The sequence below is a fragment of the Cryptomeria japonica genome, chromosome 3 (assembly GCF_030272615.1).
Source record: "Cryptomeria japonica chromosome 3, Sugi_1.0, whole genome shotgun sequence".
In the NCBI taxonomy this organism is placed as follows: Eukaryota; Viridiplantae; Streptophyta; class Pinopsida; order Cupressales; family Cupressaceae; genus Cryptomeria; species Cryptomeria japonica.
Genome location: NC_081407.1, coordinates 476,938,941 through 477,066,601, shown reverse-complemented (window position 1 = coordinate 477,066,601; position 127,661 = coordinate 476,938,941). Strand labels below are relative to the sequence as shown.

The window sequence follows — 127,661 nt, the reverse complement described above, 5'->3', positions numbered from 1 at the left end:
ACAATCATTGCAAAAATATATGTATATATAGACACACACACACACACACACACACACACACAGATATATATATGTGTGTGTGTGTGTGTGTGTGTGTGTGTGTGTGTGTGTATACACATATACATATACGTATATATATACATATACATATACGTATATATATATACATATACATATATACATACATATACATATACATATACGTATATATATACATACATATACATATACATATACACACACACACACACACACACACACACACATATATATATACACACACACACACACACACACACACACACACACACACACACACACACACATATATATATATATATATTTTACAAGCAATATTAGTTCATTACACATTTTTAAATTAATGAAGAATTAAAAAATTTGTACATGTACATATATGTAATTTACAAAATATGCATGCACGCACCTGTAACAACTAAATAAAAAACACGTTCATAATCAGCTGAATATAGAGGATCGTGAATATCAATAATGTCACTATCTTTGTAAGGAGACATTGTGATAAAATCTCTCATATCCCATTGCAAAACATATCCATTAGCAATATTTTGACAATGAGTATCTCTGTTGTTCGCAATGCAATCAACACAAAAGCATGATTTTCCTCTTGCAAGAATAACGCAAGGATTGCTAAATCCCATAGTCATGACTTGATGAAAACTTCTAATACCATTAATTGATTGACAATTATAAGGATTTGATCGATCAATATATGATAATGTACAAAAATTATTTAGTCAATTTTAGTTCATTTCACACACATATATATACACTTGAATTTTAAAAATAATTCAAGAACACCAAGAATGTTTAAGAATATACATATGTGTGTGTGTGTGTGTGCGTGTGTGTGTGTGTATACATATATGTATATATACATACATATATATGTAGATACATATATGTGTATGTATACATATATGTACACACACACACACACACACACACACACACACACACACACACACACACATATATATATATATATATATGAAGATAATTTACCTGCAAGTTCATGTTGGCGAAGTGCACACTTCACACATGCTCCTGCTCCATCATGCTCTCATTTTCTATGTCCACTCTCAAAGAAGTTCCATAAAAACTTTATGCTACGTCGAGCATGTTGTAGGGATAACCAGTTAAAAGCTTTTGCAGACTTAAATTGCCCTGACATGAATAACATATATATTTAAACTTTTGACCTGTTATATACAATCAAATCATATATATGAAAAAACAACAACTTAAATAATCAATTTCAAATCTAATGTATTTATCGGCACATCCATCTGACCAAATCCAATGTTGTGTACATTCTATCCCACGATCTTTAATATCTTCAAAAAATATTCCAAAACAATGTGCTACATAACTCCTATCATGACATGTATCATCACTGATATAGAAATGGACCTCCTTGATGATAATGCGTTCATTTTCAGTACTCTCTATACCATCCACATGAAATTGTGCATGTCTATAGCAAACTTGTACAAATATTGCAACTTGATCAGAAAAATAATATTCTTTGAATTTCTGTGTGAGGACTAAATGTATAGTTCTCAGAGAAATCTACAATTGAAGGAATACAACCTGGGGGAAAACTAAATCACAAAATTGTTTAGCCCGCCATCTTGTACCATGACAATGTTGGATATGTGGATATATCATATTACGAAATCTATCTATAAGCTGAATGTAGGGTAATTCACTCTCTTTCAACATAATTTTTTTAGATTCTGTTCCTGACTTACTTTGGTATGTCTCATATTCAAATCTCTTCCATATAACTAGTGCATGAATATAAAAATTCTCCGTTTGCAACACAAACTTTCTCAAAAATCCAGAATCATTGCATTCACCTTTTATACATTGTATTTTGAACTCATCAGAATCTTCTAATTTATCACATAAAATAGACTTCACAAATTGTGTTGTACTTGTAGGAATGACTAGATTTGGACTAATTGTTGCCATGAACTTCTTATATGATTGCAAGTGTAGACGAAATTCAACATGATTTCGACAACAACAAGTTTTGCGTACCTTATTTATGCGTACAAAGCAAGGACAAAATCTCTCAAACATCCTTTGGCAAATCTTTACATCTGAAACTTCTTGCTTGAATGCTTCAAACAATTCACTTTGTGTTGTATCTAAGAAATGCTTTGGATGTGTAATCTTTTTACCATCTTCATCTATCATCTGTATAGTATCCCTTCTATTGGAAGAAACACGAGATTGGTCGGTCCAATAATCAATGACCTGTCTTTTTACATCTTCAGAAATTCCGTCTTTTCTAGGAACCCTACAGATATTTACCCAATTCTTTAAGATGTTTTCATCCAACATATTTCTCTTCCCAATGTATCTTTGAACAGTTCTTCTAGATGCATTCATTAATTGAGAAATTGCATTAACTTGTTTTTTACGAGTCAATGTCTTACTAGTAATCTGAGTCATCAATGCTCTATGTGCAACACTTAAATCAACACCTCGACTTGTGTTAGCAATACAATTCAATGCTTCTTGTAAATTTTTAATTATAGTTTCTTTTACTAATGTATCACTTGAACTTTTCTTATTACCAACACCCAACAAGTCCAAAACAAGTTTCATTTCCCTTTTCCTAAATAACTTAGCAAATAATTGCGCTCTTCCTACAATAGACTTATTTTTAAAATAATCATCCCACAAATTCTTACAATGCAATTTTAATGTGCTTTCAGGTATCATATCTTTAGATGGAATTTCATTGAAAAGACTATCTTCATCCATTTCCATCAAATTTTCTATACCAGAAAAAAAATTTCATCTCGTACCTGAGTAGATGTTTCTTGAACATCATCAGGTTGACCTTGAACAACAACAGATTGTTGCTGACTACATTTTGTATGACCTTTCATCTTATCGTCCCTTTTACGATCATACAACCTTGATCTAGTCCTCTTATTCCCCATTGCAAAAAATATTTAGATCTTCAAAATTTTGTGCTTTGAACCTAAAAAAACACATGCAAATATGCATATCTTCAAAATTTAGTGCGTTGAACTAAAAAGGTTATATATCTAATAACTTTTCGTTAGTTCTTAACAAAAAAAATGTAATTAGTGAAATGTATAAATAATTTTGCATTCTTAAACTTAACATGTGTAAATTTCATCCATTTAGATCATTTGACTTGAAGTCCAATCTTTATAATTTAGAAAATGAAAAAAATAAGGCTCAAGAAATTTAGGAGCATTGATAAAAAGTAAGAAATCAAGTATACTTCAATTAGATACATTTGACTATATGCAATGTACATATGAACGTGATTTAATAACATTAATTGCTTGAAATCACTTAGCTAATATATATAGAGAATTTGAGTCAAGTATTAGGAAATAAAATATAATATAATTCAGTACTAAATAGTGTTGGATATATGGCCAAGAAATGGTTATCGTCGTATCGCAGTGACTAAAGAATATGGTTAATCTAAAAAATATTTAATTTCTAAAAAAACATATAATACTGTAAATTAAGCATGATTGAAAAAATAATTTCAAATAACATACTTGGAAAGGGTAGACGGCCTCTAAAAAAAAATTCCAAATCTTCGCCCCTTTACAAAATTTGAAATATTCGCCCCTTTATAATCTTCCTACTCGCTCCAAAATGCCACTTTATTTGAAAAAAAAAGGATTGTTTGCAAAAATAACTCTTATTATTTTCGCACTTGATTGGTTTGGTTTTTTTAATAGAAAAAATAATTCTTTTTTATATGTGGTTCAAGCGACCAATCGCTTGTACGACTGGTTGCGTTGGCCCTCACAGTTCCAGGTGGAACTATTTTTGAATTGTTCCGGCCGGAACGGCTTATGTGGACTATCAAGTGGCAACCACATCAACAAAAATGATGATTTTCTCAAACTTGTCACTTTTGCAACAAAATTCAATAGGTAAATTAAAATTATTAAAAAAATTAAAAATACCCTTTTTTAGAGATCGAAGTCACGATTCTACTCATATAATTTTTTTAATGTTTTGATTACATTTAATATATAAAAAATTAAAAATACTACAACTAGGTATTCTTTTGTTCAATATGAGTGCTTTGAAAAACAAAAAAATCAAATCAAATCACTTCAACAAAAATTGAAAAAATATGGTTCACTAGAAGAGAGAGTCTTCTCCAAAAGGGTATTTTTAGTTTTTGGATTATCATAAATTGAATAGACAAATTATGGTGGGAGACAAAAACTATCAAATTATGGTGTATTCGACTTCCAAATGCTATTACAAAGAAAATATACATCAATTTTTTTTATTTTTTTTCATGCACTATATAAATATGTGATCTATAATTGATATCAAAATGAGAAAAAAAGAAGCTGATTTACATTTACTTTTGAGGTGGGAACCAACCCCCCTGTTTTTCAGCATTTTCCAGCAATAAAAAAATGGACTTTAAAGCTAAAAAAACATATAAATTATTGACAAAAAAAATTCAAAAAATAGTAGACTTGAACTTCAACGAATTTTACACATTTCATCAGTTTACATCATCTTCAAATTCAAAATGCAAATGACACTTTTATGGTGACGAAATTGAACGGTTATTGTTGTGTTAGCCTTTTCTTTTGTAAAAGTGTGACATAGGTTTGTACTTTTACCCTGAATGTGTAAACCACATCATTTCGAATTTGAAGGGACACCTAGTTTGCTTTGCTTCCCCCATAAGTTCTAATAGCACTGGGTAATGATCAAAGCCTGACCATGGCAATACAATAGTTTTTAATTCTGTTTTGAGGTCACTTAGGTCCCCTTTGAGGAAAAATCTATCAAGTGTTTCTGCAATGTTGGAAAAAACCTTTTCTTCTGTTATTCCATGTGTTAAAACTCGTCTCAATCTTGATTTCCAGAAGGTTATTGTTATTTATCTAGCTTGCGAAGTCTCTTTGTGGCTGTCTTATGGTTGTTAACCCACCACTTTTATCAGTTGGTGTTGAAGTCACCACCTATGATGATGTGTTTCTCATCCTAATTAATTAAGAAGTGTTCAATTTCTTGCCAAACTAATCTCTTTTTATCTGTTGGAATTGGGCCATATACATTAATGATGATAAACTCAAGATTTAGACTAAGGGCTCTTACTCTACCAGCCATCCAATTTTGCATCTTGGTATGGCATGTAAATGCAACTGAGTTCTTTTTCCACATTATACCCAGTCCACCCGATGCCCCTATAGACTCCATCATTTCCATCTGTCATTGGGTGAATTTTCTGCTAAAATTGTTCATATCAGTTTTACCCAGTTTTGTTTCTTGTAGCATAACTAGGTCCATAGTAGATTTCAGTATGCTTCGCTTAATTAATCTTTGTTTGTTAGGGGCCCCATACCCCTAACATTCCATGTTAGTATATTTATTCCTTTATGAGGGGAAGGGGAGATTTTCCTTGCCCCAGCAGGGTTGTGATTTTGGCCTACCCCTCCGCATCCCCGCCCATCTTTCTTTTGTCTAAAAAAGACTTCCGACCTCTTTTGTTGCTCAAGGTTTTGCCACAGTCTGGAGTTAGCTTCTCACCTCCCATCTGGAGGACACCTTTGTTTTGTGGGTTGATTGAGTTCTTATCTAATAATATGCAATTTTCCCTTTCCTGCATATTGATCAGTTCATTAATAATGAATTCTCTTTCCTCATTTGCATTTAAATCTTCCACAACAGGGGATTCCTCTAGAGTAGGAGAAACTGTGATGTTTTCCTCTTGATTAACCTCAGCCGGGTTGGTGTTTAATGAGGGGGTGGCTTGGAGGGGGGTCTGAACATATTCTGGATTGGAAATGATGACATTATTTGCCCTATTTGTCGGAGTATCAATGAGTACCTCCTCGAAAAATTCTACAGCTAGTTTCCCCATTAAGTTTTCTATGACATTGTTTAGTTCTGCTTGGATTCGATTCTCATTATCAGAAGTAGGAGGTCCAATGTTATTTTCAGCTCTATCTGGACTGTTACACAAGACCGGGGAAGGAGGTGGGGTTGGGATATTAACAGTCTCTTGCTGACCAGTTTTTATAATAAAGCCGCCACTGCCATTATTAAATTGAATATTTATTATGTCTTTCGATGCTTCGTGGTTATCTCTTGCCTTTACCCGAGACTTCTGTAAATTAGGGTTCGACCTTTTGCAAAATGCTAAATCTTCAGATATCGGGCCAATATACCATACCAGTTTTAGGGTGTAATTACCATCTACTGTCTCTAGGGTTATGCTTTTGAGATTTTCCATGCCCTTATTCATTTCTATTAATAGTTTTATATCAGATTTATCCGACCAGTTTTTTTCTACGGCTACGAATTTGCCCAATTTATCCCCAATTTTTATAAGAATTTTGGCATGCATTAATTCAACAGGAACATTATAAATTTCTACCCATTTCGACATTGTTTTGAATTAATATCTATTAGCATCGAATTTAGGTTGCCATTCAATAAAATTGAAATTTGCACCTTTGTAAAAAACATATTCTTCATGCAATAGCTTGGCTTTTAGGGACTTTTTGTTGCATTCAATGTACAGAAAATTATTAGCTAGGGTAGTGATACTTACCTGCCCATGGAATGTTGTTTTCCAGCATTCAACTATTCCGACGAGAGGTTGATTGTTCCCTCCCCATTTTGCAAAGAGCCCGTGACCTCTGCAGTAGTTACTTAATTCCATGGCTTCCCTGGTATTCAAAATCTTGATGCAATCCGGGTCGTTATTTATCAATGCTAGGGCACCCTCGCACCTTGTCGCTTTGATGGCATTCTTGCTTTTATGGTGGAGCGAGTTCCCCAACCTCAAAGCCGGCTTTGAATTAACTAAATTAGGGTCATGATATGACATTGCCCTTCCTCCATCCATGACAGGTCCTCTATAACCCTCCGCGCGATAGGTAGGTGGGCGAGATATATGTTGTGGCTTTTGAAGGGGATGGCCAGTATCAGAAGCATTTGCTCAAAATCCCAATGGTATGCGATTTTCATTGGTGGCGTAGCCAGGGATTCGCGTGGTGATGGGGATTGCCCACACATTTGACCATTCCAGAGGAACCCTAGCCTCCCTCTTTTTTGCCCTAGCAACTCTTCTGCCCTTTACCAATTGCCACAGATGGTTTTGTGCAGATAGTTCCCTGTCGGATTGAGGCTTGCCAACAACATTGCAACCCTTGCCCTGATGAGAATGATGATTGCTGAGGAGTGGATGCTGATATGCAGAGCTCGTAGCCATTTTTCCGATTGTCTATAAATTGACTAAGATTTTAAATTCATATATTTAGAGATTTAGTTTAATTATCTTCCACTATATCTCTATAAAATTAATATGTTTGATTGCTTGTAAACTTGTGTGAAATATAAAATTGACATTCATTTTTTATCATTACACAATTAATATTTAAGTCAAGCAGATTATGCTTGCTTAAATGCTTGTGCTTTTTTATAAATGATTATAGTTTGAATATGTTACGTTTAAATATTTCTTAGTATGATATCACCTCCTTTATCTCTCACTCTTGCCCCCTCTATCTATAACTTCCAATCGTTTTTGAACTCCCTCTTTATCTATATATCCCTCTCACTATCTCTCTATATATCACTTTTTTCATCTTTATCTATCTCTCCAACTCCCCCCCTCTCTCTATACATTACCCCCTTTATCTCGCTATATCTCCGCAATCTATATCACTGCCTCCCTCCCCCTCTATCTATTGAGCTATCTCTCTCTCTCTCTCTCTCTCTCTCTCTCTCTCTCTCTCTCTCTCTCTCTCTCCCCCCCCCCCTCTCCCCCCTTATGTCTTCTTATATCTTGATCTATCAATCTATCTATCTCATCATTTATATATATCTCCATCTCTCCCTCTCCCTCCCTCCTCCTCTATATATCCCCATCTTTATCTTTACCTATCCCTTTATCTCTCTCTATTTATTTCTCTTCCTCCTCTTTGTCTCCATCTTCCTCTCCCCTCCTCTATCTCTAGACACGATTCCCTCTATTTATCAATCCATCACTCTCTCTTCCTCTTCTTTGCAGAGCTCTATATCTATATCTCTTCATCCCTTGTCTTGATCCCTCCATATTTCTTCTTTAATCTCTTCCCCTATCTCTATCTCATTATCTTTGTATCTCTCTACCCTTATATGTTTCTGTGTACCTATCACCATATATCAATTCTCATCTCTATCTTTATCTTTCTATCTACTCTTAACTAACTGCACTATTGATAGAAACTTAACGCATCTTATCTTGTTTCTTTGATAGATATCATGCACAATTAGTAAGACCACCCTCACATAAATATCAATTACCAATCTTTAATATTCACTTAAGTAATCTATATATACGTAACAAATTCCATAGTCACAATTCGCTAACAATAATTTTAGAATCTTAATTCATATACAAAATCATCGTGATATTTTTTTAAATAAAATTTGATTTACCCTCAAAGAATGTGAAACTAGAGTCAAAGTTTTCCCTTAATGGGTCACCTAGCGTCTAAATTGTTGGGAGAGGACTTGAGCGTAAAACCAAAAAGAAAACATTAGATTGCGTCTGAGGAGGGGAGGCAGGAGATTCGGGATTCCTTGTTTAGCACGGGAAAGGGGAAAAAGCAGAAGATTGTAAAATGCAAACTCGGAGGCTGTAGGAAGTGTAGGGTATACGGGAACCATTCATACCCCAATATGTTTGATTAAATTCTTGAGGTGAGGTGAAAGAGCTGTAGGGAAACCGAAATATCGAATTGTTACAGAGATGGCGAATGCGCTGGATCATCGAGCGAGAAGATCGAGATGGCAAGGAACCTCCATGGGATCCATTACTCTCGACCTCAAACCTGGATTGGCCCTCGGCCCTTTCACACTCGGTATCTTTTTTTGTTTTCCCTTTTAATTCTCTTTACAGTTGACGCTTCATGTTAAATAAACATTCCACAGTCCAGTACATCAAAATTTAGAACATTCATCGGTGTAACCAAATAGGTGGCACCGTAAATTCTGAAACACAAGGCGTTTGTACTTCAGGGAATTGATCAATTTTCACATTATCTAAGAAATCGAGCAAATTATCATATGCTACCCAACTCTTCGATCTTGTGAATTTTGGGCTGGCAACTGGTAACCGTTCATACCCCAATATGTTTGATTAAATTCGTGGTTCGATAGGGCCCTCCTTATGAATAGCAAAAACAATTGGATTACAAAGTGAAAGTCTGTAGACGAGAGCCAACTAGGCTTTGAGCAAAAACTAGTAGAAACGAACTTAAAGGCCAAAACAACACCACAAACCCAGGTCAGAAAAGCGTAGAGACTCAAGCCGACTCCCAACAAAGAAGAATGGACAGATAGAAGATGTTGTTATTGTATTCAAGAAGATATTCGGATCAATTACATTGTGACACTAAACGTGAGCACCTTGAGTAATCTGTGGGTCCCATAGGTTGTGTGGCCTCGTGGATGTTATTAAAAGCATTCCTTCATTCATTCAACCACCAACCACCAACCACCAGTACCAGCACTGCCACTTGAAACATCCGCATCATTGCATCATCCTCTACATCCGCAGACAGCCAACCTGCAGACACCTTTTGAGAGATCTTATGATAACCAATTATCACTTTTGTGGAACAGCTTGTGGGGCTTGGCTCTGATTACCTAGATTCAAGATTGGACTTCACCAATCTCTTCAGTACTCAAAATTGACCAAATAACCTTATTCTCGTCCATATCAGGTGAGGTGAAAGAGCTAGCAACTTCAAGAATCTCATGCGTGTGAGACACAAACTGGTGATTAATAACATTCCTCAAATCCAGGCAGAAAAAATGCAGGCTTTCGACAGAATGGTTAACCACCAAAAGTTGCTGAGAATGCAAACTGAAGTTGTTAGCAGAATCAGCAGCAGCAGCAACGGATGGGGCTGGAGGGGTTATTATCTATCCCTAAGACACTCTTTACCTGTTAAGGTGACACTGAATCAGACAGTGGAAGATCTTCCTCATATGAATGTCAGAAATCTTCCCCTGGTGATATGGGTCACGTTCCACCACACTGATTTTTTGCCATTGTGTCGTGTGACACCACAGCCATTCACCATGTAGCAGGGCCATGTGTTTATCAAGAACAACACAAAATGGCATGCAAGGAATCGGCAATCTAACACATTTAAAGAACGACTGCCAGCAGGAAGAAATCATAGCGAATACATTGAAATAAACCACATGCAACAGATCCATTGGATGGCCCTAATCACAAACTAATCTTGCACCAACATAATTAGCGCTATACTGAGGGGATGGAAAGCCAATGGCAGATCACCTCAAGAAATACAAAATCACAGTGGATGATTAGTACTAAAATATTTTTCAAGACCTTGCCACATGTCTGGAATCTCTGGATGGTCGTTAACCAAGGCAGAAAAGGGTGCTTGATTGACACCCAAATTGTCAAGAAAGTTAGCAACACTATTATTTATTTGGTTACAATGACTGAAGCTTACCTCCTCAAGCTGGGTGCATAAGTTGTTAGCTTCATCTAATAGGCCACAAAGCTGTCAATTGAGACATGAGCCACAAGAAAGCCCGTCAATAACATTTTTCTAGTCACCTTCAATCAACAACTTTTTACATTGAACCAAAGCAGCCAGAGAAAGACCATGAATCATGGCCTTCCATCTGCCTCATTATTTGTTTTCATCTTGTTTTCATCTCAAGGAAGAAATAATCACCTTTAATTAAAGCTCCCTTGGAAACCTGAATAAGAGCAACAACCTCAACAGGATCATGATTTCATATATTTTCATGATATTATTCGAGTGTGGGATATTAACAAAAGTTGTTGTTTTTCAATTAGTTGTTAACAAATTTTTTTCTCATTCAGCAGTTAAAACAGAAGCATGCTTGCAAATGACTTGGCTTTTGGCATTAACTTGCAGGTATTCCAATTTGTGAAGCCTTTGCTTATATTGAACAAAATCCAAGCATTTATGATGTGGTGCATGTGAAGTACCATGATGAGGTGAATGACAATATCCTTTTGCTTCTAATTTCGCTGCTTTTCAAAGGTTATTTATGACTTGACAATGACTCATGTATTTGTTTAATAGTTGAAATTTATGTACAGAAAAGTCATCGTTACTTGAGTTTATGGGAAAGGGGAGACGTGGGGTTATGGTTTTTTAGGTCTACAAATGTTTTCTTCTTGGAGTTTGGGATGGCAGCGAGTGACTCTCAAAAAAGTTCTATAAAAATTTATATTAGAACTAAAAGAAGCTGAAGTATTGTTCAAGTAATACTGTAATAAAAATAACCGATCAAGATCCCATGATCAAACATCAATTGACATTATCATGTTTTTGATTGGAAAGTTTTCCTTGTAGGGTGCCCTGCTGCTTAGATGCCACAACTGGGCCTTGCTGCTTAGATGCCACAACTGGGGTATGTTGGGGTATTCCACACTCAGAATTGGTTGTGTTAATTTTCTGTAGTATGCATTCAACATATGTGCATCAAAGCATAGAGAATGTCTCTTAGGATTTGAACATTGGTAAATCAATCTAGTTGTCATTGGATGACATCATCATTTGTCATATGACTAATGACTAAAATGCATAAACTTGGAACTGTAAATACAAATGCCATATAGAAAGTGCTGAAGTAAATTCACAGTGAGAATCCATTTTACCAATGATCAATTTGAAACAGGGATGATATTATCAACTAGAAGCATAAAATTCATTCATGAATTTCAATATACAAAGTACAACTACAAATTATCAAACTAAAACTCTAAACTAAATGATGATTAAAAATGCATAGTGACATTGAGCAACAAGCTCAGTAATCAGAGCTAACATATAATGGTAATGTCATTAACTACTCCTTATCACTAAAACTTCTAGACTTGCGTATTTTTGCAGCTAGATCCTAATCAGTCCTGGCTATACAGCTGGTCCTCATCAATCAATGTTGGCTCCTCAGTTATGTTGTTTGATTCTCTTGAATTTATTGCCTTGTAATGAATAAGATTCAAGGATCACTGTACAACAACAAGCTTCTTTGCTCTCCTAGAGGTAAGCTTGTTCCCTATAACAAAGTGGATAAAGCTATATATAGACCAATTATTTTCAGTAGTAAGGGAACTAGAAACTTGTCAAAGGAGGCAAATGGCAAGTGTATGTAGCAATGATGGAGACCCATATACCTGCCACCAGAGTATGTGAAACTAAATGTAGACCAATTCTTTTCAGCAGGAAGGGAACTAGAAACTTGTGAAAAGGGGCAAGTAGCAAGTGTACGTAGCAGTGATGGAGGCCCATATACCCACCATCAGCATGGATAAAGTTATGTGTAGACAAATTCTTTTCAGCAGTAATGGAACTAGAAATTTGTGAAAGGAGGCAAACAACAAGTGTATGTTGCAATTAAATTCCTCTTAACAGAGTGGATAAAGCCATATGTAAATCAGTTCTTTCAACATTAGGGAAGTAGAAACTTGTGAAAGGAGGCAAATAACAAGGGATTGCAGCAATAATGCAGTCCCATATACTTGCTACCTCTGTGCCAAAATTATTTTGTCTATATATGCCAAACTCTCGTGGTCAATTGAATTGATCAACAAATTTAATAATTGATCCATCAGGATCTGATCAATTGAGGACCCTTCTCACTATAATTTTTTTGAGCGCCTTCATCATGCCCCCTTTCACCTTGTTGTCATCAATGGGAACAAGTTCTTCTAGACCTCTCCACAAACTATTTGAGTTTCTCTTCATATGCAGCCATCTGTGAAGGAATATTTAGTTTGTCCCACTTTTGCTGAATGATGGATTGAATGTGTTTGTGCTAGAACTGCAAGTAGGGCACTTTGATTAATCACAACTTTCATCTTGTCATGCATGCTATCTGTGCATTGATAACTCTCCAAATTTGTGGCTCTTAGAGTCCTCAAATGTAAAAATAGGGGCTATAATAGGTATGATGTATCTTACGTTTGACCAAAAGGAATCAACTGACTGCCACTTTTCTTGCTCTTTTCCTCTGGTCTGCCTTGGACTCCCCTCACTTAGTCCACTCCAAAGTTGTAATTATTAGTTGTAAGGCCTCCTATAACTCAACCATTCTCTTCAATAAAATGAAGCAGGATGGAAATCTAGTGTCTACTCTCTAATAGTTGTAGGAATTCTTTCTTGAAAAGAACTAAATTAACATTGATGAAGTATGATGGGTGCAAATGAACATCTGCATGTCCTTTGCCTCCACCTTGCTAGTCCACTATTAAGTCATAATCATTTGTTGTAAGGGATTCTTCAACTCAACCATTCTGTTCAATAAAGTGAAGTAGGATCCAATCTAGTCTCTGCTGGTTTAAGGATTTCCTTGCTCGAAAAGAATTGAAATAACACCGATGAGGTGAAATGAGTGCAAATGAACATAAATGCTTTCTTTGAATCCACCACAATCTTTTTTACCCATTCAATTTTCCAATCTCCTTGACTGTATTGTTCATGACATGCACATAGCACGAGTTCCTATAGATGTCTACAGGTAGTCTCAATTAATTTTTCTGTTGCCTGCTACCCTTTTATGCTGCATTGATGGGCACTTGCACTAAATTAGAAGGGCCAACTATCTCAATATCTCTTAGGATATGAAATTAAGACCTTGCATCCTTTTGCTTTATTAAAAAATTAACTGTCTTAAGGAAGTAAGGACCTCACTCATATGTGACTATGACAATAATAAATGTGTAGCAGCTAATGTCTGTCCATCCAAGATGATTCTGCACTTATGTGACACTCATATGACCTTCATATCCCTTGTCAACAAGTTAACCTTGGAATAGTTTTGTTACATAAGTTGGACTTGTTTTGCCTACTTCAGCCATAGCCTTCTTGAAATAAGGAGAGCGTGCAACATGAAATGAAATACTATTGGCAAAAAAGTTTCCAATGGGAGCATTTGCCTCCTTTTGAGTTTAACATCCTCAAAGGTACCTGTAAATTTTGTTGTCTCCAAAAAATATTTAATTAGAGAATTTAGCATATACTACGTTGTGAACTAACTTATGGTATACCATGTTATGAAGACTTGGTGCTCCGATCAAAGAATTAGAGAGGCCATAGAAATTGAGAAACATTGATATTTGATACAATATAAATAGTGATTATGGATGGAGAATGAGTTATACATGGAAAACTTTACTACACAAACCAATCAAAATCTGAACCTCCAATATTTTGCTCATGTTCTGTTGCAGAATAATTAAACCCCTTTATAAGACAGTTTGTCAATTAAGTAAATTTTAGCTGTTTATTTGTTATTTTAATTACTTGAAGAGACAAGATATCTAATTAATCAATTAAAAGGGTCAACCCCATTAAGTTTTAATAATGATAAGTGACTCGTTTTTTTAATTTCTTGACCTCCTTTTTTTGGTTGACCTCTTGCTCACCCATTCATCACGTGCCTCCTCTTTTTTCCAATGTGTGACATAGTTAAGAGAAGAATTTCTGCATCCTTCTCAAAGGTTGGGCTTTATTCCTTGTGCTAGGAAAGGTGTCTCAACTTTAGAGCCTAATATTAAGAACACAAAAATTGAAATTTTCGGTCTATAGAACAAATAAACTCTTTTTTCAGTTTATAGAACAAACACTCAATTTTTGGTCTATAGAGGTTGTTTTTGTCCCTGAATTTTTTTGAGATGGGTCACAATTGTTTAATAAGCTCTACAATTTAAAAAAGGGTCTGGATCAGCTTTCCGGATCAAAAGTTTTGGTCTTTGGAAGATGGGCCTCTTGCATTCGAAATGTTAGAGCATCTATGATGCGTAGGAGAGCTGTAGAAGAAAATTACAGTTACTTGATGACTAATTTATGATGCGTGTTATGGCATGCCATTAGGCATCTTTGAATGGAGATAATGAAGCCAAAATGGAGTGACCAAGTTGGTGAGTGGGTTATGATGAGTTTATAGCAGGTGGAAGGAATATATATGCTCATGTTGGAATTTGGATGTTTGATTTTTAACTAAGGATTTGGACTCCATTTTTTGGTGGTTTTAGCTCATGGTTTATTAATTACCATTTGACAGCTTCATGTATTAATTTTATAGGTACTGTTATGTTGCCAAAATTGCTCCAGATCTCTTGTTGGTGATACTTTTGTAAGGGCATGGTCTTGTGATTGTATTGTAACCATTGTTGCTGATAATACAATTGTTTTCTACTTTGGAGTGAGGTTTTCCTTTCGAAAGGGTATCCCTAACAGAAGCTTGTGTTATGGAATAATTTTTGTTGTGTATTTTTTCTTTATAATTGTGTTTATTTTTTCTTTATAACTGCCAAGGTCTAATATGTTTGCCAAAGAAATGGGACTCGGACTCGGCTCGGGCTCGGCAAGGCCGACTCGGACTCGGACTCGGGACTCGGCTCCAGACTCGGTTGGACTCGAGAAAGTGAAAAACTCAAGAAATTTAGAGATTTTTAAAGATTTAAAACTTGTTTCAGACACCCTTTATTGAATACACCTTAAAGACACAATAACATCATCAAACTCGGCTCATTTGATTACATACACAAGTATACATCAATCACATAAGCATAAACGCAAATTGTAGCTGAAGAAAATAACAAACATAGATATATAAATATTGTCAAATTTATACAATATTACAAAACTCATGGAATAAAAAATCCATGTCATCATATGATCATCATCAAATGTTTCATACAAATGCCAAAGGTAAATAGTAAATACAACTACAAGTGTACAAGCCTATGGCCCAGAGGGCCGTGCACCCTCTCGCCTTGGCCCCCTGCGAAGGCGTTTAAAGTAGGTCTTGGATGATTCAGCAGCCATAGTCGCTCCCCGTGACACCATGCCATGCTCACCAACATCAGGAACAACTGTGTCACTCTGAGTCTCAGTATTTCCTGTCTTTGCTCGTGCTCTCTGCTCCTCCTCTGCCATGGCTACAACTTTAGCCTCTATATCTACCTGGTTGATCCAATCAATGTCATCATCACTAAAGATAGCCGTAGGAGTCCCAGGAGCTGTCTGATTCTCATTGGCCCACTCTGCTTCAAGATCAACCTCATCTAGGATGATAGGAGAGATGTCAACTAATGCTTTCTTTCTCATTCTCAGGCGGAGGTTGTAGTGAACAAAGATGAGATCATTCATCTTCTCCACAGATAATCTATTGCGCCTCTTGGAGTGTATGTGCTCAAACATACTCCAATTGCGCTCACAACCTGATGCGCTGCATGGTTGGCTCAAGATGCGAATGGCCAACTTCTGAATATTTGGTGTCGTTGGGCCAAAAAAGCTCCACCAATGATCTGAGTTTGAAATGAGAAAAAGAAATAAAATTAGTCTCACTCATGAACTCATTTAACAAGTTACAATATAGTATTGAATAAAACTAAAATTAAGCCTTACAATTTATTTTTACCTAGCATCATAGTTGTCCTACCGTCTTTGGCGATAGGATGAGAGAAGGTCTCCCCTTGTGCATCTGAGAACAACTGTAGCTCTCGAATAAGGTCCATCTGAGAAGTACCAGCAGCTCCCATCTTCTCCATGATTGCGTATAGCCTATTAAGGACCTCCACATCAGCCTTGAAAGAAGGGATAAAATGGAATGCCAGATTCAGATAATAGGCTGCCGCATGGATGGGCCTATGAAGCTGATGATGCCATCTCCTATCAATGATCTCCCAAATGGGACCATATTTGCTCTCATCTCCTCCATAGACGAATCTGATGGCCTCCTTCGCCATATCCATGCCCTCATATATATAGCCCATTGCGGGCTTATCTCCATCCGCAACTCGCAACAAAACCACCAAGGGCTTAACAAACTACAAAATTGAAAATATTGTGTAATTTAGAAAAATGAGCAAATAAGAGAATACATATAATAAGTTATAAAACATGAAGTTAAATTGTAGAATTTATAAAAAAATTACCTTCACTATCTCATCACAAGGGACCCAAAAGTGTTGCTCATCAAAAATGCAGTCTGCCATATCTTTCCCTGCAGGGGTGGTAGCATAGGATGAGGAAGACCACACCTCACCAACAATCATACGTCTCAAGGCAGACTTAGACCTAAGCATGGACTGCAATGTGAGGAAGTTTGTGGCAAATCTTGTGATTCCTGGATGATGCAACTCCTTCTGCTTTGTGTATTGTGTCATAAGAGCCAACACCCATGAATGATTATATACAAATTTGTAGATATTTCTTGCCCTTTCTACACATCTCTTGACCCATGGGATTTTTCCAATATCCTCCAACATGAGGTCAATGCAATGAGCAGCACATGGAGTCCAAACTATAGATGGGTGCCTCTCCATCAATAGTCTACCTGCAGCAACATAATTTGTTGCATTGTAAATTGTAATTAATGGAGGTACAAACTACAAGATAGTAATTAATTTGCAAACAAAATTAGTTTGTAATCAAAAGTTTACCCGCAGCAACATAATTTGCTGCATTGTCGGTCACCACCTGTACCACGTTCTCCTCACCCACATCTTCAATCACCTCCTCTATTTGCTCACATAGGTAGGTGGCATTCTTGCAATGGGCGGAGGCATCAATGGACTTGATGAAAATAGTGCCCCTTGAAATAAAAAAATAAAGCTAGGTCAATGATCATTCAATAAACCATTAGATAAAAAATAAAAAATTAAAGACTATATGAAACTAAAATGAATCAATCACCTGCAGAAGAAACAAGAAAATTAAGGAGAGTTCTATTTCTCCTATCCGTCCAACAATTAGTCATGATGGTGCAACCTTTAGTGCTCCATATCTGGCGTTGTTCATCTAAATCCTTCTTCACATCATCCACCATTTGAGACAAAATGGGTCCCCTCAAATCACTCTCACTAGGGGCTTTGAACCCCACCCCGCACATGGTAAGGGCATCAACCATTTCTTGCCAATAAAGAGACCTGTCGCAAAGAAACTCAATGAGATAAGTTAAGTATAAAAATTCAATGAGATAAGTTAAGTATAAAAATTAAAACAATCAAACATAAAAGTTAGTAAAACATTCACCTGGCTACAAAGAATGGAATACAGCTGTAGCTCCAAAACTTGCCAACTGCTATTTTAGCAGCATCATGGACCTCCTTGTTCCAACCCATGCCCTCAAGCGACGGTTGGGAGCCAGGAGTAGTGCGAGGCACAAAGAAGGAATCCAACCTAGATTTACGAATCCTAGTTCCAATGCTAACACTCCCACTACAACTACTAGTGCTAGGAGCATGAGAAGTGGCAGTGGCATTGCCACTTATAGAAGTAGAAGCAGAAGCACCAGCAATAGCAAACTGAGTGGGACGATATGAGGGTAAGGAAGAAAGGCCTCCAACACAACCTAACCGTGTCCCTCTTCCTAAAATTGCCTCTCTCCCAATGGCCGCTCGATCCTCCTTTTGTTTCTTTTTCCTTTCAATTTCCTCAACCATTACATAACATTCACGTACGGCCTCAAAGAGTGCTTTTAGGCATGGTTCGGCATCATGTCCATGCACACCAGCAATATGGTAGTTCAGTCTATATATACCTCCATGGAATATTGTTTTGCAAAACATACATTTTGTTTGCCCCTTTCCTTGCTATGGAAAATCCTCATGATATTTCCAAGCAGGGTTCTTTCCAATGGGGGGTCTAGAAGCTGAAGTAGACATTTTAGGATAGTTTTGTGAAACTTGAAGTTGAGGCAAATAATAAAGTGAAGTTTGCTGCAATAAAACATTACAAATACAAAATAAAATTAATACATAGTACATACATTCAAAAAAACTAAAGTAGGGTTTGTCAAACCCTACTTTTAAAAAAAAGAAATTTACAAACTCTACGTAGTACAACACTACAACTACATACTACATGCTACATACAAACATACAAAAGATTTTGAAAGAAAATGTAAAACTTTCAAAATGAATGAATAGAAAATGGAATTTTTGCATACAAGAAACAAACTAATCTTCAAAACAACAATCTTACCTCTTACAACAAGCTTGAAATGAGCTGCAAAGTCTTCCTATCCAACTCTTGATGCACCAAATCCAAACACAATGCAGCTCCAATGTGACAAATTGAAGAAAACTTGAGCTTCCTCCTTGCTGGTTTTTCTTCTATGCACCCTTGTTTTTCTTCCCAACTCACTTTACTCCTTTTTTTTGCAAGTGAATGAAATGAAGGTCACTTTTAGGGATAAGAGATAATTAACAAAAAAAAACGGAATTAAAAAAAGATTGCAAACTAATTTTTTTTTGGTCTTTAGTGTTGGTTGACGCCGGCCGAGTCTGGGGCTCGGGACTCGCCGAGTTTGGCGAGTTTGAGCCAAACTCGCCAACTCGGCGAGTCTGGCGAGTTTACTTGTCAGACTCGGACGAGTCCGAGTCCGAGTCCCTAGGACTTGGACTCGGACTCGGACTCGCCGAGTTCAGGCGAGTCCGGGCGAGTCCCGTTTCTATGATGTTTGCATATACCTCTCCTCAGAGATTAGATTAGGAAGTGTTTCTAGGAAGTATTTCAACACTAATGCTTCTTTATTTTTTGTTATTTCTTAAAGTAATTTTTAAAAGAAATCTATTATTAAAATTGGTTTTCCTTGATATATCAAGATAATTAGATGTTTCTGTTTTTTGGTCTTTTGTCATTCCTTAAAATTATCCTTTTTTCTACATAGATGTCATGGCTCTAATCCTTAATTAATAGATATTCTTTTTTGTTCCTTGTGTTGTATTAGGAGCCTTTGATGTTGGACCTTGTTGTCAGTTTTCCTGATCATGGATTTCATCTTCGATTTGAGTCTTCTTCACAGGTACATTTTGAGTTGCATTCTCTTCGCTAACAGGTGGAGTTGTAGAGATTGTGCTTGTAACTTGTATTCTGTTATTACTTTTTTTTAAATTCCTTCTATTACATTCTAAAGAAAATTAACATGATTTGGACATAATTTGAAATGTGAAACTCTGAAGGGCACATGGATCTCAGTAATATTTAATTCTATTCTTCTTTACAGGTGCTTTTTCTAGTTGCTTGCTCTTTGCTAATAGAGGAAGCTATAAAGATGACACTTATAACATCTATATTGTTCAATTATTCTTTGAAAACTTCTCTTCTTATACATAGTGTAAATAACATTACCATGATTTGGTTTGTAGGTTATGAGAAAAAATGTGAAATTTTGAAGGATACATGGATTTTATAGTATCTTGGACATTAATTTTGCATTTAAAGAGGCAGATTGAAAGATGTCATGGTCTAGATTGTGGGGTATAGATTTTATCATATGATTTGAGTTTGAAGAGTTTATATTTTGTACTTCTAAAGATACCTTAGTTAAGTTATCTTCAAATATCAAGCTTCCAGTTAAAAGTTTGTTTATGTGCACCTAAAACGCTTCATAGTAACTGACAATATATCCGATGGTTCCCAAATTCAAATATTTTGTATGACATAAAAAGAAAATAAAGATATATATGCTCTATAAGAGCAATTAAAATGATACCAATGAGACTAAGTAACAGCTCCATAGAGCACAGAACAAAGCATCAACTAAAAAAGTCAGCATACTCTCAAAATCAACTTGTAAAGGACAACTGATTATTCAAAACATTTATTTGTATACTTAAATGTTTAAAACTGAAAAATCAATTTTAAAGTTCAGTTCAAATGAAGCACACCAACAGGTCCCTTTTAAGGATGGCATGTGTCCTATCACATCGTGTACCTTAGAGTTGAAATGGTCTATTGTAGCTTGCATTTCGTTCATCATACTCTTGACTTGTTTCTTTATGAGATTTATCATCCAGTCTAGGTAAATCACATCATAACATGAAGAAAGAGAGGAATCCTAACTAAAGAAGTTTAGATACAACTGGAGAATCTGCTTTGTTGTCACCATTTACAGCTATAGACATTTGATCAATCGCATTTTGTGCCACCTCTTACATATTGGCAAGTCTATCAGTTTATCCGTGGATATCATAAAAAATTCTGTCAGGAGTGCTAGTAGGAACAGGAAAACCCACAATTAGCCCGTTATAAGTAGCACCACTAGCTTCTACCGAGTCTTTTTTTACAATCCTAGCTTGTGCCAAAAACACCAAATTGTTGCTGAAAGTACTGATAATTCAGCACATTCCAACTCTCCGCATCTGTCTCTTCTCTTCTGGCTTAATGTTGCACTTCGTCTAGACAAGAATCAAGGCAAGTCTTAGAGAGATCCAAGTCTCAACCAAGTAATCTTGCTGAATGGTCAAGGATCCTGTATCCAAGATTCTCTTTCAGGTTAGTATTTGGAACCTTTAGGTGAAGATCAACATGCAATGCAACAATTTGGAACGTGACTATACTAAAGTAGTTGTGTTATTGGGTTCCTACCTCCCAATACTCGTATGGGTAGAGTCTGGGTCTCGGTCCTGGGTATTAAATTATTTATTATTATTGTATTTAATGGTCATCTAGTTTAGTTGTTTAGGTAATTTCCTTTTTGTAGTTAGTTTCTTTTTAGAATGTTTCTTTCGTGTTCCTATTCTCATCGTCTTGTATTCTCCTATTAAGGAGCCGTTGTCTCCTTTGTAAAACTTTGAATATCAATCTATTATTTCATAGTATCAAAGTGAGAAAAAGATCTTCTGACAAATTTTCAAAATTTGTGCTTTTTACCTGGAATTTTTTTTAATTGTTTTTTTTTGAAAAAAATGTAGTTTTCTCTTTTGCAAGTTCATGGTTTTTTGGAAAAATCGAAGGATCTTTTCGCATATTGCTGAGGATTCTCGCTGCAAGGTCGAGTTTTGGTGGGTACTGGTTTGTTGGATTTTTTGAGAATCACGCGAGGGTTTTTCTATGTTTTTTGCATGTGAGTGGTGGTTTATCTCTGAAAACCACACTTTTTTTCTGCAACTTGAGGGCACTTTTCTGGGTCAGATTTCAAATCACTAGGTCTCACGCGGGTTGCAGATGACGGATGCTTTTTTTTAGATGCATGATTTTCAGACGGGACTGGTAATGCTGCACGAAGTCTCTTTTTTTCTGCCGTGCAGATTGTCTTTTTTTCGCCTATTCTCTGCGCGACGCTTGGAGCCTTGCCATGTGAAGGGTTTGCAACTAGTTTTTTAGGTTTCCTTTGTGTGCAACGGGTCTGCAAATTGTTGTGATATGTCTGCAGATCGCGTCGCATGAGGGTTTCTGAGGCTGTGAGAAAGGTCGCACGATTGGAGTTTTTTTTTTCTGTGATCTCTGCTTTTTTATTTCAGAATCTTTTTTGCACAATTTTTTAGAACAAATCATGGTTGATTTGTTCTTGTGTGACTGGTTTTTCCATGATCCATTCCTAGGGTTTCCAAAAGCTTTTGCAATTTTTTTTTCTGATTTTAAATAAAATCGTGGGTTGTCTATGTTTTGTGCAGCATGGCTAGGGTTTTTGTTTTTTAACTTCTAAAAAAACAAATCGTGTGTATGTAATTTTTGCTGCACATGTGTGTGTGCTTAAAACCGGCGCCTTGGGTTTGTGCCAAGAGGTATTTCCTTTTCTCAGCGCCTTGGGTTTTGTGCTAGCTTCACGTTGAAGGGTTGATTGATTTTGACGAAAAAAAACAGATTTTTTTCGAAGATCGTTTCTGACCTCATATTTTGTGCCACCTGTTCTCTGAAGTTTTTTGACTGGTTTTGGATAGAAAAATCAGATCTTTAAGTTTTGTGAGAAGTTGACCTTGTTGGAAAGCGGGAGGGATGGCATTGTTGACCAACATCATGTTAGAAGGCAATCAACGCTTCAATGAAAAGAATTACAATACCTAGAAGCAGAGGATGCTCTCTATTTTTGAGTACTGGTGCCTAGACCAGATTGTTTTGGGATTGTATACTTGTCCCACAGTGGGGGGCAAAGACTAAGACAAGTTTGATGAGTGTAATCGAGAAGTGATTATATTTCTTAAGTTATCAGTCACCGATTAGATGCTTCTGGAAGTGTCGTCAAACAAGATTGCTTAAGAGATTTGGTCTCACCTGAAGGATCTGCACGAGACATAAGATAAGGGCAGAGCTTTCTTTCTTAAGAATATGATGTTGTTCTCAATCATGATGAATGACAAGATGTCCTTGTAGGAACATCTTATGAAGATCAAGGACATTTGCGATCAACTGGAGGCCATTGGTTGCAAGATGGAAGAAGAGGATATGGTGGTCATTACACTAAAAAGCTTACCACGATCCTTTGAGCACTTCGTCGAATCTCTCAACATGTAAGAAGTTGTGTCAAATGTGAACCACTTCTACTTTTTCAGCCAATATCAGTTAATAGACATTATGTCAAACACTTTGTATACATGCCAAATTTCTAAGTTTTGAAGAGTTATGAATGACTTAGATTCTCAATGGTACAATATGGTTTCAATATATGTATTTAAAGCATATTTCACACTCAGAAATTAAGAGGCATGTAATGATCGAACCATGAAATATGCTTGCACATAAACATAAGAGCATAGTCTTTTCTTCCTATAATCAGATGAAATAAGGATTACAACACAAAGATTGATCCCTAACCTTTACCAGCCTATGTGAATGTCATGCAACTTCTGTAATGCTTTTTGATTTCCAGCTATAGCCACCCAGTGTGAAGAAAGGACACCACTTTTACTTGCCGATATGTTTGAGGTTGATTCTGAAAGACTAAGATCACCGATATGACATGCAGGCACCAGGCTCCCATTGGATGGCATCCATAATTAAAGTGGTCGACAAAGTTAAGTCACAGTTCTTCCTGCTTTGTATTTTTCAAACTTGGCCAATGGATTACACAAAATATGTTAATGATGACGATTCTATTCTTCTTTCACAGCCGCCAACTGAACATAAGTCACACATGAGGTGTAGGAGTTGCGCTTAAGCATACGAAGGCTCCTCGATAGCTATCTAATTCACACACTAATATCCTTCATGCCCAGCAAATGTATTCAATATGAATTCAGACGCTAGGAATCATTTAGAACATTCATCTGAATATCCATCTGTTTCATCTAGCAGTAATGATATAGATTGCTTCTCCAATTCATTGCAAATTATCTGCCTTTGTCTAGAATTAGGTACACGACCTCTCCCTTCCAAGTCTACGAAGACAAAATTGTATTGAAGTGTAACAAATGTTGGCCATGGCTAGACCAGGAAATTCCACACCAAACCCAATCGCACTACTTCCAAAAATGCCCACTTTGATATATTCACTCTCGTATATGAATGTCTCCATGTCTTGTTGATTGCTTGACACATTAAACTATATAGATCAAAACATTCTGAAATCTTTTAAGCACCTGATATATGTATTGCCTAATATGGAAGATCACGATAATATTAATACTGCAACCCGAATGTCATATGGAGTTCCTTTAATTTACTTCTGAGATGCCATAGCAACCCAAATAGGCTCACGCCAAATATATCCCATAGAACTTAAAACAAAATAGTATATCGTTGCAACAGGTTGTTTGCATACATCTACGACCTGCTAAACTCAAACAATATTATTATATGCTCACGATTTTCTCAACAGCTTATCTTCGCCAACTTGACGATTTCCATAATAAAACAGAAGCCTGTATTGAAGCACTATCACCATAAAATATACCGTTTTCCCTTGTGCATAAATCTTAACTTTATTATTCATTCCTGAAATGCAGGCTTTGAACAGTAAAATACCACCAACAGTACCTTATTTTGGATATTTGGAACAATTCCTTATTCTGAAGATAAATTTATTTTGATACTTAATAAAATACTCATGTACGATTATTCTAACCAAATGCTGAAATTTGTCTTCTTGGAAGACTTCACAAATTTCACCATTGATGCTCAAATGTGAAGTCTGCCACAAATCCACCACAAAGCAAGTTGGGTTTTTGTTCAACCTGAACAAGATCAAGGGTTTTCATCCTTGAACCTTCTAAAAGCCCAAAGCTTACCTATATTCTTCAAATAATTTCCCGTATGCTCCTCTTCTTGTTGCCACCACCTTTTTATAAATTATTTTGGGCAACTGCTTTTGGCAACTACCAATAATAATTATCCCATATTTTAGCCATAAAGTGATTTTATAAATATTTTACTCTCAATTAAAAATCACTTTATTAAATAATTATTAATGAACTATTAATTGTCTTAAATAATTTAAGACAAATTAATAAATAAATAAATAAATAATTTAATTTCTCATAGCTGACAAAAAGGAACATTACACAACATTACATCCTCTAATGTTGACTTGAAGTTTGATGAGTTGTGCAATAAGCTCTTGTAGCAAGCTAGGTGGAGATAGCAGTTTCGTAGCACCAATGACACAGCCGGTGTGGGATGGGCGTTTGCTGCCAAGGACAAAGGCAAAGGCGAGCCTACTCAGGAGGAAGGACAAAGCAAATTTGAGGAGTGTTTCAAGAAGAATATAACATGTCACTATTGTCGTAAGCTTGGTCATGTCCAAAGGTTCTGCAGAAAGCGATTGGCTGATAAAAAAATCCAACCAGGGAGGGTCTCACTAGTAGGTTCATGTCGTAGAACGTTTTGACGAGGAGTCAGCCTTCTATGCATTCATGGCCAAATGACTTGCAGATTTTGTCTAGCCTTTTGTAGGGTAGTTAGTACAATGACCATTAAGGGAGGGTATTAAAGTAGTTATCATTATTGTATTTAATGGTCATTTAGTTTAGTCATATAGGCAATTTCCTTTTCGTAGTTAGTTTCTGTTTAGAATGTTTCTTTTGTGTTTCTATTCTTGTTGTCTTGTATTCTCTATTTAAGGAGCCTTCCTCTCCTTTGTAAAACATCGAATATCAATCTATTATTATTTCACTGGGCTAGTTCCCCATTAGGTTTGCCCATGGTCTCTCCCAGGCACTTCAGGTTCCTCGTGGGTCCTTCACAAAAGGACCCATAGGAACTCAAGGTGCCTGGGAGACCTTAGGTCAAACCTAGGGGGACCCAAGGGCTGCCCAAAAAAAATCAGAAAAAAAGTGATCTTTTAAGAACATTTTTATAATCATAAAAAATGCCTACATGTCATGCCTTTGCCATGATACTCCTCACAACCTACCTTAAAGAAGAACAATATAATAAGATATCTATATTCAGAAAATTGTCTTATGAAATAAGACTTCACAATTTTCTATCTGTAGCCCATTAGTATTCATCTCCTTAATCTGTTATGATACTCCTCACAACCTACCTTAAAGAAGAACAATATAATAAGATATCTATATTCAGAAAATTGTCTTATGAAATAAGACTTCAAAATTTTCTATCTGCAGCCCATTAGTATTCATCTCCTTAATCTGTTATCTAATCAAGCCAAGACAAACAGATATTGACTCTATCCTATTGATTCAACCCCAATGCTTAGGACAATATATACGCAGCAATTACAAGGGCATGTGTGATTATTGTGGAGCAGCGATTCTATTACTGCAGGCAGCGATAGAGTCGTATTTATTTATAAGTTATGAGGAGCATTCAAAATAATATTAATTAAAATTATGGTCAGCAATTACAGTTAGTAAACAAAGATTATACAAACTAAGGGCAAGAATGATAGAAGAGGCAGCACAAATCAGTATTGCTCCCTTCATGGAAAGGCACGAGGATGAGTAGTGAGTACCATTAGTTATTATACAAGGCAGCAATAAAAAGGGAGCGGACAAAGATTAAAGTTAATAATTCATTAGTTAGCAATTGTGAAAGGGTACGCATGAAACTAGAGTTGCATCTCTTTACAAAACATTGCATCCATTCAAGTTGTCACTATTTTTGAAAGAGATATAAATAGAGTTTGAAGGGGGGAAGAAAAGGGGATATTAGATCTGTTCGTTGCAATTTTTGTACACTTGGGAGGCGTGCAAAATTTTGGTTTCAGCCACAGCGTGTGAGTTAAAAACTCTCGTAATTCTAAGAGAAGGCTCCCTCTTTTCTACTATTGCAAATTAACTATAACACTAATCTAACTTGGGTGGGACAACATCCTTTTCTTTTTTTTTCAGAAAAGATGATATTCTTTTCTCTTTTTAGAAAAGAAACTCCAATTAGGAAAACAAATAAAGCAACTTAAGAAACTTTAACAAATACAAAGATGCTTGTACAAAAAGAAGTGAAGTTTCCGTGAAAGCCCAAAGTCTTCTGTCACTTCCCTGGGACAGGAATGTAGAAACAAAAGCTCAAAGTCTTTACTTTCCTACTGTCCTATCTACATTCCAGAATGATTAATATGAGAACAATGTACAACTTACAACAACTCAAAGTCTGTTGGTTTGATGTACCTCTAAACTGCTATAAATTAGAACAACTACAGGCACAAAGTCTTATAATCTCTCTCTATTATGAACACTTAGCTGCGATAATTTAATCCTCAATATTTGCAGCACAAAGTCTACAAGAAATCAGATTAAAATTCTTTTTAAAAATCTCACCAGAATCTCAAGTATATGCAGAAAAATATTCAACTATGACATAAGAAAACAATGGATATAGGAACAAGGCTTCAACACAAAGTCTGAAACTCAAATGCCTTCGTGATATTGCTTGAGAAATCAATTTACAAGTATAAAACACAAAGTCTTTATGACTGTAGATTTCTGCAGAGTTTTCTTGTTGGCTAAAAAGATAAAAATTACATAGAGCACCCTCCTGTATATATAGGAGAGGGGCTGAGAGCAAAAAGTGGGAGAAGTCCAACTAACTAAGACTTTTTCCTCAACCACTATAACTAACTATGATTTATTCCAAATTACAGTCCTATTGTATTTCAATTTATAATTTGTTTACTTGCAATTACAAGTTACAAGATTACAAGTAATGAGATTACTTGTAATTACAAGTTTTGATACTACATGTAATTTTTCGAAAGGAAAATACATAAAACAAAAATAAAACTCAAATGTCATGAGACACTACTTGTTCTTCTCTATCTCTGGCCATGAAAACTTGAAACTTGTTGATTGATTCCTGCAATTCATTAGGATTTGGGCCTGCTGCATTCCTTGCAACAACAACAGTTTTGATGATGACATCAAAATATCTCACTGTTGCTACTCTATGTTTCTCAAGAGCAGTCTACATTTTGTCAAGGAAAACTTGGCAATTCACAAATCTATTAATTGAAGTGACTGTAAATTGTTCAGATACAAGCTTTTGATGAAGCCTTGAAACCAACTCAAAAAGCATTACATCCTTAGGAAGCAACTCTTCATTTTGACTTACCATCTGGCAAGACATTTTTCTCAAATTTGGAGATAATATTTTGCTGCACTTCAGCATTCATTTTAAGAGCAACTTCAATATCTTTAATCAAGTCCTTGACAAATAATGACCTATTGATCATAAGCTCCTCAAACTCAATATACCTTTCCCTAATTGGTATCATAGTGTGATTGCACAGGATTTCCAATTTGACTTGATTAATTTCATGCCAAATTCATAAATCTCTTTTTGCAGATTCCAAACTTTGCTTAAAATCTTCTAAAGTTTGGTTCAGTTTTATCTTTGCTGTCCTTACATTGCCCAGCACCAGTAAGACTTTCTTCACCACTTGAGCACTTCGATTTGCCAGTTGATCTACCCAAGAATCAAGAGCTTTGGCCTTTTGAGCAGCTTTCTCAACTCGTTTGATGGATTCTTCGGAAGTCAAGGGAGCAACCTTTTCCGAAGAATTAGTGATCCTTTGGATCATTGAGATGAGTTGTGCGTTTTCCTCCTTGAGCTTATCTTTCTTTGCTAGGAGCTCATCATAACTTTGAACCAATGAAGCTATTGAGTCCTGAGCATCATGCATCATTTCGGCATGTGTTTGCTTTCCTAGTTCCACCCTCGTGAACTTGTAATCAGATAGCTGTATCTCTCCTTGTGGGTTATCACCAAGAGGTTCTGCCACCTCTGCATACTTAATCTTGTTACTATCTACAATCACTCGTGAAATTGTCTTGGCTTTCTTGGCAGCCTTGGGCTTAGATTTCCTAAGCTGTTGAAAGTCAAACACATCAGGAGAAATCTCCTGCTTCTTCCTTTTTAGAGTAATTGAACTCAACCATGGGGGTAAATCCAATGAGCTTGCATTTGTAACAACAATTGTAGTTTGTGTAGAAACAAAATCTGCCTGTACCACAGTTGTCATTCTAGGTGAAGTCTCAGTCTGGACAGCGACAAGTGTTTGCTCAGATGGCAAATCGTGGCCAACTTAAGTCATGAACCTATCAAAGCTTATGGCAGAGGTATCAATTTCAGGAAGCGACACACTTGATAGAATGGCATTGTTGACGTGTATTTTGTACACTATCAAACACAGAATAAAATACCCAAGGGTACCTTATCCTCTCTTGAGTAAAGGCTCTGATTGCTGAAGATATCGCGAGAAAGGATCAATCAGGGTGACTTCAAGGTTCTTTGTTGTAGGATCTCTACGTGTGGATAAGCTCTCTGTGGTATGATGTGATTTGCTGGAATCACAAGGGGACTTACATTTGATGATTGAACGTCTGATCTGCTTTGAATACTGCTGGAACACAGGCTCTTACTAGCTTTGATTTAAAAAAAAGAAAAAAGATGAGGGTGAGGAAAGGATCTAATTCTAATACTAAGAAGGTAAGAGCAATGAATGATCTTTGATGAAATTCTAACTAAGTCTTGTTTTGACATCCCAGGACCATCTCCACAAGGTTAGTGCGATCTTCGAAGGAAAGCTTTATGATGTTCAAATCATCACTGCAGGCATAGACACCATCAGGTTGATGCATATCAATGAAGAAGCGACAATTGAAGTTAAGCTTAAGCTGAATGATTCCAGTTGACTACACAAGGCAAGTCTGCAATCAACAAACTGCTAGTAGTATGGATGTACGAATTTCACCATCAATCAAACACATTTCTTCCACTCATCTAATAACATAAAATCAAACATGAGAAGTATAGAGACCATGCAAATTGTTGAATCGACCCATAAATTTCACCATTTCTTCAATGAAGTTTCACAAGTCTTTTACAACAACCTCTTGGCAACAATCTTTGCCTTCTCTCTCTACTCTACTCTAATTGCTATTCTATCAACTGCTAATCACCTTCTAACTACTCTCTATTCACTAACTCTATTCTATTCTAACTCTCTAACTACTTTCTATCTATTACCTTTACAAATGAAATGCCAGGGCTTATATAGTGCCCTCAATACAATTCGATGGCTTAGATCAATTTGAGATCAATGGCCAAGATTCAATAATGAAAACCCTAATTAGGGTTTGTTACAACCATTACATAACATTTAATGCTTGACCAATGAAATAATTGTATTGCTTGGACACATGTCCTCTCTGGAAAATCCCACCAATGGATAGCCGGGGTAGGTACATCGAAGTTTGTGCCACCTTCCATGAGTTAGGTACATTGAATTTGGACATGCTGAGGTGGACCTATCCGACTGCAGAAGTGATGACTAGGATGCCACCTCGCCTTGTAATGTTGGATTGGAAGAGGTCGCCCTTGTCCTTGCTTGATCGAAGAAAGCCATCCTTGTCGATGCTAGACTGGAGGAGGTCGCCCTTATCCTTGTCCTTGATCTTCTTGGAGGAGACCGTCCTTGATCTGGCTTGATTTTCCAACGGGATCTCCATTTGATGCCTACACAAAATATTAAAGTTAGTCTTTTGAGCATCAAACCTCAAAGCATGAAATTTAAGACCTTTCAAAGGTAAAACTTAAGATATTAATTTGAAAAAAGTCATGATAAATCCAGAACTATACATTTTCAAATTAATCATGAATGGAAATTGGATTTTCAAGACTTAGACTTTACAAAATTGCAATGGGATCACAATAAGTCTAGAATGAGATCTTCAAAAAAAGTAATTCTTCATACCTCCTCCTTTGAGTATTTAAGTACAAAACCTTAAAAAATGAAGGAAGAAGACCGGATTTTGTTGGGCAAGATTTATAGCCCTCCCTTAGATGAAGTACGCCTCCTTTAGCCTTCAAAAAAAATCTGGAAATTATCCTCCAATCTAGCAAGAAATTCGCCTCTCCAATAGCTTTCAAGATGAATTTTGCCCTCCTTAGTCTCCACACTTAGTAGAAATTCGCTCCACTCTAGCTAGATTTCGCACCTTCAATTAGCTCTTCAAATTCGCACTTGAAAGAATGATTGAATGATTTAAATTGTGAAAAAACACCTCCAATATATAGAGCACTCACCTTCCACTTACCCATGAGGCCGACCTAGCAAATAAAAGGTGAAATAATAAATAAAACCTCAAAAGGAGTAGGCCGACTTGTCAAATAAAGGCAAAATAATGCCTTGTGCGCTCCACATTTAATTTTTTATTTCACAAAAATTAATTTTAAATGCCTTTATAATAGAAATTCGATTTTTTGAGGCCCAAAATTAATTTATTAAATGCCAATTTAATTAATCTTTTCAAATATTCCAAAGTTAGCAATTTGGCATCTAATGCGATTTGGAGGATAGTAATGCCCAAATATGGTAAAAAATAATGAATGCCATTAACTTCGTTCTGGTCCCTTGGAGAGGGACAGGAGCGCTTTTTTTCAATCTAGGCTAGGATTTTCAAATTTTGAAGTCAAATCTTTGTTCACCATGCTTTAGAAGATCCTTCCCATCTCGCACAACCTTGCCTTAGCATAATCTCGGAGGGAAATTGTTGATTTTATAAAAATCGCCCTGGTCCTTCAGTGAGGGACAGGAGCACTTTTGAGTCTATTGCACAAATTCTTGATCACATCAACTTCAAATTACCCTCCAGGCGTAGAATATCATTCCCCACTCCTTCTTGAGTCTTGGTAATAAAAATATCATTTCAAAATGCAAGGTAAATGGGCATATTTGGAGATTTCGCCCTGGTCCCTTGGAGAGGGACAGGAGCACTTTTGCCAATTGTCGTCAAAATTTGCAACTCTTGCATCTCAATTCCACCTCGAAGCATTTTAAACATCATTTCAAACTTGCGCCTTGGCCTAGATTTGTCCAAAATTGGTGAGAAAAGCTAGGTAATATGTTTTTTCGCCCTGGTCCCTTGGAGAGAGACAGGAGCACTTTTGCAATTTCAAGCCTATCCGTCTTTTGCTAGCTTTCCAAATTATCTTCAACGGGCTAATCATGTCTTCTTCCATTCATTTCAATCACAAACTTGCCTTGGCTTTGCAAGAAATTTGCACTTTTTGGAAAATCGCTCTGGACCCTTGGAGAGGGACCGGAGCACTTTTTGGAAAATCGCTCTGGACCCTTGGAGAGGGACAGGAGCACTTTTTGGAAAATCGCTCTGGACCCTTGGAGAGGGACAGGAGCACTTTTTACATCTTGGCATACTTCTTTGTTCTTAAAAACCCTCAATTGCGTCTAAGGCATAAAACATCATTCGTCCTTCCCATCCAAGTCAAGTTTTGCCATAAAATATCAAACAAAGAGGAGAAACTTGAAAAAGTGCCATGGTCCTTCAGTGAGGGACAGGAGCACTTTTGTCATTTGGGTTGATTTACTCCTTTGTGAACCGCTTAAATTATATTCAATGGACAAAACATGCTTCCCTTGACCTCTTCAAATCGTAAAATCACTTTAATCTTGCAAAAATAGTGCAATTTTGAAATTCAAGCTCTGGTCCTTCAGTGAGGGACAGGAGCACTTTTTGCCTTCTAAGCCAAATTGTCTCACTTTTCATCTCGAAATTCCTTTGCTAGGGAAGATTTCATCTTACTTCACGCTATGAATAAGAGTTAATGTCCAAGAAAGGTCTAAAATTGTGCATATAGAGAAAATCGCTCTGGTCCTTCAGTGAGGGACAGGAGCACTTTTGACCTTTTAGGCAAAAACTTCATCATTTCATTGTTTTTAATCAAGTCTGGATGCTTTGTCATGTTCATTTCGTCCTCCGCCATGCCTTTGATGTTCCAATTTGACCAAATAAGGTCAGGAATGACTCAAATAAGCTTTTTCGCCCTGGACCCTTGGTGAGGGACAGGAGCGCTTCGCCTTGGTCCCTTGGAGAGGGACAGGAGCGAAATACAGGAGCGAAATTCGCTCTGGATCCTCAGTGAAGGACAAGAGCGCCTTTTGACTTTTTGAACTCTCCGACAGGATAATTTTTATGGAATATAACATTTAAGTATAAGTGTCACTTATACTTTAAGTTATATTCCATATATACTTTCAGGATGTTTGAGAGTGGTTTCAGACCTCCAGGAGTTATATTGCAAAATCTAGTTTTTTGAGGATTTTCAGTTTCCAGACTTAGTCAAATTTCAGGATCAGGACTTTCAAACTTAGCCAAAATTTTAGGATCAGGACATCACTCAAGTCGGACTTGCTATCCATGTGATCCCCTGGGCGACACTCAAAATGCAAAGGCTAACGGACAAAACCCTAAAAGACCTAGAAAACAAACCCTAAAAAGCAAAAAACAGGGGTCCCCATTTGTAATGGGGTGATGTGTGAAAATGTCACAACAGGCATATGAAGGATTTACATGAAAAACATTCTCTAAGTTGCCATGTGGAACTTCCATAGGTATGTTTGCAACTGATGATGACACATTAGTGCAAATAGATATACTTAGCTCCACAGAATCAACATAAACTGGAGAGAAAGAATCCACGCCTGTGTCTATTGGAGACATAGAAACATCCAAAGACAATTGGGGAATGGTCGTGTAAGGAGAATCTAAGTTCATAATAGGAGATCCTGGAGCATTCTCCTCATGTGATCCATCCTCAGGATCAATGACGTGAATTTGCACTTGAGGCTTTTCTTTTCCTTTCAATGACACCTCTTGTGGAGGAATAACCAAAGTCCTACTAACTATTAGCTTGATTCTAGTACTGGAAGAAGAAGCGCCCTCTTTGGATTTGACCCTCACCTCAGACTTATGTCCAATTGGCCTTGCTGAATCATCTTCTGCCCCAACCTTGATCTTTATGGTTTTGACATTATTGTTTTTCAGCCAAGCATTGGTTTTGGCAAGGATGGGCTGAAATCTATCAAAGATTGAGGTACATTCCTTCTGTGACCATTGGATAGATGGAAGAGGAGCCTCAACGACCCTTTGTTCTATGTACTCTAGGTCAAGAGTTTTCTCGTCATCTACCATGCCTTTTGGAATCTTGGTTAGATCGAGATCTACAATTTGCTCCAAGGTAAGCCTACTATAGTCCATCTTCCTGATGTCTTATTTTGTACGAAGATCAACCCAGATATCCTCAAGGCGATGAACATGAGTAAAGGCTCTCTTGATTTTGTCTTTCATTCCTCAATAATCAAAATCCTTTCTCGTCTTGAACTTCTTCAATTTGATTTCCTGAAGTTCCGTCTCCATTGCTTTGGATCTTGCCGAGGTTGTCAAGGAGTATCGGCCAATTTGCAGTGGATTATGTGAGGATATGTTGACACCTAACTTATGCTAAGCTAACTGGACTGCATGAACTGTCATCAGCTGCCTAGCCAACTCCATTAGGATGATCTTGTCAGTAGGATATCTTAGAAGCATATATGGATGACCTTCAAAACATCCAATTCTCATGTAAGTGAAAGTTGGGAACTAAAGGAACATGCAACCATACTAATTCACCTTCTTCCAGGCTGCCTTAGACACTCTCTTGTTCTTAAGTGTCTTATCAAACAAACACATGAAATGACCAAAGAAGGCATCTTGCACCCTCCTGTAGTGAATCCTGCTGGGTCTTAAGGTGAGTTGATCATAATATTTCCACACTAGGACCAATGACCTATCACTTTTGTTAGAAAGACTTGGAAATTGTCTTAGTGACGCTGCTATGTATGCTAAGTATGAATTCATGTAGAAAGTGAGTGTGGTTGAAACTTGTGAGAGCTGCTCACATAGGTTATCACTGATTACTTCACCCTAGAAGATATGAGACTGAGCTTTTCTCATGACCAAATGTATTTGTACATCCAGATTTCAAATATATTAGATCGTTTTAACCCTATTAATCCTACTTAGAAGTGTGATCATATCACTGATTTCTTCAATGAAATCAAAACGCTACAATTTAGGCTATCGAGAGAAACAGGTTCTAGGAGTCTTAAGCCATTTTGAATTGATATGCCTTACATAATCTGATCTTCTCTGGTTGTAGTGATTGAGGGCATTCTTCATGGAGATATCTGCATATACTAGAGCAGTAGGGACCTTGAAGATTTTATCGATGGTTTTTGCATCCAATTTGATAATAGTATGGCCATTATCATCTTTGATTGTTCTGGATCTTCTATCAAAATGAGCAGCACCAGCAAGGACAAATTTTGGTTCCAAGGTAGCCACTGGAAAAGTGGAAACCAAATGAATATGGCTATTCAAGGGCAACTACATGCTACGACTTGGTGATCTTTATGCTCTCTCAAGGAACTCGGACATATCAACATGCCCGATCTCTGTATCTTTGATTTCATCAACATGAGAGCTCACTTGAGAAGGGAAAATTTCATTCTGATACTTGTCATATTTATATTTCATCTTGGAAGGAGATGCTGGCTCTTCTATCATTGAACAAGAATCTGCAACATTGTGATGAAAACTCCCAAGAGTTAAGACATCTTCACAGGCTATGGGAGAAGCCATGGCACTTTCTTCAAACGAAAGAGCTTGGAAAACAATGCCCAACCTTTGACCTTTCATGATATTTATCACGGAGAAAAAGAAGAAAAGTGGAAAAGCTTGAACAATGCACTACGAACAAGGCTTTCATAGTGAGAAGGGCGGAATTTCGGATCTCAAGGGGTGGATTGCAAGTGAATAGCAGCGAGCTTGAAAAGGTGGAAATGACTAATGCGATGTTGGGAAAAACCTTGACACTTGCACTTGTAATTGGGTTTTGGAGACCTGATTGCAAGTGTACAAGCTTGCATGTTTGGGATGTGCAAAAAGGAGAAAAGATACTGAATCTTATACTTGCAATTGGGTCTTGGAGACCCGATAAGTCAGCGAGCTTGCAAAACAGTCATGAGCTTGCAATCGGGTCTCTAAGACTTGATTACAAGTGCACAGTAAATGCAAAGAATGGTATAGAAAAACTTGCGATAAGAACCTCAAGACTGGATTGCGCATAAAAGAGGCTTTAGGAAGATAGATGTGAACTTGCAAACTAGTCTCTAAGACTCAAATGCAAGTACAATCAAAATCACAAGCAATGAATTTATTAATCATGCATGCAAAGAAAACACGCGACCCATTTCACTAGCAACAAGGGAAAATGAAAAGCGTAGGCGGTATTAGAAGAATATCTTTATTTAGTTATTTAATGATCACTATTGTAATATATTGTGAATATTAGTAGTTTCTAATTTTGCATTCGTTATTAGTTGTTTCTTATTAGAAACATTGATCTCTTGTAATCTATATAATGATCGTTTGATCATTTGTTTAATACATTCAATTTTTATTAATTACTCTCGTAATATGGTATTAGAGCCATAGGATAATTTTTTTTCGAATTTTATTTTTTGAAGATGATTTTTTCTAAAACCCGCCTAGGGTTTTCCGATGCCTATGTTTGTTTTCATGGGTCTGTTCTGGGGATTTTCTTCCTCTACCTGCATCTATTTTTCTGCTTGTGCTCGTTTTTTTCCTGTCGGATTTTTTTTTTTTTTTTTCGGTTTCGTTCCTTCGTGTTTGGATGCGATTTTCTGCAGATCGTGAAGTCTTAAATCATGACGGAGTATTTTTTCTGTGTTGCGCGATTTCTTTTCGCGACTGTGTGTTGTTTTGAGCCCGCACGACTATACCTCTGTTTTTCGTGGGCTTTGTTCTAGCGATTTTTGTTTTTGCCCGAACTTTCGACGACGTTTGCCGACACCCATTTTCGTCTTTTCATTTTTGTGTGCCTGCGGGTTGAGATTCTTTTCCGACGTGATCTGTTTGGTGCACTTCCGTGTTTTCTCTATTTGCCGTGTTTGTATCTTCGCGACTTTATACAAAATCGAGGGGTTTTGGCAGTCGCCTAGGGTTTTCAAGAATCCTTAGTTTATTTTTGGCGGGTAGTAATATTTTTTCTAGGTTTACAAATTTCTACTGCCTAGGGTTTATACCGAACCCTCAGTCCTTTTTCTGTAGCTAGGGTGGAAATTTTCTCAGAAAATTATTATCTGGGTTTTATTTGGGTTTTCCAAAATCTCATCTGGGTATCTCTTAGAATGTTTTGGGCCATCAGCAATCCATACATTGGGATTTGTGCTCGAAAATTCACTTTCTGCCTCGAAATCAGTGCATTTATGTTGCCTCAGTTTTATGCACTCGTAATGTTTACGCAATTTCATGCGGTAATAAACTCTTGCCTCAATATTCGTGTCGTCATTCGGTCAACCATCTTTGACCTCAGTTTTTCCTGATGGCGTCTCTGACGAATATTTTGCTTGAGGGGAGTTAGAAATTCAATGGCAAAAATTATAATACTTGGAAGCAGCGTATGCTCACAATTTTTGAGTATCGTGTCATTGATTAGTTAGTCCTTGGGAAGACCAAACATCCTTCTACAACCGGTCCTGATCAGACCAAGTTTGATGAACAAAATTGTGAATCTGTCATGCTCATCAAGCTTTCGGTGACCGGCGATCTACTTCCTTAGATACCTATCGGCAAAACAGTTGCTGAGATATGGGAGCATCTCAAGACGCTACATGAGACATCTGATAAGAGTAGACCCTTCTTTTTGAAAAATATGCTCTTCTCTATTGTCATGAATGAGAGAAAATCCCTTCAGGAGCATCTCAATCGGATCAAGGACATCCGTGACCAATTAGAAGCCATCGGTCGAAATATGGAGGAAGAGGACATGGTTTTCATAACCTTGAAATTGAAAAGTTTGCCAAAGTCCTATGAGAATTTTGTCGAAACATTCAACATCACCTCAATCAGTGTTGATCTAAAGTTCGTTGATCTCTGCACTAAACTTCTATAGTAGGACCGATGGAAGCAGCAGTTCGGCAACAATACTAGCTCATCCTCTACAGAACAAGCATTTGCAACCAAATCCTTTCATAAGGATAAAGGCAAATCCCAGTATCCTCAGTCTTCTTAGCAGAAGTACTTTGCTTCGTCGTCAGAAGGCTCAAAGAAGAAGAGTGTTCAGTGCAATTACTGCCGTTAGTTTGGTCATATGAAACTTGAGTGCCGTAAACACTTGGCTGCACTGGCCAAGCAAAGTGGTTCGCAGCCGAAAGCAAATGTAGCAGAGAACATTGAGGAGAGCGAGTCTGTCTTTTATGCCTTCATGGCTAAAAGACTTGCAGACCATGCAAAATCTTTTGCCTGGTATATTGATTTAGGTGCCTCACGCCACTTCACTCATTGTTGGGGTTGGTTCACTGATTTTCAGCCTTAATCAGATTCAATTAGTTTTGGAGGGGAAGAGTACACCGTTGTCGGAAAGGGCAATGTGCAGATTCAGTCTGAAGGGAGGAAATTGATTTTCCTCAACGTGTACCATGTTCTAGGAATGGAACCCAACCTTCTCTGAGTCAGTCAAATTCTAAGACATTCTCCTCGGCTTGATGTGACCTTCAGTTCACATCAGTGCAATATCATTGATCAGGAGACAGTCTACAATTGCTATGGGTCTTGAGGATTGTTAATGATTTGTAGCTTTGGCCGGATTACTCCTATCGATGAAATCAAATGCATAAGTGGCCTATCGGCTTTGAGCATTTGATTACTATCTTTTCTTTGTATTTCACTATGATTATTGATTATCATAATACATGATTAATAATAGTAAGATAACTATCATGTATATATATATTTAATATTGTACATGTATATTATATATACATATATACATGATTGAAAATCTTGCTGATGATGTAAATCATGTTGTTATTCAAATAATAATAATCATGCTGACAATACTTATTGCATTGTTGATAATAATTCATACATCGATATTAAGTATCGATATCCATACTAATGATATCGATATCATACTATGCTATCAATGACAGCATACTATGATACCAATATCATTAGTAATGCCTTGATGTAACTATTCTTCGATAATGTGTATCGAACTTAATTATATTGCAATGTGTATCGAATTTAATTATATCACAATGTGTATCGATGTTAGTCATCGATAATAAACAGCCGATAACAATTCGTGGACATGTCTACGTAGAGGCATGTCTCTACGCGGACTATGTTCGCGTAGAGACATGTCCGTATGGAGACATGTCTCCACGCTGTTGTATATATAAAACCGATTCAATATGACTTGGGAGGTACCGTAATCAATAAGTGCCGAACAAGTAACAGCAAAATATATATTTTGGAATCGTTTGATTAAGCATACATCAGCAACATTATATATACCATTCTGATCTGCATTATAATCTCTTTATATTGTTTACTTCTCCATATCATCAGTATTGATATTATAATTTCTGCAAATTGACATATATATATGTTAATATTCAAGAAGAAATTATAAAGACTTTGTGATCAATATCTTATATAGAAAAATTAAAATACCATAACCTGTAAATCTGATTAAACCTTAACAAGGATCATGGTCTTTTCAGACTATTTGATTCTAGTGATTCTCAAGAGCTTGCAATGGCAGCCAAGTGCTCCTGTGTTAGTACACTTTGACATCAACATTATGGGCACTTAAATGTGCACTATCTTTCTTAGCTTGTTTGGAAAGATTTTGTCATTGGACTGCTAGAGATCCAGACCCAGAACCTCGAAGTTTGCAGAGCATGTCAGGCTGGCAAGCAGCATTGGACTTCGTTTTCGGATGGTGACTCCTGGAGAGCTTCTAAGGTATTACAATTGGTCCATGCTGATATCTGTGGACCTATGGCTACTCCTGTTACTGGGTCTAGGTAATTTTTACTTTTTGTTGATGATTTCAGTCGAAAAATGTGGGTGTATTTCCTTCATTAGAAATCAGAGGTGTTTGTTGTGTTTCAAAAGTTCAAAGCATTAGTAGAAAAAGTGTCTGGTTAACCTATTGTTACTCTTCGGTCTGATAATGGGGGAGAATTCTGTTCTTTTGCCTTCTCCCCTTTCTGTGAACAACATGGCATCAAGCGCCAACTCACTACACCTTACACCCCTCAGCAAAATGGTGTCATTGAGTAGAGAAATTGCATGATTACCTAAATGGCCCGATCTATGCTTGAACACAAGAGTGTTCCAAAGAAGTTTTGGGCTGAAGCAATTAACTCTACAATCTATCTTTTGAATCGGTCTCCTACTATGGCTATGAAGAAGAAGACTCCGAAAGAGGCTTGGTCAGGCCACAAGCCTAGAATCAGTCACTTGAAAGTTTTAGGCTCCACTGCCTTTGTTTGGACCCCTGATGCCAAGTGCACTAAGCTGGATGCCAAGAGCTAGAAACTCATGCTAACCGGCTATAGTGATACTCACAAGGCCCTACCAACTGGTTGACATCAAGACAGATCATCTCATCTTCAGTCGTGATGTGGTTTTTGACGAGGAACGAGGGTCATTTCAGCTCTCTCCTCCAATTGTGGATTCCTAGGATCAACCATTGAAGGCTTCAGACTTGGGTGTCCGTCTTCCATTAGGTCCACCTGATGGGAGGGCTCCAGTTGTCCAACTCCTGCCCTTACACCGGTTCCTTCTCCTGCAGGATCACCTAGACATGCAGCTTCACCACCTAACTTTCCTTAGGATTCATCTGATCTTCTGTTTGATGAACTTGATCCTGTTGCACCTCCTGCATCTGATGTTGGCACTTCTACTCTCCGGCCTAAATGGTGGGTGTGAAGGAATTGATTATGAGGAGACCTTTGCTCCGATTGCAAAGATGAGCACCATTAGATTAGTCCTAGCCATGGTAGCTCAGTGTGGCTGGAAGGTCCATCAAATGGACGCCAAGAGTGCCTTCCTGAATGGTGAGTTATAGGAAGAGGTCTACATGACGCAACCTCTTGGATTCAAGGTTGCCGAAAAAGAACACCAGGTGCTCAAACTGGTGAAAACACTCTATGGCCTGAAACAAGCTCCTTGGGTGGAGAAGGCCCAAAGTTGTCAGCTAAATCCGATTCTCCAGTTGAGATTGAATCCGATTTCATCCAACTAGTGGGCAATTTAATATATCTCACCTCCACTAGACCCGATCTGAGATATGCAATGAGTTACATATCCCGCTTCATGACACCTCCTACATCAGAACGTTGGGTTGTAGCGAGGTGGATCCTGCACTATGTCAAGGGCACTTTAGACTTTGGTATCCTTTACGGACAGACCAAAGATCCCAGACTCATCGGTTTCATAGATTCGGATTGGACATGCTCTGTTGATGACAGAAAGTCCACATCCGGGTATGTCTTTAGTTTGGGCACAGGTGCTGTCACTTGGACTAGTAAGAAGTAGCAGGTTGTAGCCCTTTCCTCAACCGAAGTTGAATATCGAGGAACAGTCAAAGCAACTTGTGAGGCAGTTTGGCTTCGAAGGATGCTTTCCGACATCCAGCTGTCTCAAGCAGGTCCTACACCCCTCTTCTGTGACAATAAAGGGGTGCTCAAACTTGGCAAAAATCTAGTCTTCCATGAGCGAACCAGCATGTTGAGCTTCATTGTCACTTCATCCGCAAGCTGGTTGAAGATGTATCCGTGGATTTGCAGTATGTTCCCAGCGAGGACCAAAATGCAGATATCCTCACCAAGTCCCTACAAACGGATAAGTTTGTTAAGTTCAGAGGGCAACTTGGTGTAGTAGACATATTGATCATTAAGGGAGGGTATTAGAATAATATCTTTATTCAGTTATTTAATGGTCAATATTGTAAATATTAGTAGTTTCTAATTTTGCATTCGTACATTGATCTCTTGTAATCTATATAATGATCGAATACATTCAATTTTTACCAATTACTCTCGTAATAGGCGGATCACAGAAAACCTAAATGCAAAGCTTCAAGAATACGCAAAGAAGAACAAAAAAGAAGCAACAAAGGCGAACTCTTTAGCTAGGAGCATGGGAGACCAAGAGAAAAGAAAGAGAACGCCAAAAAGGAACATACTTGGAAAAGAGATGCGAACGTTGGGGAGTCGCCCACCACAAACGCGACTTCAAAGAGCTAAATGAAACCTTAAAGATCTCTCTAAGGACTCATATAGACGGTTTGAAAGAAGACTCCTTCTACAATGCAATCACCGCATCATTAATGAAGCTCCTTCCCAAAAATGCGGGTTTGCATAAGAGGGAGAACAAATCGGGTTTTGGGAGTGCCAATACAAGCAAAGACAAAGACATCGATTTTTTTTTTTGAAAAAGGACTTGTAATCGGGTTTGATTAGTTTGATTACAAGTGAGGAAAAACGCTCTTAATTTTGCTAGCCAAAACACACTTGTCATCGGGCTTGTAAGACCCGACTTCAAGTGGAAACTAAAGCAAAATAATAAAACAAAAGGGCTCACTTGTAATTGGGTCTTAGAGACCCAACTACAATTAAAATACGCTTACTTGATATGACAAAAGATCCTATTACTTGCAATGATTACCACAAAACCCGAAATTGCACAAATAAGAGGAGGAATGACAACCAAAAACGATCAAAACTTGGACAAAAAAGGCAAAAACATACCATGCATGATAAGACACAAACAAATGCGAGTTTTAAACCTCGTAAAACGCGCCTTAGAGATGAAAACTACGAATTTTAAGCAAAAATTTGTAAGGGCTGTCAATTTTTGAAAATTCAAAAAGTAAGACAACAAGATCTTCACATTCAGATCTGTATATAAAAGTAATAGAAGATCATCAAGTGATCTTGATGGAAGAAATTAACTGGACTATCTATGGAATTCAGATCTGGTTTGTATTCAATTGCAAAGGAGTTACATTCTGGTCTTGTGATAACAAATTGGTACTCTGTGTTGACTTATGCAAAAATGCTTTCTTATTATCATGTTTCATTAAGTATATAAGTTTGTCTGATTTATAACTGATTTATAACAGAAATAGGATAATAAGATAATCAGTGATATAAATCAGAATGTCTAAATTCTTTATAGATTAATATGTTCATAGTACAACATGATATCAATGTATTCATAGTCTAAGTACTTTAACAAATTCTAATTCTTCCCCAAGGAGAGGCGGGTGTTGTTAGGTAGAGGCGGAGTAAATCCATACCAAAAATAGATGAGCCCCAAGGGTGAATAGATTGACAATCCTGGAATCTGGGCTGCATTATGAGCCCCAAGGGTGAATGGACTGATGTTCCTGAAATCTGGGCTGCATTATGGAGGTGGTGTCATCGCGCCCTAGACAAGTAAATCCCCATCCAGGTTTGAGAATGAGGAGGGATTAGGATTAGATCTTGATTATGGACAATATCAGTTGTACTATGAGCAAACATAGTTACTTAGTTTGTTTAGTTAGTGTAAAGGCAAGAATAATGAGTAGTATGTTAATCATTGGGAATTGGCAGCCTCCTAGTAGGGGACATTACACTACATATAGTATTTGGACCTTAAGTGATGAAATTGTGAAAATCGCATGTGTCATGAAGGTTTGTGTGGTTCAAAGGTCTTATTTTGGTCTTGGTTGTGTAGGCTCTGCGTTGTGATCCTATTGGGGGCGTTGCTTTAGGCCCCCCATGATTGTGGTACTACCTCTCAACTCTATTGAGGGAAGTGTCACCAAACCCTCATAAGGGGTGCTGCCTGTTAATCCCATCGGGGTCTCCACTCCGAGACCCCTTCTAGTTATTAGGATCTCGTCACATAAGAAACTTGATTACAATGAGGTGGTTAGAAGGAATTGGGATCTAACTCTTGAGTGTGTTGATGTAGATGCTAGTGTTGCACAACTTGTTAGAAAATATCTTTAGATGAAACAACTTGTACAGTGCATGGCTTGTGGAAGTGGCATTGTAACTCATTGTGGTTCAAGTGAAAGTGACCAAATGTTGACTTTGATACTTTTAATGAAGAGCAATATGAAGAATTATTAAATTTGATTGTGTTTAGACACTTGATAAATCACTGAATTGTGAATTTATGAGTAATTTTGCATTTGATAAATCACTGAATTATGAATTTATAAGTAATTTTGCAAATTATAAGATATATATTTCTTTAAATGGCAATGATGAGTGTTACTGTTTTGTATTATATAATATCAAATTCTTTAATACATATATGTAAACATAAATATTTCTCTATTGGCAATGATGGGTATCACTATTTTGTTTAATATAGTATTAATTTTTTATAGACACGCACACACGAACACACACGCACGTGCGCACACACACACAAAAACAAATATTTTTTTATTGGCAATGATAAGTATCACTGTTTTGTATTATATAATTTTAATTTTTTAAATATGTACATTATATATAAATGTATGCATATGTGGATATATACATGTACACATGCACACGCACACACCAATGTTACAAGAATCGCTAAGATTCGCCTAGTTACTCACCAGACTCGTCAATTCTTGGCGAGTTTAGTAGGGTAGATTTGATCATTTTAGTCAATTATTTTTAAAAAAACTTACGAGCTTTCAATGAGTGTTTGGTTTATGACATGCCCATCGAGGATTTACAAAAAAATATGAAAATGGAATGTGCCATGAAGGTCTATATGGTGTTGAAGGTCTTCATTCGGGCGTCGTGGTGGGGGCTTTGCCCCTTGATCCCATTGAGGTGTTGCACCAAACCCCCATGAAACTTACGTCTAATAAGCAAGTAATAGGCCAATGATGAATCATGATCATAAAATCTACAAAATACATATCCTTTGTGGCGAATATTTGCACCCTCATAGTCAAAGCCATAATCAAGGTTTATCTTGTTTCATACATTGGACCATAGTTCACAAACTCCGTGAGTACTCTCTGAATTGTCGAGTACTCTTTGTTTCTTTTCCTACATGAGTTTTTACAAGTTACATAGGTAAAACGCTAGTTAAAACATGCTTTTCACATGTTTTTTTGCTACAAAACCATGCATTTTCTCTTTCGAGATGTCAATTTTCAATATAATACATTTTGTAATTGAATTTTGCATTTTTGATTTATTTTATGTTTTAGTATTTTCTTAGTTGCCGAGTCAAAACTTTTGGGCTTGTTGAGTACTCTTTGAGTCCGAGTATGTGAACTATGCATTGGACAACTTGTTTAGTATGCAGGGACTGCCATAGGAAAAGTTGGCATGCTACAATCATTGTTCTGCTGAATACAAGTTAAGTCATAGTTGGCAAGAAATGCCATTTTTTAATAAAGCAAAAATGTATCAATCATGCCCTACGCAGACAACACATAGAACAATCCCATCTATTAGTATCCTAGTTAAGGTCAAACTAGAACATAACCATTTATCGTTTTACTTAATCATTCCTCTTTGTTAATGAGCTTGACAACAAAACATGCAGTCTTGAAGGCTTTACGAAAACTTTAATAATAAATTTCTCACTTAAATATACACGCCAGTCATGAGACACAAGCAAATATCATGGCTACATCATCATTCAAGATCTATCTTAGAAGCCGGCGCATGACTTGCTGTGATATTGGGATAAGTGATGCAGGCTTTTTTTGAGCCATAGAATTATATTTCTAGTTATGATATTTGTTTTGATGTCATATATTTCATATTCCACGATTTCTAAATACATTTGACAATATTTATATATTTAAATGTGTTATTTCCTCAGCTAAAATATGTGTTTATACCTATGTGATCGATGTATACTTGTGTATGTGATCAAAGAAGCTTCTATTTGACGAGGTTATTTTGTCTTTAAGGTTTATTTATTAAAGTGTGCATGAAACAAGTTTCAAATCCTTAAAAATATTTGAATTTCATGGGTTTTTCAATCTGAATTATGAAGGGTTGTAATATGTGAAGTATGACAAATTATATGCTGCTGAGAAGATTGTTTAATATGTTGTCAACATAGATCTGATTATGCATATTCTGTAGTTAACTTGCTTTACCTGAGACTTGTGTATATCTTCTTATAATCTGAGTGCTTCTCAGCCATGATATAGGATGATGAGGTTATCAGTAGGGGAACAGTGTTGGGGTCACCTTCAAGGCACGACACCTCATGGTATTCGACCGGGGAGTCCGACGAGAACAAAGGGGTATGAAGGGTACTGCCTTTGGGTCTGTGAAGGATGGACTTTCTGGGCACCCTATGGTAAACCACCCTCGCGATCTCTATCATGGTGAATGTCTGTCTTAAAGAATATGCAATCATAGGAAGTAGGATACAAGTGACAAGGTCGAGGGGAACGGTGATAGGAGGCCTCACCAAGTATGCCACCTCATATGAATGGCACAGGCCACATGAGGCCAAGGGGGACAAGGTCTGCCCCTGGGCCTGGGATAGAGGGTGTCTAGGGCACCCTATTGAGTCATCCTATCTTAGCTTCCCAATGGTTGAACCCGCTCAAAATTATGTTAAGCAATCTGTGGTTGGATTTATACTTAACATATATATATATATATATATATATATATATATAATATGTTGTTACTTCCCAAATGAAGTTTTTATGGGTTATAATTATGAAACAATCTCTAACTTGTTTGCAGGATCTTCATCGAAGTAAAAGGTATCTCTAACCCTGTTCTGTTTTATTTAGAATTTGTGACCTAGGGCAGAATTTGGATATTCATAAATTGGGGACATTACATATATATGTATGTATGTTTATGCTATACAAATATACGTATGTATGTACTATATATATAGTATATATGTATACATATGTATATACATATAGTACATACATACATACATATATGTGTGTGTGTGTGTGTGTACACACATACATACATGTAAATATACACATACATATATATTCATGCATACATATACATATATGTTTGAATCGTTTGCCGTTGCGCCAAAAGCTCGAACTATCAATGCCCGATACAAACGCCAGATTTAACCCGACCCAGGGAAGGTGGTTAAGCCATGTCAGGAGTCTCCAAGGAGGTGCTGACCACCAAGTCAACAATCTCCCCCTCAACATCGATTGAGCCTTCAACACCCATCGAAGGGAGACTTGAACCTGTGACCCAAGGCTCTGATACCAATTGTTGGAATTGTTTGCCGTTACGCCAAAAGCTCGAACTATCAACGCTCGATACAAATGCTAGATCTAACCTGACCCACGGGAGGCAGTTAAGCCATGTCAAGAGTCTCCAAGGAGGTGCTGACCACCAAGTCAACAATATATATCCGAATCTGTAGCCATACCCGAACCCACACCTGTATCAGAACCAGCAACTTAGTAAAGAAGTCAGATGTAATCTCCTATAACCTTGGTACACATTTTCATTTATATCTCAGTAGACATTACAAACCAAAGCTTTATATGAAACTTATAAATTTGCCTGTCACGACTAATAAAGCCAAATATCCAATTGATTTTATCCTTTCTTATGGACTACCTCAAGCAATATGGAAGATCTACAACACAACATGAATAAAGGGACGTTCAAAAAATGCTGGAACAAGGAGGAGAGCTTATCATATAACTTCTTGGATGAAATTTCTAGCAATGGAGAGCCTTGAAGTCATCTGATTCTTATATTGTAATTCTGTATCAAAACTCAGCTTGATGTTAGAAGGAAATGCACTCTAGGATACAGCATGCAATGAATATGACCTTTTTTGTGGGCCGGGAACTTCAGAAACTACCTACAGATTTCCTTAAAGGATAATTCAACCACTTTACAAAATCTCAGAAGAAGATTTGATAACTGTAGAAAATCAATCTCTAGTAGAGCAACCTCTAACATTGACCAAAGCCTTATCTTTATAGACAAATTTTCACCATATGCATCTAAAGGCTAGGCAATAGGATCTAAACAAGTGAAAACATCATACCCTCTAACATCACACCCTCTAACATCATACCCTTCTATAAAGACTCAGATAAAACTGACCTTGCTAGTCTGACTGCAAAGAACCAACCATGAGATCTAAAGAGTAAATACCTTTAGAATCATGCTTGCCCTTGGGGAGTTATAAGTGATTTTATGTTTGATCAGCACTTTCTAAGGCTTGTTACCATTAAGAGATTCCAAGTCCATTTGACTGCCAAAAAAACATCTTGAACCTAAAGTTCTTTCAACCCAAATCCCCCGATAACTTTACTTTACCTTTTTCTGATTCCCATCTCATCCATATCACAAAAGTCCCTTATGCTATTTGTCAACATGACAGTTACTGAAGAATCGAGAAGTCTCAGAAGAGCAAGAGGACTTTCAAAGAAACTGCAAAGTATTAACCCCATCAAGATTTGTTGTATATGTGTTGCATAATTTGCAACACTGTATGTGTCTTATAGATTTGGCCCATTGTTTTATACCCATTGCATCGCAAACATAGCTTATTGATGTGTTCATAAATACTCACACATGGATTGGTGTTGAACAGAAGTGTGAAATATGTTATTGTATTATGAATGGTTGAGTTATAATGCGAGTGTTGTTTTTGTTGAGATTTTTCTTCAAAGAGTTTCCTAGGGGAAATTCTCATGGACTATTGTGAGCATGTCATTATTTCTGCTGCATTTAAGATTGTGTTAGTATTGCTTCGCCTGCATAGTTTTATCAATTGTTTTTCTCTTTGACAATCAGGATCTCTCAGATGAGAAACATTAAGCTAATAGAAGCCTTTACAATCAACATCAGGTCTAGAAGAGAACAAGGCTAATAGAAAGTGCTTCTCACTTTGCTGATGCTAACCACATTACCATCTTCCTTGGAGGCTTTATAAAATGATTTCTTTAAGATAGAATCTATCTAACCTAGACTACATTCTCTTATTCCTTCTCTGATAGTTGTGGCAACTGAACCAATTAGCTCTACCTTCTTCCTTTCCTGTCCACAGAGGATCAACAACATTTACCAACCATTTAGATAAAAAAATTTGCTAGTTTGTGTTCATTTGCAACTTTAAACTACCAAACTTACCATCCTTATGTGCAATGACATTAAATCCCACCCAACAATGGAAGTCACTTCAGAGATTAGTCATATTCCAGTTTCAAAGTGCAATTGCATTCTATTTAAGTTCGACGCTTAAATAAAACACAACAAGCTTAGCAACCCTATTGCAAGGAGAACATCCCTTTTCAACCACTCTCCTAGCCCAATCCATACTCAACAAAGCCACCACACCCCCTGTAGCATTAGGATGCAAGTACAAACAAACAGAGAATCAGGCTAAGTAAACCTCAAAGATCTACCCAAGGCAAACCCAATTGGCTTTTCACAACATTCTAGTGAGCATTTCTACTTACAAAACATTCCAAGTACAACTTTTAGTTTTTTTTCAAAGGCTTTTCAAGCCCTCTAATATTTCAACTATCTTAATAATTACAGGGGTGACTGGAAGATTTCACCCCACCCTTAGAGCCTTCCCATGCAATTTGGTATTCCCCCTCACTCTTTTTAGAATTTCTAGATATGTTTTGAGAAAAAGTTCCTAGTTTTTTTTTCGCTACCTCATCTCCATTATCCTTACATTCTCAATAGAAGTGGCCTCCCCACATAGCATCGGTTTGCACCTATGTTGCAGGGTTCGTTCCTTGGGGTGTCGGATCCGGGTTCGGTTCCTCTGTGGGTTTGAGGCGTTGAGCAAGGTGCACCATTTTTGGGCCTGGTTTGTCTTCGGCAAACCTAGGTGAACCCAGACACCTAAGCACTAAAAACAAACAAAAATTTGCCATTTTAAAACCTTTTTTGGCGCCCAGTTTGACTTACACAACGACGGTTATTGTGCAACTATGGCGACAAAATAATTTATCTGAAAAGTCAAATCCAAATTCTAAGGAAAAAGCTACCTTTCTGAACAATTGGCAGCTGAAACCTGAAATTTGGGACAAAGAAATATCTGAAATGTCCAATCTACATTTCTGAAAAATTGACAGATAACATGAAATTCTGGATCAAAATGGTACCTGAAAGGTCTGAAACCGAAATTTAGTATTTGTATAAATTCTTGAATAAGAGGCAATGGTTGTTTCGATGATGCCTGCACAAGTTTGAGACCTTGGAAGGAGATACAATGTAAAGATAGCACATCAAAGAGGAAGTTCCATAAAATTCTTTGAAATTGTGCATGTGGTAAGCATCTGAAATGTCTTGTCTCAGCAAAGAAATATATTATATTCTATTTGTGCAGGGTTGACTAGTTTCCTGGGATTAAATCTTTAGAGTATATCTTTACCTTAAGTACAGATACTTTCTTGATTCAGAACCTTAGTTGGTATCATTTTCCCATCACTTCCTTTGGAGCATTTCATTATTATATGAATATTTTAGGAATTCAGTGCCGGATACTTTTGTATAGAAGCATGCCAAACATCACTGAGAAATAAATAGAGTATGCAATAGGAGGCAGCTGTCCAAGGATACCACCTTAAAGTAATTATAGTATTTGAGAGACTATTGCAACTGACAAATTTATATGCAAAAGTGCTGTATGTACAATGGAAGTGTCAGCAAATAAATGCTTTGCATGATTAGTTGTAATCATGCAAGCTTTAAGAATGTCTCATATGATGGATAACATTAGATTAGGTAACAGAACGAAGATTACTGTTCTAGAATGATTCAGGATGTTTAAATTTGACCATACAAAGGATCTACATCTCCATGTATGTGCCAAGTGTTCAATGGCCATAGAAGCTGAAATCATGATTACTTGCTGATCTGTCATGTTGGCACTCTGATTCATGTTGGATCGCCAGTTTTTTCCTTTGATCACAGGAAGGATTCTCAAGGCTGGTTTAATCAAGAATAAACTGTGTATTTTTCAAAAAATCACAATTCACATTTGTTTGTAAAAACCTAGTTTTTATTTGTGATAAAACTGGCTATTTCAATTTGTCTATATGCTATTTAGCTTTTGAATTCTGTTAAAACCTCATTTTTATGTTGCAGATTTGGGTTTTGCCAAAGAAACCAAATATTGGATTGGTTAGGACACACTCAAGGGAACCCATTTTTAAAGCAAAAATCTGTTCCATTCTTATTTAATTAATGCCGAACTATTGTTTTGTGGCCTTGATGCCCGTGTTTATTGAATGCTTTGGAGCTTTAAAAGTGATAAAATTTTGAAAAATCATAAAATGGCATGCATCATCAAGGTCTTTGTTGCCTTAAAGGCGTTACTTTGGGATTGGTGGTGGGGGTTCTGCTTTCAACCCTGCCCCCCAGACCCCACTTAGGTTTTAAAAAGAAAAACCACAAATGTTTTCAGTGCGGTCTGATTGAAAAGCAGTGTTTTTTTCCTTTATCTCGATTGAAAAGAGAAGCAATTTTTTTCCCTATTTTTATGAATTTTCAACTTTTTTAATTTTCAAAATTTTCCTGATTGAATCCTGAGTACTTGAATTACGATATCATAATTTTGGTTTGTTGAGTCAATCCTGATCCTGAGAAATGCTACTGTGGGTTAACCTTGGTCGATTGGGAAATGAAAAACATTGATCTCTTGGATGCTTGAGCTACTTTGGATTTTTTTAGTTATCATTATAATGATAAATTCCAAATTCTTGTTTTGCATTTTCTATACAAGATGTAATTTAATCACTCTGGTATGACAGCGGTTGCGTCTTATTGAAGTATTTGACGTGCAGAGACTGCAAATGCGCTATGCAAATTCTTTCATCGGGTAACGAGGCTCTTCTTTAATAGCATCTAGTAATTAAGTTCTTTGTCTACCTATCAGCAATGCTTGTTTCTGCTAAACTTTTATTGCCTCTGTTTACAGGGGACCTAATACACTAGCTACATTTGTAGCTGTTTATGCTGTCTGTGGACCAACTTTTCCGGGAAGTTATGATGTAGACAGGGGAATGTATACTCTTTTCTACCCAGTAAGTTTTGGCACAGTGTGCTTTGCCCTTTGCAAATAGTTAAGCTATGGTTGTGTAATTGCTTTATATTTTGTTACTATAATGAATGGTATTCTTTTTTGTTTTTCAGGGCTTGTCATTTGCATTTCCAATTCCTCCTTTGTATAAGGACTATTTGTTGGACCGGAAAGGTAAAAACTCAATTTGTCTTGTACTAGTGGAACTTTTTCATCAGAATTCTACAATTTAGATTCAAAAGGAGCAGTAAAAATGCTTTTTTTTGCCTTATGTTTGGAAGCAGCGGAACTGCCTTTAGAGTTTCCAGATGGAACAACTCCAGTAACCTCCCGTGTATGCATATATGATAAATCTAGTGGAAGTAACATTGGTGTGGGTGTTGGAGCTTTATTAAAAAAAGCTGTACCACCTCCATTGCCTGTGGGATCTTTATATATGGAGGTGGTTCATGCCAAGGTTTGTTCTTCCAGACAATTCTAGTTTAGTGGATATATCATATACCCTACATTGTTGTATTCGTTACATAGCATATGGTATGTTACACGTGCAGGCAAACTGAGTCATCAATCAGTCTGCTCAGCTAGTACAAATGGGAATCGTTTGGTCAATATTGTGCCATCATTTTTCTTTTGAAAGAGTCATAATTCGTGGGCTCCATATTCTGGCTGTAAATAAATTTAATGTGCATTACTATTTGAATTCTGACTATGAATCTCATAATGTTTTCTAAGGTCTGCAATTATGTTTTTCAGCTAGATAAAGAAATTTGGTTCACTGTTGGGGGGCAGCATATTCCTTTTGGAGCTTCACCACAGGTTTGTCAAATTTAAATGATCATGTTTTAGATTTGTGTAAATATTAAGGAAGTGGAGATAGAAGGAAATTACCCTATATTGGTCCTGATGATCGAAGCATAATTTTTCAAAATTTCTGAGAATATATATGGATCCTTTCTGTAATAGTGTACTTTTAAGAGGATTTTAGTTAAAAGGTTGATTGATGCACGGAAAAAAAACTTCTAAAAGTTGGTTCTTTTAAAAAAAATAGGACTAAGTTCTATTGATTCTTGAGTAGATTACATTTGGGTGTCTTTCTATATATTACTCTTATATAAGTAATGTGAAATCGTAACTTATGCTGCATCTAAATTGCCAGTATAAGGCTGATAGGGAAGAGACACTATGTATCATTTGTATGATGTCAAAATTATAAGTAGCTCTGATTTATGTTTGATGAAGCTAAGTAAATTGTGCCAAGTTGTTACACCATCCCAATTTTATTCATAACAAATAGTCAGTTATATAAGGACATTTGACTGACCAGAGCCATCTTCCTATGCAATGATTTATCGGACACGATTAATGCTCGTCTCTCTCATTTGTTCAGTCTTATGCACATGCATATCAATTTCACACAACCTCTTGCTTTCTCGTCTTGCCTGTTTACAAATATTCTGTGGTGGAGAGACAAAAAGTTTCTACCAATAGATTCTTTCTACTATTTTTAGTCCATTGAATCTGGCAGTGGTGGATATAAACGGACAACATAGTTATGTCAAATGTTAGAGAAATTACTTGCATCAATTTGAACAGAATAGTGACATGATATTTTAGAAGAATCAAGTTGTCCTAGGTAACATAATGACTCAATGTATCATCTATTTATGTATGATAATTGTTAAGAATTAAGAGGTCTGTTCATTAATGCTTAAAAAGATGTGACCACCATGTAGATTGGTGCTTGATTGATTATGTTACAACTCTGAATGCTTTTAGCTAACATTATGTTTACTATATTGCAGAGCAGAAGATTAGGAGAACCAATACTTCAACTTGTAGTGAGTCTAGGAAGCAGATTAAGATTCATAATACTGTGAGAAGATGTAGAATACTATAAGTGTATGACATGTTGCCATGAAACCTTCTAGTACAATATATCCATGTTTGCAACATTATATTGAAGGATTTAGCTAATAGATTGCTACATACTAATCCATTGATAGAGTTGAGAGAACACTGATAATCTACTATTTTCAGCAGGTACATAACACACTGTTTCGCATCCTCACATAACTTCGCAGATCAGTCCTGTCCCGTCAAGGGATATTGTTGCAGTAAATTGTACAAGTGTACAATGCACAAGTATCACAAACATTGCCAACCTTGCAACAAAATCCTATTAAGACTACACTACCTATCCTATGAGACATTAAAGATTAGACCTTAGCTCCATTGTGTTAGCTTTTGTGGTTGGTGTGATCCAAAAGTGTTTTTCGTATGTGTTAGTGAGTTAGGTTCTTATGTTCTCATGTCACAGTGTTAATAATCTTCATGTGATGTGTTGTTGATATGTTCAGGTTAATTAGTTGGTGGTTGTGTGTGCAGGAAGTTTACTTTAAGGTGGTTTGGGTGGTTTTATTATGTGAATGCTTTTAGAAAGTCCATAATCTTTTATTTTAAAATCTATCCTGTGAAATCAATATCATATTGTTGCCGTACCTTTATTATGATGAAGAAATCTTTCTTTCTTTCTTTGGATTAATAGTGAGGTACTAGAGGCAATGGGGCAATTGAAGAGAGTGTGTAACTTATTTTGTTTTGAAGAGTATTCCTTTTTGTATGGCTCTGGTGAACATCTATTGTCTATTGTGTATGGCTTGTTTAACGAATGTCTGGGGAGAGTCTGAAGTGTAGCTTTTTTCTTTTTCTTTTTTGTGTAGGCCTGATTTAGGTGTCTTGTCTAAGTGAGATACATCAAGTGAATATGATGGCATTTTATTTGATTTGTTTGAGCATTTTTTAATAAACTGTGCAAACCGTCTGGAGGTTTTATCATTGGTAGGGCTTGGTGATAATGCTATAGTGTACAGCCATGTCAAAGCAGCGCAACAAGACATGTAAAATTTTACAGCTTAGAAGATGACTTTGCTTTATTAAAAAAATGCATAAATGTTGGAGGTTTCTATGCATTCAGATTGGTGAGTAGATGATTGCTTGATGGTGATAAAATTTAAGTTTTTCTACTGGAGAAGCTAAGTGAGATCTGTGGGATGCATTCTGTTTCCTCTCTATTGCTCAAGTTAGAAACGTTGCCGTCTTGTTGGCTGTGCCTCTAAGGCCACTTGATATTCTTTATGTTATCCTTTCTTTCTGCATTTTCCTGCTGTTCATCACAGAAATAATCCTGTAATCATCTCAATATCCAAAAAATGCATTTAATGTTGTATGTAAGCTTAGGGCATGACATTATTTTCTTTTGTTTTTTAAAAAATCACTTGGTGATTGTTTTATGAGGACACAAAAGGGTAGAAACCGGCAATAAATTCATTTGTTAATATTTTATTAATCTTTCTGAGGTTTGAGGTTCAAATCGCAACATTACTTTTTCTTAAGTCCTATTTTTTGTTTAACATGTATTTTAGGGATCTTTCTATTTATAAGCACAAAGAAAAACTATTAAAGACCCCATGGTATGTTAAGTGGAGAATTACTTATACCTTTACATTGGGTGCATTATTAGTGGAAAATTATAAATAATAATTTGACACCCTGTTATTTTCTCTTTTTTTTTTCCACATGAGCACACTGAGTTTCATATATATATTAACTTTACTTCATGATTGTGCTATCATGACCATTAAATATATTTTTTGGTGACTTACATGCTGCATCTGACTTTGAAGAGTCCAGCAGTACCAAGAGGAGGTTAGTGGACCCATCAGAGAAGGAGGACCATTCTTATCCCCAGTTAGCTTCTTGTTTGGAGATCGGATGTACTGCTTGAGAGGCACTTTAAGGAGTTTTTCTTTTTGATTTCAGTTTGGTGTTTTAATTGTATGGTTTTTGGTGTTGTGTTTGTAGTTTGGCGGCATCCCATTTTGCTTTTGTTTTTGTGAGCTTTTATGAGGAGCAAAAGTGATGGAATGCTATTATTTTCCTCAACAACTGATGTTGGAAGGTTAAAGGTTTTGGTGATTAGTCATTCATGATGATTAGTATAGATTGACAGGTATTGCTCATAGAGGAGTGTGGAGCAAAGTGGTCTTAAGTGTTAGCTGGAGGTGAATCTAATGATTACAAGCATAGGTTGATCAGCAAGATGGTCATTTTTGAGCAGTACATATATATTTTATACATTGCACAAGGGTTTAGATGGCTAGGGGCATGGTGAGTTGATGATACTTTGACATGATTGTTTTAGGGTAAGAACACAGGTTGATTATTACTAAGTTTCAGAAGAACATATTTGCAGAATTGTAGGATAACTACCAGATGCTCTAGACCAACCATTTAGATTTTCCCCTTTTGTATCAGGGGGTTTGTTGGCTTTTGTGGTTGCTGTGATCTAAAAACGTGTTCTGGATTTGTTAGGGTTGTCACGTCTAACGTGTGAGTGGGTTAGGTTCTTGTGTTCTCATATCATAATGTTTGTAATCTTGATTTAATGCGTTGTTAGGTTCATAGATGCAAAACTCACCATGCATGTACTAACAAATTGAAAAACTAGGCTAGAAACTCACCAACACACTTGCCCCATTTTTTAGTAGGCTCACGGTATAGACTGGCTGCAAGTACTCACCAACATGGCTTGGATGTGCTCCACAACAAAAAATGTGCAAAAAGTGCACACTTTTTGTCTTCAAGATAGAATCCAATTCTCATTCCTTACATTGCTGTAATGTTCCCTTTTGTAAATGCCCTAGTTTTTACCCTAAAATCACAATTCCAAGTAATGAAATAGAGTTAGAGATACCATTTACCAATTAAATTTTTGAACAAGAGAGATCCTAGTAGCGGCCTTACTAGGGTTAGGAACATTAGCTTAATTATATGATATATCTAATTCATTAATGGAGTTCAACTATAGATGGCTAGGATAAGGAGACATGATAGGCTGCCCAAAATGACCCTCTACCCTAGGCCCAAGAGTGTATATGCCATCCCTCTTGGCCTCATGTGGCCTTCCACCATCTCATATGAGGTGGTGTACCTAGTCAGGTGTCCTACAACCATTCTCCCTCATCATACCACCCTTATTCACCTTTTTATGATTCAGAGTCCTTAACCCAATAATCAACCATGGCGGAGGTTTGAGGCGAAACTACAATAGGGTGTCCGGAACATCCTTTCCTTTTAAGCCCAAGGGTGGGGCACTCCTTGCACTCCCTTAGCCTCATGGGACCATTGGTCATCCACCATGAGGCGGTGTGCTTAGAAGAGGACTTCATAAATGTTTCCCCTCCTTGTATTCCCTCACTATCCCTATCAGGTTTTTTTTCAGCATTTTAACAGACATATGAGGAATTATACATTTTTGTCTATATTCAATATATAAGGGATCATATAATTATCATCAGGTTGTATACATATTGTTCATATGTGAGTAGTTATAATTAGCCCCCTACCACAAGAGTTACTATTACTTGTGTAATGCTCAAGGGTTGTATGCCTGAATCTGAATATCTTATATCAGATCTGTTCTTGTACAGCATATAGGTCTGCTATAAATCATCTTCTAGAACTGCTTATATATCTTCTCAAGATCTGTTCATAACCTTTTCAAGATCTGCTCATATATCTTCTGAAGATCTGTTTATACACTTACTTAAAATCTGCTCATAAAATCTGATTTCAATAATTTCAAATCTGTTTATAAGTCTGCTAATGAATGGAAAGATATTGCCTTAAAAAGCTTGTCTTTCACATCTCCCCTTAACCTTGTTTTATACCCGTTTTAACATACCTCTTCACCAAGGAATGTGACTCTTCCCAAGATGGGCAATCCTTTCAGGAGAGGTTGGCCCTCGCAAAAACAAATATATATTCATTTTGAAATTTAAATCTCAATTGTATTTTCTTGGCACCACAAGTAGAGAGTTGGCCAGCATGGTGAAGGTCGGCTTTAAGAATATTTAATTTAAGCCAATTTATTTTTACCTCAGCGCTGCCTCTTAGAATAAGTTGGCCCCTCTATCATTTTAATTATTTTGTTTTTATTCCCATAAGGGTCGGCCAGCATCAAACTTAAGTGCTTACATAAGGGAGTCGGCTAGGTTTTAGAAAATTGTGATGCCTTATAAATAAGACAATTTTCTTATCGGTGATGTATATCAGTTTTAGGATGGGGGCATGACAATTGCATTGCGTAAACTTGTTTGAGCAATCAAGCAAGTTTGTAGGTTATTTAAGAACTGAAATTCTGCAATTTTTTGAGTTTTAGGTTAGTTTTTTGCTTTTATTTTTCAAACATTTATTGAATTTTTTTCATTCCTAAATTTTATATACGTGTTCAAGCTTGTTTGCGAATCATTAAATTAGGTTTTCATGTAGTTTAACTTGATTTTATTTGGTTTTGTCATAGCAATAAAAATCATTTCCAGGAATAAATTAGCAAACCAAAAAATAGGTATTTTTGTAAAAAAGGAGGTTTGATTGGGGAAAAATTGGCCATCAAAGATTTTTGGCTTCTTTGCCACAAAATCCTCACCATTGTGCTAAAAAACGCCAAGTTATTTTTAGATGATATCATGTAAGATCTACTCAAAGCTTAACATTTTTAATGTGTATGTATATAATAATAATATAGAGAGATTATGAAAAGTTAATGGAGTCTATGTCATGCCCCCCACCATAAGAAAATAAAGATAATATAAATATAAAATAATAACTATAATAGATTGCCCTTATAAGGAGAGCGAAGGGATTATAATTATTTACTGGTCAGCATTTTCCTTTGAGAGCTATTAATCCTTAGCGGTGGAAATTATTGTATGCAGGAACCCCTGAGAGATTATGAAAAGTTTATGGAGTCTATGTCATGCCCCCCACCATAAGAAAATAAAGATAATATAAATATAAAATAATAACTATGATAGATTGCCCTTTTTAAGGAGAGCAAAGGGATTATAATTATTTACTGGTCAGCATTTTCCTTTGAGAGATATTAATCCTTAGCGGTGGAAATTATTGTATGCAGGAACCCCTTGTTATCCCTAACTACAGCGATCAAGAAAGGGCAGCAGTTGCAAGTGAAAAGGCAGCAGTTGGTATCTTTTCAAGACTAGGGGTTGTGACCCTTCCCATCTTGGAGGATATAAAAAGAGAGGAAATCTCAATTGAGGAAGGCATAAAAAAATCAAGTTTGAATTGGAGAAGAATTGAAAAATAAACCTCAGCTAGAAATTTATAACAAGGGTCTATAATATTAAAATATTAAGGGAAATAATTGGTATGCAAGTATTATTGTATTTATCTCGATATAAATCTTTTAGGAAGCTTTTAAGTTTTACTTATATGATTAAATTGCCAATCCATCACGACTTATATGATAAGTAATTATTTACTGTATATTTATAAGCAACCATGTTTATAATTAATGTGAAATGTTTTGCAAATAGAAGATGCAACAGTACTGGTCTTCCCTCATCAAGTATGCCACCCTGAGATGGATGGATTGGAGGTCTTGCGATACTTGTGGGCCAAGTGGCCAAATGGATTGGAGGTTCATTTCGTGCCCTGGGGCCTGGTTGAGGAAGAAACTCTTGCTGGTCCTATCAAGCTTTTCCATCGGATTCCCAATATGGTTGATTATGGGAATAAGCTATGAAATATATATGAATGAATTTAGGATACTTTGATTTTTAATAAAAATTATCTGTATATGATCATTGATTCTTGATATTAACGCCTTGATGTTAATTAATATTGTTTATAATACCAATTTTATTGTGTTGGAATTGTTATTTTTGGGCAAAAATCAGGTATATCCCAAAATGGGACATTACAATCTACTTGCTTTGAAGGTCTTCTTGCCTTGCATGACAACCGTAATCAAAGAGAAAAAACCCTTTCCTACTTATATATTGGTAGATTTACCTTAATCGCATCCAATGCTGCTAGAGTAGTGAACATTTTCTCCATGTACATGAGTAGGCCTACATGACTTTAGTATCATCTCTAAATGAGAGGCTATAGAACAACAATGGATTCAGATGTTATCTAATGACATGGCAAGGGGAATGCATCTATTAGTTCTGTCTCTTATTGATCATGCTCCACAATGGCATGCACTTGGCTTTGTTATTTTTCATCCTATTCCCCATCACCTCCTTAGACCTATCCATTGCCTCATACAAATAATCAATGGGAATTTCTCCCCATCCACTAGTCTCAAAACTTATAATAGTGTCTTTAAAATTTGACAACTTCTTGTGCCTCACCAAAACTTGTAAAAAAATCTACTCTGCAACTATTTTGCCATCTATTTTATTGGTGAAGTCAAACTCCATCCACTCATTTGAAATGAATTTTTTCTTCAAACAAGGGCACTATAGAACAATTATGTATTCTGATTTATCTAGTGACATGAAGAGAGGAGTGCATTTGTTGATCCCATCTCTTATTGATTATGTCCCTTAATGGCATGTACTTGTCCCAATTATTTTCCATCTTACCCCTCATCACCTCCTTGGCCCTATCCATGGCCTTTTACAAATAGTCCATGAAGATTTCTTCTCATCCACTAGTTTTAAAACTTCTACTAGAGGCTTTAAAAATGTGACAACTTTTTGTGTCTCAGCCTAAAAACTTGTAGGAAAAACCTACTTCGCAACATTTTTGCCATCTATTTGTTTGGTGAATGTAATGTCCCCTTGTTGAAATAGGATTTATTAATAAATAATAATAGTAAATTGAAATATAAAAGAATAAAAATAAAATTAAATATAATCAAAATTTTGTTAAGTTTAATGAATGGTCAAAAGGCATGAAATGAAAAGTTGGGACTCCATCAAACATGAGATATAAAAGGGAGACAAGAGAACTTGATTTGGGGAGAAAACAGATGAAGGAAGAAAGAAGGGAGCAAAGGAATTAAGGAAGCATTAATGGGAAGAAGATAAGAAAGTAACTGTTCCAAAGGGGCAGCAATGCTGAAGGGTTGTGACCCTTTTGAAGGGTGGTAATTGTGAAAGGTTGTGACCATTGTGAAGAGGTGTGACTCTCCCTCACATTGGAGGATATAAAGGGGAGAAGTTTTCATTTGAGGAGGAGATAAAAAAGGGAGATCAATCTGAGGAATATATATTATTTTCAAGGGCAACAATGAAAAGTGGTGACTCAATTCTTATGAAAGGTGGTGACCCTTCCACCAATTAAGTATAAAAGAGAATTCATTGCAAGCATTGAAGGGGACTTATCAATCAATTGAGGAAATCAATACAATTAACATCAATTCTCCTAAGTGAGCAAAGAACCTTCAGCAATCAAATTCAAATCGAACCATTCAGTTATAGCACTCATCCAAGAGAGCAGCATTTAGCTTTTAAAGAGGGAAACAACATCAAACTGAATCTGTCCAAATTACCATAGTAAACTGAAAATACATAACCTGCAATAATTCTACAAGTTTAGTGGGCAAGATTTAGTGTCCTTCCAAAAGGGGACATTACAAATGGTATCAGAGCACCGTTCCTGCCAACCTGAGGGAACAAAGAGCAGATTATAGTCATACCATTACAAGCATAAATCATTATTGCTTAAAAGGAGAAATGCCAAACATAAAGTGATTAATAAGTCATAAGGTGCAGCACTTATCTCAAAGAAGTTTAATAACAAAGTGATTAGTTACATGCCTATCAGTGAATCAAAGACATATTAACGTTGTCATTATTAGCAAATGGTAGCAATGGAATCTAAAAGGAAAGGACGCCTGTTCTTGAATAAAGCATTTCCTTCCATAAAGTCCCCCCTTTTCAAAGGCATGAGAAACCATAAAGGGAGAATGAGAAGTGTGGCTGAATAGTAGATGAGAATGAGATGTTCTATCATCAAAACATAAGTCGATGTGTGAGTTGAAGTGAGATATATGAGGAGTTTATAAGGAACAAAGAATAAATATTTTTATAAAAAGTAGATTTATGCATGAAGAAAATATAAGAAAACAAGATAAAAACTCAGTCCATTTAAGAGCAGGTTTCTGAGTATAACTGCAGATACATGAATATTTTGTAAGCAGATTTGAGCAAGAGAGTAGTGTGAAGTAAAAAGGTTAATCTTTCAAGGGAGAAATGTATGAAGAATATAAGGAATAATATATATGCTCAAGCAAGCAAGGCAAAGAAGTAGATGTTGTGTCAGAAATAAAGTTATATCAGACCTGCATATTAGAAAAGGAGTTAATGCAGATATAGAAGAGATATAATATGAATAAAAGACAATATTAAGTGAATAAGGTGCAAAAATTATTAAAGAGAATAAAATTATAGTTAGGGAGAAATATAGCAGCACTTGGGATAATAAACTGGTTTGTAACTTAAAGTCATGTCTTTTGGAAAGGAGTTCTCTATTAAAGAGATGCATCATTTTATTTGGCGATGGAGATATAAATTAAGTTTGTGGCATGTAGAGAATATGATGTGGAAGAAGTGGGAAATGTGTGTTAAATGTGAATGATAAAATAAATACATACCAGAAGATAAAAGGCAGGTCCTAAGGAGATTGTGATGAATATTGGAGCAGAATTTAAGAGGAATATATGCAGATTTGTGGAAGATATTTATTGTGAATTGTCGAATAATGGTTACCCCAAGAGATGAATCTGGTCTTGGTTGGACGTTCCTGCCTCTTGTGGGCTAAGTGATGAATTGATTACCTCAAGAGATGGATCTGGTCCTAGTTGGATGTTCTTGCCTCTTGTGGGCTAAGTGATGAATTGATTACCCCAAGAGATGGATTTGGTCTTGGTTGGACGTTCTTGCCTCTTGTGGGCTAAGTGATGAATTGATTACCCCAAGAGATGGATTTGGTCTTGGTTGGATGTTCTTGCCTCTTGTGGGCTAAGTGATGAATTGATTACCCTAAGAGATGGGTCTGGTCTTGGTTGGATGTTCCTGCCTCTTGTGGGCTAAGTGATGAATTGATTACCCCAAGAGATGGATGTGGACCTGGTTGGACATTCCTGCCTCTTGTGGGCTAAGCGATGAATTGATAACCCTTAAGAGATGGATCTGGTCTTGGTTGGATGTTCCTACCTCGTGTGGGCTAAGTGATGAATTGATTACCCCAAGAGATGGATTTGGTCCTGGTTGGACATTCTTGCCTCTTGTGGGCTAAGTGATGAATTGATTACTCCAAGGGATGGATCTAGTCCTGGTTGGACATTCCTGTCGATTGTGGGATGTAATGCAAATGGCCATGACTTGGATATTGCTTGCTCTCGGGCTTAGTTGGGTTGGGCATTTTACTGGTGCCCTTTTGAGTTCCTACCGAACTAAGCAATGATTAGGTATAGGTTAATTAGCTAGTCATAATATTTATTGTAATTTGCCTATTCACTATGTCTACACATATTCATGTGTATGCTTTGTGTTTTCATGCGTATACTTTGTGTTTTTATGTGTATGCTCCGTGTTTAGTTCATGCTTGATGTGTTCCCATCATGTCTATTCCATGAATCTCTATGATTATTGCCTTGGGTTGATCTAGAATATGAGAATAACAAGAGTAAACCAAAAATTTATGAATATATTCTGGGTACTAGATATGTGCCATGCTTCTAATCCTCATCTTAATATATGTTAAGATCACCCATGCTTTAACGGGAAGATATATCCATGATATTGTGCAAAAGTTGGGTCAACCAAATTAAGGAATACAAATCTCCAAGGATTGGTTTGGGACCTTCTTGATTTAGTTCATAGAAACCTACATTGCTTGAGGACAAGCAATTTTGAGAAAGGCGAATTATAATATTCCCTTGTTGAAATACAGTTTATTTATAAATAATAATAATAAATTAAAATATATAAGAATATAATTTAATATAATTAAAATCTAGTTAAGTTTAATGAATGGTCAAAAGGCATGAAGTAAGAGAACTTCATTTGGGGAAAAAAGAGATGAAGGAAAAAAGAGATGAAGGAAAAAAGAAGGGAGTTAAGGGATTAAGGAAGCATTAAGGTGAAGAAGATAAAGAAGTGACTCTTTCAAAGGGGCAGCAATGATGAACGGTTGTGACCCTTTCGAAGGGTGGTAATTGTGAAAGGTTGTAACCATTATGTAATGTCCCCTTCCTAGGTGACAGGGAGTTGAGCAAGGATTGGCCTATCATTGGGGTCCCACATTTTAGCAGGGTGGTTTGGAGGACCCAACTGAGGGTCGTGGAGCTCAGCAGGGATCTTTAAAAGCCTTTCAGTTTGGAGTTTTGAGGTGAAACCATGATTAAAATTGAAATATTAAAGTCGGCCTTATGTGAATAGTAAAAAGTGAATAGTAACAGAGAAACATAAGAGGAATAGTGAAAAGTGCCCCCCATCCTAGTAACTTAAGTTGTTTTTTAAAAGGGGGCCAAGTTCACAATGAGAAATTAGACCCTCAAGGATATTTTATGATTTTAAGTCAAATAGTAATCCCAAAATAGATAAAAAGGCATTTTGCCTATCATTTGGATTCAATTCTTACCTCTCCATTTTCAGATCAGCAGCTTGCATGAGGGTTTCAGCAGCTTGGGTTTTCAGGAACGCCAACTTCTGGAAGATTTGGGGGGATTTCGACGAAAACCCATCTCTCTGGGTATCAGTTTCTGGGAGAATACAGCTTCAGTGTGCATATGGCAGCCTTCTTTGCGGATTTATGAGCAGATCTATCAGTTGGAGGGCAGATTTTCTACAACTGGTTGTAGGGCAAACCTTCTAGAGGGCATTATTATCTATTTCCAGCTCTATTTTAGTCAACCGTTCCATTTTGGGTTGAAGGATTTCAAACCTTAAGAGTGTATTTAGGGCTTTAACATTATTTGGAGCTGATTTCTATTATCTATTGGCTGGGAATTTACATCAGACCTATGGGCACATGTTAATGGTATGTTCATTGCTCTTTTAAGCAAAAAGAAGGTTTCTTGATTATCTTCCTTGTGTTATGCATTTTGTTATGTTAAATCAGCAATCTCTTTTATGGAATATTCAAAAATCTTGCATAAACTTCAAAACCAACCAAAACAAAAACAAAGACCAATCAAACCCATCCAAATATATGCTGGCCAAAGACTTATCAGCAGATAAACATTGAACATAACCTCAAATTTTGGATCAGACCTGGTAAAAATTGGATTGGGGAACTTTTAGTGGTATTAGAGCCATGATTTTGCTAGCCTGTTGGGTAAAGATCAATTGTTTTCACTTCAGTTTGGTTTGAGTTGTGATTGTGGACAGCGAAATGGGAACGAGGGGAAAGGTGCCTAGCAGGGAACAAATGTTGAGGGACCTTCACCATTCACAACAAAGGATACTTCGAAAATTGCAGCACGATGAAGATACACTTTCAAGGAAAGTTATGCATTCTAATGGCGCATCTCTATCTACTAGAACAACTAAGAGTCCTCATACTTCAACAACAAATAAAATAATTTTGGTCAGCTATGATAATTATCCCTCTCTTCCTCAAAATATACAAGACATGCTTTCATTCACACGGTTTTTGGGTATACCGGATGAGGATGAAGATGACTTGATGTTTACAAGTCCACATCAGCAGCGAAAAAAGAACGAAATATCAAAGGATAGTAAAGAAAGCATTGGGGAAGGTGAAGAGTTAAATGTGCAAGTACAAGAAAGGGAAGAAGATTTGCTTCGGTCTATCTATGTTCATGATAAAGACAAAATTCAGTCACATGAAAGCCCTAGGATGGATGAAGGTATTGACATTCATAAGGACCATGAAGTTAAAGAAGACACCATAATGGATCAGCCACTTGCAGGGTATGCAAAAGAAACGCAAGAAGATGTGTTATCATTTCATTTGCATCCTAAGGAGAACAAAAATCAGTCAGCCTATGACAGCCCTATGGTGGAAGAAGAGAACAAAGGTGTCTTTCAGCCTACCTGTGAGGATAAGAAGAGCAAAATTCAGTCATCATGTGAAGACCCTAGCTTGGAGGAAAAAGAATCACATGGTTTTCATATGGAGTAAAAAGATGAAGACAACACCGTTAAAGATCAACCGCTTGGGAAGGAGTCTCTATGTACCTTGACATCACGTCCATTGGTTGGTGGAACAACTTGTGGATCCCTGAGCATCAAGAAACATGAAGGGAAGATCATAATTCTCAGCCTTGTACATGGTATGGCTGCTTATTATAACCTTGGCTTCTATGATCTTGTACACATGTTTACATTAGAAGGGCATTTGATGAGGGTGTTTGAGATTGATTGCATTGAAGAGCTGTTCATAGAGACTAGGAGATTGCCAAATGGGAAGATTCTCCACTTTGACAATGTGTGGTTTGTCATGAACCTTACACCATGTAGCTCGTGGGAATCTGAAAACAGAGCAGCCATAGAGATGGAAGCATCTAGCAAGTTTGGGTCACCTAAACTAGCTAAGGAGACATATGATGTTCAGCTCACTACTCCCAGACCAGCACTTCTTGAGGAGCCACCCATCATGAAGAAAGAAGCAAGAGAAGACAACCAAGGCACCTTGGAAAGGTATGATCAGCATTCAAATTTTCTGAGTTTGAACAGCAATATAGTGTCCTCATGTGAGTTTGAATCCAATGAAGATTGTGGAGATAATGATCCTAGTCATGCTGAGTGGGAAGATAATTATGTAGTGAGAAATTCATTTTTCCAATATTCTACATCAGCAGATGTAGAGAGGCATGAGTCTATTAATATGATACAATTTCACTCTTTACATGATAATCCTTTGTTTGAGTATGTTGAAGACTTAGCTCACATGCATGGAAAAGAGGAAGATATCATGGTGAAGGCCGTTTGGGATGAACATGATGGTAGAGCTGAGATTTTGCATGAGGAAGACAAGTCCTATCATTCACACTCCTGGATGAATCAGCTGAAGGTGAAAGAGGATATGGTTATGGCAGCCTTATCCCATTTTGATCACATTTATGAGTTGGTGGTAGATTTGTGGGGGAAGGATAGACCCCAGGATTGTGAAGTGTTGCAAGAAGCTTTGATCAAGAGGAAGAACAACTATGTGCACCTTGTTGCGGATAGAGATCACCTTTTTGCAATTGCATCGAGGGCCATGAAAGAGGAGAAGTTAACTCACAGCCATGATGCCTATACCCTTTAGTTGGGAACACCTTTAGTTGATGACCTTCCACCCTTGAAGGGAGGGAGGATGGAGATCTATGAGGATTCCATACACAAACATGTTGTTTCTTATCCTTCACACGTTGATGATCATAAGATGATTGAGACATTTCACTCAGTGATCCCATGGGAGGATCAAATCATTTTGGTTAGTATGGAGATCACCTATGCTTTGGATTCTTTGGATGGATATCATATTGTCCTAATGGAGAGGACTCATTTCATCATTTGTAATAGCAGACTAGTGATTGGTACAGCGGACCACAATTTGATTGGAGCTCCTGCAGCTCATAAGAGAGAATTTCAGCATGGTACTTACCTTGGGACAGCAGCCCATGGTGATCTCCATAAAGATAAGATGAGAAGATATAATGGTACATCTGATTTTCTGTTTGATGACAGCAGCATACCTTCATTAAATCATGAGATGGCAGCCATAACACCCAATGGTGACAGCAGCATAAGATCTTCCATTGATGTGAATATAAGCCACATAAGATCTGATTTTTTTATTCTAGCATGGATGATGTGGAAAAGACCCAAGACATGTGTAATAAGTGGAGACAAAGAGCATTGAAGGCTAAGACACTTGCTGCCCAAGCAAAACAGCACTTGCAAGAAGTCAAAGATTGCTGCAATCTCATGGAGCAAACAAGACAACAAAGAGAAACCTACTTTAGATCCTTATTACTTCCAAGGGAAGAATATATACAAGTTGAGCAGGGAGAGGAAGAACTTCTTGAGGTAAACAAACAAGAAATCATGTTGTTGTGTGTGAACAAGAGAAGAGGTATGATTCGGAAAATTCAGTATGTGTAACTAGTTTGCAACATGAGGTTAATGAGTTTCCTCTTTTAGAGAGCCGCTTGAAGGCTCAAAACAACGAGGATATTAGATGCACCCTTGATGGATCAGCCCCAAGTGTTATATCCAATTTTGTGGAAGGGAACGTTATTGTTTTCAAGTTGGCTAGTCACACATCATCTACAATGGTGGAAACTTCTACTTGCCAACAATTTGGTTTTATAACAGCAGTTGGAAAAGAACATGAACTTGCAACCCCTATTCATGAAGAAACTAGTAAAGATGAGTCTGCAAATGATGGCATGCAAGATGCATATGCTGGGCATGGTTATTATGATGTTGCAGCCTCTAATCATAAGGAAATGAGTGATATAGACTCTACTGTGATTGGCACACAAAACTCAAGCATTGGGCAAGGTAAATATTATGATGCATCTCATTATGGGACTGATTTTAAACATTTTGGAGCAGCTGACATAGAGCAGTCTCAAAAATTGAGTGATGGTTGACTAGAAAGGGCAAAGCAAGTCAAGTTATTGGCCCATCAAGCCAAGCTCGATCTTCAACACAATCGTGACATTCACCACTCTTTACATGACGATGAGCAAAGATTGGTTAATTCTAAAAATTCAGAAAATTCAGATGTTGATCATTTTCTTGATGGCAATGATGATTTTATTGACAACATTCCTAGTGGGCCAGCCACACATGAGTTGTCTATAACGGGCATTGAAGACAACCATAACTCATCTCTGGCTATGTCATCTGTCTCTCATGTCAAGGCAGCGATCTACTTGTTGATTGGTGATTTATTCTTCATAGATTCTACATGGGATAGCGGCTGTCCTAGTTGGAATTATGTTGTACTTCCTGATTTTTCATGGAATACATCAGCACTTCGGCTACTTGGGAGTGTATGGAAGTATGTTTATTGGATGAACACGGAGTATGAGATGGGGTTAAATGGTTTGCATTGGTATGATGACACCTATGACACCATTCAGTTTGCTCGTTTGAGTTACAACAGTGATACTAGGTGGCTATTTGCGTTGGTTTGTTGGGTTGTGGGAGTTCATTTCCACATTTTCTTGTTGGTCTACTCCCATGGGTGGTTGTTTCATGGTGTTTGGTTGAGATATTTCCCCTCCATCTCATTCAACAGTTTGATATTTTGGTTTGGGATCCAGGAATTGGCTTCAGTGATGCGTTGGCATTTAATGATCTTGGTGATTTGCTTCAGGTATGGAAGTTATGTGGCATTTATGTCAGAATGGAGCAGCGGGAGCATATAGTGTTCTACCTATGGTTAGTGTGGAATCCTGGTGGCATAGTGATGCATTGCTTGTGGGCAAGCAATTCCGAGAAGGGAGGATTGTAATGTCACCTTCCTAGGTGATAGGCAGTTGAGCAGGGATTGGCCTATCATCGGGGTCCCATATGTCAGCAGGGTGGTTTGGAGGACCCAACTGAGGGTTGTGGAGCTCAACACGGAGCTTTAATAGCCTTTCAGTTTGGAGTTTTGGGGTGAAACCATGATTAAAATTGAAATATTAAAGTTGGCCTTAGGTGAATAGTAAAAAGTGAATAGTAACAGAGAAACATAATAGGAATAGTGAAAAGTGCCCCCCATCCTAGTAACTTAAGTTGTTTTTTAAAAGGGGGCCAAGTTCACAATGAGAAATTAGACCCTCAAGGACATTTTATGATTTTAAGGCCAAATAGTAACCCCAAAATAGATAAAAAAGCATTTTGCCTATCATTTGGATTCAATTCTTACCTCTCCATTTTCAGATCAGCAGCTTGCATGAGGGTTTCAGCAGCTTGGGCTTCCAGGAACGCCAAGTTCTGGAAGATTTGGGGGGATTTGGACGAAAACCCATCTCTCTGGGTATCAGTTTCCGTCAGAATGCAACTTCAATGTGCATATGGCAGCCTTCTTTGCGGATTTATGAGCAGATCTATCAGTTGGAGGGCAGATTTTCTACAACTGGTTGCAGGGCAAACCTTCTAGAGGTCATTATTATCTATTTCCAACTCTATTTTAGTCAGCCGCTCCATTTTGGGTTGAAGGATTTCAAACCCTAGAGTGTATTTAGGGCTTTAACATTATTTGGAGCCGATTTCTATATTTCTATTGGCTGGTAATTTACATCAGACCTATGGGCACATGTTAATGGTATGTTCATTGCTCATTTAAGCAAAAAGAAGGTTTCTTGATTATCTTCCTTATGTGTTATGGATTTGGTCACGTTAAATCAGCAATCTCTTTTATGTAACATTAAAAAATCTTGCATAAACTTCAAAACCAACCAAAACGAAAACAAAGACCAATCAAACCCATCCAAATATACGCTGGCCAAAGACTTATCAGCAGATAAACATTGAACATAACCTCAAATTTTGGATCAGACCTGGTAAAAATTGGATTGGGGAACTTTCACATAGTGAAGAGGTGCGACTCTCCCTCACATTGGAGGATATAAAGGGGAGAAGTTTTCATTTGAGGAGGAGATAAAAGGGGAGATCAATTTGAGGAATAATATATTATTTTCAAGGGCATCAATGAAAAGTGGTGACTCAATTCTTATGAAAGGTGATGACCCTTCCAGCAATAAAGTATAGAGTAGAATTCATTCCAAGCATTGAAAGGGACTTATCAATCAACGGAGGAAATCAATACAATTAACATCATTTCTCCTAAGAGAGTTAAGAACCTTTAGCAATCAAATACAGATCCAAGAGAGCAGCATTCAGCTTATCCATTGAATTGAATCTGTCCAAATTACCACAGTAGACTGAAAATACATAACCTGTAATAATTCTACAAGTATAGTGGGCAAGATTTAGTGTCCACCCAAAAGGGGACATTACAGCGAAGTCAAATTCCATCCCACTCATTTGGTATGAACTTTCATTTTAAATTCAGTTTTTTGGCAGGGAGTCTACAATGCATGGAAGGTCATAGCAAATCTTGTTACCTTTGGTTGAAGTAGCTCCTTGGTTGTTGTCAAGAAACACATCATACACAACACTCTCATGTGATTGTAGATTAAGTTGGTAATAGCATGCGCCTTTTGTAACACCTTCTTCGGCCATTCAAGTTTTTCAGTGTCCTTTAAGGTAAGGCCAAGGTAGTGTGTTGTGCATGCATGGGCCAAAAATTTTAGAGGGATACTTGTCCATCAAGAGTCTTTTAGCAACAACACAAACAATGCTATTGTTTGTGATAAATTGAACCACATTTGGTGTGTACTTGTGGATTTGATCCCATCTAATCCCATTCCATGGATTTTAGCAAGATTATGCCAAGATCATACAAGGCAAGGAAGTTGATGTAAGATTGGTTCTTTATATCTGTCCACCCATATGACATTATGATGCATCTAGTCTTTGCCCACTCTATTCAATGGTTGGTAAGAACATTCATAATGTCTTTTATTGCATCATTAAGCATATCAATTCTCAATGTTGCATATGACAAGGCTTTGAATCCAAGACTTGCTTTGCTAATATGGAGGCTTAGCAACATGGAATGATAGGTTAGAGTAGTACTATAATTTCCCAATCACCTTCTTTGTGTGCTCATGGACATTCTTTTCCCATCCCATACTCTCCAAAGTGGTTTGCAATTCTGATGAAATGTGAGGCGTAAAGAAAGAATTAATGTTCTTCCACTCTTGTTTGGGCAATGTGTTGTAGAAGTTGGTATTGATTGGGACTCTCGTAAAGATATTTGTAGTGGTTGTACCTCATCCAAAGGATTGGACATTTGAGGAATTATAACCTACTTCTGTCCTAGTTCTTGCCTCTATGGCCTTACTATCCTACAATGCCAGGGTATCTTTGGAAGGAATTATGTTATACCTTGCCTCCATCAAATTCTATTTGAATTCGTATATGCCTCTATTACAAACATACCCACAATAATACATGTTGTTCATACTTGAGACTATCATGCAATAAGTCCATGTAAAGTCTATTTTGTGGCATGATGACCAAATCTGCAAAAAGAAATTTGAATTTAGTCTTTTATGTGTTTCAAGGCTATAATTTTTTTCCGTAGCACTTCTATAAGAAACCCTTATTGTTCCAACCATATAACTCTTGTCTTTTGATATGCTTAGATGCTCGATGTAAAATTGCTCAACATACCAAAGTTATGGTTCGTAATAGCAATTTTCACAATATACCAAACCATATACCTAACCTAACTACATGCGTGGAAGTATGTGGAAGAGTGATGTAAAGGAGAGTAGAGTGGCACCAAACTAAGTGGCACGAGAAAGCTCTCAAGTTTGTCCAATCACATGCTTGGTCACAAGGGGTATTTCAGAACACATAGGCATGGTCGCTCATTTGACACTATGATCCCCTTTGTGTCAATTTACAATTGTATGATAGATCATTAGAAGAAGAAACAAAGAAGATGAGAAGAAAGGTAGAAAAAGACAACTACAAGGAAAAGTATTTGTAGCCTCCTTATCATTTTAACTTTGATAGCCCTTAAATATACCTCTAGGGCACCACATCCGAGGGAATCAAAGTGTAATTTCATTGAATGTTGTATTATGTGCACTAAATAGGGGCTTAAGGACTATTTTTTGTAGTTCAATATATCAGACATCTTGCAAATGTTAGTACTTTACAATAATATAAATTCAAACATATACAGTGTTAAACAATTTCTAAAATTAAACCATAATACAACCCTAAATGCTAAAGATCAACATTAATGGTAAGAGTTTAGATTTTCTTGCTAACAAAAAAGCTTAAACCTAATGTTAAATGTCAAACAAAAATAAGCATTTGGACTTAGGGCTAGGCTATTTTTGCTAAGAAAAAATCCCTAACCCTAACTCTAAATGCTGAAAAAATTCAGAGTTTTGAGTTAGGATAAGGCCTGGGATTGAATAACCTAAAAATACTATTTTACGATTGTGGTTAGGGCTTAGAAGGGACAATTTTGGCATAATAAATCCTAATCTTTCTAACCCCTAAATGCTGCATTTAATTTTAAAATAATATTTTGATGTTTCTATAATGGTTATCTTAGTCGTTTAGTTAGTATTTAGATACTTCTGATTATGTTTTTCTTGTTTCTATTTACGATTGTTTCTGTTATGAAAAGATCCTCTTGTATTCTCTATTTAAGGAGCCTTTTGTCTCCTTTGTAAATGTCGAACTCTCAATCTTTCTAACATAGTATCAGAGTGGGTCTGGGTTTAATTCTCTCATGGGAGGCCCAAGATCATGAGGGTGCTTTTTTCAAGAGTTTTTTATTGAAGAAAAATCGTAGAAAGTGTTTGTAAAAATTGAGGGTGTTGAATTGAGCTCGTGAATGCTTTTTTGCGACCTCTATCGAGGTATTTTCAAAGAATCGAGGGTTTCTCTACACGTATTATTTGGGATTTCTGCTTTGCTTCCATGATAGGGCTTGTGAAGACATTTTGCTTGTTCTATTTTTCTTCTGGAAATTCAAGCCACCTTTATTTTGAAGCATTTTCCTCTGCAACGACGTGATTTGTTCATGTTTTTTCCCACGACTGGATCCGTAATGGAGACGTTTTTTCATGTTTTGTTTATTGGCAACTAGGTTTCTGTTACCTGCTCAGACCTAGGTTTTCTGATGACATTGGTGTACTTTTATTCTGCTAATAAAGGTTGTGATTGATTTTGACAAGAAGAATCAGATTTGTTGCAGTCTGTTTTTGAATAATTTTTTAAAAAAAAAAATCATGGGTTTTTCGTTTTTTGCCCAAATTTTTTACACAAAAATCATGGGTTCTTCCTCTGCTAAAGGGTTTTTTGATCTTTTCATAAAAATCATGGTTTCTTGTAGTCTGTTTTGGGTTGTAGTGCTCATTTGCAAAAGTTTTTGACAATTTTTAGACAAAATTGTGCCTGTTGCTATTTCTCGGACACAATGGTGGGTTTGGCGATTTTTCCACAAAATCGTGGTTTCATTTTTTTTGTCAACAAAAATTGATGCTTTTTGAGAACCTGATCTTCGTGTCTCTGGATAAAGGAAGGGACAACTTTCTAGTGCAGGAGCACCCTCAGGACCTAATATGCCTACAAGAGGAAATGTTTATGTTTTTGCTTTGTTTTGTGTTGTTTAATGTTTGTAAGGTCATTTGTGACCATTCATGATCATTTTGGATCATTGTTTCAAGTTTTGAGTCATTTGGATGAAAATTGTAAAAAGTTGTACAAAAATTGTCATGACAACTTTTGCAACTTGATGACAACTTTTTAAAAGTTTGTTATAAGTTGTTTATGGGCAGTTGAATATGATGCAAATTGTATAAATTTTGTTCACAAACTCAAATTTGGAGGTTGGAGAGGGTTGGAGAAGGATGGAATAAAGAAGGAACTTATTTTTGTAGCATCCTTACATTTCTTTCTGAAGTTTTCAGAATTTGCAGTCTGGAACATGCCATTGTACGGCCTTTTGATGGCTTCATATTGAGGACTATAATATATAGATGGAAAGATATTTGATTCTAGTTTCCAAATATTTTTGTCTCATTAAATTTGATTGAGTTTTGTGTAAGATATGGCAATTTTGGTGAAGGCTGTCCTGAATGACTGATTTTTCTGTAACTGTCTGAAAGAAACGCATGGTATGGATTGGTAAGAATCGTAAGATACATTAATGGTGTGAAACCAATGGGAAAAGGTGGACAAATGATTCTAGTTTAATTTCCTTTTGCTCTGATTCAATTTCATTAAGTTTTGAATGAGTTATGACATTTTTGGTGAGAGAAGGTCTGTGATAAAACTAAGGTTTCCAGCAAGCATTAAGAAAAATATATCTTTGTATTGCGTCATCCCAAAAGGCTCAAACTTGGTGAGAGTCTTCTTTACATTTTTGCACAAGGCTTCTACAAAGGAATTTTGGTTATTTTATCATTTGGGAAAGATATGGATGTTTTTTTGTGTCTTTTCATAGTAAATGTTATCATGAGGGTTTAATAAAACAATACATTGTTGAGTTGTTTGATGTAATGATGACTTGTGTGCCATCAAAATCCATAGTGAGAGGCCATGCTTGGCCAATATTATATTTCCTTGTTGAAGTTTAGATGATATGTGTGAAATAGACCAAAGAAGCAATGTATCCAAGTGGTGTAATTGGAATGCACCTTCAATTCATTTAAGTATAATTTGTATGTTGATTGATGTTACCCCCACCTCTACATCAATTTCTTACCCAACATCAGGTTGAAGGATTGTGGTTATCTTGGTTGTCTCCATGAGTTTTGTAGAACTAGGGAGGGTCTCAGCAGTAGGCTCATGTCGCAGAGTGTTTTGAAGAGAAGGGGGTGGCCTTCTATGCATTCATGACCAAAAGACCTACAGATTTTGTCATGTATTCCGTTGGGTAGTTAGAACAATGACCATTAAGGGAGGGTATTAAAATAATATTGTAATGTTTCTATAATGGTCATCTTAGTCATTTGGTTAGTATTAAGAAACTTTTGATTATGTCTGTCATGTTTCTATTTATGATCATTTCTGTTATGGAAAGATCATCTTGTATTCTCTATTTAAGGAGTCTTTTGTCTCCTTTGTAAATATTGAACTCTCAATTATTATAACATTTAGGGTTGGATAATAGATGTAATATCCCTACATAAATATTGATATATAATCAATTATCTTATTTCTCATCTTATTAATTTATTTCTTATATAACCAATTTCTATCTTATATTCTTATATAATCAATATCTAAATATTAATTTATCAACAATGTTTAATATTTAATATTAATTTATAATCAATAATAATTAATATTAAATAATATAATAAATAAATCCCAAGTATTGAAGTGCTGTTTGAAAAGGCACGATTCCATTAATTCTTAGCAACAGATTATTAAGAAACTCATGATGACGGAAGGGGGTGCAAGGAAAGGGTGTTGACTAAGAGCCACATCCTTGCACACAAGACCATTGAAAAGGGTTATAAGGACAGGATTCCTAGGGGGAAGAAGGCATGGAATGATAAGGAAAGAAAATAGAGATCAGTGGATATAAGTAGATTGCTGTATCTTACTGCCATCGGTATGTTTTATTCATAAATTGTTATAGTATCGAGGCTTCTTTCTGAGAACTGTTCTGAAGTTATATATTTTTAATAATGTCTGAAATATATATATATATATGTCTTGATTAGGAAAAATAATAATATTAGATTGTAAATCAGAAAGAACTCGTAAGGTAATAAACATTAAGAAGAATATGTATATACTATTCATTCTTGCTGCTATTATCAGTATTTATGAAGACCGGGATGAGGTGTTTCAAAAAGGGGCAGTCTAAATTCAAGCAATAGGTTAAGTCCCAAGATAGGGTGGGGATCAGCGACCCATAAGCCTTGAGGGTATAGACCCAAGATAGGTAAGGGCTTGGATCTGTAAACTTTGAGGGAACCTATTGTAGTTGGTCTCTGAGCACTTTGGTAACATACATAGACCCTTCTCCCTTAAAACTGAAGTAGTAGTAGGGTTTGATATCTATATCAAGAACTATGAATAATGAATTTAATTATCTAATGAGGAAGATAAATAAGCACTTCTTAATAACTAATAAGTTGAAGAATATCAATGACTGGTTCTCATGATTAGTCTCTCAATCAATTTTAGTATATTGAAATAGGTAAATTATGTTAATCAGGTAGGGGACATTACACTAGAGTGCTTTTTTGCAATAAAAGGGGGTCTTACTATATAAGGTTTGTTTGATTAAATAAAAGTAATTTTTTTTGTTAAAAAATTAACGTAAAAAGGATGAAATTTATAATAGGTAGTTTGCAAATCATTGGAAGACTGTAGTTTGCCTTCTATAGCCCCAAAAATCTCCAAACCCTTGTAAACAATGCTTTGCTGTAGTGAAAAACCTTGTGCACATGCAATAATTGACAATTGATGTTTTTTTAATTTTTTTAAATTTTTTTTAATTTGTTATATGATGAAAATTTCCACTCGAAAAAGAGAAAATCAGCTAGAATTCATGTTCACTCATTAAAACTTGCAATACTAATGATTAAATTGTGATTTTCTGAAAAATTGTGCTGGCCAATTTATTTTGAAAATGACAAAATTGCTAAAAAAATGGTAGTTTGCAATTACTTTCAATCTTCTCACAAATTTTGCTTCTATGGTTTTTTGACTTATCAATGTATGGTATAAAAAGCATTATTTTGCTTCAATTTGTAATTCAATTCATTTAATGGTAATAATGTAGTTGAATTATGGTAGTTGTTTGAAGTTGAATTCCTAAAGAAAAGAGACTGCCTGGAAGCATGGCATATTAGGTTTGACTGTAGGGATCATTATTTGTGACTATTGTGGGCTAAAAATGAGTAATGGTGCTAATTGCATCAAGTGCCTTCTTGCACATATTGTTGGCTGCAACTGCAAACTGCAACCCACTATGGAGCTAGAGGTAGAAAGAGAGACGAAAGCAGTCCTTGGATTGACTAACCAAAAGAAATTGAAGATGACAAGATCTAACATAGTTGTAATAGCAATCATGACTTTTGACATGGTGTAAGAAACAAAGGTGGATATAATAGGGATTGTGGAGTCCAGTCATGATTGCCATGTTTGTGGCACATCCACTTCATCTAGCTCGAGTAGATTCTAGTCACAAGGCTTTTTCATTCCTTGAAATACACTTGGATCGTAGCCTTCAATTGAAGGTATAGTGTGCAACAAGGACAAGCACAAGGAAGCAAATATGAATTTTTAGTTCCACAACAACCTTTTTTTTAATGTGGTGAAGAGTCCATATTGGGATGATTTGGTCAACATTCATGGTTGTAGGGTAAAGGTACAGATCAATCACTCCATAAGACATATGCTGAGTTACCGGGTTCTCCTCTGGACCCCCCTGGTTCAGGTTCTGGTTCGAATTGGTTCGTGGTTCTGGGCCTGGTTCGACTGGGTTTGACCAGGGTTCTTAAAACCCAGAGGTGGTTCGTCTTGGGTCGAACCAAAGAGAACCACAAAGAACCCAAAGCGAACCCAGGCGCCTAGGCGGCCCAAAAAGTGATTTCTTATGCCAAATTTAAATTTTTTTCAATTCCATCTAGGTGGTTCGTCCTCTTTTTGCTGTTTGTACAAAATTTCCATCAGTCATGTGTATCTACGCATGTCACACATGTGATAATTCCTCAACTTTCACCAATGGTAGCACCTATTCCACAAACTTAAACCTAGTTACGAATGATTTGTAGCACCTAAAAATTCAGGGTAACACTTCTTCCCATGACCAATCTCCCAGTAAGGTCTATGGTCTGCTCCAGTGCACTGGAACTATATCAGCAGATAGATGCTCAAAATGTGTAGTGGAAGCAAATAAAACCATTCATGACCTTTGCCCCAACGACATAGGTGGGAAAATATGGTTGGATGACTATTTCATGCACTATCACAATTCTAATTTCATTTCAAGACTAGATACTAAAAGAATTCTCTTGGTGAACACGATGGATATTACTAAAAGTAGAGATGCTTTCGAGAACACAACCAGCAGCCTTCTGTCAAATCTGTCTGAGAAAGCTTACATCCCTGCAAATAAGCGTTTTGCTGCTGGAATAGCCAAATATAATGCTAGTGGAACATTATATGGTTTAGTTCAGTGTTGGAGAGATATATTAGTACAAGATTGCAGAACATGTTTGGCTAGAGCAAGAGCAAATCTGAGCAATTGTTTTTTCTACAAAACAAGGAGCCTAGTTTCTGAGCACGAGCTGTAGGGCAAGATATGAGATATACCCAATTGAAACCTACTATTGAGATAGGGATACTTGAATATTTTGTCATTTTGATATTAAACTTGATGTATATGATGCTATTATGGTATGATCATGATGCTATGATTACAAGTTTATGTTTGTTTTGTTGTTTATATGATGCTATGTGACATGCTAATCTTAATTCATGCTTATAGTCTACACAAATATCTTCTAGAATTGGTTTTGCATTTGTGGCAGCCTTTTTGAGCAACGGCCCATATGTCCTACCTTGCCGGTTCGGGTTCGGGCACTGATTTGGGTTCGAAGAACCAGTACGCCAGTACGGCAAAATTTTGAAAAGGGGTTTGGGTTCGTTTCGGTTCGTTAGTACAAAAGCGAACTAAACCTCTTTTCAAAATTTTGCCGTACTGGCGTACCGGTTCTTTGAACCCATATCGGTGCCTGAACCCGAACCAGCAAGGTAGGACATATGGGCCGTTGCTCAAAAAGGCTGCCACAAATGCAAAACCAATTCTAGAAGGGCAAAGGAGCTAGTTGCTCAAGTATGGATGCAACATACTATTACATGGCTGGATAGATTTCAGAAACTACATTTGCATCAACTTTTTGGTGGCTTTGTATTGTAATGTTGTTTTTTTGAGGTCCAAATATGCCTCAAATAAGGTAAAGAATGTAGAGAATTCAAGTATAATACTAGAGAAGATTGTGTTAGAGGTGGGAATTGAAAATGTGGTGCAAGTTGTAACCAATAATATAACAATATATATGGTAGGGAAATTACTTTAGGAGAGGCACCTAATACTTTTTAGACCAATGACACTACACATTGCCTTGACCTTTTTTACATAGGACATATGTGAAATTGATTGGGTGAGGTTAGTGGTGGAAGAATTCAATAACATCACCAAATGTACTACAATCACCTTTGGGTTCTTGGTTCGATGAGAGATTGCACAAAGGGGAAATAGTTTGTGAGTGGGTGTGAAATGGTTCACAAAAAAATCCTTTAGTTGTGGAGCATTTGTACTTTGCTAGCATCTTTGAAGTAGATTCTTGTGAATCAAGCATGGCTAAAGTCATCTTATTATTAGAACGATGATAGAGAGAGGGTTAGAAAGATGACTTTGTATGATGTCTTTGCAAAGAGAGCTACAAAGATCATTAAAATAATCTCAAACTTCAATTTAAAATTTGGATTATATTTTCTATATTCTAATTGTAAGATATTGTTCAATTTAGTAAAGTTCCAGTTTATAATTTGTTTGTAAGTGTCAAAGCTTCCAGTCAAAGTTTTGCACTTGGTAGTGGGGAGGAAAATTTGATGGATTACATTTTTGAGGCCATCCAAAATGACTATAGGGGAGACAAAGTTGAATTTGAACTTGTTTGAGAGATCACTGATTGGAGGTGGAACAATCAACTCCACCAACCTATTCATGTTGTTAAGTTCTACCCACAACCCCAAAATTTTCTTCTCAGAGGACTTCACAAATATTAGTGGGAGGTTTTGGAGGGCCTCTCAACATGCATTGAGAGAATAATGTTTGAGGTTGATATGAGGGACCTAATAATGCCACTCCATGTGGCTCAATCCTTTCAATATTTGTAGATTGGTGGATTGAGATAGTGTGTATTTTGATGATTTACAAATTTGTAACACTCGTTGATCACATAAAGTGATAATTTTGGGCTGTTGATCAAAGATGAAATTTAAAATTATTAGTCGATAGGATAGATTCTGGGTCTTTAAATGAAAGAGAGGGCATTGACATTAATTACCTAGTTGAGATTGCTTTGCCAAGATTGGTGAGGGCTTTATGGGGTATCAAGGTGGACATTTACAAAAGTAGGTGTGATTAGGAACTTTGGAGTATTAATTGAGGACATTGAAGCTTGAACTATGGTGAATACTGAATAGAACAGCAGATGATCCCTTGCAGCATGTCCACATGACGATATATGATTTGTTTTTTCTATATGTTTGTGGAATGTCTTTTCTGTCCTCCTTTGTTTTTCTGATCTTTTGAAGTTGACACAAGTTGTTGATCGGTATTGCACTATACAAACTCATTTGCTCTGAAAGTGAACTAGGGAAATTGATCAATGCAACAAATTATTTACACACAAGGCAAGGAACAAATTTCATGAACTAATGGTAGGAAAGTCAACACAAGAACTAACTAGAAACATAACAAAGTATTCTAGATTGGTGATCAACAGAAGGAAATACATAATTTGTAAGTTCAAACTAATGGTTTTGACTTTATGAGAAATTTAGGTTTTAATTCACCACCTCAATTTAAAATTTAGCTATCTTAATTACAAATGTATGGAAGTTTAAGTCTGATGAAAAATTGACATAAATTTTGATTTTCCAATTGCCGACATGTAATATATATATCTATATATATATATATAGAGAGAGAGAGAGAGAGAGAGAGAGAGAGAGAGAGAGAGAGAGAGGCTATCCACTCCACGAAATTGTCAGGGGATTGTGCCTCTACAAGCTTTAGGTAAAAAATCTTAGCTTTTTTTTCTTTATTTTTATCAATATTTCTTTGTTTTTAGTTTCTTGGGTTTTTTGCTGGGTTTTTGTCATTTTAAACCTCGGTAATTGAACTCCATTTACACTTTTGCCACTGTCATGTAAATAGCTACTGTGGTTGGAAGGTATCAGTTTGCCCATATATATGTCAGATTGATTCCATGTAAATTTTATTTAATTGATTGGATTGTGTTAGTATTGGTAAAGAGTATTTAAATGCATTCAATTTTTGTTAGATGCTAATTATCAACAGAACTTTTTATTGGGTTTATTCATTATTTGTAATTATCACTACTTGATGTCTTAATTTACTATAATAATTTAAGGAGATGAATTTACTTTTTCTTAACACGCTGCTGGACACCTTTGACGTTTTTGCAGGATGTTTGGTCTGAGTTGGGCATTCCTTGTGGGATTCATCAAAAACAGGTATTTCTCATTTTTGTTTTGTGTTTAGATTGGTCATTACTATAGTTAATCATTTTTATTCATTGTTACAGTTCATCAATCATAAGTTTGACAATGGTGACAATACATAACAATCACCTCACATCACATTGACATGTATCATCTGAATAAATTTTGATAATTCTGAAAAGACATGTTTACAGCTCATCACTAATTGGGATTTGAGGCCCTTAGTAAGATGAGTACACTGGGTGGGTGTTTTAGATGTCTGATATACATTGAATATAAAGATAAAAACTACTTAAGCTGAGGCTCTTGTAGATGCTATGCCCAAGTCGATGACAGACCACAACTGTCCATTAATGTCATTGAAAATTTCAGTACACTACATTAGGCTCACATTACATTGACATGCATCATCTAAATAAATGTTGATAATTCTGAAATATATGTTGATAGGTCACCACTAATTGGGATTTGAGGACCTTGTAAGATGAGTCCATTGGGTGGGTATTTTAGATGTCTTACATACATTGATTATAAAGAAAAATTTTTGAAGGTAAGGCTTTAGTAGATTCTATGCCTTATATATGATGACAGACAACTGCCTATTTACATCATTGACAACTTTTCATGTCATACCCATCATATATGACTGTCCATACTGTGATTCAGCATTTTGTCTTTGATGTTTGTTTTATGTCATTGGCCTTCATTTTTTATTAGCTCATTTATTAGCTCACTAATTCAGCAACATGTATTTTATTTAGGAAAAGTGGCTAATCTCATGGTAAATGTAAAATTGAGTCACCTTGGTGCCATTTTTGATATCATAAGTTACCGTTAGATATCATGATTATTTTGAAAGTTTTTATATATAGATGAGTTATGATAACAAGGATGTATTACTATTTGAGCACATATGATGATCTTTATTGGGGACATTTTTTTCTTTTCATGCCATACTTTCTTAATGCAATAGGTGTGTTCTATGCATGTTTTCAATCTACAATGTTCTTATCAAATAGATCACATCAATTGAGAGATAATGCTTGAGGACCAATATATTTTACCAATTCTTGGGAAAAGACTGGGATTGTTTTAAATTGTGCATGTGAAAAGGAAGATTTATCTGAGAGACTTATGCATAAGAAAAAGTGTATCATTCTTAGAAAATTGTAATTTTATGATGGTAATTTATCAAATGTCATTGCTCACATATAAAATGACTCTACTAGTGTCTTTATCTATGACACCACTTTCTTACTCATTCTGTGGCACTTAGTAAACTCTTTTTTCTAATCTTTTCCTATGTTTGCTACCCTCTTGGTAGGTTCTTACTCTCTTGATATTTTTACTTCCTGATTGGCAAAATCCTTCATTATTTGGACAATGCATTCTATTAATTTTCTCTAGCTATTGATTAATCTATATGATTTTCTAGTAACCATTAGTTATAGGGCTTTATTTATGCACATCCTCTGTTTTGACAGCACCTAGGTTATGACATTTAGTTTTTGCTTTCAATTTCATACAAATTACCTTTGGCCTTACCTGCCTTAGCTAAGTATCTTCATTCTCATTTTGTGTCCAACCTTAGTTCATGTGTTTTCGTGCCCTTTGTTCTCTACCCTTTATTGATGTGGACACTGGAGAACTTCTTTCTTTTCTTTAGCTAAGGACATTTCTATATTTTTTCGTCTGAGTAAGTTTCCACTTGTTCAATATTCCCATTTCATCATTAGATTCTTTATGATGTTTTATCTTTTTCTTACTCTTTTAGGGCATCAATTCAAATAACCTAATTTTATAGTTTAGATTCACTGCACTTGTTAAATAGACTCTGTGGTTGTATAGTTTAGCTTCATCTTTTAGCGTATAGTATTCTTTTGGAGTTTCATTTCATTCTTTCATATTAATTCTGTTGGTTGTACTTTCAAGTGCTGCTGACGTTTTTGGTTGTCCATGGATGTTATTATTAATTCTTGCTTTCTTGGTAATCTGTTCATTATAGGTTGCTCTTTCACATGTCTGTAATTCTCATTTCTTTTCACATATGTTAGCAAATGCAAATTGTAATGTCAATTTTGATATTCTTGCATAAAATTGAAAGCATTTCCATTGTTTTGTTTCCCTGTGATACAGTTGGCACTCCCTTTATAGAATTCATATTGGGAAATTATAACTTGGTTCCTTTACTTCATTACATTTTTAGTTAAGTCTTTGAGTGTTTCATATGCATGAAAAAAATGAATTGAGTGATAACTGCAATAATTTGTGGAAGCAGGTAGACCAAATGATGATTCACTCTGCTTTGGATGCTCGTCCAAAGACAACAATGTGCAGAGACTATTTTTACAATTATTTTACTCGTGGGTTAGATATATTATTTGATGGGCAGGTACTTCTTGATGAAAGATTATGAAATAGTATTCAAGTAAATGCATATCTAGATGTTTTTGTTCATTAGCAATTGAATGAATAAATTTTTTAATTTATAATGTCCTGTAGACACATAAAATCAAGAAATTTGTGTTGCATACAAATTTTCCGGGACATGCTGATTTTAACTCATACATCAAATGCAATTTTATGATCCAGTGCCCACCTTGTAAGTTTTTGTGATTGAAGCATTTCTAATGCATCTGTTAATAAAAGTGAATTTCATTAATTTTTTTTGAAATGGTATGGATTGCAATAATTTTGAAATTTTATTCTATTTCATTTTAAATGTCTGTTTTTTTTTGGTTTCTTCTTGTATTGCTACAGCATTTACTGAACAGGAAGAGGCAAACACCCACGAGCATTGCATTACATCAAATACAAAGTGGAGTCAGGTTCAGGTATTTGATTTTTAATCCAATTACATGTAGGATAGTATCTTGTTTTGATAAAGTTAAAGATTGTTGAAGTGACCTAGTCACTAATAAAATCAGGGTACTGGGTCTGAAGATCAACAAGCCAGAGATAGCTAACATGTGTGTTTGATTCAAAACTTTTTAAAGCCAAAACAAGAAACAAAGTAAAAAATAGATATCATGAACAATCCACAAGTCAGGAAGGACCAAGGCAGTTTAAGAGTGGGCCAGATTTCTAGCATTTGAGTGAGTAATGCCAATAAATCTCTAATGAGAGATAATCTGCTCTCACATATTGAAAAGGTGCAAGCATAAATTTCTTTGCAGTTTGGTAGATTTCCATTTATTTATGTGAGCATTAATGGCTTTAATAACTTCTGTTCCAGTTAATTAAAGCAAAAGGGGCAGCAGAAGGGCTGGCTCCATCTCTTCACCTATTATTGTTATTCCTGGACATAAACAAATAATTGAAATTAAGGGAATGAGCAGCTTCATGGGAAATTTTCTTATGCAGCCTTTTGTTAATCAGGAATGGAGAAACCATGGTTGCCCTTGATAGTTACTTTATTGCAGATAATTACACAAGCAACAATCTTTTCCAGCTGTAGGAGGGTAAGAATGTTGGTGGTAATATGTCTGAAATGTCAAATGGAGGGGTGGTCCTTCCAATGCCCAAAACCAGCTTTGAAATGTAAATCCAAATTGGTCGATTGCTATCATTGCTGTGAGCTCTTCAACCATTTTGAAGAAGCTATTTGTGGGATTACTCAAAGACAAGGTGTGCAACAAGAGAGATCCAAGTCATCTGATCATGCTGAGGAGACCATGTGTTGCTAACAGCAGGATAATTTTAAACAAAGTCACATCCAGATAGCTTTGTCTCCCTGAATCAATTCAAAGGGGTATACATTATGGTAACTAGATCTCCCTTGACTGAGGAGGAAGCCAAGGATCAGAATATAAGGTAGATTTAGGGTGGAAGATGCCTTGAGTAAGATCAATGGCAAAGTTAGCATTCCCAGCCCTCTATTGAAACAAGTGAATGTCCAGCTTTAAGTACAAATCAAGTAGGAAAGGTAACTCAAGCGAAAAAGTGACACTTAGACATAATTTGTCCAATGCCCACTTAAAATTATAACAAGAAGTGATTTTATGTGAAATTAGAAGAAAAAGTGGCAAGCATTCCTTTTCATAAGTTGTTTTGACACGAAATTAGAAGAAAAAGCTGACCCAAGTGAAGAAGTGCATAAGTTGTTCCATGTCAACAAGAAATTAGAACAAAAAGGTACTTGTGTGACAAAAGTCGGTTATATTAATTTTAAAAGACACAACAAAAAATACCCATGTAATGTAATGGAACACTCCTTTTCACTAAATGAGCAAAATAAAATAAAAAAGCAAAAAAAGAAAAAGAAATAATGCCCATCTAGATCATGAACGGGCTCCTATCCATTAGATTTTCAACTTAAAAGTGAAAGTCAAGTGTAAGTTAGAACAAAAAGTGGACATATAGTTTATTGGAGTGCTCCTCATAATGGGATGTATAACTTAACTAGAAAAGTGCATAAGTTGTCCAATGTAACCATGAAATTAGAAGATAAAAGTGACTTGTGAAAAAGGCCGAATGGTAACTTAAAAATATATAAAAAAGTGTACATCTAGTGGTGTGGCACACACCCTTATAAGGAGGGTACCCTTAAATGAAGTTTAAATGCAAATTTTCTCATCTAGTGTATTAGTGCATTCCTTGCCAAAGAAAAAAAGTGAACATCACAACATTGACAAATGTGTCATGTAGACTGTTGAATTTTTCTTTTCCAAAGGAGATCAATAGTGAACATCAAAACATAAAAAAGTGACATCAAGACCAAAAATGCACACTTCATGAAGGAATGGACAGAGTTTGAAGGTTAAAGCACAAGAATAGACATTCCTGTGTGTTGGGCGCTCCTTTCTAAAGGAAAATCAAGTTTTGTCAGATGCAAGTGCATTGGAGTGCTCTTCTTCAAGGAGTGGACAAGGTTCATTCAAGGGAAAATCATCACGGTTTCAAGTGTGTTTATAGTAGGTTTTCAAGTTGTTCAACAATATTCAGTGTCAAAATGACATTTAGCATTCATCTACAACAAATATGAATGCTTTCCGGCCATCAAAAGGGAAGTATGTAGTAGACTGATAAGACATGTGAATTCTTATCATTTCTTTGAGAACAATTATGAGAAAGGCAAGAATGTTAAAATCAAAGATGTTATATTATAAGCATAATATGTAAAGGTGAAATCTATCTGGATTGGGCCATCTTGTTAAGTGAATGCATTCATAGACGGTTGGAGAGGTTTGAGGCAATACTAGTGATTTTCAAGATTCTTTGCATTTCATTTACTGGGTCAAGATTTGCAGTGTAACTATGCATGCCTAGAACAATATTTGTCTAGATATAGCTACATGCTGACGTGCAATACATCTTTGCCATTTCAGTTGGGTTTAGGGTTTAAGTCAGTTTAAGACTTTGAATGCAACTATGGTTTTGGTAGATAATTTTGTGAATGCCAAAACAATATGCTATGTGCAAAACTGTTTTTTTACATATAAGGTTGTTTCAGATCAATATATGGCAAAGAAATCACAGATAAAAATTTATTTTTTATTTCGTTATGTAATAGAGCATGATTTAGGATTTAGGTCATAGTTACCAAGTATGGTAGCAATGTTTAGAAAATAAAATTGATAAATGGATCTTTGTTGATTTTCAGCATATTTAATATGCTCGAATATGCATAATCGCTGCTTCATGGTTCATAGTATGTTCACTTAGCATGTCTGATTCTATGTGTAAAATCAATCTGTAAGTTAAGTTTTACAACTCAAACTTAGATCATTATCACTGCTAAGATTTAGTACTTGAACTTTGCACTATGGCATCAAATAAAAAAAGCCCGAAGGGTTTTGTAGCCCTATTATACCTGGTTGAAACTGAAATATGCTTGCCAAGGGTTGAATGCCTCTTATCATTACATACTTACACTCATGTTTTCTACCCTAAAATGACAGAGATGTTAGCAATACAAATCAAATATTATCTTGTAGAGCTACACATTGAAGGTTTTATGTAGATCCCAAGGCCTAGCAAGAGAGCTTTAAATTTATGCACGCTGGAATTTTAACAATTTCAGCATATCTCTTTTAAGCTTGATACCAATATTTATTTTTGTGATGAAGTTTAAACAAAGCAAGATTTTGGTCTCGACACTTGACACTAAGATCAATATGCAGTTTGTAAAAAAGTTAACTGGATACCTTACCTATCTCTCCCTGGTTAATTTATGGATAGATCTATAATTTTTGATGGTTTATCACAATTTATTTTGGGTGCAGGAACTTCTAGGAGATGCTGGACGAGCTGCCATTCAGACTCAAGGTTCAACAATTAATCCTTTTGGATCGACCTTTGTCTATGGGTATCGAAATATAGCATTTGAGGTGAGGTTGTTGATATTGAAATATGTCATTATGAATGATGTGGATGCATAATTAACATTGTCCTATTTTTATCTTTTTAATATGTCTGGTTCAGTTAGGCACTCTTATTTCATATCTTTAAATACATTTCATACAGTTTCTGTGATTTTCAGCTACTCTAAATGTTTTGTAGGTAATGAGGAATGGGCACATAGCTACTGTAACTCTATTTCAATCATGATTGAATGTAAGGCGTGTTACAGCATATCTGCTTTCTGTTGCTAAGTAAGTTTTCTGTACACTGATTGTTCTTTGCATATTTGCTTTTGCTTTTTTTTTTTTTGCTATTTTTAATCGATTAAGAGATTCAACAACTAATGTCTTAGATTAAGGTGTAAAAAAGAAGAACTAAAGTGCATGATTAGCCATATCATTATAGGAAACATTACTTTTACAATCTATTTATCGAAGTTCACAGTAAAAGAGATTGTGTTGTCCATAAATGCTTGTTATTCCAGGATTGACTATGCTGGTTTTCCGAAACAGATTGCAATTAAATTGCATTTTGCAAGGCTTCAGTTGATCTATTTTTTTTATTGTTAGACGTTTTTGGTTCTTTGTATGGAATAGAAACATTTTTTAAGCCTAAATAGAAAAGAAATCCTTCAATTTCATTCTCAAAATCTAAATTTTATTAAAAATAGATTGGGAGAAAGTGTAAGGGAATCATATGGTCAAACTGCCTGGGTCAACCTTCAAGAATTAAATTTGTTTCATAGGAACAAGGTCTTGACCAAACCTCAAGGATTTTCACCTAAATCTAGATTTTTTTTTATTTTAAAAGGTTTGATGCTAAGTTACTGATTCGGGTACGGATAAGGATACGGGTATGGGTACGGTTTTTTTTTTTCCCTTGGATACGGATACGGGTACACCCATACACACACACACATGTATATGTATCTGTATCTGTATATGTATATATTTGTATGCATATGTATGTATGTATGTCTATCTATCTACATTAAAAATGATAGAATCCTTGCCTTTACCTACTTCAATTTTCTAAATATCACTGGAAAAGAAACAGCCAAGCGGAAAATATTGGTTTTTACAATTGTACTTTATTCCATCTACTTAAGGAAAATGACAATCTTGAATTTTTAAACATCTTACTAGAAGTGACCTCATCCCTTTACATGGATAAACATGTGACAGAAGAAAGTTTTCAAGAGGGAACTAGTAACATGATGCATCAACAATGAACTGAACTCATTAGAACCATGAGTATGAATTTGAGTTTCAGTTAATTAATTAATGTTATCAGAAAAGAAAAGTGAACTTCAAGGTGGGCATTTTCAGTTCAAAAGACCAGAGGCAATTAAAATAAGATTGATCAAGTTCAGAGCCTGGGTACGCCCAGGGTACTGCCCGGGTGCCTAGGCAGTACCCTGGGTGAACCCAGCAGCGTACCAGAACCGGACCAGTATCTGTAAAGGACCAGGACCAGGACCAGAGGCCGAGGCAAAGAACCTGGTAACTTAGGTTTGATGAATAAAACAAAATGCAAAGTTAATTAAAAAATTATTTTGAAAGAAAGTACAAGGGGACCACATGGTCAGAATGTATAGGTTGACCATCGAGAGTTAATTTGTTTCACAGTTGCAATGTTCGACTAAACCTCAATAATCTTCATTTAAACTTAGAATGTTTTCAAAGGGCATGTTCTGTAGGACCAGGTCTAACATGTTCTGTAGGACATATCCTCATTTTTTCTTGTAATGGTTTCCAGCCTGCTTTCTTTGAGAATAAATATCAATATAGTGAATATTATAATATGTCAGTGCAGATGCATTGAACTAGAACATTGGCATTAGCTGTACTTATGATCATGATTTAGATCATGTAGCAGTCTTTTGAAATGCTGTGAATGTTGACATTGAAAATATTTGTTTTATAAATTTTTCATATTTTTGTATCTTATATTACCTTTGAATCTTTCTGAGCCTTTTTGAAATTCATAACTTTGCTGAACCTTTTAACCTTCTTAACCTACTGCAAATATTGAGCCTTGCTACTTTGATTAGCTGTAGAGGCATCACATGTTAGCAACCGACTGACAAAATTAAATAGCAGAGGAGTTCACGTCGAGTAATCAACTGCGCTGTTATGAATTAGCCACAATTAGGAGATTTTTCTTGAATCATGTTTCTAAATTTTTTAAATGTTAAAAATCCTTTTGATTAAAATTTTATTCATTGTTTCCCAAAATGATTATCTGTATCAGACATCAAACCACACTTAAGTTCTTCCCATGTGCTTTAATTTGGCAGTTTAACACGATTATGAGGCTTGGACCATAATTATGTGGAGATCCAAAAAAAGCTTTTGTTAAAAGCAGTTTGAAGGAATCAGTTAATTATGGAGATCCAAATGCTGAGTTGGGCTCTTCACAGTAGTTACAGTCATTAGTTTGAATAAATTCATTCATCACACAGCAATAAACTGTGTAAAATTAATTTGACCATCATCACATCCTCCTTGGTGCCTTATCCCATCCTAATCAGGAAAAGCTTCTCTCACTTTCAACTGCCCTTGTATGGCTAACAGCCTAACAGTCCATTGGCATAGTACACTCTTTAATCTCAAGCGTCAACAAACTTATCCCTGAGCAGGTCAAAGGATTTATCCATGGGTGATCACCTCAGATGGAGAAGGGTAACGTACATATTAGATGTATACAAACTCTACTTATGCCCTCATAGGGCCCTTAGTCCATTCATTGCCGTAAATAGTTCCTAATTCAGAATAAGTAGTTTCCTAGCTCAGCCACTTCTATGGTTCAACTACCCATTTTGGTGTTGTATGACACGAGGGGTGAAAAATCCATACATTCCCAGTTGTTATGGCTATTATTCAATTAATAGAAGATAACCATTCATTCTTAACAAAAGCCAATAAGGTAGTCAACTCACTCTACATCCAATGATGGTTTGCTACTACCATTCCCTTGGCTTAAAAAGGTATTGCAGCTGTTCTAAGTTTAATTACAGTCATGAATGGGCTCTGATTTTTTTTGTGAAGATAGAGCATTACTTGCTCCTCCCAGTCAGAGGTAGGGATAACTAATCTTTTCTTTATTAGTTTGCAGACGATTCCCACTCCTTCTCAACCCTGGAGACAGATTTCTCCTTTTAGGACAGAATTATTGGTTTTTAACTAATAATGGTTATCTTAGCAGCTAGCATCGTCATTACATTAACGAGTAGTCTCATTATATGAACCCCTACCTCATTTAGTTTTCTTTACGCTTTTTTCTCCCTTGCCGCAGGTTATACAGGGCTGACTTGGTTTAACTTTTAATGTTATCATTATCCAATTCCATCATGCCTTGACATTCATTGATTAATTTCATGTATTCAAATAGTTCGTTAAGAACTGACAACATAGCTAAATAATGATGGATTCAAAGAGAAAAATGCTGCTGCTGGGCAAAATAACATTTCATTATCATCATACGAATAAAGATAACCCAGATTTCTAGTTAACTTTTCCCTTCTCATTGGTTTCAGACTTAGAATCACTAGGAAGGGGTCAAAACAAATTTGTAGAAGGTAATTTAAGAGAGATTAAATTCTAATAACCTCCATAACCACAACTTTTGGGAGGTCCAAAGTACGTTGTCCCCAAGTATTCACATACACATAATGGCTGCCTTCTAAATCTATCACTTGATGAGGAAGATATAGGAGCTTTTCACCCTAAATCAGCTTAGTGATACCTAATGGAAACCAACTCCAGCTATTGTCTGATGGTCAATTCAAAGGCATAAATGAATAGAGAGGACGAGCAGCCAAAACTGAAGGGTTTAAGCCTGGCCTTGCATATGACAATGCTCAGGCTAGAATTTCAATGACTATTGTATTGCACATAAACTGCAAAAAGGGATGATTAAAGGTTCTCTGAGGTTGAAATTGCAAACCCAAGCCATCCAACATTCATAATAAGGTGTTTAAATTGATGTTATTTTAATGTTATTAAACCTTTCAACAACATTATAAACCAGAATTTCGACTGGAAGAAGTAATAGATCCTGGATTAGTGGTGTCTCAGGGTTTCTAATGCTTGAAAATGCAACTTCACCTCCTTACTCTCATGCTGTATAACCAAGCTTCTTGTTTTCTGTTATCTCTCTTACTTGCCCTTATTCTCTGCTCCAATTTCTCCTCATTTCTTTCCCAAAATAAATCCCATTTTGCTGATTTAAAGAGGATGGGATTGGGTTTCAAAAAGCAGACCAATTTGAGTCAAGCTCTGCAAAATGCCCCTCCTTTCTGGTGTTGTCATGCGTCACAAGGATGTGGTTGACCTCTCCCACCATGCTTAATGCAACGTCCCCTTTTGGGATTTACCTGAATTTAGCCCTGAAACAACAAATCCAACTGAAGATCATAAATGCATTATCCTCAGTAACATAAACTTGTCATAAAATTGCCAACTCTAAAGTCTCTTACTGGAATTATTTCTGGTTTAGGACCTGCACACATCATTAATCACTAGAAACTTATATCAGTACAATAAATATTAAAAATCCATAATATCATTGAATTCCATAAATCAATCATTAATATCTAATTCCACATTATTATCATTTTGAGCAAGTATATTTTGATAGTCAATCGTATTAGGAATTTATTAGGAATATCTTGCAAACCACAATCTCAAGGACAATTGTTTTTGTATTGCGAGAGCATGGGCGAAGCTCCCATTCATCCATCTTGGTGTGGCATACTTGATAAGCTTCTCAAGCCTAGGGGCACTCAATGCCCCATTGGCCCACGAGCATGGCAATTCCATTCATCTCAGGGTGGCGTACTTGACGAGACTCTCAAGCCTAGGGGCAATTAACAACCCCTCATCCACAAGTATGGCAGGAGTAAGATCCCCTCCATCCCTCAGTCCACCTTGTAGATTGTCCTCCTTGTTCAAACCCAAGGGTATTCAACACCGCCTGGCCCACGAGTATGGCTCCAACCATATCGAAGTGGTGTACTTGATGGGACCTCAGGTCTAAGGGCACTCAATGCCCCCCCACCCAGAAGCATAACATTCATCTTGGGGTGGCGTGTTTTTTTCTCATGAACTCAGGATGGTGGCTATCCTTCCTATTTACAATACACTAAGAAATTCAAAATATATTGCTAAAGGAATTTTCTATATCATTGCTAACAAAATACCTCTTGATGGATTAATAGATCTATTCTCAAATGGATGCAATAACTTAATTTTATGATATATATATATATATATATATTGCTGCTTTCTATTTATAATTCCAAATTGATGTCTTCGATGATTGATTGATTGAATGAGTGAATTCCTTTGATTTGATGATTTGAGGTATTGGTGAGTGATGATTAAGTGATCGTTGATTAGATGATTGATGATGATGCTAGTTTGAGAAATTGGTGGATGATTATGGAATGAATGTTGATTTGATTGAGTGATGCTTGATTGCTGAATTGTTTGTTTTCTTGATCCGAAAATGAAGTTATGATTGATGTGGATTCAATGATTGTTTGATTGATTTCTTGAGGGATTGATGATTGATGGATGAATGAAGGATTTGTTTAGATGGAATCGTGAGTGATGATTTATCTTTTATGCTTAGTGGTAAAAGGGTCACCGCCTTTCATAAGAATTGAGTCATCACCCTCCATTGCCTCTTTTTGATAATAATAACTTATTTTCCAAATTGATCTTTCTTACATGTCTTAAAATGAAACTTTCTTCCCTTTGTATCTTTTGTTGTGAGGAAGAAGTCACACCTCTTCATAATGTCTACCCTTTGCAAGGGTCGCAACCTTTCACAATTACCACCCTTTAAAAGACTACAACCTTGCATAATTTTCGCCCCTTGAAATAATCACTTCCTTAATTTCTATCCATTCCTTTCTATTAATCCTTCCTTGATTCATGTGCTCCATTTTTTCTTCCTTGACTGTTGTTGGATGAATGATCCTTGGATGTTCTCCTCAAATGAAATGATCTCTCTTTTATATCTCATGTTTGAGGGAGTCACAACTCTTCAATTCATATCTTTTGACCATTCATTAAACTTAATTAAATTTTAATTATATTAATTATTTTTTTATTTTTATTTTTATTTTTTTCTTATATTTTAAGTTTTTATTATTTATTATTAAATCCCATTTCAAAAAGGGGACATTACACTCGAGGCCATTACCATTAATTGCAAGTTGTCCCCAGCCATGGGAAAGAGTAGGCGGCCTCATATTGGTGTCCCTACAAGTCAACTCTTCCAATTGCCTCTCTTGTTTTCTTTCACGTTTCTTCCTTCTCATTGTTTTTATTTTCCTTCACTTTATGCATTCGGTGGCTTGACATTTCGGTTTAGTTTATTTTTATTTATTTCTTTATCTAGTGGCCCCTTTCACTAGGTCTTCTTTGTTTCACGTACGCACACACACACACACACATATTAAATGGACAGTTTTATTTATTTATAATTTATATAGGTATTCAAATAATTTCATTTATACATATAGTTTATTTATTTAGCCATATACAATTTTATATATTTAATTTATTTTTTATTTTTTATTTATTATATATATATATATATGTATGTGTATATATATGTATATATATCTCTATGTATATGTATATATATATGTGTGTATATATATGTGTGTGTGTGTGTATATATGTATATATATCTCTATGTATATGTATATATATATGTGTGTATATATATGTATATATATGTGTGTGTGTGTATATATATATATGTACATACATACATACATACATACATACATTACATACATATGTATGTATGTATCCAATAAGTATTTTTGATGATTATATTGTCATAATTATTCAATGCGTGCAGTTGATCGGAATTAAATTAAGTTACTATAAAATTATAAATCTCTTAGAGACATAATTACACATGAATACACAATGGCGATTGAATAAATGTCTAGGGTCCTAGGGTTTAGTAGTAGCTCAAAAACAAGTCTCGCAGACTTGCTCATCCATTAAAGAATTATTAAATATCACAAGTTCAATCCGACTGGATTGTAAGAATCCAAGTTTGGGCAAAGGTTAATGAAATATTTTGGCACAAAGGATGGCACTATGATCCACCTATCTCTCACCAATGGAACCACATAATCCACCTCACCTTGTACTTTGGGCACTTGCAACCAATGACAAACCTCACACAAGTCCACCAACCCATTCATTAGTCCGGGTTAGTCTAAAGAAAATAAATGCATTAAATTTACAAATAACATGATTAGCATAATAATTATATTCAACAATATTAGCATCAAGGTTCACAACCAACACACCCACCTAGGTCCACATAGTAAAATCCAAAATTCCAGCCCTAGTCCAAATTACATTGGGGCTAGGGGTCATTCAAGAGAATTAGCGAGGTTTGTAGGGGATATGACAGAATTTTGCTCAAAATATTAGTAATTTATTGATGTTTAGTTAGTTACTATTTTAGAATTGAAAAAATTGGTTCAACATTTGTGGTTGTGATTCTATAAACTGTTTTTATTATTATACATGAAGGGTATCGCCAGTTGGTATAATGCATCCCCCGTTGGATTTTACCAAGATTTGTACATTTTATTTGTTCATAAATTAAAATCTTCCCAACATTTTTAAATATCACCAAATTTTTTAGAAAGGTGGATCTGGTCCTTGAATTGCAAGCTCACTGACGTGTATCATATCTTCTAATATATTCTCAATTCCAGTTTGAATTCTGAGGAAGACCATTTAGTTTGGTATTTACCACAAACTTGAAGTAGAATAATTTCTTCTATAATATGATTTTGAATGTCAAAAACATCCAGTGAATAAACAAGGACAATGGTAATGAAAGATCTCTGGAATCAAACCCAATTGAACCACATCCAAATCTCAATGCTTAAACATGAAGACAAGCCAGGCAACCTTTTCCAATTTTTGTTTGAATTTTTTTTGTCAATTATACTAACTCACAGAGAAGAATCAACTATAAATGATAACATTTGCTCCTCTTTTTCCATCCAAATCTCAATGCTTAAACAAGAAGGCAAGACATGCAACCTTTCATTTTTTGCTGAAAAATTCTTTATCAATGACACTAATGCATGGGGAATATCTAACTATTTTTTAGTTCTTTTGGATGGTTTAACCCTTTTCTTGGCTTTTGGATCTCCTATCGATCTTTCTTCAGTTGCTTGTTTGTTAGCTTATTATGTCTCCTATCCATCTTTCTTCAGTTTCTTGTTTGTTAGCTTATTATGTTGATTGCAAGCTACATCATTACTCATAAGAAACATTGCCTTCGTGCCTCTTCCACCAAGAAAATAATGCCTAGGTTTCGCAAGAAGCTAATTTTATTATCCAAAACATTTCATGAGAACCCTTCACATTATAAGCTTGACTTGGTAGCATTACACTTTGTCTATTTCTCAAGCATTCAGAAACAATTCTTTGAAAGCCAATAAGTTACCATGTCAAACAAGAATCTGGATTGATATCCCTAGAAACTGCTGGGATCAATCCATGCAAACTTTGTTTGTGATGCCTCTTCAACAATTAATAAGAAGCACAAATTTCATTTGAATAATTTAAAGATGACTGCATAAGCTAGGGGTTTACATTGAAATTGACATCATAACTCTGTAAAACTTAGATGTTAGAAAGCTAAGAAAAAATTATTTACAGTCTATGAGCACAAGCCCCAAAGCAATTTGACTTTTAGAGCTGTACATTTTTGTGGGCAATCCTTTTCATTTTTAACCATGTTTTTCTTAATTATTGTAATTACTCTCCATCACATACAACTTGAGGGTAGAAAGTGAGTAATAATTCTCATTGATTGTTACCTATTAATGACAGTGACACCAGTTGTTGATGCAACAGTATTTATTTTGGGCTCAATACATTCTTACCATTGAAAAATTAAAATTTAAGCTGTCAATTTGATAAACAACAACTGTTTATTTCTTTGCATGAAGTTCAATCTCACTGTTTTCACAGCAGATCATCCCAATTTCAGCAGTTAGACAATTGAAATTTCAGTTGACTCCATAGCACGGTAGTCAGTTAAGACAAGGAAAGAGCAGAAATAGATCTATTGTATTTTATATTGTTGGAATTCAAATGGGAAACCTTCTGAGATAGGCTTTTACGTCAACAGTAGCAACAACCATTATAATTGTTGGTGTGCTTGTGAAGGGATATACTGATTGCTTATCACTTTGGTATAAAATTTAAATAGGTCTTATATTAGAGGGAAGAACCTCCCTGATTGTGGTTTAATTTGTCAAATTATGTAATTGAAAGAAACTTCTTGTTGTGGACTTTTTTCTTATTGGACAAAATCACTTGCTTATAATATGCTGATGAATGTATGTGATTTTTAATAAGCTAGCATTGGATATGGTCCTAGTCCAATTAGGGACTTTAGTCAAGTGGAATTTGGAAATCATAATGGCAATGCTCTTATCTTTTTTTTGTTTTGCTCGGTAAAAGGCCTAAGCCATATTTTATTAATAAATAAAATTACAATCTCTGCTCAGTGCGGGCGCCGGTAGGAAAGAGCGGAGAGGAGAAAACCTCCGGCCTTGCTCGGGACCATAGGTCCAGCCAATATCTAATATCATTTATTCAGTTACATATAATCTTTTACAAATTCTTCATTCTGGCTGTTCAAAAAGCCCTTCATAGGTAGTCTCTATAATTTCCAATGAGTTAACTTGCTTCTACCAGACTTCGTTGTTCACATTTGCCGTTTTTGCCATATTTTCTGCCTTCTGCTTTTCTTGCAAAACAGATTTTCAAGACAATCCTGCTGCAAACCACTTCATTAAGTGTTAGTACAAAAAGAAGAACTAGTATTATCTCTGCATACTTTCCACTGTTGTTATTATAGTCTAGGCTTCTTTCATATTAAGTCAGCATCAAAAATTGCTGGCTATACTATGAAAGATTACCCAGGCTACAATAATAATATAAACACTGGTCAACAAGAGACTGATAATAATACAACCCATCTATCCTGTAATTCATGATCTTACCATGATATTCTGGTCTTATAGTTGTCTAAATGTAAATGCTGAATTAAACCAATATGCAAGAGTTGCTAAAGTACTTCCTGTTACTGCATTTTAGTATATGCCCGACTCAAAGAAACATCCGGATTCTAAGATTCACTTATTTAGTATATCTATATGTTTTGAAAATGTCATCAAGTAAGTATCCTACCCTTCGCTATCTATGCTATAACAGAGTCATACATTTCTAAGCCATCCTTATATCAAAGTGTTTTCATAAACAGTTTGATATGTGCCTTGTACTAACTGTAGATCCTACATCCCTGTGTATTAGACTAGTTATATTAGTAACTGCAAACAAAACTATGTTATGAAAACTTATTATTCCTCCTTATCATCTACGACTTCCATGCTAGAGGCCTATGTTTCCTCAGCCTCCATATCACTGGGATTATCAGCCTGGAACGGGGTCCAACCCTCTACCATATAACTTACCCACCATTCACCTTTTGGCTCTTCTACCACACCAAGCCATTGTTTGAGGAATGCAATGCTCCTTGTTATCTCTGTTTGCCTTTGTCGGCATAGTTTCTGATCTTTGCTGTTGAGAATAGGCCTCTTAAACTCTATATTGAGAGCCTCTTCCTTGTCTATGGCTTCCGCAACTTTGGTGTAATCTTCCGGATAAGGTATATATAGCTTGTCATCCACACATTTAATAGCCATTTCCACGTTAACCAGATATTCTTTTTTGAACATTAGCCTGCATAGTGAGACTGTGACTGCTTTATCTTCTCCCATTTTGAGTAGTATTGCTGCAAATCCCGTTGGGATACTGCTATTGACTCGTTTCCTATGTTCCGAGTATATAATCTCATTTCCCAGAATCCTTTTGGTCGCATGTATGACCAAATCATCTTCCGATCTCAGAATAACTGACCAACGTTTGCTAGAGATCTCTCTGAGAAAGGACATTTCACGCTTCTCAGGGCAAAGACAAATACCAGAGTCCATCTTTTACAGAGATAAATGGTGGGTGCCTCTACTTAGATATACTGATTTTGTTAACCGGTATTATCGGTAAATCGAGTTGTAACCCTGGTTATGCCAAGCTTTTCTCATGATAATTTCCCCTTCACCTGGCAAATATTATGATTATCTTTTGATAACTCTGTCATATTTTCATCCCCATATTGCCCTGATGTAACGACTATAGGAGTGTTGATTACTTTTCCATGATTGTCGGTTAGCCTTACTCCCTAGCCTCTCCAATGTATGATTGCTCAAGCAGTCGAGCAATGCCTTTATGATGATATCTAACATATGATGTATATATATATGTCTATATATATATATGTATCAGTTTCTGTGTGTATATATATATATTTCTGTGTAAATATATATATGCTTAATTATATTTATGTCCATGTATGTATATATATATATATATATATATATATATATATATATATATATATATATATATATTTATATATCTATATATATATGCATATATATGTATGTATACATAGATTTGAGTATATGCATATATATCTCTGTCAAATCTGAGAGATTTCCATCCCTATACTATCTTGTCATAGCGACTATAGGGCTGTTGATTGTTTTTCCCTTATTCTCTGTTTGCCTTACACCCTAGCATCTCCAGTGAATGCTTGCTAAGTGTTCGAACCGTACCTAAATGATAAGGTCTTGACATATGATGATGTCTACGCATATCTATATATTATATAGATCTATATATATATGTCTGCGTATATATCTATATGTATATATACATATTTCAGTCTCTCTCTCTCTCTCTATATATATATATACAGATATATATATATATATATATATATATATATATATATATATATCTCTATGTAAATATATATATTTTAAATGTGTATATGTTGGTGTGTGTATATACATATATAAATGTATGCATATATAGATATACATATTTATATGTTTATATATATATGCACATATATGTATGTATATAACCATATAGGCATACAAACATACTTTGTGTATACAAATGATCGTATGCATCTATTATATTGAGAAATCTATTAAGAGCCAAAGGAGGGGTTATGATGAGCTTTGCTCTAAGATTATTATTGATAGGTATATATATGGTTATATATGCATATATCTGTATATGTGTGAGTATGTATCTATATATATAGTTATATATGTATACGCGCATCTATATATGTATCTGATACCATATATATGCACGTATGCACATATAAGTATAAATATATACGTACATATATACCGCTATCTGTGCATATACATATGTATACCTTCCAATATGTGTGTGGATGTTCTGTTCAAGATTATATCTAAACCCCTGCCTACCTATAAGTATCCTTTTTTGATTGCCTATATGTTAATGATGTGGTTTTGTTTGTTCCATCTGCCCCTAAATTGGCTAGATTATCTGCCAATGTATTAGCCTCCCTATATATGTGATTGAGCGTGTAATTTGAGAAGCTCTCCATTAGAGATAGGGCTATGTCCAATAAACTTCTGAGTTCCCAGTTTGGCATTGTCCTGGTCCTCATTGCATTAACTATAATGGCAGAGTCCCCTTATATTTCCAATTTGGATATTTTTAATTGTTTACATAGGTTTAAACCCTCTATTAGGCTCAACAGTTTTGCCTTATTGTTAGTGCAATGACCTAGATATCTGGATCTAGATCCAATACAGACCCTTCATCTGAGTGAATTATACAGCCTGCCCCTGCCTCCCTTGGATTACCTCTGGATGCTCCATCAAAGTTGAGTTTGCACCATCCAACCTTCGGGGGCACCCATTTGCATGCTTTCCTTACTTCGGTCTTGTCTATGCCACCCTTCCCAGTGAACGGAGGGATTTTAATCCCCTTCCATTGCCTTCTGATGCAGTTATCCCAGTCTGTAAATGTCTTATCATGTTGGGGGATGGTCACATTCCTATTATTGGAGATTTTTGTGATGGAGGCTTCTATTTTTGCTATAAGATTCTCTACCTTCATTTCTGTTTCTTGAAAAATTCTCCTATTCCTCTCCTTCCAAACCTCCCAGATTACTATTGTTGGGTTGCATATCCATAAATTGTGGAAGATGCTATTCCTTTTGATAATCGGCCAACTTTTGAGCCATTCCTTTAGGGAAGGGATAAGGGCACCTGACCAATCTAGTTGTGCCATCAGCCAATACCAGCATTTCTGTGTGTAGTTGCAGGTTTTGAATATATGGTCATTTGTCTCCTCGTCTTTTTTGCATAAGAAATAGATTGAGGGTCCTTCGTAGCCTCTAAGTTTAAATTGCTCAGCAGTTAGGACCTTCCCTTGAAATGCTGCCCAGGCAAAGAAGCCAACTTTTGGGAGACAAAATTTGTCCCAGCATAGTGTATTAGGGATGTAATCCTTGACATTGTTTGCTTCATCATATATGGTTCCGAAACCATCTTTACAGTTGTATTGTCCATCCTTTGATCTCGACCATATAAGCTCATCTGGCCCAGGTCTAAATATTATTATTTTGCATTCAAGAATTTGCAACAATTCTTGGTCTTTGTTATCCGCCAAGAATGGGAGCATGGTTTTCCATTTCCATCCCATTGTCGATTCTGGTGCCATTGTTGTATAATCTCTTACATGATTACCCCGTAAAGATTTCATTTGGTCCTTTATACCGGTCGTATTCATCAGACTGTCTATCGAGGGGTAACCCTCCAGGAATCTTCCCAGAACAAGGCGGATTTACCATCACGAATATCCTAGGATAGATGGTTCGATATGAGCAATCGACTTTCTTTTATAAAATTCCAAATTCTAGATCCCTTGGGTGGGTTTGTTTCCCTAAATACCGCCTCTCTCTGATTTTGTGATATCTATTTGCTCCTAAGGATTCTTGCCCTTTTGGCTTCTGAGGATGTGTACATTCTCCATGCCAGTTTTGCCCCTAAAGCCTTATTTTGCCATAGTAATTTTCTTATTCATGTGCCTCCATCCCTATTTTCTCGACATATCTTGTCCCATGATATCAGTTTCATTTTGTGCTTATCCTCTGCACCATTCCAATAAAAATCTCTGATTGTTTGAGTTAATTTCTTATAGGCCCCTTTTGGAAGTGGTATACATGATAGAAGATAGATAGGCATTGTTGCTAAGACTGTTTTTATGAGGGTTAATCTTCCTACCCTTGTCAGCCATAAGGCTTTCCAAGATGACAGCTTCTTCCTCACTCTTTCAATTAGGGGATCCCAGAGTTTGTTGGTTCTGATACCTTTGTCCAGAGGCATCTCTAAATACGAGAATGGTAGATGACCTATTTTGTACCCTAGACACAAAGCTATTCTGTATTCTCCTGGGCCTCCATATTGAAAAGAAATATCTCTGATTTCTCTTTGTTTACCATCTCTTCGGAAGCCAGCTCATAAGATTGTAATATTTTCTTGATTTCCTTAGCTTCCTTCAACTGCCCTTTCCCCAGAACCATTGTGTCATCAACAAACTGTTGATGAGTACATGGATCTACCCCTCCGGTGATCTGAATCCCTGCTAGTCTGCCAGCCCTCTGTGATGCATCCAGGCTTCTTCCTAAGGCTCTAGACATAATTATAAATAAGAATGGGGATAAGGGATCTCCCTCTCTGAGTCCCCTAGATACTTCAAAGAAGCCTTTCGGTTTCCCATTTAGTAAGATAGAAAACCTAGGGTTTGATATGCATAAGTAAACCCAATTAACCCATTGTTTGTTAAAGCCAAAGGCCTTTATGCAGCTACAAAGGAAATACCAATCCACTTTGTCATAAGCCCTTTTGATATCTATTTTTATTAGCATATTAGGTTGCCCTTGGAACTGACAGGAGTGGATGGCTTCCTGGACGATAATAATCCCATCCAAAATTCATCTATTGGGTACAAAGGCAGTTTGTTCTTCTGATATTATGGCAGTAGTAAGTTTTTTAGTCTATTGGCCATGACTTTAGCTAGTAGTTTATAAGTCATGTTGCATAGAGAAATGGGCCTGAATTCTTCCCACTTTGAGAGATTCTCCTTCTTTGGAATTAAGGCCAAAAAGGTATTATTGATCTCTTTTAGGAACTTCCTTGCTTATTGGGCAGATTCCAAGGCATTAGTAACCTCATCCCCTAAGATGTGCTAGCATTTCTGAAAAAAACCAGCAGGGAAGACATCCGATCCGGAGGCTTTATCTCCTTGAAATTGTGCCAAAGCTGTTTTGACTTCTTCATGGGTGATTTCGGAGTTTAACATTTGATTTTCACCCTCTGTTATCAGTTTGGGTATGTTATTTAATAAGATTCTATTGTTAGGGAGGTCCGAGTGCTCCCAGTTGTTGAGAATATTTTCAAAGTACTTGGTTGCATCTTTTGCAATCAGATCTTGATCCGTAATGATCTGATCACTATCATTGGTGATTTGAGTAATCTTATTTGCTGCCCTTTTCATTTTGACACTGTTGTGAAAAAATTTAGTGTTTCTATCTCCATCTTCTAACCATGTCTCTCGAGATTTCTGTTTCCAGTATATCTCTTCTTTGGCCAAAATGCCTTCATATTCACATAAAAGCATTTTTTCAGCCTCGTATGTTTCAGAGGTCATCCCGTTTTGCATCACAACAGTATTTATTGTCTCCAACTCTTTCTCAATTCTTGACTTCTCCTCGAAGATGTTTTTGAATTTCTTTTTGTTCCAAGGGCTCTTACTTTGCCAGCCATCCAATTTTGCATCTTGGTATAACATGTGAATGCAACTGCATTTTTTCTCCACATTATACCCAGTCCACCCGATGCCCCTATAGACTCCACCATTTCCATTTGCCATTGGGCGAATTTTCTGCTAAAATTGTTTGTATCAGTCTTGCCCAATTTTGTTTCTTGTATCATAACTAGGTCCATAGTAGATTTTAGTATGCTTCGCTTAATCAATCTTTGTTTGTTAGGGGCCCCCAAACCCCTAAAATTCCATGTAAGTATGTTTATTTCTCTACGAGGGGGAGGAGAGATTTTCCTTGCCCCAACAGGGTTGTGATTTTGGCCTGCCTCTCGGATTTGCCACAGTCAGTAGTTAATTTCTCACCTCCCATCTGGAGGATACCTCTGTTTTGTGGGTTGATTGAGCTATTATCTAATAATATGTTGTTGTCCTTTTCCTGCATATTGATTAGTTCATTGATAATGAATTCTCTTTCCTCATTAACATTCAATCCTTCCACAACAGGGGATTCCTCCAAAGTGGGAGAGACTGTGATGTTTTCCTCTTGAGCCACCTCAGTTGGGTTGGTGTTTAGTGAGGGGGTTTTGAGGGGGGTCTGAACATGTTTTGTATTGGAGATGTTGACATTATTTGCCCTATTTGTCGAAGTATCAATGAGTACCTCCTCGACATATTCTTCAACTTGTTTCCCCATTAAGTTTTCTATAACATTGTTCAGTTCTACTTGGATTCGATCCTCATTATCATAAACATGAGTTTCTTTGTTGTTATCGGCTCTGTCTGGACTGTTACTCAAGACCGGGGAAGGAGGAGGGGTTGGGATATTAACATTCTCTTGCTGACCAGTGTTTATAATAAAGCCGCCTCTGTCATTATTAAATTGAATATTTATTATGTCTTTTGGAGCTCTATGGTTATCACTTGCTTTTTCCTGAGGCTTCTGTAGATTAGGGTTCGACCTTTTGCAGAATGCTAAATCTTCAGCTATCGGGCCAATATACCATACCGGTTTTAGGGTGTAAATACCATCTATTGTTTCTAGAGTTATGTTTTTTAGGTTTTCCATGCCCTTATTTACTTCTATTAGCAGTTTTATGTCAGATTTATCCGACCAGTTTTTCTCTACGGCTATGAATTTGCCCAATTTATCCCCAATTTCTATAAGAATTTTAGCATGCATTAATTCAACAGGAACATTGTGAATTTCTACCCATTTTGATACTGTTTTGAATTCATATCTATTAGCATCGAATTTAGGTTGCCATTCAATGAAATTGAAATTTGCACCTTTGTAAAAACATATTCTTCATGCAATAGCTTGGCTTTCAGAGATTTATTGTAGCATTCAATGTACAGAAAATTATTTGCTAGGGTAGTAATACTTACCTGGCTGTGGAATGTTGTTTTCCACCATTCAACTATTTCGGCGAGAGGTTGATTATTCCCTCTCCATTTTGCAAAGAGCTCGTGCCCTCTGCAATATTTACTTAATTCCATGGCTTCCTTGGGGTTCAAAATTTTGATGCAATCCGGGTCGGGGTTTATCACTGCTAGGGCACCCTCGCTCCTTGTCACATTCTTGCTTTCATGATGGAGCGAGTTCCCCAGCTTCGAAACCGGCATTGAATTGACTAATTTGGGGCCATGATATGGCATTGCCCTTCCTCCATCCATAGCGGGTCTTCTATAACCCTCTGCTCTATAGGTATGTGGGTGGGAAGAGTGCTGTGGCTTTCGAAGGGGATGTCCAGGACCATAAGTATTTGCTCGAAAACCCAGTGGTATGCTATTTGCATTGGTGGCACAGCCAGGGATTCGAGAGGTGATGGGGATCACCCACATACTTGACCGTTCCAAAGAAACCCTAGCCTCCCTCTTCTCTGCCCTAGCAGCTCTTCTTCCCTGTACCAATTGCCACGGGTGGTTTTGTGAAGATGCTTCCCTGCCGGATGGAGGCCTGCCAACCACGTTGCAGCTCATGCCCTGGTGTGAATGATGGTCGCTGAGGTGTGGGTGCCGATGTGCAGAGCTCATCTTTTTTTCCAGAAAATGTTGTTTAATTTTTTTTTCTTTTTTTAATGTACTATATGGCAATGCTCTTATGTTATTCATTAGCAAATGCATCTATAGGCGAATTGCAGGAGTTAATTATTAGAGTGAAATGTCAAATAATTTCAGTCAACGGAATCTAAATCTTGAAAGGGGTCTTCTGGTATCGTTACTTCACGAGGATTCATTTTACATCTTTATGTTGAAAATTAAGTAAATAGTAACCACAAAAGAGACGCCCAAGATTTCCCGAAATATCAGAGACATATTTGAGATAATATCAAATGTGCTTATGGAATTTTATGATATATTAATCATACCATAGGTGGGTTTTGAATTTTTTTCAGTTTTCTACCTAACAAGTCAGCTGCTTTTTGAGTTATATCAATGATTCAGTTCTAATTTCTTGATTTTTTTTCATATGTATCAATTTGCAGGTGATTGATGGACACTGGATTGTTGTTCAGATCTATCGTCTTGATTCTACTGATTTGGTGAACATGGTTGAATCTGGATACCTCTTTATACAGTGTATTCTAATGCTATTGATGCTGTATATGATGTGAAGGATTAGGAATATGACTGAATACTGTTGATGTGAAATATAATGTACGGGGTGTTGTGTGGATATAATTTATGTACAGTAATTAATCTTTTATGCAACACTTCTGTGGCATATTATATAGATGAGATGTATACATCATTAGTATGGGGTATGCCAAGCTTGCTGCCCTCTAAAATCAAATCACTCTGTTCGATAATAAAGAGGTGGTTTGTGTTGCGTGCTTCTCTACTGTATATAAGGATTTCAAAATGGCCTGTATAAGATTGTAACAGCTTTTTAGGCTCTAGGCATCTGGAATTGCTTGCCTCAGATGACCAAAAAGGATACCTGATTTCTTTCATCATTCCTGCAGTTATGCAAATAACTGAAAAATAGATGTATTCATGCAAATTGGATGTTCCATAATAGAATTCAACAACTGCTGTCTTCATCATGTCATACTTATCATGTTATATATACATACCACAGAAGGAAAAAAAACTCCAAAAAAGTGTGATAACACCCGATATTTTGCTATTCTGTTCCACAGGCGATTTTTTGCTATTCGGTTCCACAGGCGATTTTTTGCTATGAATAACGGAGTCACAGGACACTTTTTAGGGCACAACTACAAACAGGGGCTCACCAGTAAGTGCATAGAAGGTGCAAGCAATTGCACACTTCCAAGGAGTCGAGAGGCAACACTTTTGAGTCAGAAGTTGCAAATACATTCTATAACTTCACACCATATAAATAAACATAAAATTCAACCACTGCATACAAATTGATGAATAATTGTTTAATAAAATTTTCAATGTGCACATCACAAAGATCTTTGAATAAAATTAACAAGATAAAAAATGTTAAAGTCTATTTTATTTTGGTGGGGCTTCCGTCCAAAGAGATTATTTTACTGTTATGTTTCAGCTTGTTGTTCATACTTCATATTTTGTGTTCACTTTATCATGGTTTAATTTTATCTATATTCAGGTGCTAGGATTTTAATAATACCATCAATGCCTTTCACATATAGTATAAATTTGTATCTATTTCTCATCTACATTGGATGTCCTCATCATTCTTGAATTTTTGCACAACTAAATTGTTATTGTGAAGATTGGTTGGTTATTTGGTCCAAACAACAATTGATGGTCTATCTTTTTCTAGAGTAGTAGCCTTTTAAATTAGTTATCTAGAAAGAAATAACCCGTATCTCTAGCTAAATGGCTTGAATCTAATGCTAATTTAGGCTGTCATATCATTGCTCTGCTTATGAATTTGACAATACTAAGTTTGTTTACCTAGATTCATTATTAGAAGCAAAGAGGTAATGTTATGTGTCAGTCATCGTTGTCTTCATATTATATTATCCTTGTCTCAATCTGCAATACAAATTCCCTTGGCTTCGTAATAACATCACCCTAATGTTTACATGTAACCCAGTATTGCACCAATATATCCAATCTTTGTGACATCAAAATCTCTGTCATTGTGATTTTGTATTGCTTATTTTGATATTATCCATATCTATCATTGGTTTTGTGTCTAGCTTCTACTTCTATTTTATATGAGTCAATACTTCTATTTTATATAAGTCAATACTTGACAAAATTTGGAGGTTTGTTCTAATAGCAAAGCTTTTGAATGCGACTTGGTTTTGTATCTTGAATATTTTAAAATGCTTAATTCATATCGATTTGACCCAACCTGTTATGTAAAATGTCTAGAGATTTAATAACATATCATTCGATGAAATTTTTAATTGTTTTAATAATAACTTTATCAACTTCATATAGAACTTACCATGAAATCATTTTCTAGCAAAGCTTAAATGTTAAGTTGCATTTTGCTATTTTAATAAAAAAATTATTTATACGATTCATGAGATCAACTCTCTAGTGTAGACAATTCATGGGTAAAACTCTATTTTATTTACTTTCTATATTTATATGAAAAATAATTGAATGATATCGAATAATCAGATGATTAATTATGAATATACAACCGTATAAAAAGGAATTATAAGATGGTGTTTTAAAAAGAATGAACTGTTGAACTAAAGTTTTAAAAAGCTTAAAACGCTAAATACTAAAAAGAAAACTATGTGTTCTTATAAAAGAAGCAATAGTTGCACTTAAAACACTAAACGAACTAAAAAACTAAATAAATCGATAATTAAGATGACAAACTAAAAAGCTAAACGACGAACTAAATGATCATTAATAGAACCACTAAAAAGGTAACTGATTAAAATAATTAATTATTCTAATTTCCTCCTTTAATGGTCATTGTATCAACTAAGTACCCGACAAAAGACACTGTAGGGCTTTTGATCATAAACACAAGAACAGTGCTATTGCGAAGACTCTCCCAGGATCTGCAAAGTGTTAATGACCAAGAATAGCTAATTCAAGATGATTGATGTAAGCTTTACACACTAACTATAGAGTTGTCACATGCGAATTATTGAGCTTGAAACCATGATTTTGAGGAAAAATTGTCAAACCCTTTTTAAAGAGCAACAAACACGATTTTGATAAAAATCGCAAAAATTCTTGTAGAAGAGTATTGAGCATTGTTTGCTCGAGCAACTCCAAAACAAACTGCAAGATACCACAGTTGCAGATGTTCGCCTTGACAACTCCAGGTGCGACCCAAACTTGAGTGAAACAAAGCACAATTTTTGAGGAAAAAACCATCAAACCTTGAAAACAAGAACCCTCCAAAAGAGAATTAACAATTTTTGAGGAGAAAATCCAAAAACCAAAAAATTTGAGGTTACAAGTCATCGTTTTTGTGGAAAAAAATAGTAAAACCCAGATAACCAAAATCCCACATGAACATCGCGGATTACAAATGATAATTTTTAAGGAAAAAATTATAAACTTTGCAAACAATTTTTGAGGAAAAAATCGTGATGCAAACAATTTTTGAAAAAAAAATCGTGAAAACCTAACAATTTCTGAGGAAAAAATCGTGAAAACCATAAAACGTCGTGCAACAAAACAACATACATCACGCAACAAAACCTTGATTTTTGAGAAAAAATTCAAGCAAAACCCTCCCATGATTTTTTGTGAAATCATAAAATCGAGAAAGATAATTTTTTTAGAAAAAATTAACAAAACCCACAATATTTTTTTAAGGATATTATCAAAAACCAGGAAATAATTATTTTTTATAGGGACTAAAAATTATTAATAACCCATGAATAATTTTTTTAGGGACAAAATTATAAAAAACCCATGATACCAAAAAAACCTTCCGTGGGTGCTGAGAAAACCTAGCCATAGGTACAGGAAAACCCTAGGCATAGAAGACCCTAGGGCCAAAAAAAGTCTATTTTTTTAAAAAAATGTAAAAAATATAATTGCGAGCCTGAAAAACCTTGGGCGGCGCACAAATTGTAGCTTGCAGAAAAATACGTAACCGAAGTCGAAAAAAAAATGCGGGCTTTAGAAAATCTCGCTACCACCGGAAAATTGTGGGAAAAAAACAGCACCAAAAAAATGTTGGCAAAACCATCGAAAAATCGTGTCAAAAATTCATGCTAGAGAAATGCGAAAATCGTGCGTGGTTAGCAGAGAAAAACGTGCCCAGGAATTGTAGAAAATCCCCCAGGAAAAGATAAATCGAAGAAGAAAATCTGTGTGATAAAAATCACGTCGCAAATTTATAAAAACACAAAATCAACAAAAAAACCCTGCGAAAAATCCACGAATGAAGTCCAGCATGACGCGTGAAGGAAAAACTAATCTTCAGAAACCCTGGTTTGTCCAAACAAGATGTTTTTTCATTAAAAAATAATTTAAAAAATTTCTGGAAAAAATTTCAAATAAGAATATCGACCCCCTCTTATACCATGAAAAATAATTGAATGACATAGAATAATGAGATGATTAATTACGAATATACAACCCTATATATGATCATTAATAGAACCACTAAAAAAGTAACTGACTAAAATAATTAATTATTCTAAAATAAATAGATTTTTTTTTTTCTCTTTTTTACAATTTTTAATGTTTCCCTTTTTCTGAAAAAAAAATTCAACAATTTAATACACACACACACACACACACACACATTTTAAATTCAAATCTTATCTTTTTTTCCCCTTTTTTACAATTTTTTATGTTTTCCTTTTAAAAAACAAACTTTTTTGACCAATTGTTTATATATATATATATATTTTAAGTCTAAATTTTTACCTTTTTTCGATTGAAATAAAAAAAATTGTGTTCTCATTCTATCAACTTTTTTCCCAAAAGATTGCTTCTTGGGAAGAACGAAGTCTTTTCAACCAATAAAATATCCTTTCGAGCTTTGTACCTTAGGTTAATAAATTTGAAGTGTAAATTTCTGGCCAACACTCTCAATTAATGATGTAGTTATACTCTCTTTTCAAGTTGTCCTATTATTATTTCATGTATGTTGATATTAGATTGCCCCTTAGTATTTACGATGCAACATAATTTTGGTAGCGTGTCCCCTAGTATTATACCATGCAAGTTGGTACACAATTGCCACAATAGAATTATTTAGGTTTATGCAATTTTTTGGGCTCAATTTAAGTATAATTTAAAACGAATTTAAGTACAAGAGTACTCTTTTTGGATGCAATTTTAATTCTTAATTTCAAAAATATATATGGACTACCAAAAAACATAATTTCCATTCCTCATTGTGGATTAAAACGAAATGGACTACATCAAGCAAATGGTCAAATAAATAAATGAACTTTAACAATTTATTAAATAATTATAGACAAGTGGAAAAGATATCACCAAAAGATTTTGAAGGATAATAGGAGTTTCGTTAAATTGGAGCAAGTGTATGTTTGTGAACACAGGGCATTTAATTTCTGCAATATCTTTAAAATTAACAGCCATGGAAATAATAGGCATATAGCACATTATTGTATTTCATTATAACACTTTTCACATTGTGGTTGTGAAATATGGATGATTATTATTGGCTTATAAGATAAGGCTATAAATAATTATTAGGTTGTGAATCAATTGAAGATGTGAACAAATTAAAGATGAATGTGATAGGGTAATGTATCTACATTTGGTAAACATTTAAAATTTAGTTGAAAAGATAAAGGTCAAATCAATAGTTTGTAATGACATAGGGTTGAACTACCAAGAAAATATGTTTATTCATGTTAATTGCAATGACGAATGTAAAATAAAATATACAATTCAAGAGATTACCAATAATCATAATTTAATCACAAGATCTAATATTTTTTAGATTTACTATTTGCAAAAGTGTGCGAGGATAGATTAAAAAATGTAGTGGTCATGTCCTCAATTCCTATAATACAAATAATTTAAGAGAGTAATACAAGTGTTAAAAATTCAATGACCATTTAACTAGAGAATGGCATTGACGAATACCCAAACTTTTAAAATGCAAAGATGGTAGTGATATAGGATAAGACACTTGCTAGAATGTACTTTTGGATGCGACTTAAGACTATATTTTGAACCTATGAGATTGGGAAGTTTTTTGGACGTGACTTTATATTGAATCAAAGTGATTGGGAAAGGATTAATCACCATGCTAAGGTCCAATTACAATTGAAATTTGAGGCTACAAATAATTAACTATGCCCCAAAGCATAGACAATTGCTACAAGCAAGATTTCAGCTAGTTTTCACAAGTGACATTTTAAAAAACTGTAGTAATGATGTGATGCCTTTCTTGAAAGAAATGCTAATAATTGAGGAAGAGGGTCTCAAAGAAGTGGTGGTTGATTCTAGATTAAGTAGAATTCATCATTGGAAATTTATATTATTATAATACCAGATACTAAAAGTAAAATGCCATGAAATTATAAGTAACAAAGGAGACAATTATTTATGTAAGAGGCTTGTGAAGGCCGTGGAACTCTACGTTTCTCCTAGGTCATTATGTTGAAAGGTAGAAGGGCTTATTGGCAAATGGCTAGTGTTGTGGCAAATCATATAAATGGCGATTTCGGGGTTTCTTAAAATGTAGACCTGCTCGCTTAAAATGGGCACAAATAAGAAGAAAGCAATTTGAAAGGGTAAATAAGGTAGTTCTTAGTCATAGGTGCAATTTCTTTTCAAACAAATCTCGATTACAATGTTGTTGTGGTAAAGGGTCTAAGGATAGAAGAGGCAAATTATACTCTGATATTTATAGCCCCACTTTAGAAGAGGCAATGAATAATCTAATATTTATAGCCCCACTTCTATGCCTCTTACTTGGTCCTTAGATCTTTTATGTACAAAAGTTGTGAAATGCCAAGAAGTGGTTAGGGGTTTTGGAAGCCAATGAGCAGGAAAGGGACCACAAATTATGTGAGATTGTAGTAGCAAATCAATTATTAGTGGAAGGTAGACAATTTTTAAAGGAATAGGTGGCAATGTTGCAAGAAGCTCTTTTGGTTGGGAAGCTTAAGTGGAAAAACATAAAGCTAGCTTGGCAAATCATGAAATGATTTTGTATTAGTGAATATGATTGAGGTAAACTCTAAAAATTGTCAGGTGGAGGGGAAACAAATTCAGCAAACAAACTTTCAAGGAGTGAAGGTAAAATAAAATGGAAAATATTTGCATATCAAAAGAAGTCAAAACATGGGCCCAATTCAGTAGAGATTCAACTAGTATGGATGAAGAAACACACACTCAAGTTGAAAGAATGCAAGTAAGAGAGTTCAAAGAAAAACAAGATAGAAAAGCAAATTTTATTATCAAAGGTATAAGAGATTATGGGAAAAATGAAAGGACTCTCAATCTTGCAAGCGACTTCTTGAAGAAAATTTGTAGTGGCAAGGACAAATTTTCCAAGCATGGAGGGTGGGAGATATATGTGATGAGAGGGATAGGCTTATAAAATCATAATGGCAAGCGTACATGACAAGCAACAAGTCTTAAGAAAAATAAGCGCTTGAAGGGTTTAAACTTCTTCCAAGATAAAGAGTTAACTGCCAAGCAACAAGAAGAGAGAAGGGAGGAAGTGGCAAAGATAAGAACAATAAGAGATGAAGGAAAAATGGCATATTTGTATAAGGTAAGGTGATTACTACTAATTTTGGACCTTGTAGAAATGCAAGGCAATAAGTTGGCAAAAAAGAAATAGTAGAAGATTCTATAATAGGAAGTAAAACCATAAGGCCAATATGGACAAATTGGGATGAAAACTCGACTTTGACTCATGTGCCAAAATAAATAGCAACCAAAGACTACCCAGGTTTCCTTAAGTTTATTTTGTTGGAATCGTAGAGGTTAGTCTTGGAGGGGAGGACCTGGGTTAGGACCTACTGTAGAAGGTAGAGACATAGTTTGTCTGACGGAGATGCATGAGCATGAAGGGTGCAAGACTCCTTTGTGTAGAGGTCACATGAAGTTGGTGACATGGAACAAGGCAACGGGTGAAAAAAAAGGACATAATAGTATAATGGTCTTGTGAAAGAAAAATAAGGGATATCATTTAGCTAGAAAGAGAAGATTCAAATAAGTAGTATATTTGGTTTAATTTTGAAAAAGTAAAAGTCACATTAGAATTGCAACATGTTATTTTCCTCCACAAGCTTAAAAAAAATACAAAATAATGGACTAGAAAATAAGGACCCTTATGCAACACTAAAAAGAAAAGACATTGCAACTGTAGACGTCTAAAATTAATTAAATTGAATATTTAATTAATTTATCCTTTCTACATAATTAATTTATTTGATTATGTCACCCTTATTCCTCTCAAAATTAATTAATTAAATTTAATTAATTTATCACTATAGTCTAATGATTAATTTATCAAATAAATTAATTATTTCCCTATTTCTCTAGAGTCATCTCAATCATTTATTCCTCTAAACCCCTTTAAGTTAATTAATTCTAATTAATCAATTTAAGTCAAGGGATTCCTACAAATCAGTTTCTCTAATCCTCACTCAACCTAATAATATCTCTTAATTTTAAATTCCTTCACTCATTCTCTCTCCTCATGTCACATCCTGCTAACTTATCCACTTGCTCTCTAATCTCTCACTAATCCACCTAATCTCCCCTCTTAATCACTTGCACAATCCTAATCACCATGATTGGGAGCAAGTCAACCATTTGCCATAAATGGCTTTCCCCTCTCACCTTCGAAACCTTAAATGCACCAACTTTGGTCATTTAAAGGATTTCAAATTCTTCCACTTTCCCATGCTCCCTCACTTCCCAAGTAATTTTTAATTCCTTTTCTCTCCCCTTTCTCCCATGCAATCCATTATTTGAGAATTTTTAATTCTCTCGTCCTCTCCCAAGGAATTTTAAATTCCTTTTTATTCTCCCAATGTACTTGGGGATCTCTTCCCCATGTACCTCAAGGTGTGTGGAGACAAGAAATGTATTTAAGGAAAATCTCTTGAATCCCACACCTTGTCCTCTCAATCCTCTCTCTCACTTTCTCTCAATCCTAGCCCTCCATTCTAAATTGATCTTGGCCCTCTATTTTTCCCTTCTCAAATATATAAATTGGAGTCTCCTCCTCTCATCTCCATATCCATCTTTTGTGCAATCATATGTTGTCCATTTGAGCTTAGAATCATCTCCATAGCATCACCATTATAGTCAAATTAGCTCCCATACTTAGCCATTTCAATCATCCATTGACCCATCCAAGCAAGAATAATTGTTGTTGTGTAGTGGAGAGCAATCGACATCCAACCTTGAAGCCAATCCAATCAAGTGGAGATAGGGTGCTTCTCTACTTCATCAAAAGGCTCAATCGGAGGACAAGAAACTTCACTTGAAGGTATAATGTTTTTTGTTAGATTTGATTGTGTTTCATGCTTATTTTGTTTGAATTTAACCATAAACCCCTCTTGTGATATTTTCTTTGGTTCATTTTGGGACGCCCGGTGATACCCACGTCCCTTAATACTAATATTTTGTGAAGTTTTGTGAAGTTGAAGTCGTAGGTTGCTGGTTCGACATCTGGGATTGTACATCGACGTCTCCGTTCAAATTCAGTTTCTCCCGCTCTTTGTTCTTTTTGTATTTCCTCAATCAATGTCTGTGTTTTTAAATGCTTCGGTGTCTCTGCCTTGAACTAAGAGCTAATCAATTTCAAATTTCTGTTTTTGTTTTTTATTTTCTCAAACAATCTAAAAATTACAAAAACACTTAGATATTGGCTTTAAAAGAACAAAAATAACTAGCCTCGCAAATTTCATTACTTTAACAATTAGAAATTAATCAATAATTTAGTTTTTTTAGCAGATTAAGCAAAATTTATTTAGATATTTGCGCTTCGACGTCTACATAGATGACTAGCGTCTGTGTTTGGTTTGACGTCTCCGCTGGACCTAATTTTTCGCTTAGATTCAAAATTTGAAAATTTTAATTTTCTCTGACTTAACATTTTTCTACAGGTGCCTGTTTCGGCATCTACGCAGATGTTTAGCGTTTGCGTTTTTCTTCAAAGTCTCCACAAGTAAACTTTCCGCTTAGAATTCAAATTCAAAATTTCAAAAAAATTATTTCTCGCTTTCTATCTTGGTTGTCTAGGTTTGGGCCTTACTTCGACGCATGCGTAGACGTTTAGCACCTGTGCAGATGTTCGGTGTCTGCGCCTGTATTTCGGCATTTGCACCTACGTAGTTAGAATTTTTGTGTTACTAATCAAATCTTAAGTTTTGCAGGATCACTTCGTATGTCCAAGGCAATTTGATAAACTTCTAATCTATTTTCTTGCATCCCGTTCGCCAAAGACATTGTTTTTTCAATAATTTAGTTTACTTTCATTGTACTTAGCTTAGAATTTTTTTTTCATGTGGGACTAAAAAGAACGTATGTTTTTCGTTCTTGCTACGCTTGCACTCATGTAGGTTGGACCCATCGTCATGCCTATTATCCCCTCCCCTCGCCTTTGTGGACCTTGGGTGATGAGAAAGGTGATTGACAACACCCAATTTTTCTTTTCATAGTTGAGGGCTATTCTTTATTGGGGATTTCATCACCCTACAAGGGTATCTTGAATTGGGACACGTCGGGGATATCGACTCTCCTAGTGTGATATCGAGTGGTGTGTTTTTGAGCCGTTATACAAAAGCCTGGTCAAACTGCCATAGTGCTGAATGAATTCGACGTATGTTGAGGCCTCCTCTGCACCGATAATCTTTGTTAGAGCCTTAAGTTTCTTGCTTCACGAAATTATTGTTGGATTGGACCTGTCGGAAAATAACTAAGAAACTTGTTGTAGTAGCCCAAAATCCCACATTCATAGTGGAGAGGATGCAGATTGTACCCCAAAGTTACCTCTCATGTACTCACTCAAGATGAGATAGGAATCCCTCAGTTAAAAGATCTTCGGATCTTTGGGGTAAGAGAATCTGGTATGCCTTAGAAGTGAGTGCGCTATAAGGGGGAGCCAGTGCTAATAGAATCTCTATCTGTTTGCTTGTTTGAGGTATCGCTTGTGTGAGAGGTTTATTGAATGGTTTCCATCTTCCAACCTAAGTCATATGTTTGATGCGTGGCTTCATTTTGTGCAAAACTAGTGAAATTTTGTTTGGGCTAATCTAGGCCAGCAATCACTTTCGTTCTTGTTATCAAGCATTACCCTTGGACAATGTGTATTCATTGTCTGATGTTCTCTTGCCAAGAGTAGACGAAAACCAACCGTTTCCAAGTTTGACCAAATTGACCAACTTCCAATCAAAATTTTCATCTTAAACAGTCGCATTGTCCTTCAACATCTTCGATCTGTCAAATTCTGAGTTTCTGTGTCTCAGCCCTGGTCACATTTCCAATTAGTTCAATTCATGCTCCATAAAACCAAGTCCCTCAAACAACCTAAGAGGTCCATTTACCGTTAAGTCAAGAAGAAGAAGCCTAGTTATAAGCAATTCCTCAAGCATAACAAGTTTTTATACATCAATCACAAACTCTTGCTAAATCATATATCATTCTTACATTGTTTTCATGATTACCTTCATGGTTATGGTAATGAGTTTGATGAGGAACCTTTGAGAACCTGCGGTTTCCACCAAAGGTTAGGTTTATCCCAAGGTATCAATAGGGATGGTCGCATCCCTTTGTCCAACTTTCCTTCCCCTCAAATTGCCTATTGAGTCATCCCTTTGAGGTAACCTTAGTCTTCCCCAATTAACTGTCTTTTTTCTTCCATGATCAATTGTCACTCACTTCTTCCATAATCATTTTCACTTTCAGTCCCTAAAGACTTAGCACATTAATCAATCAATCAATCTCAATCAATCAACCTCATCCCAAGGTTAATTTTTTGTGAAAGTTTGATTTAGACCTTCATCTTTAATTAATTAATCAATTGACTTTTGTGCTTGGGAAATAATCTCCCCCAAGTATCTTTGTCTAATAATTTTGGGTTGATGAAAACCCTCATCCTTTTGCTTTGTTTTTCTTAGGAACGTTAGTTTATGCTAAGTAGAAGAAGGCTTGATCAAGATCCTAAGGTCTAAATTTTACCTAGCTTGGTTATCACCTTGCTTGTGGTTTACATCATAAATCTCACACCTAAATCCTAATCCAAGGACTAAGGTGTCATCTTAATCAAATAAATCTTGTCCTAATCTAAGGACCATCCAAATCAAATCCAATCCAACCTAAATCAAAATCAAAATCAAAATCAAAATCAAAATTTGCTAATTCCTCTCGTCATTCATCAAGTCTAAATCAGGTTCCAAAGTCCTTTTCATTCTTCATCCTTAAGGTTACCCATGTATGGTCTTGACTCGCTCACAAAAAGCAAAGATGGTCACTGAGGGAAATGAGATGCCTGAAATCAGAGACCCTTTGAATCAAGATCCTCAACCCGAAGAGGAACAACTCATTGCTCAACGTGATCTTTCTCCATGTGTCCAATCCTTCATTGATCAACCTGATCTTTCTCCATGTGTCCAATCCTTCGTTGATGACCCCTATAACCAAGACATGATGGAAAGATTTTTCAAATGTGACCCTAATGGATTTGTGGCTCAACTAATCACACAAGGGGCACACTTGCCCCCTATTTTGATAGATCAATCCTTGACAGACCGCTCGAAGGTGACGTTGTAAATAATTCTATTCTTGATCCTATTCTTGATCCTCCACCTACAACATCATCACCTACAACCACCTTTCCATCAGTGTCTATTCCTCCAAACATTTCTAATCCTGCAAGAACATCCATCCCCCTTCATAACTCAACTAATTACATCAACACAAGTTTGCCTACTACTATTACCATTCGTAGGTCGCAACCTCAAATCACCTCACAACATATCAGTTCCACTTACCAATACATTGGTGGTGGTGGTGGTATTCCATCTATGTCCAATCAAATCCCAGGGTCAAACATAGGTCACTATATTCCTAATGTCCACAATTAGCAACCTGACATCCTAAAAGAAATTTAGGACATGAAGGATCTTATAAAAAATTTCAAGTGTGGGACAAACAAAAGGCCTTATACATGTGATGAAATATGTCCTTGTCCCTATGTCTCATCTATTTCAGTCGCAGCCTACCCCCTAGGTTTTGAAATGCCTAAGTTTGAGAAGTACAAAGGCAAGGGTGATCCTAGAGACCATGTTCCCGAATTCTACATCCTATGTCAAGAAGTCTCCTATAGTGACATTCATCTTAGAAGAATTTTCCCCAAAAGTCTTAGTGGAGACGCACTTTCTTGATTTTCTGCCCTACCCCATGCCTCCATCAAGTCTTTCCCGGACCTAGCAGAGAAATTTGTGTCCCACTACACCTATAATATAAACAATGATGCTTCTATGATGGACCTATGCAACACAAAGTAGAGGCTTGGAGAAAGTTTTGCCAACTTCCTCCAAAGATGACGACATCTTATCAAGAAGTTTCCATGGGAAATAACAGAGTCATATCAAGTTGAGCTTTTCCAACACAACCTGGTACTTGAATTATCCAAGCCCCTAACTTGTCAATGTTTGGAAACTTTTGAAGAAATATCCAAGAAAGGTTTAGCCTTGGAACGTGTCCTCTTAGAGGAAGGAACATTAAAACATTATCAAAATATACTAATCAAGGTTCCTTGTCCTACAATGACAAGCCTAAATTTTGGTCCAAGAACAAGATTGTGGTCAATGATGGGGTCAGTGATGCCAAGCATGTGCAAACTATGACTGCTCCTTCCAAACCCATCACCACTTGTAATTTCTTCAGCACTTGATCCAACAATCGTAATCAATCCCAACCTCCTAATAACGTCTTCGTCCAGGGTCGACCACCTTGTTCGAACAATCAAACTCATTAGGAATACACCCCTCTCGCTTAGCCCATAGAGGTCATTTTCCAAAAGCTTGTCGAGGCTAGCACAGTTGTCTTCCCGATGACCCATCCTTTTGACCCGAATCAACCTAAACCCCTGCGATACAACAAAAATGAATATTATGATTACCACTGTGTCAATGGTCATGATACATGAAAGTGTATGAAATCAAAGAATTACATCCAAGACTTAATTGACAAGCGCGACATTGAGGTTGCAACTGCAAAACCTAGTACCTCCAACAATAAACTCAAAATCTACCAGGATTCATTCCCCAAGCATGGTAAGGACAAAGCTTCATCATCTCATGCTGCCAATTATGACTATACCAACTACGTATCCAAATTTGATTCCTTGGTAGGGCACATAGAACCTACCAACACCCATGTCAACACCATCACAATCCAAGGAGATGATCCCCCTCCCGCCTCTGATATACCCAAGGTCACCATTCAAGGTTTTCCTCCTTTGCAATCTGCAAACTGAGCCTCTCAAGCAAAATAGTTATTCAAGGTGCCTCGTCTTCCTTGTCATACTCTCAGAATGACTACAATGTCACCACTTGAAGAGGAAGAGTAACTGTCCAAGGAGCTCCTCCTCCTCCTCTGCACCACCCCATGTCATCTATCCACTGGTACAATATCCTTGATCATCTCTAAAAAATACCTACACAGATCTCTATTCTTGAACTCCTCAAGACTTTACCCGAAATCCTTGAGCAAGCCCTCCTAGAGTCACGTGTCCTGGATAATATTAGCGTGGTCCAATTCCAAGCCCTCATCGGCAACCTTGCTATGCAACATCACCTTGTGTTCACCTACAAGGATGCCCCACCCGATGACTCCACACATAAAAAACCTCTCCATATTGAAGCCCTTGTAGAAAAGAATAAAGTCAAAAGAGTCCTCATAGACTGTGGATCTGGTGTAAATATGTGTACATATAAATTAATCAAACAACTAGGAATCTCTGAGGACTTGGTTGATTTGTCTAGTAAAATCACAATCAAAGCCTATGATGATTCAGAAAGAGTTTCCAAAGGTACCATAATCTTGCCTCTTCAAGTGGGCCCTACAGTAGTAGATACAACATGTCAAGTCTTGAACCTTGATCTCCCATACAAAATTTTCCTCGGTCGTCCATGGATCCATTCCATTCAAGCCGTTCCATCCACATATCATCAATGCCTCAAATTCCCCTTCAATGGTAGAGAGATCACCATTCACGTTGACCCAAAACTCTTCCAATATTGTAAACTCCTTGGAGGGAAGCACCCCTACCATTATCCGCTCAATAGATCCATCCAATGTCGCATCCACTTCATCCCAACCTGAGATCAAGGTCAAGATTATTGAAAATGGCTATGGAGAGTATACCCTTCAAAATTCTCTCTATGTGGGTCAACTCCCACCCTCTCCCAAGTCATATGGAAAGCCAAAAGAAATCAAGAAACAAAACAAACCCACAATGAAGTGCAAAAAAACCACCTTTCAATAATGGGGTCCGCTTGATGAAGAAAGCCTGGAAACAAATGTCACTTCTTGGTTGTACTGAGGGGAAGATGAAGCACCAACAAACATTCCTAAATAAATGTATCCTAAGGCATCCACTATGGTAGATAAGATGGGTTACAAAGGACATGGTCTAGGACCACAAGAGAAAGGCAAAAAAACACCCATCTCTCCGATCTCTTATAAGCATGATAGGGGCTTGTGTTACTCACATGTACCTAAGATCACTGTCACTGGTGCCTTGCTAGACCCTCGTACTGAAGTCAAAGCCTTTGACGAAGAGGAATTCCACAAAGTGCCTTTCAAATACTTCGATGACATATTTTATGATGCCTATTTAAAACCATCACCCCTATCACTCCCTCCACCTCATCTAAGCTCCAACTAATGCACCCTAAGCTTATTGATTGGGACCAATGAGGACAACCCATTATTGATATTCGTGCTAATGATAATGCTCTCTTGACATTACTTACTATGAAAGAGCTCGAGAACCATACTTCTCTCAACGAGATTTAGCTTAATGGGGAGGCATATTTTGGTAGTTAGGTCAATTCCCTCAGTCGCAAAAATGAATATAAAAAGAAAAATCAAAAGTCCCCTGGTGACGTATCTTCTGGGGAAAACCTGGATCAGGTGCTAGAGGATGAGGGACTTGACCTCCCTACCATGGTTCCTCCACATTAGGGAAAATCACCTCTACTCATTGAGGAAATAGACACCATCAACTTGGGTACCGAAGATATTCCAAAGAACGTTCTCATTGCCAAATCTCTAACGGATCAAGAAAAAAAAACTTCACGGACTTCCTAGAAGAAACAAAAATCAACTTTGCTTGGTCATATGCTGACATGCTAGGCCTTGATACCGAATTGGTAGTACACAATCTTGCAGTCTGACCAGATGCCAAACATTTCAAATAAAAGCTACACAATATGAATCCACAAATTGCCATCCCGGTGAAAGCAGAACTTCAAAAGATGTTGGATGTTAGTTTCATCAAGCCTATTGATTATCCTTAATGGGTTTCAAATATTGTTGCTGTTGGTAAACCTTTTGGGGGCATAAGAATCTGCACAGACTTCAGACCTTAATAAAGCATGTTCAAAAGATGATTTTCCTTTGTCCTACATAGACATGATAATAGACTTGACAGCTGAACATGAGATGCTTTCCTTGATGGATGGATTCTCGGGATATAATTAGATCAGGATTATCAACGAAGATCAACAAAAAACTGCACTCACAACACCTTGGAGTACACTTTGTTATCAAGTCATGTCCTTTAATGGTCTAAAGAACACATGGGAACATATCAGAGAATGATGACCACCATCTTCCACAACCTTTTGCACAATATAATTGAAGATAATTATGTGGATGATTTACTAGTAAAATAAAAAACAAGAGATGAGCACATTCTGATCCTAAGGAAATTTTTTGAGAGACTTGAGAAGTATAAGCTGCGTCTAAATCCTAAGAATAGCATCTTTGGGGTTACATCAAGAAAAATCCTAGGGTTTATAGTCTCCCATAGAGGCATACAGGTGGACTCAATAAAAGTGAAAGATATAATGGAAATGCCTCCTCCCAAGACACTCAGACAACTCCATAGCCTTCAAGGGAAACTTTGATCGATTCGTAGTTTGAATTCGCATTTGGTAGATAAGTGTCACCCATTCGCAAATCTCCTATGCAAGGACACCAAATTCAAGTGGGTTTGCCTCTATCAAAAGGCCTTTGATAAACTAAAAGAATATCTGGCTTCTCCTCTAATCCTGATGTCGTTGACTCCAGGCCAACCACTCCTTTTGTACATATCAACAACCACAATGGCACTGGGGGTATTATTAGCATAGATAAATGACCAATGAAAGAAGCATGCAATTTACTACATCATCTGCACTCTTGTAGGGTATGAACTTAATTACACTCCAATAGAAAGAGCATGTCTTGCATTGGTTTTCAACATATAGAAACTGTCGTACTATATGCTCAACAACAAGATTAAATTGATAGCAAAGATTGATCCTCTAAAGTACTTGTTGTCTAAAGCAACCCTCACAAGACACACAAAAAATGGGTCATGCTCTTGAGGAAATTCTACATTGAGTATGTGGACAGGAAGGAAATCAAAGGACAAGTCATAGCCAATCAATTGGCTGATGCTCCCATACAAGGTGATCACCCATCATCACAAAATTCCTTGATGATTCCATCATGACTGTCACCACATCATTGAACTGGTAGTTATACTTTGATGGTTCCTATACACAAAATGGATCGGGGGCAAGAACACTATTGATCACACCTCAAGGAGACTTTATCCCGAAGTCTTATAAAATAGCCTTTGCCTGCACTAACAACATACTAGAATATGAAGCCCTTATCACTAGACTCAGGTTGGCTATTCAGTGAAAAATCATGGAACTACAAGTCTACGGTGACTCCCAACTTGTCATTAAATAGGCAAATGATGAATATCAGACAAAGGATGACAAATTACTTCCTTACCGCAACATGTTCAAAAATATCAAACAACATTTCATTGTCATTCAGTTTGATCTGATTCCTAAAAAAAACAATAGAGCTGCTGATGCTATGGCTGCAATTGGCTCCCTCCTACAGATGATGAAAAACAATCATAAGTGTGAGTTCTTGGTCGAGCAACTCCTAGTACCAACATATGATGTTCCTGAATCAGAAATGGTGTGCGTCCTCGTTGGTCCTAACTCCCTTTGGTACCAAGAAACATTCTCCTACCTATGAAACAACATTATCCCCCCTCACCTCCCTAAAACCCAACAAAAAACTTTCATCCACCAATCCACTCGATACAATATCCTTGTGACACCCTCTTTCAAAGGCACTTTGACGAATCCCTCCTAAGGTGTTTAGAAAAAGAGGAGGTTGAATGGGCACTACATGAAGTGCAGGAAGGTATCTGTGGAGCACACTCAAGCGACCTCATTCTGGGTAAGAATCTCTTGCGCACATGATACTTCTAGCCTAGAATGGAAGAATATGCATATCACTATGTGAATAAATGTATCCCCTATCAGGATCATGGTGACAAGATCCATGCGCGCTCTCACGACCTATAGTTGTTTATCACCCCTTGGTCCTTCTTTCAATGGGGAATTGATCTCATAGGAAAAATCCATCTTGCCTCATCCAATGGTCATAAATTCATAATAAATTCTATAGAATATTTCACTGAGTGGGTGGAAGCCATACCCCTCACTTTCACCACTGGCAAGCAAATTTCCAAATTCATTCTAAATTACCTTATCTGTTGCTATGGAGTTCCTAAGGTTATCATCACCGATAATGGCCAACCCTTCAAAAATTAGGATGTTAAGGAATTATTCTAGAAGTTATCCATCTAACACTGCTTTTCCACACTATACTACTCGCAAGGAAATGATCAGGCTGAGGCTATGAATAAAACCCTTATCAAAATCCTTAAGAAAACAATCAATGAAGCTAGCTGTGATTGGGACTTGCAATTCCATCCCACCCTCTAGGCCTACTGCACAAGCATCCTCACTCCCACATGTGCCACCCCATACTTTCTAGTCTTCGGTTATGAAGTTGTCCTCCCCGTTGAGATCAATATCCCTTCACTTCGGGTATCACTGTGGAACATCCTTCCTGATGAGGAATATAGAGTGGCCAGATTGCAAGAGCTTGAATTGCTGGATGAAAGGCGTCTCAAGGCCTTAACTACCTTCGAGTATATCATTAAGCTACAACAAGAAAGTAAGAACTCGAGAATTTGAAATTGATGACTTAGTGCGTATGGAGAATCAAAGAAATCTTTAAAACTGTGAGAAGAAAGGCAAGTTTGAGCCTAATTGGCTTAGGCCTTATGTGATCAATGCAAAATATGGATCAGGTGCCTATCAGTTGACCACTCCTGAAGGATATCCATTAGATGAGCCAACAAACATCATGCATCTAAAGAGATTCTATGAATAGTCTTCAAAGTTTTCCCAGTATTCAAAAATAAAAAAAAGATCGAAAAAATGAAAAAATCATAAAAAATACAAAAAAATGGAAAAAGCGAAAGAGTAAAGAAAAATCAATTCACCCATCAGTAGAAACCACTTTGTGGCACTATGGGAAAGTACCTTGGTGAAACCTTGGTTTCGGGCATCAAGGTAAATAAGCTAGATCCACCATCTTGCAGGACAGACTTGCTTTTCAAGATTGAAACTTACAAAAATTTCCAGTACATGAACCTCACGGTTTTTGCCCTTTTGTTAGTGTTTGCGAGAATATTCCACTTCCCAAAATGACATACTCCGTTTCTCTCACCCTCACGCCTGATATCCATATTTTGCAACGTAAGCCATTAATTGGATGCCTAGCTCCACTATCATACACCTAGCCTACATATTTCATTAGTGATGTTAGGAATTAATTTGCCTCCAATCCATCATCTGCTTGCCCAATTCCACATCCATTATCCTTCTAAGTCACATGATGGGTTCACTCCACATATGGGTATCTGTGCAGGATGTTTCCGTTTTGATCACTCCCCCACCCCTCTTCCACGAGATGATGAGATTTTGTTTGAACTGTGAATAAGGACCGTCCCACTAAACTAAGATTTCATCCCATCAAATTGAGCTTTCATCCCATCAAACTAAGTTTTCCCTCACTTTCTGGGCTTATCCCCATCAAAATGAGGTTCTTCTTGATTTGCACATCACCCAAATACCCATCCACATGAGTCTAATCAAGTCTTCGTAGTCATTCTTATGGTCACATTCACATGTGCACAAACCATGTTCTCTATTGCCTAGTCAGTCCTATCAGTTACCTTTGCCCATTGGGATGTATCCTTCCCATATCCAACACTATCATCCTAGTTCTAGTCTTACTCTTGGCAAGAGATGTCAGTTGGCCATGTGCATATCATTTGTGTGTGGTTTGATCTTTTTGCATTGATTTGCATCTTTGTGTCCTATGACTACCCATATCTAAAGGGTTGCCTTGATCATCCTATATCTTGGTATGTCTCAGGTTGGTGTACATACTGGGGCATGTTTTTCTGGTATGGCATGTTTGAGGGTTTCCCTTACATAATCTGACAGTCCTGCATTTACATCATCATGAAGTTTCCAAGGCTGTGGGTAGGAGATACTTATTGTTTGAGAGTCTAGTCCATGCCTCAGATCTTCGCAACATTATGATTCCTTTAATTAGTGATGTAGATCATCCTTGACAATATTAAACTAGGTTTTCTCTCCACTTCTACACAACAACAACTCAACTTCTCATCCATCCATTTGCATTTCCATTTCATCTCACCTTATCTTGGAGACCTCAATTTATTCACTTTTTGTAGCATCCTAAAATTGCACCTTTTGCAATTTCAACTGCATTTGGGTCTTCACCTTAGTGTTTGCGCCCCTCGACCTGAGTGAAGACTTGATTATGCTCTTGCACATCAAAATGACACCTAACTCAAATTGCGCCTCACTTAGCACCTTGTGCCTACCCCAAAATAGGTCAGGAAAATGGTGCCACACCATGGTCCTCACTGGGACCTTGGTGCAATGCCATGGTCCTCCCAAAATTGGGCCCAATTTGATCCCTTGGTCCTATTTTAAAATTGAGCGGGATTTCCCTCTCTGTGTTGGCTCATGTCAAAAAAATATCCAATTTCATTGATGGGCAAGTATATAAAGAGGATTTCCCCTCTCATTTGAACATCCATCAAACACATGAGCATCATGAGCATATATGAGATGAAGAATTCAAGTATTTGAGTAGCAATCAATCTTCTTTTAGCTTAGGAGCAACCATAAAGTTAAGTTTCAAGCATTGAAGGAGAGATTATTCATCCTATTTTGTTGAAGACTTCCCAAACCCTAATTCCATGTCGAGGCAAGCAAAACTTCACAAGGAGGTATCATAATTCAATTTTCAATCATAATTCAACATCTCCCTCAAAAGGAGATCCTTTCCCTTTAGTCATTTCAATTACATTTATTTTAATTTCATGGTTAATTCCAATACCTAGGTTTGACCTAAGGAAAACCCCTATTCCCAACACATTTCCCTTTCTTTCTGCGTGCAGGAAATAGGTACAAAGCTGTACTCCTCAAATTAGGCTTCATTCATAGCGACAAATCATCTCCCTTTGGTGTGCGAAAAGTTCAGAGGACCATTGTGATGCACCACGATTCTGACAATTTTTGAGAATTCTAGGGAGCAGGTTCAATTCAACTTACATTGTTTAATTCCAGGTATGTGCGAAATTCTGGGACTGTAGCTTATCGTTTTCATGCTTTTACGTTCATTTTCAACATTTTACCTAATTTCAACACTTCAACTCACAAAAGAGGAAATCCCCTTCAATCCAAATTCACTTAGGATTTAGTCTTGATCTGATTCATGACTAGATCTAGCGAATTCCCCATCCTCTTTTTAATACAAATGCCCCAAGTGAAAAAAATCCGTTGTGTTCTTCATTCCTTGGGTGAAAACACTAGGGAATCATTTTTTTCCTTT

General features: G+C 36.2%; 1 protein-coding gene across 2 annotated transcripts; it reads left to right on the top strand.

Annotated features, from left to right (window-relative positions):
- Positions 1 to 8,578: 8,578 nt before the first annotated feature.
- Positions 8,579 to 106,792, top strand: LOC131029574 (PHAF1 protein At3g51130). 2 transcript variants are annotated; one of them, XM_057960083.2, is made up of 15 exons: positions 8,581 to 8,936; positions 11,001 to 11,083; positions 19,834 to 19,908; positions 51,699 to 51,766; positions 51,866 to 51,971; positions 52,081 to 52,141; positions 52,252 to 52,424; positions 52,721 to 52,783; positions 81,577 to 81,624; positions 83,891 to 84,004; positions 84,115 to 84,214; positions 84,373 to 84,446; positions 87,837 to 87,941; positions 88,114 to 88,205; positions 106,232 to 106,792. In XM_057960083.2, exons 1-14 carry the CDS (start codon positions 8,825 to 8,827, stop codon positions 88,159 to 88,161), a joined length of 1,230 nt encoding a protein of 409 aa, XP_057816066.2. In that variant the 5' UTR covers positions 8,581 to 8,824; the 3' UTR covers positions 88,162 to 88,205; positions 106,232 to 106,792. The 2 variants fall into 2 exon arrangements, with proteins under 2 accessions (XP_057816067.2, XP_057816066.2); XM_057960084.2 differs by lacking the exon at positions 83,891 to 84,004 and having other exon boundaries at positions 8,579 to 8,936.
- The last annotated feature ends 20,869 nt before the right edge of the window (positions 106,793 to 127,661 follow it).

Excerpts from the sequence above, each read along its gene's own strand:
- LOC131029574 (XM_057960083.2), top strand. The coding sequence starts at position 8,825 with ATGGCGAATGCGCTGGATCATCGAGCGAGAAGATCGAGATGGCAAGGA. Across the intron at positions 51,972-52,080 it reads TGTATACTCTTTTCTACCCA|GGCTTGTCATTTGCATTTCC; the intron begins GTAAGTTTTGGC and ends TTTGTTTTTCAG. Across the intron at positions 84,447-87,836 it reads CAAAGTGGAGTCAGGTTCAG|GAACTTCTAGGAGATGCTGG; the intron begins GTATTTGATTTT and ends TTTTGGGTGCAG.